The sequence below is a fragment of the Triturus cristatus genome, chromosome 7 (genome assembly GCF_964204655.1).
Source record: "Triturus cristatus chromosome 7, aTriCri1.1, whole genome shotgun sequence".
Taxonomy (NCBI): Eukaryota; Metazoa; Chordata; class Amphibia; order Caudata; family Salamandridae; genus Triturus; species Triturus cristatus.
The window spans coordinates 1562795642-1562939820 of NC_140590.1; the positions used below are offsets into that span (position 1 = coordinate 1562795642).

Below are 144179 nucleotides of genomic sequence, written 5' to 3' on the forward strand. Positions count from 1 at the left end.
AAGCTCACGTCACAGATAGATTTAGCAATCTGTTGAAAAGAGGCCAACCACGGCCCGTCGGCCGCTTCTCCTGTGGGAACTGTACATCCTGCACACTCACTTCTAATACCAAGGAGGTAGACATAGGAACGGGGATCCCTTGGCAACTGCGAGAATTCAGTAATTGCAGCACAGAGAACATCGTATACCTCTTGAACTGCCCATGCGACCTCAAATACGTTGGCATGACCACCAGGAAAATCAAAGTGCGTATCAATGAACATCGGAGCACGATTCGGTGTAAAAAGACCAACACCAAACTGACTCGTCATTTCACTGAAAAAAACCATAAAGACACAGACCTGAAATGGACCATTCTGGAAGTAATGAAAAAACGAAAGTTTGACCTTACTAAAGCCCTACATGGAAGAGAACAACGCTGGGTGTTCCGTTTACGAACCTGGGACAAAGGGCTTAACGATGAAATACCGTGGCTCCAAATGGGGCGTTGAAACCTCTAACAACCACCAGTAGATTATTTCACACTAACACATAGACGGAATGTACCTGGTATACCATCACACTACACTGTGAAACCATCAGTACATGCAGTGCCCTGTCTTAAATGACTTTACTTAAAATGGGCTGAGTCTACATGGAATTATCACACTTAGCTGGCTTTTAAACTAAGCCGAAGTCGTGAGGCTAATAGGCCACATTGCCCTCCAAAGTCATCCTCCCCCAGCTGGAACCGTCTCTCACCCAGGCTTAACGCATGAATAGAAATGATAGCGCAGACACTCAGCGCTAATACCCAACATTTGACATCCTTACCCTTATCACCCTTATTATGATCTTCGTTTGGAATACCTGTTTGCACAAGTGCATCAGAGCAAGTCCAACCGAAAACTGCCCGCTAGTCCACGCACAACATCGCCCATCTGGGCAGTTCTAGACTCTGGGTAGAATACCCCCCCTTTGTTCTGGGCAATCAGCCGCTCACCCGCTCACCCGCCAGCTGCGATCTATATGTTTTTTCCACAGGTTCTGACAAACAGGGGTTTCCCCTCCCCTCCTCCCATGGGGCCAGTAGCTTTGGTTTTTAGGGTAAGAACAGTGAGACACGTGGTCTCACCTTTGCATCCCCATCATGTACACAAATGTCATAATTTTTAAGAAAAAACATTTAAAAATGGTCGTCATGAGTGCACATGCATGGGTGGCGAAACTGGAATGCATTTTCTTTGGCCTTATGAAAAAAATATTCTAAGATGGACATTTAGGTGTATCTATGAAGGCATGCACAGACGCATGAGCCATTTTGGAAGGCTTTTTCATAAGCTAAATGAAAACCTATTCCAAGATGGTGGCCCATTTTGGTAGTCATCTTGGAATGGTTTTTCATGATGGCTTTCTTGGTTATCTCTGTTCCATACTCCTGCTTTGACGGCTTTCCTCCCTATATTTGTGTTTTTCCTCCTCAAGGAGCATTTCGGTTTCAGAGTATTCCATTATCACAGTGTTTTCATCAAATAAGTGGTATTGTTCCATTGCTGATGTTTGAACCTTGCATGGCAATGCTGGAAGGACTATTTTCCATTTCTCTCTCACCTTGGAGCCCATTCCTATTCTTTTCCGCCTGTCTCTTTACTTAAAATCCTCTCCTGCCCAGTGCCCACTTGCCACACTATACTCTGACTGAGCCCCTGTTTGGTCACGAGACACAGTGAAGCACATGAAGAGACAAACATGAAAGAGGTGTCACACAGGACAATGGAAAATGGAAATTGCACAGTTTTACAAGTAAACCTACATTTCCCAAAGTCAGTTACCAGAGAACCAGCACACACAGACACGCTTCCATGTCAGTAGTGGCAGTTAGAATATTTAGCCCTGACTCACACTGAGCTCACTTTTCTGGCAATAGCACTTGTTGTGACTCCTTGCTGTCGTTTCCTGGGCTATGAAGAGACCATACACGGGCAGGTACAATCACAACCTTCTTTATTGAAAAGAAACTTTCTACTGCCCGCGCCTCCTCGGCGCTCCGCCCTTCCGCTTCCTCTTTCCCCCAACCTCTCATGCCACCTGGTCCAAGCGACGTGCGCCGGAGCAGGCATGACAATATCACATCTCCCCCCTTATTAAATTCCAATGTTCACTCAGTTAAAGTTCCTCGATGAGTTGGGTAGGTCTCCAAATGATTCTCTATGGCCTGCGCGGAAAGGGTAGCTCTCATGACCCTCTTGAGCTGGGTAGTGTTGCTAGTCGTTCTCAGGTCTCAATTTCTTGACTCAAGTCATCTGTGTCTTGTTCTGACTGCTGCGCGGGTATAGGCTGCTGGATTGCACCTCTTGAAGTGTGACACATTTCGTGTGATTCTCTTGCTCTCAGAGGCGGCCGTGACCATAATTCCTTTCCGACTCGTCACTCGCAGGGGCTGGTCACGATATCGACTGTCTGTCTTTGTCTTCTGTTCTTGTCTGGCCAGCACCCAGTCCCCTTCTTGTTTGTCCGATGCTCTAGCGTTGCGGCGTCCATCCGCATATTCTTTCATCTTCGCCTTTTTTGCTTTATCAACTTCTGCCAACATCATGTGGTTACAAGAATGGGACCAGGAGCGCACAGCGGCATCTGTGACAGGTATTCTGGTGGCAGTGTTCTTCCCAGCATCAGAGTGGCTGGGCATTTATTAGTGGTGCTGTGCGGTGTGGTTCAATATGGTCTCAACACCTCTTTGAGCGCAAGTTGCATGTCTCGTCCAGTTCTGCTTGTTGTATGGTCTTCTTTATTGTAGCCATGAACCTCTCTACCATCCCGTTGGCATGAGGGGACATGGGATTGATCTTCCAGTGTTTGAAGTTAAGGTGTCTGGCAAATTTTGTGAAGTCGTGTCCATTGAATGGCGGGCCATTGTCCGTTTTGACTACCATGGGGATTCCCCATGCAGCAAATGCTTCATCCAGAATCGGTATGATCGATACTTGTTGCGCGATGGGGAATCTGGAATACTCATCCATGATGACAATAATGTATTTCCCGGACTTCAGTGGCCCGAAGAAGTCAATGGCCACCTATTGCCATACGCTGTCTGTGAGGTAATACATCTGGAGTGGCATTGAAGGCAGTCTTGAAGCATGGTTTCTACCATGTGATCGAGGGATGGGAACCAGACACGTTCCCATAGTGCCTTTTTTGTTGACACTACACCTTGGTGTCCCTCGTGTGCCAAGTTGACAACTCCTTAACGTAACTGTTGTGGGATGACAATTCGTCTGTCTCTTAGAAGTAGTCCATTATCACTGATTGTAAGGTCATCTTTGACGTGTCGGAAGGACACTAGTTCCTGTGTATTGACACTTTGTTAGTTGGCGTTTTCGACAGGTGTATCCATGAATTTGTATGAATGCGGTGTATGATATTTTGGAGCGTGGCATCTTTAGCTTCTGTGATTGCTTCCAACGGGACAGCTGGTGGTGTTGCCTGATCGATGACGAAGTGGAAGTATTCTTCTGCCAGCGAGTGCCTCATTCGTGTTGAGGCCTTGGGATGTCTCGATATATAGTCTGCAGGGTTTTCCGCTTTTCCTGGCTTATGGATGATCAATTAGTTGTATTCTTGGAGACGAATGCCCCAGCGCTTCTTGGTGGCATCTTCGCCAGGGGGTTCCTGAATATGGTTATCAGGGCTTGATGGTCGGTGATCAGTGTGAAGTGCTTCCCATATACAAAATGTGAAAATGCTTGCATGCCCATACAACCGCCAGGCTCTTCTTCTCCAGGTTGGAGTATGCTTTCTTGGTGTCCGTGAGACTGCGGCTGGTGTATGCTACAATGTGTCGCTGGTCCCCTTCATCTTCATACTGAGCCAGGATGGCTCTGAGTCCTTCTGGGCTTGCATCAACCATGATTTCTGTTTTCTTGTGAGGGTCAAAGTATGCCAGGTTAATGGCAGAACTTACTGCAGTCTTGATTTTGTTGAATGCTCGTTCAAAGTTGGTTGACCATCGGAATGGTTGTCCTTGTTTTGTGAGTTTCCGCAGGGTATAGCTAATGGTGACGTAGTCTTCAATATATCGGGCGCAGTAGCTGGCCATGCCCAGGAAAGATTGTATGCCACTGACATCACGGGGCGGGGGCGTGTGAGCCAGTGCCATCACTTTTACGGAGTCAGGTCGCATTCCCTCGCTGAAGAAGATGTGTCCATAGAATGTTTGCGTCGATTTGTGAAATTCACACTTGTCCCGATTGAGTGTAAGATTGGCGTTTAGAAGAGTGTGACACACTCAATCTAAAGCTTTGTCGTGTTTTTAGAGAGTGTCACCGAATAACGTGATATCATCGCTGTAGTTGAATGTATTGGGAATATGATGAATAACTCGCCTCACTGCCTCTTGGAATATTTCTGTAACAGGAAATTCCAAAATTGAGGTGTTTGTACCTGAAAAGTCCTTGGTGCGTAGAGAAAGTGGTAATGTAGCTGGATTTTTCATGAAGCTCAAGCTGGTGATATCCTTTGTTTAGATCCAATTTTGAAAAGACTTTTGCCCCATTTAGGCGAGTGATCATGTGACTGATGTGTGGTCCCGGGTGTCTTTCTCGTTCTATGGCTGTATTCAGGGCCCTCATTTCCACGCACAGGCGCACCTTGTTTTCCGCTCCCCGCTTAGGTACAACCACTACTGGGGATACCCACGGTGTAGGTCCAGTCGATCTTTCCATAATGTCAGCCCTCAGCGGGTCTTGTAGCTCCTCATCCATGGCTTGTTGGAGGTGGAAAGGTACCTTTCGGTGGTGCTGGGCTACGGGTGGTATCTGCTAATTTATGTGTAATCGGACTTTGAAGTGTGCCAGTTTGCCAAGTCCGGTGAACAGCTTCGAGAATTTGCTGACGATGTCTGGCAAGTCATCGACTTTGTATAGGATCTCCACTAGTTTTAAGCGTTCAGCCGTGGGTAGGCTAAGGAGACAGTCGGCTGCTTCAGGTCCTTCTATGACGTGAATCTATGCGTGAACTGTTCTGTCTTCGTATGTTAGAGACGTGCAAAACAGTCCCAGACACGGTAGGGGCTCTTTGGACATCCATGTAAAGAGGCGTACAGCAGCTTTTTGTAGTTTGGGTTTTGGATTCATTTACTTGTATTCTGTCGCACATATGTAGTTGACAAATTTTGCTGGGTGATTTCCCATTTGGATGTGCAGTCTTGGGTATTTCTTTAGCCGGTCGGGGTCTGCTACCAAGAATACATATTCGTCACTATCTTGAGATATGGGGGTGAGAGCTGAGGATTCCCTCGACGACGAGCGTCGGTACCAGTGTGTGTTCTGCGACCGTATACTGGATCTCGATTAGCTGGTCGACCTGTCTCGCGCCTCTCACGCACTGCTCTCACGTGATGGCGAGATCCCGGGGTGCATCTTGTTGGCGCAGATTCTATGCGGGGTGCTTGGCACACCAGTTCGAAGTGATTCTCCTTCCCGCAGCGGACATGAGACCGTGTGAGGGTAATCTTGTCTGCAGCGGTAGCAGTGTAGTTATTGTTTCTTGTTGCAGCTATTCTTGTTCCCACTGCGAGTTTGGCTTGCAGGCTTCGGGGGCTTTTTGTAATCTGACGAGCACTGCGTGTCTGTTTGAGAGTGGAGTCGGAAGGCTTGTTCGCGTTTTTCTGGTTTTCCAGCTTCCATCTTTTTCACATGGTCTTCGGCTTGATCATTTATTGGCGTCAGCTCTTCGATGTCGTCGAGTGAGTATTGTTTCTTTAGCAGGCGACGACATAGTGACTCCGACTGGCATCCCTCTATAATTTGTAGGCGAAGTGCATCTTCCGTGTTGAAGTTGTCGAAATCGCAGTAGTGAGCTAACTGTTTGAGCCGCGTGATGAAGTCACTCATTGACTCATCTTTTTCTTGTGACGCCAGATTGAAGGTGTACCGTTCGTAGACCAGATTTTGTTTGTGAAGGAATTTCCTGTTCAGTGCTTCTTTCACGTCTTGCTATGAGGTTGCAGTGACTGGCGGCAGTTCTTTAATGACTTGTCTGACATCTTTGCTTATCAGGTTGCGCAGAGCAATGAGCTGCTGTTTGGGGTCAGTGATCTGCAACCCCATCATAAAGTCTTCAAAGTCTTCTAGCCTGCTTTGCCATCTTGGACCCATGCCACTGCCAAGCGTCAGGCCAGAGGTTCTGGGGGGCGTAGGAAGGCTAGGCCTAGCATTGCTGGACCTTGCTGTGCCTTTTGCGATGAGTCCGGGGTCACTGACATGCTGCCGTGTAAATGTGGCTTATTGACTCTCTCTGGGGGTCAGCAGGTGCTCTAGGGCATGTGACCGGGGGTACATGGGGGGACTAGAGCCTTGATGGTGCTAGGATCTGTAAGTGAGCAGATTGCAACCTTTTGCATGGTTTTAAGATGGCCGCCATGGTGTTTGCAGGGTTTGTGGCTGTATGGCCTGACTCTAATATGGCCACCAAGTAGGACACATGTGCACAAGGCTGTGGGCATAGCCGGTAATGGAAACCATAGGCAGGCAGGCAGGAGCTTACCCTGGGCGCGATGAGACAGCACATGATGAGCAGCAGTGTCAGGCTTCAGGGTGAGTGCAGTCTCCTCGCGTGTGCAATTCCGCTTGCAGCCAGCATTCTATGCGCTTGGGAGCGCATTCACAGACATCAGCTAGCACTCGCTGACTCACCGCTGCAGCGTGAGTCTCCAGACCGGGATCAGCAGTTCCCTCACTTTTGTTGTGTGTTCCATTACTTGGTTCTCTTGTTCCCTCTCCTCTTGTCTTTGTTATCTTCTGTAGTGTTTTTCCTCTTCAGGTCTTGAGCTGGTTTCATGGTGTATCCGAGGGTTAGTTGCAGGCAGCGTACCATCTTCATGCACCAGGTAAGTCCCAGTCTGTGGTAGGTTTTGTGTGTCCCTTCCGTGGGTAGAACTCTCAGTAGTTTATGTTGTCTTGTGCGTAGGTGGAGACAAACCGTTGAAAAGTCTGACTCTAGACACTGTGCTTAGGAAGTCAGTCTGATCCTTTGAACTACAAGCCCGCAGCAGGGTTTCTTTCTCTTGATTTCCTCACTCCCTTTTCCCCTTTAGCCTGGGTCTTTGTTACCATCCTTGATCTAATACAAGGTGCGAGTCAACCTCTAGGGAGAGAGAGGAGAGGTACTGGCTTCAACATCATCACACTCGTTAATCTGAGTCAGTGACACCCGTTAATAGAGGAGTATATGGCTATCTTGGAAAGCTTTTCCTTAAGCTCTATGAAAATTATTCCTAGGTGGGTGTTTGTGCACGCATGTATAGCCCCAAAGTTGGAATGATTTTAAGGAAGCTTTATGAAAAAATGTATCAAGATGGCACACACAGAAAGCCGTGTTGGAATAGTTTTTCATAAAGTTTAAGAAATAGCATTCCAAGCTGGCCGCCATATGTGTACGTACATTGGTGGGCTGACTCTTCAGTGACAGATGGATGCATAGGTAGGCACTTCGGGATTGGTTTAGGGATTGAAACCTCCTTTCCCAATTTAAAACCTTGGCTGACTCAGATAAGACAGCATCAAATCCATAAACACTGCCTCCTCAGTACCCCAATTAAACTTTGATGTCAATAAATAAGTAAGAAGCAGCAGTACTGAAGAATGCTGCAGTTAATTATAGAAATTAACCATTTTATATTTCCTTCAAATGTTACCAATTTCAACACAAATATACTGAACCTAACACACAACACAACAACTAATTCAAAACAAATGAGAAGTTAGTTTATCTTTCAAAAGGTAGTTAAGACAGAGCATCTTATCGCCTTCATGAAAACCTGTTCACGGAGTCAAATTACAAGGAGGAGTATCCCAAGAACTGGAGACCATTGCGTGGACAAAGCCCACCAGAGCACCTGCCAGACAGGTCTTTAAGAAGCAGAGATCACCGGGTCTGAGCACTGTGAGTTGGGTAAGTCTGCAGCACAGAGAATCTGGTCTGTTAGCAGGTCCTTAAGGAGCAGAGACCACTCACCGGGTCTGAGAAGGTGTGAGTTGGGTAAGTCTGCAGCACAGAGAATCTGGGGGCATATCATCAAGGCGCCGCAATAAAATTATCGCCGCTTTAGCGTCCGTTTTCGGGCGAAAAGCGGCGATCATTTCATCGCATTATCAGCAAGGTCACGCTATTGCGTGAATCCTTGCCTTAGCGCCCTTTCCCTCAGCGCCCAGCTTTGCAGCTCTAATGAGATGCAAAGTGGGCATTCCGCACAAAAATAACATGAGAAATGTTGCTAACCGACATTTCTCCTATCAACAAACCTCCCGCTAACTTGCATGGCGATAAGAAAAGTAGCGCTCACTGCGCTTATCGCTACTTTTCTTCCACCTGCTTTCAATCTGACTTAGCCATTATATCCAATGGAAGGTGGATATAATGGCTAAGTCTGCCCTGCCCTATCAACAACCTATCGCCAATCGTTGTGCGATTATCGCTGGATTTCCAGCGATAATCGCACATTTGGCAGCTAACTCTGGAATTTCTTACCGCTTTAGAGATAAGCGTCGCTGATAGCGTGCTATCTCTGCGATAAAATCCAGTGATAGCCGGTGATAATTATCCTAGCGCTAAGCGCGCTTAGCGATAATTATCGCCAGTTGTTGCTGATATGCCCCCTGGTCTGTTAACAGTACTTTAGAAAGCAGAGACCACCACCAAGTGTGAGCGGTGTGAGTTGGGTAAGTCTCAAGCAAAGAGAATCTGGTCTGTTAGCAGGTTCTTAAGGAGCAGAGACCACCACCCAGTATGAGAGGAATGTATGACGTTACAACGCATACATTTACAACGCATGCCTTTAGAACGCAGTTTTTACATTGCAACATCCTTTACAACGCTTTCTTGTACATCGCATGCCATTACATCGCATTTTCAGAAACTATCTTTACAAAGCATTTCATTACATCGCATTATACCTTTACAATGCATACCATTACAATGCATACCATTACATCGCATTTAAGGTAAGTGTTGGATAGTATAGGGGTAATAATTACTATTCTAACTCCAGTGAGTGCAACAGTAGGGTAAGTGTTGGATAGTGTAGGGGTAAAAATTACTATTCTAACTCCAGTGAGTGCAACAGTAGGGTAAGTGTTGGATAGTGTAGGGGTAAAAATTAACTCCAGTGAGTGCAACAGTAGGGTAAATGTTAGATAGTGTAAGGGCACTATGCGTTGTAATGGTATGCATTGTAATGACTTGCGATGTAATGCCTGCGTTGTAGTGACATGAGTTGTAATGACATGCGTTGTAGTAACATGCGATGTAATGGCTGCGTTGTAATGACATGCAATGTAAAGGATGCTGCGATTTAATGACTGCTATGTAAAGGTTGTTTCCCGTATGAGAGGTGGGAGTTGGGTAAAACTGCAGCACAGAGCATCTGGTGTAAACATGTCTTTAAGGAGCAGACAACCTTCTGTTGCTTAAGAAAAGGATATAGTAGTGAACAACCGTAGGTCCAGGGACTTCCAGTTAAGCAGGGGCACTCGCCAGGGGTGCCCCTTGTCGCCACTTCTCTTCGCACTGGCCCTCGAACCGTTGGCAGCCTGGATTAGACAGGATAGATCAATCCGGGGACTGAGGTGGACCAATGACTGGGAGGACAAGATCTCCCTGTACGCGGACGACACCCTACTCTACGTCACCACTCCTAGGGCGTCAATGATCTGTCTATTGGACGTGCTAGCTATTTTTGGTAGATATTCGGGTTTTACAGTTAATTGGTCCAAGTCAGTACTTTATGTGCTGACGGGAGACCCGCCGGTGATACCACTGAGTTGCCCAATAAAGATTGCACCGGAAGGTTTCCGATATCTCGGGATTTATGTCACCTTGGATTCGAGACTAGGCTTTACTCATAATCTGGACCCACCCCTGCAACGGCTTAAAACAGATGTCGTGCGCTGGAGGTCCCTTCCTCTCTCCATGTTGGGAAGGGCGGTCCTCTTTAAGATGATGGCCCTCCCTCGTTTCTTGTATGCTCTCCAGAACACGATGGATCTGGTCCCACTGTCCTACTTTAAGGAAATTGAGGGTCTGCAGAGGACGCTCCTCTGGGATGGCAGGCCCCGGATCGCGTATTCAAAGCTGACCTTGAACTGGTACGATGGGGGTATCGGTCTCCCCGACCTTAAAATATACTATTGGGCATCTCAGCTTGCGGCGATTAATCACGGGATATATTGTAGCCCAGACGACCCCGGATACGCAATGGATAAGTGGTTTCTCCCAGGGGGAGACTACACCAGGGCTTTGTATGCTAGACCCGGTAGATTCCCGTTGACTGGCCCTACAGCGCATGCTGTCCAGGTATCCTTAAGGGTAAGTGGAACAGCGCAGGATTAGAATTGGACGACGAGGACTGGCAAGAGGCGGTCTCCTCCCCGAGGGTAGTAGCAACCCAGGCCAGGCTGAGACTAGTGCAGCTTAAAATATTGCATATGATATATGTAACGGGACCCGGACTGGTCCGCATGGGACAGGCAGAAAGTGGAGAGTGTAGGGGGGGTGTGGAGAGTTGGGGACCTTTATCCACATATTGTGGAACTGTCAACGGATAGAAGTGTATTGGAGAGAAATACATCGCACTATGCGGACAGTGTTAGGGGTCGAGATGCAGCCAGAGGCGCGGAGGTGCCTACTGAATGTCTGGGAGCCTACAGACCTCAACACGTACACTCAGCAGTGGGCCACGCTGGCGTACATGATCGCAAAAAGGAACATTGCACAGTTGTGGGGCGCCGTCCGGGCACCCCTTTTGGAGAGGTGGAAAGAGGATTTAGATTGGTGCATGTTTAGAAAAAAATCGGTGTTTGTTGCTAGGGGGTGCCCCGGGAAGTGGAGCAAGATATGGGGAGCCTGGAACCAGTATAGAGGGAATATATGTCCCCCACCTTGCCAGCGAACTGAGGATGAGGCTATTGAAACCCCCTAACCGCCAGGAAAAGATGCTTGTAATATATATTGAAATGGAGGAATCTAACCTGATTGAAATTGATGTCGCCTGCTATTATGTCATTGATGCATTTCAGTCGAAATGGTTCAATAAAAAGAATTATAAAAAAAAAGAAAAGGATATAGAAAGGAGTGTGACTGTCATAAACATTTGGAATCAGGGACCCCACATTCATTAGAAGCCAAACTGGTTACATCAAAATGTACCCTCACATTATTTGGATTCTCAACTCTGACCTCACCTGAGGTCTCAGAATTACGATTTCATCGAAAGACCTTTGTATCACTGATTTGTTTTCTACTGTTTAATTGCCCGTTATGAGCAACCTTTTTTGAAAGCTGACCGCGTCTTTTGCCAAGTTAGCTACAAAGCGAATTTGTTACACCATTTAAGTCTCATTATAATTTTGATAAAAACCCCGCAGTGAAACCCGATTTTTTTCTTTTAGAAATTCATTTCAAAGTTTAATTTTGGTACTTTGTGAAGCTACATTTGTTTCAGTAAAAATATGCATTTTAGTGTCTGGTAAATATTCTAGGAATGTGCTACTGAAAGAAATTCCGCTCCAGAACCTGTGGCCCACAACACACCACTGTGTGTCGTTTGAGACCAGGCCATATATCTTGAATGGGTTGGCATTGCCTCAACACCAAGGTCAGATTTATGTTTCATTCCACTAGAGAAGAAAGATTTTATTTAAATTTAAATTTGGGTTATTATAAAGTATGAATATGATATCTACTGTCAGTGGTTGAGTTATAGTCAGAGAAGATGGGATAAAACGATGCAGACATAGCTACAGGGAGCAAGCAAGGCCATGTACACACTTACAGGGATACACGAATAAAATCAGAATTGGGAAGCGAGATGGATATAGAGTGGGGGACAGAAGAAAGGCAGTTTGACCAGAAAGGGTTGGGGTAGAAAGAGGGGTCTGCTTTTCTCTGGTAGTAATATGGTGAAGAGGTGAGGTTTGTGTTCTGTTCTGGAGCATTACCTAAAGGGAAGCAGTATGAGGGGCATGGCTTCTACTTTCCAAAATGTTGGGCATGGTAGAGAAATGCTGTAACACTTTGGCTTTTACTGTGTTTTGATGCTTTGGGTTTTCTAGCTTCATAAAGGAAGATCTACGTATTGTGAAGAGGCTTCATGAGATGTAGGTTTTGTCAGCAGGGCATTTGGTTATTGTGTGAGTGAACATCCTTATTGTTCATGCAATATGACTTTACTTTGAGACTCATCAGGTGATGTAGGTTATTGTTTCTTTGGTTGGAGTAAGGTGGGCAGCACACAGTAGAATGGATTTTGGAAGAGCTAAGGAGGTATCAGGCTGACCTGTGAGCAAAGCACTGTCCCTAATTATGTGGAATTGCAGGAGGGCTTGGATGATTATACTGAAGTTGCTGGAAACAAGTTGAGTTTGAGCCATGTTGTCCTTTTCTCTTCTTCTGCATCTGGATCTTGAAGTTGAGGCTGAAACCCATAATGAGGACTATGGACTTGGTGCAGGTGGTGGTGCAGGGAAGGAAGTATTGAAGGTTCATGTCTGACGGCAAAGCCCAATTTTGAGTTGAATGGAACGGCCGTTAACAAGTATGAGCTCTGTTGGGTTTGTTTTCAGGTAAATGGAAGATATCCATATTTCCATGATGTCAAGGTATGAACTCAGGCATTTGGATTCATTAGTCAATAGCATTTTGAAGTACACTTGTGTGTCATTGGCGTAAAATTACCATTTAAATAGGGCAAACACACAGATTCAAATCCTCTCAATAATTTTCAAATATTATTTTCATTCAACACAAACTTCCTTCATAAGTTTATCTTCAAGAACAATTCATTCATATCTGAATATCATCAGTATTTTATTTCTCGAAGCCTAATGGCCTCTGGTGTTAAATGTCCCTTCATCAGGTACAGAAATTATTATAAAAACATAAACACAATCGTTCAGAACAAGTTCTCATAATATTCTATAACATATCATTCACTAACCTTATTAAAAATGGCAGACAAAATGGCCTACTTGACATTTCATAGAAAATAATCTTGTAGTTTGAGAATCAACTCATAAGGCTCTTTAAAGTCCTTGCTGTATTTCTCGTGCTCACCGTGCCATAAATGAGATTTGCGACTCTTTGATTTTACCTGTGGATCCTAACTCACTCTTTTATAGTCATGAAAGGGCCTGGGCCCATTTGTTCAGTGTGCCCCCAATGTCAATCCTTCCATGGTTCTTTTTAGCAGCATGAAAGTGTAAAGGGGAGCAACATCTCAGTAACCTAATTTGCATACAGTATAACCTAGCGTGGCTACACAATAACTAATAACCAAATGAAGGTTAGTCACATTTATTACAAATTTAAAAATAGTTGGATTTATATGAATCTCAGCATAAGAGTAAAAAAAAAAACAGAGGCAACAGAAGAAATCCAAATCTTCTGAAGAAATTCACTCAGTGCAGCAAGAAAAGAACAACAAGTTTTAGGACTAATATGCATTTAATCAAATAGCAAAAGTTAAGATCCCCTGCATCGGCACTTCGTTGGTGAAAAGCATTAAGTTCTATCTTTCCCAACTCTAACTCTAAAAGTGGCATCCCTAATTTAGCAATTGAGCAAAGGCTTCGAAAAAAAGAAAGGTGTCAGCAGTTGGAGCCTTCCCAAGAAGTCACTCCAACATCAGATGGGTCAAGTAGCATAAAGTCACAATGAGAAAGTAGCAAGCTAGCAACTCAGGTCCTTTCGGTCGGAAGGGCAAGATGGAAATGGGCATCTGTTCCTCTTTTCAAAACATGTTATATTCAAAATTGTATTCAGCAAATGTCCCGTAATGGCCTATATCGACGCAGAACATGCTTGAGGGTCAGAATTCTTGATAAGGATCTCATTTTTTATTTCTTTCCTTAAATGTGCTGTTCGGTATCAGAGCTTAGCTACATGTGTCTATTCACAAAAGGTTGATCTCTTTATATTCAGTTATAACTGTGTCTGTCCTGCGACATGATTATTTTGTCCTGTCTGGCGAAAAAGAGGTACGTATCGTCCGGGTGTGAAAAAAATCTGTTGTTTGTATGTAAATCAATCATTAATTGATTAGTCACCTATAGCACTTCTGTATCAGCAAATATCACCTGTGGTTGTCAAATCTATTTTGTGGAGGCATTGTTGAAAGTTCATTAAGTACTTGCCAGATTCCATCTGCTGTATAGACCCTCTCCATAGTCCAAAGGCATTGTCTATGCAATACTAAGATATTAACAGCTGTTCCTTCCAAAGATGATGTCTCAAAATGTATACAAATTGAGAAAGGCAGTCGCCGAAACGCGTCTTTCTGTGTTTATTTTACCCAATAAAACCGGGTGATAAGTTTCCCGCGAGTGCTGTACCTTTGTAATTTGTAGCAGCGATATATATATATACAAATGACCAACCAAGCCTTACAGTGGGTGATGCTAACATTGTAAGAACTATGCAAGACTTAGCTTTTAATACAACTATTGAAGATGCAAGTGAAGATACTTTTGCTGAGATTAATAACATAGTGACAGATAAAGCAGTGAGCACTGGCTTCAAGCCAAAATCTATATTCTACCCAGTTCTTCCACATGACAATATTGACACATTTCATGATGTTGTTACAAAATCACTGCTAGAGTGCAAACATAGACAAAACGGAGGTAAGGATAAATCCTTCAATCTTACCTTGAAACAAAAATCCATCATCACAGCCTTGGGGAATGATGACAACCTTATCATCCGTCCCGCTGATAAAGGAGGCAATGTGGTCTTACAAGACAAAGAAATGTACCTCAAAGAAGCATACAGACAATTGGGAAATGATAAATTTTACTCAAAGAGCAGTACAAGAGTATACAATGAGAGTATTACTACAACTTGGGAAAAACTGTCAACCTGGCAACAACAAGGAATAATCTCGTGGGAGGAGTATTTATTCCTTAAAAAAGATTACCCTAAACTCCCTATAATATACTTTCTCCCTAAGATCCACAAAAATCCACTTGTACCTCCCGGAAGACCTATTGTTTCATCCATAGGAAGTGTATTTGAGAACATCTCAAAATATGTTGATCATTTTTTACAGGACTATGTGTCCAAACTGCCAACACATGTAAAAGATACAAAAGATTTCTTGCGGAAAATTGACAATTTTGTATGGAAAGAAGGGCATATGTTTTTAACATTAGATGTATGCTCTTTGTATACCATTATTGAACATAATCAAGGGATTAGAGCATGTACGCACTACCTTAATGACAGAGATATCATGTATCTAGACCACACCAAGATGCTGATAGATATGATGGACATGTGTCTTCGTAATAATATATTTTTGTTTAATGGAGACCTGTATAAACAAATAACGGGGACATCAATGGGGACATGTTTCGCGCCTAGTTTCGCGAATCTGTTTTTAGGAGTGTGGGAGGAGGAAGTATGTAAAGATGTGAAATATGCTGCCTACCTTGACAAAGTTGACACATGGTTACGGTACATAGACGACCTGTTTCTCATTTGGACAGGTAGTGAACAAGAGGCCATAGAGTTTGTAAATTTGCTCAATGACAACCCTTACAATATTCTTCTTACCCATAATTTGCAAAGAGAGGAAATAGAATTCCTTGATGTCAAGATCACGGCCATTGGGAACACCTTAAAAACAAGACTGTATCGTAAAGAAACAGCAGGAAACAGTCTCCTTCATGCCCTTAGCAGCCACCCTGATACACTTAAATGGAGTATACCTTTTGGTGAACTGCTGAGGGCAAGACGCAACTGTAGTGACACAGAAGGTTATCAGGAGGAAGAAAGGATAATGCTAGGCAGATTCAGAGAACGAGGTTACCCAGATTGGGTGTTGAACAGGGCAGTATCCAAAATCAGGAACATAACAAGGGAAGAAACACTAGAAGTTAAGAGCAAAGAGAACACCAATGAGAACAAAGAGACAAGGGTGATTCTTACTTACAATAAAGAATCACATACGATTCAGAAAATCCTTAATGATAACTGGAATATTTTACAAAATGATTCCGTCATAGGCCCCACTATCAGTGCTAGACCTAAAATAACTTATCGAAAAAGCAAAAGCTTGAGGGATATCTTAGTACGTGGAGATGTCACTGTTAACAGAGACCTCAATCAACACAATTTAAGGGGGTTTTATCCCTGTGGCCACTGCAAGGCTTGTAAAAACAGCAAGATGGTTAAGGAGTTCAATATACCAGGAAATAGAGGCATGCAAACTATAACACAGTTTCTTACATGTAGCACGACATTTGTTGTGTATGTCTTAGAATGTCCGTGTGAAAAAAGATATGTAGGGAGCACCACTCACATGGCTAAAAAGAGAGTCCTTGAACACTTGAGAGCAGTGAAGAACAAAGACCCCCATTATCCTATTGCACGACATTTTGCAGAATTCCATCTATCTAACAGCAACCTACTTAGCTATTTTGTAGTAGAACAAGTCAGAGTAGGACGGAGAGGAGGAAATTGTGAATTGACTCTGAGAAAACGAGAATCAAAGTGGATTATGGACCTTGAAACAAGGTTCCCAAAAGGTCATAATCAAGATGAGGAATTGGCAACACATCTCATTGAAGACTAGTCTGTCTAACTGATGTTTTCATCCATATGTAAACATGTAATTGTATACAACCTGTATAGATTTTTTAATGGAAATATTGTATTGGTAATATTTTAATCCTTGTTTTTCTTGTTCTTTATCTTTTCAGGAGGAAAGGAAGGGGCCCTTTGTATTTCCACGAGCACTTCACGGGCTGCCTACCCTTTTCTTCGTATCCACAAGACATGAAAGCCTGAGATGAGTAGATAAGGAAACACCTTTTTCACATATATTTTCACAGCTTTTTCTTGTGTTATTTTTTAGTTCGGCTTTATAGTACGCATAATAGACGTTAGTCAAGTTGGGCATGGATGTCGCTCTGCAGCCAGAACATAATAGAGGCTATAGGCCTTTCTTTCTTGTTTACAGGTTACTGCCAATATGGTGCGAGTATTGAATTTTGTATAAGTATGCTAGTCGTGCAATCATGTATATACATGAGTTCATGGACATTAACTTGACCTTTTGTCACTATGACGAGTCCAATGCAACCTAGTCATTTCTATAAGCATTCAGAAATACCCAAATGGTAAAACTGTGCCTGTGTACATACAATGAGTCACTATGACGCGCTATTTTTGCATAGTTTTGCAAGTTGTGAATTTACTGCATATGATATTTAACAAACAGCAAAGTTAATGAGCAGCATATGTTGAGAATTATCTACATTTTGCCATTTCGTCTCATTGTTCTGACGATTGTAACATTTGCACATATAATTTGTACCTGTTTTAAGATGGCCGCCAAAGTCATTTTCAGTATGTGGTTGAAACGGTAGTCCTTTGACTATGTCTAATATGCTTACGTACTTATGGAGCATTGTGTCATGGCGACTCACTGTGTGATCAAGGGAGCTTGACTCCCGAAACGCGTAACAGTGTGAATAAACAACTCGTTACTGCCTCTGAGAGTGCGTTGCTTATTTGCGGATACGACTTGGATCTAACTTGCCGGCTGTTGCTCTACCGGCTTAACGCATCACCCAACTACGGGCGAGATTCCCAGGAGGAGCTGACTTCATTTATGTATCGAAATGGAGGGATTCTTGCCGGCCGCGATGTCCATCTGAGGAACTGATTCAACTACGAGCGGATACTCCCAGCGTCATCGGTGATCCCACCCGCGACAGCGTCCTAGAGGTAAGCCCGTCCCAGGATTACGATCGAGGGTACAGCGCGGGATACGCGCTGACCTGCCCGATTTCGTTCTCTTGGTGGGAGGAAGGCGTCTCTAGTTGGCTGTCGGGGAGGTGGTATGTGTTCAAATATACGAGGGACTGAGGTATTGACCTCACCTTGATCGCTCTGATCACTGTAGCTGACATCACGCTTACTTGTCACGAGTCCCCATTGTTCCACATACAAAGTTTCCGTTCAGAATATAATGCGGCATTGGGAACTTCGAAAGTTTGAAGGGAAGCAGGAAACGAGTGAAAACTAAGAAATAGAACCGAACGCTCACAGTGACACAATTAAGTGACATTTGTGTGTTGTCACAAGTGTGTATTTACACTAAGTTAAGTAATAAGAAAACTGATCACCTGTTCTCACAGGTTGTATTCTTACTTACAAATATGGATGAAGACTCGCAAAGACGCTTGGCAGCCCAAACACTCTTAGCACGAGCACCTGGTAAAATACAACAGGGAGCAGTGAGACCAGACACAGATAACACCCTTATGATGAAATTGAAGAAATATGAAAAGCTAAAGAAATCGGAAACATCTAAATGGTGGGAGGCAATCTCCCTTCAAGACTACATAGATAAAGGGATGGTACCACGCGGATTGAGGATTTATACCACACCATCGTACGAATCTCCTAATCCCCGTATGTTGGAGGAATGGTCTGAAAATTCAACTAAAAGCTCGAGAACTATGCTCTGCATCCTTGTTAAGTATGCTTGGGAAGATCGGGAGAGTATAATGAAGGAAATATTGGAAATTGAAGAAGATTTAAAGGCACATAGTGAACAAGCTGCAATTAAAAAATTTAAAGATGAACTGAAAACAAGACTTACTCAGCACGAAGAAGATATAAAACTGAGAAAACAGAGAAAACTCCATCGCGACTGTACAGACTACGAGACTGGTCGCATACTAACATACAGTAGAAAGTATGATCACATGTACGATATACAAACATCTAAAACGGATAAAAACAAAGTAAGCATCACAGAAATCACAGTTCCATCAACCACTATAATAAATGACACAGACACGGATTCCTCCGAGAATACAACAAGTACGACATCGGAAGTGGAGGTGATAACCCGACCGGCCACTTTTTTGGACGAATTCCGAGTGCTGAAGAAGGGGCGGCAATCGGGAAGATCAACCCCTCCACAAGCACAAACACCGAGGGGAAGAGGGAACCGTGGGAGAGGAAGAGGCAGAGGAAGAGGCAGGGGCGCAGTAAACAAAGGAGATCAAGACGGAAGCAAAGAACTAACAAGAGGAAAAAACACAGAGCCGATGGGAACCAGACAGGGAGGCTACAGAATGAAACAACAATGAATGACAACGATATGGTAAATAAAACCATTGTTAACCTCACTAATCGCCATCTATCCAATCTTGAGAAAAAAACACTGTGTCTTGGCCTTTCTTTCTGCCCGACGGAATTATTCAACTATTCTAATACCAGAATAGATATGTTCAAATGTATTAGGAAGTTGAAACTTTCGAAGTGGCACATTTTAAAGAGTGGCACGGTGGGATATAACAATGTATCGTCTGATACAAATGACCAACCAAGCCTTACAGTGGGTGATGCTAACATTGTAAGAACTATGCAAGACTTAGCTTTTAATACAACTATTGAAGATGCAAGTGAAGATACTTTTGCTGAGATTAATAACATAGTGACAGATAAAGCAGTGAGCACTGGCTTCAAGCCAAAATCTATATTCTACCCAGTTCTTCCACATGACAATATTGACACATTTCATGATGTTGTTACAAAATCACTGCTAGAGTGCAAACATAGACAAAACGGAGGTAAGGATAAATCCTTCAATCTTACCTTGAAACAAAAATCCATCATCACAGCCTTGGGGAATGATGACAACCTTATCATCCGTCCCGCTGATAAAGGAGGCAATGTGGTCTTACAAGACAAAGAAATGTACCTCAAAGAAGCATACAGACAATTGGGAAATGATAAATTTTACTCAAAGAGCAGTACAAGAGTATACAATGAGAGTATTACTACAACTTGGGAAAAACTGTCAACCTGGCAACAACAAGGAATAATCTCGTGGGAGGAGTATTTATTCCTTAAAAAAGATTACCCTAAACTCCCTATAATATACTTTCTCCCTAAGATCCACAAAAATCCACTTGTACCTCCCGGAAGACCTATTGTTTCATCCATAGGAAGTGTATTTGAGAACATCTCAAAATATGTTGGTCATTTTTTACAGGACTATGTGTCCAAACTGCCAACACATGTAAAAGATACAAAAGATTTCTTGCGGAAAATTGACAATTTTGTATGGAAAGAAGGGCATATGTTTTTAACATTAGATGTATGCTCTTTGTATACCATTATTGAACATAATCAAGGGATTAGAGCATGTACGCACTACCTTAATGACAGAGATATCATGTATCTAGACCACACCAAGATGCTGATAGATATGATGGACATGTGTCTTCGTAATAATATATTTTTGTTTAATGGAGACCTGTATAAACAAATAACGGGGACATCAATGGGGACATGTTTCGCGCCTAGTTTCGCGAATCTGTTTTTAGGAGTGTGGGAGGAGGAAGTATGTAAAGATGTGAAATATGCTGCCTACCTTGACAAAGTTGACACATGGTTACGGTACATAGACGACCTGTTTCTCATTTGGACAGGTAGTGAACAAGAGGCCATAGAGTTTGTAAATTTGCTCAATGACAACCCTTACAATATTCTTCTTACCCATAATTTGCAAAGAGAGGAAATAGAATTCCTTGATGTCAAGATCACGGCCATTGGGAACACCTTAAAAACAAGACTGTATCGTAAAGAAACAGCAGGAAACAGTCTCCTTCATGCCCTTAGCAGCCACCCTGATACACTTAAATGGAGTATACCTTTTGGTGAACTGCTGAGGGCAAGACGCAACTGTAGTGACACAGAAGGTTATCAGGAGGAAGAAAGGATAATGCTAGGCAGATTCAGAGAACGAGGTTACCCAGATTGGGTGTTGAACAGGGCAGTATCCAAAATCAGGAACATAACAAGGGAAGAAACACTAGAAGTTAAGAGCAAAGAGAACACCAATGAGAACAAAGAGACAAGGGTGATTCTTACTTACAATAAAGAATCACATACGATTCAGAAAATCCTTAATGATAACTGGAATATTTTACAAAATGATTCCGTCATAGGCCCCACTATCAGTGCTAGACCTAAAATAACTTATCGAAAAAGCAAAAGCTTGAGGGATATCTTAGTACGTGGAGATGTCACTGTTAACAGAGACCTCAATCAACACAATTTAAGGGGGTTTTATCCCTGTGGCCACTGCAAGGCTTGTAAAAACAGCAAGATGGTTAAGGAGTTCAATATACCAGGAAATAGAGGCATGCAAACTATAACACAGTTTCTTACATGTAGCACGACATTTGTTGTGTATGTCTTAGAATGTCCGTGTGAAAAAAGATATGTAGGGAGCACCACTCACATGGCTAAAAAGAGAGTCCTTGAACACTTGAGAGCAGTGAAGAACAAAGACCCCCATTATCCTATTGCACGACATTTTGCAGAATTCCATCTATCTAACAGCAACCTACTTAGCTATTTTGTAGTAGAACAAGTCAGAGTAGGACGGAGAGGAGGAAATTGTGAATTGACTCTGAGAAAACGAGAATCAAAGTGGATTATGGACCTTGAAACAAGGTTCCCAAAAGGTCATAATCAAGATGAGGAATTGGCAACACATCTCATTGAAGACTAGTCTGTCTAACTGATGTTTTCATCCATATGTAAACATGTAATTGTATACAACCTGTATAGATTTTTTAATGGAAATATTGTATTGGTAATATTTTAATCCTTGTTTTTCTTGTTCTTTATCTTTTCAGGAGGAAAGGAAGGGGCCCTTTGTATTTCCACGAGCACTTCACGGGCTGCCTACCCTTTTCTTCGTATCCACAAGACATGAAAGCCTGAGATGAGTAGATAAGGAAACACCTTTTTCACATATATTTTCACAGCTTTTTCTTGTGTTATTTTTTAGTTCGGCTTTATAGTACGCATAATAGACGTTAGTCAAGTTGGGCATGGATGTCGCTCTGCAGCCAGAACATAATAGAGGCTATAGGCCTTTCTTTCTTGTTTACAGGTTACTGCCAATATGGTGCGAGTATTGAATTTTGTATAAGTATGCTAGTCGTGCAATCATGTATATACATGAGTTCATGGACATTAACTTGACCTTTTGTCACTATGACGAGTCCAATGCAACCTAGTCATTTCTATAAGCATTCAGAAATACCCAAATGGTAAAACTGTGCCTGTGTACATACAATGAGTCACTATGACGCGCTATTTTTGCATAGTTTTGCAAGTTGTGAATTTACTGCATATGATATTTAACAAACAGCAAAGTTAATGAGCAGCATATGTTGAGAATTATCTACATTTTGCCATTTCGTCTCATTGTTCTGACGATTGTAACATTTGCACATATAATTTGTACCTGTTTTAAGATGGCCGCCAAAGTCATTTTCAGTATGTGGTTGAAACGGTAGTCCTTTGACTATGTCTAATATGCTTACGTACTTATGGAGCATTGTGTCATGGCGACTCACTGTGTGATCAAGGGAGCTTGACTCCCGAAACGCGTAACAGTGTGAATAAACAACTCGTTACTGCCTCTGAGAGTGCGTTGCTTATTTGCGGATACGACTTGGATATATATATATATATATATATATATATATATATATATATATATATATATATATATATATATATTATCTACTGGCGGTCGCCAGTAGATAGTTATAGTTAGGACCGTGTTTCCATAGGAAATCTGAAAATTCTATTTTGAATAACATTGGCGCCGGTTGACGAATCTTCGCGAAATTTTCAAAACTAATGGGGCGCTCCACTCAGCTCCTACCCTGAAAGTCTCGGGGGGATTCGTCAAGCGGGGGCCGAGAAAAAAGGGGGTCCCAAAACGCGTTTTCCCCATGCATTTTCCCATAGGACCTTTAGTTGAAGGTACAGCACGAACGGCTGAACAGAATTACTTGAAATTTGGCAGAGAGGTAGTCCTCAGGTCAGGGATGTGCCTTTTGCATATATGGAGTCAATCTGTTCAGTAGTTCCTGAGAAAATTGCATTTAAAAGCACATACATATCTATAGCCGCGCACCGTGCGTGCACGTAATTCTGATTGGTTGTTACATGTCAGTCAACGTTCGAATCGGTCGAAATCAGGAAGTGTCGGCCACCATTTTGTTTGTTTTCAGTGCGAGAGTGGAAAAGGAAGGTGGCGAACGTGAAAAGGGGGCAGGGTAGAGAGTTCCTGACCCCCTAGCCTTTGTCAGGGGGTCCCTGAAGGACCCCGAAGGCAGAAAAAAACATTTAAAATTTTTTTTGTTTTTTAATCGCGGGGGTGCGCACACCGTGAAAAGCCATAAAAAAAAAATGTAATACCTAGTTTATTGAAAAATAAATATATAAAAAAAATAATACATACATAACTTAGCATTTAAAAAAACGTACAAATTCACTGAAAAAACCATAGGTTTCACACACGTTATAGTTAGGAATTAGCAATTAAAAAACCTTGCAAATTCACCTAAAAAACCATAGGTTTCACACATGTTATAGTTAGGTGGATATTTCACTCGTAAAAAACCAATGAAATTCCACCGTTATAGTTAGTTCAGATAACTATAACTCGCGCGACGGCCACTCTATCACAAGGATGATGTCATCAGTGATGACAAGAGTGATGCCACTGACCATGTCATGAGTGATGTAATATGTGACGTCATGAGCAGAGGATTGCGGGCGCGTGAGTTATAGTTATCTGAACTAACTATAACGGTGGAATTTCATTGGTTTTTTACAAGTGAAATATCCACCTAACTATAACATGTGTGAAACCTATGTTTTTTTAAGTGAATTTGCAAGGTTTTTTAAATGCTAATTCCTAACTATAACGTGTGTGAAACCTATGGTTTTTTCAGTGAATATATATATATATATATATATATATATATATATATATATATATATATATATATATATATATATATATTACACCCTTTCAGGCTTAGAGTGAAGCATACATTATGCAAAAAAGGCAGCAAGGAACAAATCTCAGTTATATATTTTGCTGCTGAGTACCACAGTAACTTCACGGGAAACCACGGTACATCTTGATAACAAAACAGTATATGATTGGGTAATGAAAGCCCTTGAAAAATGTAAAGGTAGTCATATTGTTTAGACCACACATAGTCTGCGTTCTGTGTTTTAAATAGAAATATATTGTACTACTGTATTATAAGAGCACAGGAAGGTATGAAGGAGTTTAGGTAAGTATGTAAAGTTAAGGAAAAGTAGTTTTATTACTTAATATATTTTTTAAAACATTATGGAGTATCGCAGTAGTTACAGCAAAAAAAATCAAAAAATACACTGTTTATGTAATATACACTGTAATTCTGCGAAATATAGTGAAGTACACTATTTTTTATTTATTTTAAAAAAAAATATTGTAAGTAGTGTGGCCCTTACTAGGCAGTACTGTGATACTCAATAAACTTGTTTTTTTAAAAATTAAATATGCATAAATTTGAAAATACACTGTAGTACACTATATTTCTGAAATATAGTGTAGTACAGTATATGTGTAATTGTATCACATATTTATATATATATTTAAAATTTTAAGAACTGCAGTACTTCCTAGGTAGTACTGCGGTACCCCATTAACTTTTTATAGAAAAAATAGAAAACTATAAATATTTTCCCCACCTATTACCATTCTAATAAAGTGGCACTAGGTGGGGGGGGGAAATAAAACTTACTAATTACCTATAAGACCCTAACCCAGAGCACAGCCAAAGTGTGGTGAAAACAACATGGCTGACTTTTAATTTTCTAAAGGTAGCCATTAGGCAACAATATACTGTCTAGTCATTGGCATGTATCATGGTAAACAGCGAAATTACCGCAGTATACCGCAACTCAATATCTCACTACATTTTAGTGCCCCATAAGTTAACAACTACTGAACCAATTCACTTGAAATTATCCAAAAAGGATCATTTACACACCATAATCTATATGGCTGCCAAATTTTATAAAAATCTGATCAGCCATTTTAACTCTAGGGCCGAGTATAAACTGTATGGAAAATACATTGGTGGAAAAACGTATTTTGGGACCCCCATTTTTCTTTGCACCCCTTAACAAATGATCATGAAACTTTGCATCATCCGCCAATGTAGAAAAAGCAATAGGTCTGCATAGTTTCATGGAGATTCATCAAACTGGGCCACGTTATTACCTATCAAAAATCTGAGGCATTCCTAACTCTAGGAATACTAACTATAACTACACAGTGGCCCTTCATATTTCAATATCAGTAGAAACATTATGGCTAATAGAAGTCTAACCTCACCTGTAGATATTTTAAATTAAATCATTCATGTGCTGTAAATTGTTTTTTTAAAGAATGTTCCTATCAAAGATCACAGAATGGCAGAATGTACACCATATCTGCACTCTGTACAACCATGGAAGAATTCTGTGTACAGACAGCGGAGTTACCAGAGTGACAGTCATGGCAGGTAAGAATAAAATAGAATAAAGATGATAGTCCAGTTCAACAGAGCATATGTGTTTATAGCCTGAATACTTGGCCTTCTGTCACGGCAGAACTCAGAAACTCAAGAAGTCCAGAGTGAAATCAGAGGGGGGGGGGGGGCGTGGCAAAAAAAGACTCTTTTTTCCACAATCTGTGGCAGTGTCTGGGCTGATGATGTAGTACTTAATTGGACTGATTGCGTACTTACATATGCCGAATTTCTATATTGTATTATGGATGTGTGAGCTGGAGGCTTAGCTCCTGTTGGTCCTAAGTATGTTTTAGACAATATTCAGAGACTTTATTGCAGCATTGTTTTTTTAACACCGTGTTGCCTCAAAAGATCCTTGAGGGTGGTGCTTTTTTCCTAGTTTGACCTGGCAGCACTACCTTCTCAAGCTCTCTAGATGGGCACATATAAGCCCCACCTGCACTCAGAGAGGTGCAGTCACTAAGAAAATTAGCAGCATTTTATTCCCAATTCTTTGTTTTTTACTTGCCCCAATCCAGGATTATTTGCTCCTTTTGAGGGAGATTCCTGCTTCTATATCCTGAAAACTTAACTATTTGGGAACTCTACTTTGCATATAAATGTGCCTGCACGGGAACCACAAATTGACCCTTTTTGTATCTTGACTACTGTGCCTGCTAGAGTTTTTATTAATGACTAAGCCTCATTTGTCTCCCACTGTGGGCTGAAATGCTTCTACCTCTCTGGAATTTAGCTGCAGTCTTTGTTCCACTCTGTCTGCTGAAGTCCGTGTAAGCCAGGATATGCCAGTACAAGTGCCTACTGACATCTTAAATTCTCAGCTGCTCTTGCTGTGATGGTCAGAACATCATATCAGCACAACTATTGAGTCATCATATGAAGAAATTTAAAGCAGCTCCCTTAATGTGTGACGTGAGCAGCTTAAGGTGTTGACCATGAGACAGATTATAGGACTAATTGGGGTTGGACCTTTTTCTTTTTGACCAATAGAGGCCAGGTGGGTCCAGATTTGAAACCAGAATTATGAGGCCTGAGGCAGGCGCACGCAGTGATCTTATCATTTTGTCTTGCAGTAGTCAAAACAAACGATTTCCTACAAAAACACTATAGAGGTGATTTAAGGTTTGGCAGACCAGGAGTTCTGCAATATACTGAATGGTTCCTGCTCTACCGAATCCAGGGTCCACCTGTCCCATTAGGAGGTGGAGAACAGCAAGGTTTCAAACAGGAGTACCCTATTAGACTCAGCTGATAGGGCATCGGTTAATGAATTTTCCTTCCCAAGGCCTGTTTGACTTGGACAGGAACAGAGTAAAACCTACCTCGTGTGTAGGGAAGTAACTCTCCACATTTGAGGGGCATTTCTTTTTTGCTCTTTGGAAACAAACCTCAGCTCCAGGTAGGCGACTGATTCCTAGGTAACTTTACCTGGTGGATCTATCTCTTTCACTTTGTCGGTTTGACCCACATTTCATTTTGCGAAGTACAAGGTTATTAGGGCTCTCTACGCTGGTGTCGCTCAGGACAAAATAGCTACACCCCCTCATTGTGAGCCTGAAAATATCGACGATAAACAGATGAGGACGACTATATTTATTATTAGGAAGAATCCAACAGTGGAATAGACCACAGGAGAGATAGTATAGAAGAAACTCGTACTCTGGCAATTATATCGTCTTACTTCACCTATTATTGTTAGAGGAATAAGAAATACAGTTATAAGTCACACGCCTTGAAAACGTCCCATAGGGGATGAAACAGGTGTCAGCTGATGATCATCTACTTGGTTGGAAGCGCGTTAACACAATAATGATGACATAAATATATCACGGCAAAACCAAAGGGGATGATGGACGGAGTGTTGAACATTGCAAGCACTCACCCCCAGTCAACTGATCGGGGTTTAATCCATCATCATTCTTTAGCTCACTCCGCCACCCCAGTTCAGACATGGCCATATGCAAATCAGTCTGACCCTGTGCCTCATGGGAACAGTTCAGCCCGAACTGCCAAGCCATGTCCTCCCTGGACCGGAAACAAGCATCCTGGGACCGGTTTCTGGCTAATCAGCTGTCATCAGCCAGGCTAGCTTGAATCCAGTGGCAAAGTGATCAAGGGACCCACGTCTGGGCATACCCTGCCAACTTAGGGCGAACAAAGCAAAACCAAAGGGGATGATGGACGGAGTGTTGAACATTGCAAGCACTCACCCCCAGTCAACTGATCTGGGTTTAATCCATCATCATTCTTTTAGCTCACTCCGCCACCCCAGTTCAGACATGGCCATATGCAAATCAGTCTGACCCTGTGCCTCATGGGAACAGTCCAGCCCGAACTGCCAAGCCATGTCCTCCCTGGACCGGAAACAAGCATCCTGGGACCGGTTCCTGGCTAACCAGCCGTCATCAGCCAGGCTAGCTTGAATCCAGTGGCAAAGTGAGCAAGGGACCCACGTCTGGCCATACCCTGCCAACTTAGGGCGAACAAAGCAAAACCAAAGGGAATGATGGACGGAGTGTTGAACATTGCAAACACTCACCCCCAGTCAACTGATCTGGGTTTAATCCATCATCATTCTTTAGCTCACTCCGCCACCCCAGTTCAGACATGGCCATATGCAAATCAGTCTGACCCTGTGCCTCATGAGAACAGTCCAGCCCGAACTGCCAAGCCATGTCCTCCTTGGACCGGAAACAAGCATGCTGGGACCGGTTTCTGGCTAATCAGCCGTCATCAGCCAGGCTAGCTTGAATCCAGTGGCAAAGTGAGCAAGGGACACACGTCTGGGCATACCCTGCCAACTTAGGGCGAACAAAGCAAAACCAAAGGGTGTTGAAAACTAAAACAGCGATATGATTAAGCATTCACTAAAGACATGAATTCTCTCCAGTTAAAGCATGTTTTTCGTCTTATGTTGCCTAATGTCCGGACTCCATTTTATATTGTCATGTCTCCACGTGCTTTGCATGAGAAGAGTCCTACCTTTTCGCTAGTTGCTCTTGTAATCTGCCTAGTAACAGTCTATAAATAGCTCCTTTGTCCGTCTGGCGCATGTCCAAACTTGACCACATCTGTTATCAGTTAGTCCTTGTTTGACCATGTTTTCGCGGGCTTAGGAAATTGTTAACTCCGCCCATATGTTGATCCTGTATCGAAAATGTCCATAAATGGTAATGAATTCTGCTTTATGTTGTATCCACCCACTTATGAGCCCCTCTGTTGTGTATAAAAGGGGACCACGTACGCAAGTTCTTTGTGCTACTCTATGCAATACCGAAGAGTGTTGTGTAGGTTGTAGGACCACCCTTAAGGGTTAATAAACTCTGTCTTTGTATTTGCAGTTTCCGTGCCAACTTCCTTCTAGCTTTTGTTACAGGAGAGCGAACCCTTGTATTCTGCGGGCCTAGCTGGGGCCTGTACTCATCAATTGGCACCCGTCACGTGGGGCTCATCGGTGACTCGGATGCTCGAAGGACTGGTCGTGACGAAGGTGAGGAATTTGGCCGGGGATGTGATCACTGCCAGTGGCCTCCTTTAGTCCTGGCATCCCGAGGTTTTCTTCCTTCCCTTCCGAGCTGACCATCTGGGTGGCGCCGGTCCTCGACTGAGACCTCTTCTGTCGGTTTGCCGCGTGATAGCCGTTTGGGCGAATTTTGGAACTTGGCAGTTGGAATCTGGACGCTCTTGATTGGTAAGAACCGTTGTACGGTATTTGCTCCGAGTTTTGAAGCCTGGGTTGGCTATTTGAGTTTGATTTGTGATGACCGGTCATATTTTGTATTGATTACTGTGAGAATATATGCGTTGCAACACATATAGGCAGGTAATGTGGAGATATTTCTCCGGAGTTGTTTAAATCTGAACGGCGCAAAGTTTAAGTGCCATTTTTGATAATACTGCATATTTTGCATTATTTTTGAGCATGCCTGCTTTTAGCGCACTCCGTAAGTGGTGCTGCTGCTTTGGAAACCGGTTAAATCTTGAGGAATCCGCTCCAGCCCCCCCAGAGGGGACTCCTAATAGGGATATGTATGTGAAGCATGGTCTTTCATCTATAATGTACAGCACAGTGTGGAGGAAATACACCAAAAAGGATCCTGAGTTACGATGGCCTTTGTATGGATCGTTTGATATGCGTAAGATTGAGTATGTGGAACAGTGTATGTGTAAACGGCGTGCTCGGCAAGATATGTTTGAATGTGTACGGTTATGGGTGAAGGAAGTGCGTGAGCGAGAGAAACGTGAGAAAGCGCTGATTGATAAAGAGCAACGGAAAAATGATCATGTGAGAGCACAGGAAGCGAAGCGTCGGGAGGAAAGAGAACTGGCGGAGAGACAAGAGAAAGAGCGTAGGTTGCAAGTCTCGGGTCAATATGCTGTCCAACAGCCACTTTATCCTGTCCTTACTAATCTTGAAGATGATTTTCATTTATTAGATCGCTCTCCGCCCCCTTATGTTGGCGCGTCTGCTCCGAGGTCACAGGATTCTGGATCGGTTTCGGATAAGGTAGACACGCGGTCCATGTTATCAACCGAGCGTATGGGTGAGCTTCGGAAAATTTCTCTTCGTGCGCTTAAGGGCAAGCTATCTCTTACTGAATTATTGGACTTTTTGGAAAATTGGCGGGATAGAGAGAAGTTGTATTTTGTTGAAACTTTTTCTGATGAAGTGATTACTGCCTTTCGGAATATTCTGATGGTTTTGAGCCTGATGATGTAGTATTGGATTCTAAAGCGTTACGTAACGGTGTCTTTTCTCCCTCTAAGGTACCCGATGCGGTCCGACGGCTGTTTGCATTGCGAGACGCGGCGTTTGAACTCAAAGAGAAAGCGCGCCAAAAGACAGGGGAGAAGGAGCAATCGGAGTCGCACGCCGGCGGGAAACAATCGTCTACCTCCTATTCAGATAAGAGCGAACTAGTGCATGCTAAACCGATGCGAGAGGCGGCACCTTTGTATGTTCCTCCTAAAGGAGCAGGAACTAGTCCAGACATGTCTTCCCCCAATGCTAGGGGATATTTTGTGTATAATTGGCTTTATACTCCCCGGCATAGGACTGATGTTATGGCATTAAAGAATGCATTGCCTGACCCCCGCAAGAATCCAGCGGCCTTTTATGAAGAGGTCGAAGGGGCTTTGAATTCTTGTACTATGACTTTGGCAGATATAGATTTGTTCTTTGGGTTTATTTTACCACCGGATATGTGGCTATCTGTGCGGAAGGTGGATGATCAAGCCGCTTTTAAGGCTAAGTGGTCTGAGATTGAGGATGAGGATAGGGAGAGAAAACCCGCGCAAAAACCGCCCCAGCTTATTTTAGATCTTCCTGCTGCTATCTTGACTAAATTGAAAACGATTATCCCCCCTAAAAAGATTGACTGGAATATGTTAGCCTTGTGTAAACAGAAGGTTGATGAATCAGTTTCAGATTTCTTTACGCGCTTTGAGGAAACATTTCATGATTTCAGTGGTCAGTCGCTTACGGATGATACGGGTTGACATCTTTTTGTTGATAAACATGTGGCGAATTTATTACCAGGAATAGCAGCTCGATTAAAAGCGAGTGAAAGTTCTTGGTCCACCTCGTCTCCGGCATCCCTCCTGACTATGGCTCAGTATTATGAGCGTCAGGAGCAAGAAGCGAAGGGGAATGAGGAGAAGAAATCGAAAGATTTGAAAACTAAGGTGATGTTAGCACAAGTGTATGGTCCGCCTCGTTGGGGTGTCGAAAGAGGTAGAGGAGGATTTTATGGTCCCCCTTCGGGTCGGTCAGATGTTAATAGAAATCAATGTGCGTATTGTAAACAGTTGGGTCATTGGGCCAGGGATTGTCCGGTATTATATGCACCTCGTCAGGGACGTGGTCAGGGACCGCCGAGAGGTAGAGGGGGCTTTTCGAATCTCAGAGGGAATTCCAATCATCGTGCTCGCTTTGAGCCTAACGTGCAACAACGAGATAGACCTAATGTGTTTGATCGGCAGCATCAGTATCAAATGTCTGGGAATGACCGTTCCGGGTACCATGATTCGCAGCATGCGTAGGATTGCGTTGGATGGGGGTTGGAATCAGTTGAAGTGCCAGTTGATCAGAGGGGTCCTTATGTTTCTGCAAATGTTCTGGGTTCTACTGATCGGTTCCTAGTTGATACAGGAGCTACTCGCAGTGCGCTGTCTAAACAATTGGTTCCGAGGGCTCCCCCATCTGGCTTAATGGTTACATCGGTAGGGTTTGATGGTACACTCTCTCGAAGCCCTCTATCCCGACCCCTTGCATTTCGTGTTGCACAACTTTCTGCACCTTGTCCGTTTTTGCTTGCCCCGAACACGCCTGACAACATTATGGGTCTTGATATGCTTAAGCACTTTAGAGCTACGATCCGCTGCTCCCCTACTGGAGTTCGTGTGATATTAAATGATAATCACCCTATGGCAGAACGGATGTGTGTGGTTGCAGAGGATACTGTATTAGCTTCTCTCCCTCGTACTTTGTGGGCCACTTCGGATACTGATGTGGGACAGATGGTGATTCCGCCTGTCCACATTAGTGTCCAGGAGGGTGCGGTGTTACCGCGCCTCCCTCAGTATCGTATTTCCCAGGAGGGGGAGGAGGCACTCATACAGATTGTGCAGGATTTGATTAAGGTGGGAGTAGTGGAGGAAGTTCCCTACAACATCTGCAACAGTCCTATTTTACCCATTTTGAAGAAAGATACCGATACTAGGGTTTATCGTTTTATCATTGACTTAAGGGAGGTGAATAAGATAGTGATACCTCAGTATCCAGTGGTTTCTGATATTACGACATTACTCACTCTGGTCCCGCCAACGGCGACCACATTTTCGGTTATCGATTTGAAAAATGCTTTCTTTTCGATTCCTATTCATCCTGATAGCCGGTACCTCTTCGGCTTTACTTTAAAAATTAAGTCTTATAGATTTTGTAGAGTCCCTCAGGGTTATACAGAGAGTCCTAGTATTTACAGTCAAGCATTGAAAAGACAATTGGATTCCTTTGTTCTGCCTGATGGTGTCGCCCTTATACAATATGTCGACGACATCTTGTTGGCGGCTGACACTCCTGAGCTGTGTGAGAAATGCACGTTATCCTTGCTTTCCTTTTTGGCATCTCACAATCACAAAGTGTCGAGGAAGAAATTGCAATTCTGTAGACCAAAGGTGACTTATTTGGGTCACCTTTTGTCTAAGGAGGGGCGTGCACTCACACCAGATCGTATTCAAGCAATTTTGGACACGCCAGTACCTTCCACACAGAAGGATGTGCGTGCATTTTTGGGTCTTGCCTCTTTCTGTAGGCAATGGATATTGGGGTTCTCACACATAGTTAAGCCATTGTTAGCACTTTTGACAAAAGATACCCCAATTCCTCTTCCCTGGTCGAATGAGTGTGAACTTGCCTTTCAGCAATTGCGACAAGCCCTTTGCTCAGCACCAGTGTTAGGGACCCCTGATTATATGAAGCCTTTTACACTGTATGTGCATGAGAAAGATGGATGTGCATTATCAGTTTTAGTACAGATGCACGGCGACAAGCAGCGCCCTTGTGCATATTTTTCGGCTGTACTTGAACCTGTTGCCCGAGCATTGCCTGGTTGTTTTCGCTCGGTTGCGGCGACAGCTGTGTCAATACGCCAAAGCGAGGGAATTGTGTTATCTCATAAGTTGTTGGTATTAGTCCCCCATGCTGTTGATGCCCTGCTAAATCAGACAAAGACGCAGCATTTGACCAGTGCTCGTTTAACGGGATATGAGTTGACACTTTTGGCTCCGCATATTACGTTAAAGAGGTGTGCAACGTTAAATCCAGCCACATTGTTGCCGTTTCCGGAAACTAAGTCTGAAGCACGAAAAGCACACAACTGTATTCTTGTGACTGAGGAACAGACAAAGGGTCGTATTGATCTCCAGGATACGCCCTTTATAGATGTAGATGGAGAACTGTGGGTGGACGGATCATGCCTGAAGCTACCAGATGGTACGACTTCAGCAGCGTATGCAATTACCACATTACAAACAATAGTGGAGACAGCACGCATACCGCAGAAATCAGCTCAAGCAGCGGAACTAATAGCATTAACACGAGCATGTGAGCTCAGTACAGGATTGTGTGTGAATGTTTATACAGATAGCCGCTATGCCTTCGGAGTAGCGCACGACTTTGGCCTACTCTGGAAGGAGAGAGGGTTTCTAACGTCACATGGAGCACAGATAATGTATGGGGAGTTAGTTCACAACCTTTTGACTGCATTAACATATCCAAAGAAGATTGCAATAGTTAAATGTAGTGCCCATAAAAAGGTGGTTGATAAAGTTGGAGAAGGGAATGCTTTTGTAGACCGGGTGGCACGAGAGACTGCGATGCAGCCTGGCTCTACTGCAATGTATGTTGTGAAGTCACAGGCAGAAATATGGCACGATGCTAGGAGAGAAGTGCTGGAGATACAGAGGACCGCTTCTGATAAGGAACGGGAGCAGTGGTCCAATGATGGAGAATTAGATGACGAAGGGTGTTGGAGAAATAAGCAGATGGATAAATGGAAGTTACCCACAGCTTTTGTACAACCTATGGTTCAGATGGCACATGGACTAGCGCATGTCGGAGCTTCTGCAATTGTAAAATTACTCACACGAGTTTAGGAGCATCCGGAGATCGCTAGTATGGCAAAGAGGGTAGTGCAGACCTGCATGATTTGGCTGAGGTACAACCCAGGGAAGGGTACACGAGCTCCAGCAGGAGGATTTGCAACACCTACTGCACCCTTTGAGGTTTTGCAGATGGATTACATTCAGCTTGAGCGCTGTAACAATCTGAAGTATGTTCTAGTAGTGGTTTGTGCCTTCAGTAAATGGGTTGAGGCATACCCTACGAAAGACAATACTGCAATGACTACAGCCAAGATGCTATTGAAGGAGTTCTTCCCTCGATATGGTGTTTGTAGATTGTTGTGGAGTGATAACGGACCTCATTTTATAGCAGACGTTATCAGGTATGTCTTGAAAGGACTGGGAATTACCCAGAAATTTCATGCAGTGTTTCACCCTCAGTCTGCGGGATTGGTTGAGAAATATAACGGTACTTTGAAGCTTAAGATCGCTAAGATCCAAGCTTCGACTTCTTTGACTTGGCCAGACGCTTTACCGCTGGCATTATTGTCAATTAGATCGATACCGCATTCTCGGACCGGTCTCACGCCATATGAGATCGTGTTCGGACGGCCAATGAATATTTGGGGTCCACCGAAACCGAAGTCAGTGTATGATGTACCTTGTGTAATGATGAATGATTATCTGGCACAGTTAACGGATAATTTGGTTTCTATTCATCAACAGGTTCAAAAAGCGCTCCCTGATCAGTCCACAGGTGAAGGACATAACCTCAAGCCTGGAGACCATGTTATGGTCAAGGTGTTTGAAAGGACGAACAGTCTGGAGCCGAGATGGGTTGGTCCTGAGCAAGTCTTGCTCGCAACGAGGACAGCTGTGCGAGTCTCCAATCGGAAGAACTGGATCCACTCCTTGCACTGTCACAAAGTGCCGCCTGGATTAGTGGAGCCTGCTGTATTGACCGACCATCGAGAAATCCTGACTGCAGAGAAAGGCCGTGCTGTGGAACCGAACGACACTGAGGAGCTCTTCCCGGACCAAGCGATTCCTGGAGGAGGAAGATATCATCTCAGACCGAGGAAGTGATTTTTCCCTGTATCCAGATACGTTGTCAGAACGGCCCTTAGGTTAGTGAAACGGAGAGCCAATGAGGCAAGGGGGGGGGAGCAGCCTTGCATTAGTGTAGTGACACCCGTCTTGGCCCGCTGGTGAAGAAATCAACGGCTGCCTAAGGGGAAGAGTTCTGGCAACCTTTTAGTTTCAGGAAGATATTGACTTTTTACCATAAAATGGAGAAGAAGAAGATTTTTTGTGCGACAAGCTTTATTATCATTGTAGCTATTGTTGGTATAACCACGTGGTTTGTTGAGGATGTGACTCCTGCCCGTGAGTTGCTTGTTTTGACTACTCCAGTGCCTGAGGAGCACTACTTTTATACCCTTCCGTATCAAGAATTGAAGCATCGTCAGTCTTATTTGAATAATACTTTCATTCAGATGTTGCATCATACCCATGTTGCTACAAATGCTACGAACTGTTGGATATGTGGTATGATGCCAGCTCATCAGAAGAAAGGAGGAACGCCGTTTATACCTCTTCCTTTCTCCCATAATGGCTCTTGCTGAGCATGGTATACTTTGCTTTTTGCCACACGGAAACCTACAGTGGGACGACTACTTTTTAGACTTAATAGGGAATGTCATCAAGATAAAGAAGGCTATCCACAAGCGAATGAGACAATATGGGAGTGGGAAGAATATCGACCAGACAATGAATCAATTCCCTACATCTTCACGAACACCAGAGACATTGTTGGAAATGAAAGATTTGTAATTCAAGTGGCACAAGCTCAAGCGGACCTGTGTGTTCAGAGTGTGGGTCATATTCCTGTTGGTGTTAGTGACTGTATTATTGTTTTGAATATAGATGGATTAAATAATAGTACTTTCTTAGCTTCTCATAATACATATTTCGTATGTGGGAATAAGGGTTATTATCGCTTACCAGCCGGCTGGTCCGGAGTATGTTATGTAGCGTTTTTATTGCCCCCTGTATTCTTAGCGCCTGCATCCTATCATAAAGACTTGAAGTTATCGAACAATGTAACTGTAAATAGGTATAAACGTACTTTATCTATTAATGATGTTGACCAAACTGACACTAGCTTACAGCAGTATGTTGATTTTAACTTAGGATTGTTTTTCTTTGTTGGAGCTGCCCTAAATAGTAGGAAGGTTCGACGATTAACAAGAGTTGTAGAGGCTGTAACGAATCAAGCTGCTGCTGCTCTTGGGAATCTTACGGAAGAATTACAAATCACTAGAATTGTTGCGTTACAGAATCGTATGGTATTAGATGTTATGTTAGCTGACAGAGGTGGAGCATGTAAAATTATTGGAAGTAGTTGTTGCGTATTTATTCCTGACCACACGTCATCAGTCTATAACGCTATTAATAAATTGCATAAAATTGCAGCTGAAATCCATACAGAAAATGGCACTTGGACCTTTTCTGGATGGTTTTGGGCATTGATCACTACATGGGGATGGAAAGTTTTAACTGGTCTCTGTATTATTGTAGCAGTTCTGTTTTCCTGTTGAATCTGTGTTCAGTGTGGTCCTTTACTCTGTTCTTTATGTGTGTCATTCTGTATTCCTGATAAGAAAGCTATTGCCAATGTTACCTATCAGAAACATTTAAACAAAGAGGTGGAAGAGATGATGAAAATTGACATATATGATGATTATCCCAACAAGCCGAATGTCTTCAGTGAATGCTGAAAGGGTCGTCTGTTGAAAACTAAAACAGCGATATGATTAAGCATTCACTAAAGACATGAATTCTCTCCAGTTAAAGCATGTTTTTCGTCTTATGTTGCCTAATGTCCAGACTCCATTTTATATTGTCATGTCTCCACGTGCTTTGCACGAGAAGAGTCCTACCTTTTCGCTAGTTGCTCTTGTAATCTGCCTAGTAACAGTCTATAAATAGCTCCTTTGTCCGTCTGGCGCATGTCCAGACTTGACCACATCTGTTATCAGTTAGTCCTTGTTTGACCATGTTTTTGCGGGCTTAGGAAATTGTTAACTCCGCCCATATGTTGATCCTGTATCGAAAATGTCCATAAATGGTAATGAATTCTGCTTTATGTTGTATCCACCCACTTATGAGCCCCTCTGTTGTGTATAAAAGGGGACCACGTACGCAGGTTCTTTGTGCTACTCTATGCAATACCGAAGAGTGTTGTGTAGGTTGTAGGACCACCCTTAAGGGTTAATAAACTCTGTCTTTGTATTTGCAGTTTCCGTGCCAACTTCCTTCTAGCTTTTGTTACAGGAGAGCGAACCCTTGTATTCTGCGGGCCTAGCTGGGGCCTGTACTCATCAAGGGGATGATGGATAGAGTGTTGAACATTGCAAGCACTCACCCCCAGTCAACTGATCGGGGTTTAATCCATCATCATTCTTAAGCTCACTCCGTCCATCATCCCCTTTGGTTTTGCTTTGTTGGCCATAAGTTGGCAGGGTATGCCCAGATTTGGGTCCCTTGCTCACTTTGCCACTGGATTCAATATAGCCTGGCTGAGGAGGGTTATGAACCCGAAACGGTGCCAGGATGCTTCTTTCCGGTCCAGGGAAGACATGGCTTGGCAGTTCGGGCTGGACTGTTCCCATGAGGCACAGGGTCAGACTGATTTGCATATGGCCATGTCTGAACTGGGGTGGCGGAGTGAGCTAAAGAATGATGATGGATTAAACCCAGTTCAGTTGACTGGGGGTGAGTGCTTGCATTGTTCAACACTCCGTCCATCATCCCCTTTGGTTTTGCTTTGTTCGCCCTAAGTTGGCAGGGTATGCCCAGATTTGGGTCCCTTGCTCACTTTGCCACTGGATTCAAGATAGCCTGGCTGAGGAGGGTTATGAACCCGAAACCGGTCCCAGGATGCTTGTTTCTGGTCAAGGGAAGACATGGCTTGGCAGTTCGGGCTGGACTATTCCCATGAGGCACAGGGTCAGACTGATTTGCATATGGCCATGTCTGAACTGGGGTGGCGGAGTGAGCTAAAGAATGATGATGGAGTAAACCCAGATCAGTTGACTGGGGGTGAGGGCTTGCATTGTTCAACACTCCGTCCATCACCCCCTTTGGTTTTGCTTTGTGCGCCCTAAGTTGGCAGGATATGCCCAGACGTGGGTCCCTTGCTCACTTTGCCATTGGATTCAAGATAGCCTGGCTGAGGAGGGTTATGAACCCGAAACCGGTCCCAGGATGCTTGCTTCCGGTCCAGGGAAGACATGTCTTGGAAGTTCGGGCTGGACTGTTCCCATGAGGCACTGGGTCAGACTGATTTGCATATGGCCATGTCTGAACTGGGGTGGCGGAGTGAGCTAAAGAATGATGATGGATTAAACCCAGATCAGTTGACTGGGGGTGAGTGCTTGCATTGTTCAACACTCCGTCCATCATCCCCTTTGGTTTTGCTTTGTTCGCCCTAAGTTGGCAGGGTATGCCCAGATTTGGGTCCCTTGCTCACTTTGCCACTGGATTCAAGATAGCCTGGCTGAGGAGGGTTATGAACCCGAAACCGGTCCCAGGATGCTTGTTTCTGGTCAAGGGAAGACATGGCTTGGCAGTTCGGGCTGGACTATTCCCATGAGGCACAGGGTCAGACTGATTTGCATGTGGCCATGTCTGAACTGGGGTGGCGGAGTGAGATAAAGAATGATGATGGAGTAAACCCAGATCAGTTGACTGGGGGTGAGTGCTTGCATTGTTCAACACTCCGTCCATCACCCCCTTTGGTTTTGCTTTGTGCGCCCTAAGTTGGCAGGATATGCCCAGACGTGGGTCCCTTGCTCACTTTGCCATTGGATTCAAGATAGCCAGGCTGAGGAGGGTTATGAACCCGAAACCGGTCCCAGGATGCTTGCTTCCGGTCCAGGGAAGACATGTCTTGGAAGTTCGGGCTGGACTGTTCCCATGAGGCACTGGGTCAGACTGATTTGCATATGGCCATGTCTGAACTGGGGTGGCGGAGTGAGCTAAAGAATGATGATGGATTAAACCCAGATCAGTTGACTGGGGGTGAGTGCTTGCATTGTTCAACACTCCGTCCATCATCCCCTTTGGTTTTGCTTTGTTCGCCCTAAGTTGGCAGGATATGCCCAGACGTGGGTCCCTTGCTCACTTTGCCATTGGATTCAAGATAGCCTGGCTGAGGAGGGTTATGAACCCGAAACCGGTCCCAGGATGCTTGTTTCCGGTCCAGGGAAGACATGTCTTGGCAGTTCGGGCTGGACTGTTCCCATGAGGCACAGGGTCAGACTGATTTGCATATGGCCATGTCTGAACTGGGGTGGCGGAGTGAGCTAAAGAATGATGATGGATTAAACCCAGATCAGTTGACTGGGGGTGAGTGCTTGCATTGTGCAACACTCCGTCCATCATCCCCTTTGGTTTTGCCATAAATATATCACAACCTTGGACTTTAGGGATGACTTTTCTTGTTATTTGTCCTCAGTGTTATTTAAACAAATTGTTGGAGATCTCCAGTATATTGTTTAGGATTTAGTGGTTAGTTATTCTTTGGAGTAACACCATCATTGCCCTTACTGGTAGCAGGGTGTATACTGTGGTAGCCCCTGCCTTTGAACAAGTATTCTTTCTGTAGAATTTCCACACTGACTAGCTGAGTACTATGCACCATCTTTTGTTATTGTCGCAGCTACCTATCTGTAGTTAACATAAGTGCAAACTATGCTCACCTGCATGGTGCACATGGAGTTATCACCAAACGTGCAAGAAGTAAAATAGGAGTGATCGCCAATGCAAAACTGCTGCAAATCTGACTGTGCATGTTACTCCAAAGTGTAAATTGAGTGCACGAACACACACAATGTAATTTGCGCCAGGATTTCAGCATCTGGCATCAACAGGGGAGAGGAGTTGGCCTAACAGTTAGGGCGCTCGACCTCGGACCTGGGGAACTGGGTTCGAGTCTCGGTAATGACGCTGAACATCCTGTGATTCTGGGCAAATCACTTAATCTCCCAGTGCCTAAAAAAAAAAACGAAAGTGTGTCCTCATGTAACGTAACTGGTGCTATGTAAAGCGCTCTGATTGGATTCGGGTCAAGTTTGCGCTATATAAAACTCTGCAAAAAATACAGTGGGTTCTCACTGACCCAGTTACGCCTTGCACTCTGTCTCACCTTTTCCTGACCAGTAATGCACTCTTACCGAGCCACACCCATGTAATCCATCGAAGAAGGGGTAGGGATGAATAAAGTTCTCTGGCACAAACCCTGTCCATGTCCATTATATCCATCTAGGTGTAGGACAGCAGGAGGGAGAGTGGTGTCCACCTGCACGTCACTACAGAAGTCTCTTTCACTCATTGCGGCCAATCACTATACATCCGAGCACTAAGGAAAAACGACTGGCATACACAAGGAATGACATTTAGGTGGTTGGCTAAATGTTATGACATTTAACCAATCATATTACATCTGGAGACAGGAAGAAGGTAGACGGTCATGAGAAAATCTGCAGGTGAGATGTGTTTCCCCTGTGCATGGCATAAGTATATACATGTATGCATATACCCATGCAGGCACCCTCACACCACTCTGTAGTGCTTAAACGCTAAAGATGCGTCTAAAAAATTACTTGGAATATGTGCTTTTTTTGCAAGGGACATAACTAGTGAAAAGAAAGTGAGGGCATGCTTCATTCCACCCCCACAAACTCTTACAATGCTGAAATGAAGATGTGAGCTGCAGCGCCCAGGAATATCTTCCTCTCAAACCGCAGATGCACTTCAGCCAAGTCCATTAAACCCAGCACTCTGGATTCACATTAGCAGTCTGTGCCACACCCATCATTGTGTTCACACAGAGTGTTATTTGCTCCCATAAAGGGGCCGTGCTCATACTGGGCAGTTTGCCCATCCCTTGAACTCGGTACTTCCACCCATGACCCTGTGGTCTTAAGTGGCTTTAAGTGAGCCGGGTCTCACCGGGTCTGAGCACCGGCAGTCTTTTTTTAAGGGGGCTTCGAAACGGGTCTCGATCGGGCTCTGTTTTATGCTCTGGCACAGGCGGTCCGGTTTTTTTTCCGGACGTGACAGCAGGCACATCATGTGCGCGTGGTGAGCGTTGTAGAAGAAGGGAAATCCTTCAGAGAGTCATTTTCTCTCTGGATTTCCCTTCTCGTTTTTTGAAACTCAGGAGCACCAACATTGTCGTGGTGTCACCAGGGCTTAAAGGAGAAGTTTTTTTCAATATTATGTACAAGCCATAGTTGCTGTTTATTTATCTTATGCAACTAGCAACCATTGACAAAGCCAATAGTCCTGACTTGTAGGTATGATGTGACTTGTTGTATCATATATCTGGATGCAACGACAGAAACAGCAAAATACAAGTCGGGCGGCACACTGTGCTAAACACAGATTTTTAGCTTACAGTGTTTTTAAGCCACGCCCTTAATTACATTGGCCACGCCCCTTTGAGAGACCCCTCAGTTTTTTCATCCCACTTAAAGCCCTGCCCACAGCTCTTTACTCACACCCTGTGCTCGCACCCAGGCTCTGTGCGTCCGTACCAGGATCTCTCAATTACACCTAGCATTAGATGCTCTCCCAGAAGTCTCCGTGCTAATAGGAAGAGCAGACAAATCCCTCCCAGGGCTCCAGAGCAACACACACAGACTCTGCACTGGTTTGATTTGGAAGAATCTGTAAAAATGCAAACATGTCATCTTCAACTTTGCAGGGCACAAGAACCATTAGTTCAGAAGACTGTACCTTCCATTGATGTAACACAGGCCAAAAGAGCGTCTCAGTGGTCACTTCTATCTGACCAGGTGGTGGAGGCGGGCTTTATTTATTTATTTTTTTGTAGTTTTATATAGCGCAAACTCGACCTGAAGGTATCGGAGCACTTTATATGAGCACCATTTGATTACAGACGGACACATTCATTTTTGGGCAAAGGGAGATTGAGGGCCTCATGTATGAGGTTTGAGCGCAGGACAGCGACGCAAGGAATCTTGCTGCACTGCCCTGCGTCAAAAGAAAGGGGCTGGAATGAGCCGCATTTTTAAGATATGGTGCATTCCTGCCCTTTTCCCCTGCACTGGCGCATAATGGGCTGTCATGTGCCAATGCAGGCACCCTTGCACCATGGTGCAAGGGTGCCTGCATTGTGGGGCTCATTGATTTGGTGCAGGAAGGAACACCTTCTTGCACAAAATCAATCAGTCAATTCAAGCGATTTCCTCTGCAGCACACATAAAAAAAAGGAAAAACGAGGAGAAATTCAAACATTTCTCCTCATTGCGCCTCTATTAGATTCTGATGCATTCCCAGGCTTACAATTTCTGGGAATGCTTCAGATTCCATGGGTACTGCGTGAGAGCACCCACAGCAAAACTCATGGCACGCCCCTTTCAAGCAGTGTTCTGCATGGAAGGGGCAAATATTTACAAGGCCACGTAAAGTGGCTTTACGTGGCCTTGTTAATATGCCACAGCACATAGCACCACCGGAACGTCAAATAAGTGACGTTCCGGCAACGCAAAAGTGCTGCAAGGGCCTCATAAAGTGTTTTGCCCAGAATCACAACGGTGTTTGAACCTTTCACCAGTCTCGAAACTGGTTCCCAGGCTTCTGCCGCCCTAGCCGTTAAGCCACACCCTCTCCCCTCTTTATGATAGCCTTTGATGGAGCCCTGTCTCTTTTTAGTCAAAGGTGATCTGTCTGGCTGTAAAGTGAGAGGCCGATTTCTTCTTAAAGAGATGCTTTCAGGGCTTTCTTGAACACTGCTAATCTGAATTCTAAGGGGCCAATTTAGAGTTTGGGGGACAAGTTACTCTTCCACAATCACGACAGAGTTCCCTGTCTGTTAAACCCTCAGAACGCCCTCTCTATTTTGAGTCAGGCTGACCATCATCTTTCTGACAGTGGTGCACCCGCTGGCGCTGCACCAGGAAAGCTTGCTCCAACGGACTGAGAAAGTAGGGTCCACCAGAATAAGGGCATCAGACTGTGGGTGGCTTGATCTATTTTAAATCGGGCCATCATCCCCAGAAAAAAATTCTTGCAGTACTGGACAGAAAAATGAACCTTACACTCTTGGAGTTTTCAGGCAATAAATCCAATGGGTTTGGGGTCATTTGTTGTTTATATTTTTCTGTAAGAAACTCAAGCTTTGGGAGCTTGTTTTTGAAAAACAAAAAAATTTTGGGCTGCAGTCACTTGAAAGATGGCTGCCATGCATCACGCTTGCAGTGCCTTCAGAGCAACCACTGTGAAGGTAAAGGAGCCAATGGCCTATGCCACCCTGGCAGACATGCTGGCTTGGCACCAAATTCTTAATTGGCCTCTAGGTCTTGGACTAACAACTTTTTGTTTCTTACGGTTTTAAATTCTTAGAGGTGATCAATCTAAGGTCATAGAAAGATGTGTAGGGTGTCTTTCTTCAACTATTTGGTAACTTTCTGAACTTAAACTCTTCCTACAATGAACAATATCAGGAAATGATTTCCTTGCTAGACTGCAGTGGTGGCTCCTCCGCTAAGGTGGAGGAGCGTCACCCCACAGGAAAAATAAATTGATAATAACACAATGTAATTAGCATTTTATTTTTCCAGTACTAACCCAGTTTTGTTTTAGGGGCGGGGCGGGACGGGTCTGGGCTGTAAGCCAACAAGGGGAGGAGTGGTGGGCACTTTCTAAGTTTGCATGAGGGTTTGGCTGGATTAACAGTCATGCGTACTTAGCATGTTCTCCACCGGAATGTTTTGCAAGGATGGTTGGAGAACATGCACAGCCTTCCACTCCCTGTCTGAGCGCCGAACCATGGCGCCCAGACCAATCACGAAGCTGCTTTCATGTTGGTGACAGTAGCGTTGTGATTGGCTAGGGGAGCCTGGACGCCTGTGTGCTTCCTGCTTCCATGGGACTGTGTGTCATCGACAGAAGAACAGAAGAAGGACGGAGGCGGCGGACGGCAGGGTAGGTGCAATTTACTTTTTTTTTTAACACTGTGCCACCACTGCCCCATAGCAGCCACCACTGCTCGACTGAGAAGCAAATTGAGCTCTTTCAGAGGCCGGGGAATATGGGGCACGTGACTATAAAGTAGAGGTTAATTAGTTACATTGTATTTGTTGTCAAGTTTTTTTTACTCTGGTAGTATTGTATGTGTTGGGCTCTCTGAGAACTGAACTTTAATTGTTGGAGGCTTTTACATGCATGCTCAGATCTGATTCTATGTGATTGGTGTGCGCTTCGACCATTGATGCAGGAGCGGTACAAATGGAACGTTAGACATTTTATCTTTCCTGCTTCTAGAATTATATCATGTTTCACAGCTGCAAAACAAGACTAGACTGAATCCAGGAGGAATCATTTGCGCAAATGGTGGTTTATTCATGGGCAGCCAAGATGGAGTCCCGTAATTTCTTAGTTTCTGTCTCCAAAAAACGTCAACATGGTGCCACACACTTGGTTGTTGCTTAGTCACTTTTTAATTGTTTCATTTGGTTGGTCGCATTCTGTCGTTGTATGCTATAGGAATCCCAGTTTGCACTCTGCATTGTTTTGTGGTATCCCTTTATATCTTTCTCATCTGCCTAGTCTTCCAAAAGTGTTTATATCACCACTCTGCTTTTCTAGAGTAGATAATGTACAGAAACCCCACTTGTTGGTCATCATGCCCGATGGTTTCTTTGTTATGAGGTTGAACTCCAACAACCACATGAATGGTTCTCGTGATGTTGGCATAAAAGGTATGGAGACTAGATAAGGGTCAGCCTCTATGGTGGTAAAATCGGTGACATCTGGAAGGATTTACTGAGCAAAGTGAGGTTTGCCTTTCTTTAACATCTGTGTAGTTTTGGGTCAAGCAAAACAGATTTTGGGTGAGTGCTAGGACTAAAAATGTCCTACTAATGGAGTGAATGAGGAATCATCTTTCTATGATGGGACTTGGACTTCCAGATTTGACGTTTAGAGTTCACAGATGAAATCTAGGGTGAGTTTATGAATGGCTTTGAGGGTAGGGTTGGAGAAACTACTCATTTCTGTTTATAAATTGGAGCTTTCACCCATCCTCAGGGAAGTGATACTTCCTTGAAGCACGTTTGGGTCTCTTGACATCTCATGGTCCATGCAACAGGGCAGATGAAGGCTGAATACTTGGTACCTATAATGTCAGGACTGTTCTATGAAACTACCAGGAACGATGAATGATCACTACCTTCATCACACCACCACTCGCTCCATGTTGCTTCTGCTGCTGAGCAGAACTGCCACCTGGAGACAACTTAGTCTATCTCCTTGGAGCCAGCACTGGACCATAGCGATCGATAAACTGCTTGTCTCCCTGAAGGTGTCTTCTGAGTGACAACCATCTGGGTGCTATTACGCTCACGCTCGTTCCTTTACTGGAAGCCTGTGAACAGAGCAGATTGTGGGTGAGATGTGATCGCCGTGTCTCAGGCTGAAGAGGAGAAGTGGGGGAGTTTCAGAGAGAGTTGAAGCTCAGACATAGTTATTTTGGTGAGGCTAGTGAAGAGGACTTTATAATGGTCATATCAAGAGATCACCACTGTGAGTTGTATGACAGTGTTCTGTGTGAGGGGGAGCAGAGGGAAGACAGCACAGAGTTGGGACAGACATTTTATGTGAGGAATAAAAGTGAGGCTGTTCAGCAAGGCTAAAAGTTAGTGGAATAGAGGGGAGTGGCATAGAGTGTTATGTTATGTTAAATTATTTCTTCTATAGCGCTCGGCTACTCCAAGGAGCATCCCGGCACTTTGATGAAGAATATTGGCCGGCAAAACAAGACATAACAACTAAAAAAACAGACAGAAAAGAAGGATCAAATTTATTTAGTAAAAAAATGTATTTAGTAAAAAGCCACGTTTTAAGCTCTTTTCTAAAAGCAAGGAGACTGGGAGCCTGTCTGAGAGAAAGTGGAAGTTCATTTCACTCCTTCGGGGCTAGGTAGCGGAAAGATCGACATGAGTGGAGCAGTGTGGAGTGATGTGGAGTGTCGTGGAGTGGCATAGAGTGTCAAAGAGTGAAGTAGAGTGGAGTGTCGTGGAGTACAGTGTTGTGGTGGGAGTGTGGTCTCATCGAGTAGAGTGGTTGTGTGTAGAGTGGAGTAGAGTGGAGTGGAGTAGAGTGGATTAAAGTGGCTTGGAGTGCTAACAATTAGTTGCGTAGTGTAGAGTGCCGTGGAGTGGAGTAGATTGTGGTACAGCGGAGTGGCATAGGGTGGAGTAAAGTGGAGTTACATAGAGTGCAATAGATTGTTGTGGTGTATCACAGAGGGTCGTAGAGTGAAGTAGAGAACAGTGAAGTGTCATCATTGAGTAGAATGTCGTAGGAGTGGATTTGAGCAGAGTTGAGCAGATTGTGGAAGAGTGGAGTGGCATAGAGTGTCATAGAGTGGAGTGGCATAGAGTGGATTTGAGCATTACGGAGTGTCATGGAGAGATAAAGTGCCTTAAACGGAGAGGAGTAGAGTAAATGGGGTGTAGAGAGTAGGAGAGTGAAATAGTGTGTCGCAGAGTGGAGTGAAGTAGAGTGCAGTAGAGTGCTGTGGTGTAGAGTGCCACAGATTGGAGTATAGTAGGGTGGAATAGAGTGTCCTAGAGTAGAGTCGAGTTGAGTAGGGTTTAGTGAAGTGGCATGGAGTGGTAGAGGGGATTAGAGTGTTGTAGAGTTGAGTGGAGTAGAGTGGGTAGATTGTTATAAAGTGGAGTAGCATAGAGTGCCGTAGAGTGGAGTGGCATAGAGTGAAGTGATACACATTGCAGTGGAGTGTCATGGAGTGGGGAGGTATTGATTTGAATGGCATAGAGTTGAGTGGAGTATTTTAGAATGTTGTAGAGTTGTGTGGCATTGAGTGGAGTAGAGTGTCTTATTCTGGCATGGCAGAGTGTTGTAGAATGGAGTGGCACAGTAACATAGAGTGGTATAGAGTGGCGTGGAGCACAGTGACAGAGTGAAGTATTGGAGTAGGGTGGAATAGTGTGTTATTGAGTGGAGTGGATTAAAGTGGCCTGGAATGGCGTAGAGGGTTGCATAGAGCATCATAGAGTAGAGTAAAGTGTCGTAGAGTAGAGTGTTGTGGAGTGGAGTGACACAGAGTGGAGTTGAATGTCATAGGGTGGATGGGTGTAGAGTGGAGTAGAATGTGGTAGAATGGAATGGCATAGAGTGCAGGGCAGTAGAGGGAGTGTCGTAGAGTGAAGTCAAGTGCTGTAGAGTGGAATGGTGTAGAGTGAGTGCTGTAGAGTGGAGTGGGGTAGCGTGAATTGGAGTAAAGTGTCAGGGTGGTGTCTCGTAAAGTGGAGTGGCGTAGAATGGAGTAGAGTGGCGTGGAGTAGAGTGGCGTGGCGTAGAGTGCCATTTCCAGGGGCGGCTCCTCCATCAGGGCGGAGGAACGTCGCCCCACTGCTTTCTCACAGCGCGAGAAGCAGAAACATAAAATGGTATTTAAAATACCATTTTATGTTTCTGCTTCTCACACTGCGAGAAAGCAGAACGGCATGCCTATACAAACACTCAAACGTTGCTAAACTAAAAGCCACACATCGTTCTGCGCACAAGCAGACCATTTGTAAAGACGTGCTAGCTTCTAAATTCAATCTTAAAGTGTAGAACTGGAACTAATGTGGGGAAGCCGTGCCCCAGACAGAACTGACGCATGTTGATATGCCAATATAATTAATGCGCCTTCTGCCACAAAATTTGCGGCATTATACTGCATAATTTGCTTTTTCATACCACTTATGTTATCCAATCTGCCGCATAATTCGGAACTACCTTGCCGCATAATTCCAGTGGCTTCGATCATACAGCGAGCCTCGCACCCAGCATTCAACGCTGACACACACACAGACCTGTACCTACACCCGACCCTCTGTGCTCACATCCGGGGCTGGGAGCGAACACTGCTTTGATTCAACCATCGTGCATAGCAAATGGGAATGGATACATCGCCAGCGCGGTAGATGATGGTGAAAGCAAGATGCGTAAAAATGTCAGTCTCTGATGCAATGTGATGTTTTCTTTTGACGTGTGGGCGGAGAAAGCATCATTAGGGCCACTCCTCAGAACCCCTCCCAACACAACCCTCCGTGGACTGCCTGGTGCCGCGAGGATGAGGTGCTCCCTGGGGTGGGCTGGGACGGGCAGCAGGGGCGGGGGGCGGGGGGGCATGGGGGTTTAATGGATGCTCAGCTCCTGGAAGCTTTAATCAGCTCAACATCTGCTTCCTGCCAAGAGAGCTCTTATTGCACTAATCAGGCGCGCGCCCAATCAGCGCGAGGCAGCCTCCTCCTCCCGGGCCTTCCATTCTCAAGCGAGGCGGCTCCGCTCAGTATGGGAACGCACTGACCTATCACCGCCGGGGAAGCGGGCAGCATCCCAGACCCTTGCATCCACCGCCGCCCGTGAGAGGCAGACCGAGGCCGGGCCTGCACACTGCGAGGCAGCAGAGGGCGGCACCGCTCCGGCAGCTGTAGGAGGCACCGCCAGGGCGCAGCAGGTGGGTAGGACCGTCGGAGGGGAAGTTGTTGGGACGAATACCCCATCCTCTACACTCCTGGGTTGGGCATGGAATACGGGATGGGTGAGCGGCATCATAAGAACGAGAACATGGGAGCAGAGACGGCATTGGGGACTACATTGAAAAGGATGGAGAACATAAGGGGAAAGGTGGGAGATAGTGGGGCAGAAAAGTAATCAGAATTTAGGTAAAGAGAAAATAGTGTGGAAGCCAAAGGAGAAGAAAAAAGTATAAAGGCCGAGCACGTAAAGAAATCCAACAAAAGGAAAATGTGAGGAAACAATAAAAGAACAAAGCGAAAGAAAGCGGTAAAATATAGAATACAATAGAGAACAAACAGAACACATGTTAGGAGAATGGAAAGAGGGAGCAAATGAACCAAAACAAATATAAGAGGGGAGCATGGACAAGGAGAAGAAAAAGCAATAGTGAGAAAGATAGTGTAAACAGGCGCTGGAAAAGAAGAAGAGGAAATAACTAGAGAGGGTGTCGAGAATAGAAAGGACAGCGGTTATGAGGGCACGAAGAGCAAGAAAAGAGGAAAGAAATAAGTAGAAAGTAAATGTGACGAGAAAAGAATGACATTAAAATGCCGAGAGAAAATATAAGAAATGTGGGCGGATTGAAGAACGTTAACGAAAAGGAGGAAGAGGAAGAAAAGGCAACAGAGACAACGTGAACAAAGAAAAGGCAAAATAGAAGTGACGATTGAAGGGTTAGAAACAAAAGGGCAGAGAGAAATAAATAACAGTAAAAAAGAGAAGAGATAATCTATTGGGAAACCGGCTTCACCTTTGAACTATGCTTCGTGGATTGAAACATCCTGAGTCATGCGAAAAGAGAACGCTGCGTCCTTGCCACCCTTTACCAGGGTGACTGAAATTGAATCACTGGCATTTCCTCTGGGTACAACTTTTCCTTTTTTTAAACTTTTTTTTTACAGTTTTATAGAGCTCAAACCTGGTCTGAGGGCATTATAGCGCTGTAAATACGTTATGCATTTTCTTTAGGCACAGGGAGATTAAGTAATTTGCTCAGGATCACAAGACATCGAGCCGAGGCTGGAATTTGAGTCCGGTTTACAAATTTCAAGGTCCGCAGCTCTCGCCACAAGGCCACCCCCCCCCTGTTAAGTACAACTGCATTCTGTTGGGTTTTCAGCTCCCCCGTGCCCTTGAAGGGAATGCTCAGTACCACGTGCACAGTCCAACCCAAACTGACATGTCATTTTACCTCTTTAAGGTCCCCAAGAACCCCAACATGTAGCATTTCCGTCTTATTGTGCTTCCTGGACTGTGCAGCTTGAGCCAGAGTGATACAGCAAGTTTCGCACCCATACACATCCCAGTCAAAGCTGGGCAGATTCACTTGGGCAGTAGAAAGGGATGGAGGTAACTGATTAAGAATAGGGCTTCCGGTTTATGGTATTTATATTTTTGTCATTTCCGTCTGTATTTATCCATATTTAATTTTTTGCTAATTTTACCTGTATTTATCCATATTTATTTTACGGTTTGTGAAAAAATGAAGCTGAAATGTGTAAATTTCTGCATTTATTTAACCAGTTAATGTGCACTCGTGCCGGAATGCTTGACAGGTTTCAATTATATATACACACTCAGATGGTAAAATATGCACTTGTAAGAAAATATGTACATTTTAATATCAAGGTTGTGCAAATCTACTGCTGTTTAAGGCTCTTTACTAAAATCCCTTTTTTTTTAAAATCTCCTTGCCTGTCAATCTACACAGCTATTGGCCTGGAAGTCTTGATTGACAGCATTTAGAATCACTCAAAAACAACCCAATTTCCGTTTTTATCCACATTTAAAAATGAATACAGACAGGAAAATAAATGGTTTTCTGTCTGTATTTATCTGTCAAAATCAGTAAAAACGGAAAACAGGGAGCCTTAATTAAGAACAAGCTTTACATGGGAGGGAGGAAGTAGGGCAGTGAGAAGTGCCTGACACATTCATTCGGTAATGGCGGTCCTGGGATATAGTGTCAATTACATGGATTTGAGTTCCGGCAGCCATTTTTATGCTGGTACTGCATCACCCCCTGTGTTTGGTGCAGGGTGCCGACAATGGCTCACATGCACTGGGGCTTGTGCATATTATACATGTGTGTGCCAGCTGGGGCTGTCTCACAGAATGAGGTGGTGAAGTTTGGCCACTCTAAACCTGCCCGCATCTGTCAGCAGCCACCTCCAGTTGACCGACTTAAACAACAATGATTTATTCCTTTACCATAGGTGCGTCCAAGAGAGCGTAGCTTAGATGCATTGGACTCCAGTAAAAGAAAAGAAAGTGGACCCCACCTGCCCGGTGGTTGGGTGTAAAATATAGCCATAATTTAAAAATTTGATATAAAAAATATAGAAATGATTAGGGTTCAGTGGGCCCTGTGGTCTCTGGTGCCACTGCAGGTGCTGCAGGATTGGTAGCTAGAGACCCTGGTTGAGGTATGGATGGAAACAGGTGTCAACATCAAAGAGGGCCCAACTGAATGGGGCCAGGCATGGTCTCCAGGCTCAGAAGCCCAGTGGGAGAAACAATACTCGGGTTATCTTTATAAGGTGACAAAAGATCAACTAATACTGAAAGCACTTTACTTTATTATGCTCTGCTTGCATCTATTAGTGAGTTATATAAAGCACCGTACATCAGCCAGGCCACTTCAGAGATTGAGATATGGTGTGATAGTTTATGCATGTAATTACAACAATAATTGCCATATATATAGCATACAATACAAACTGTACTGTGTAATTCTGAACTCCATAATATTTGATTATTATTTCCCAATCAGTGGGACTCTTTCAACCTTGGAAGAAAAAAAGATTGTATTAAAATCTACAATTTTTCAATAGTGTGCCTTGGGGTGTACATACAGTTACTTGCAAGGGGCAGATAATCCACTGAGCTATTTAACACGGATTGAAACTTTATGACCCAGGAACTGAAGATACTCCTTCATTCTTTGACATATGATCACAACCATAAGATCTTAAGAACTTTGGGTAGCTAAGTTGCTGTTGGAGTTAGAAGGCCACATTTGATAAAACCTAGGCTCCCTCCACTTGCGGATGGGCCACCAGAATGTCTTAATCAATCATTGTCAAAATTAATAAATCTTCTAACAGTGTTAGCAAATGTCCATGATCCTTCTGGACGTTGTCGATCTTCATTTTCTGCTGGTTGGGCAGCCTTGGGGGGAGGGTCCGTTTGCACTATCTAGGCTCATCCTGCCAACCTTGTAACTGTCCTTCATCGGGCACCCGCCGTGCTTGGGCTGCAAGGAGCGTGCCAGTGCTGCGGTCACCCCTTTCAAACCTAATGCGGTCTCCCCCCTGAGGCCTTGCCATTTGGCATCCCAAGGCCCGAGGGTAAGGGATGACTTCCCACCTTGGTCGTTCTTGCGACCGGGTACTGTTCTTTCCAGCCTGACCGCTGTGCCTCCAGCCTGCGAGATGAGCCCTCCCAATCTTTGCTTATCTGCTGTGGGTGATTCAAAACCCTGCAGCAATTGCTGCTGGTCCTGTAGGCGTGTCTTAAATTTGCACCTACTGCATGCCCATAGGTCTGGTCAAGTTCCACCATCCTCTACCATGGCTGTATGGCACAACCACGCTTACCTTTCCCACGCTTTCCTTAACAATATGGGCGGAACAATTAATGCGTCTGAACCACGCATTCCATTTACAACACAAGTTGTTACAACAACTTGCCTTAGGAACAGTATAATTTACTATTCCAACTTTAGTCCCCGCAACATAGGGAACGTGTTGGACTTTAAAGTCCAACACCGCTTTACCTAACGTATGTTCTTGTAACGAATTGCGTTGTAAATGGAATGCGTGGTTCAGACACATTCGTTGTTCCCCCGAGTTGCAAAGGCAACGCCTTGTTCGACAGTCATGGTATTTGCTGTTTCTCCTCTGCCACTGGCTGCTCCCATTTTGGCCCTTCCCAGGCAATATTGCTGGCTTTGTTGCATAGCGGTGGAGGGTGGAGTCAAACACCCCTCGGCTAACCTCGGGCATCTGGTCACTCAGGGGCTCATTTATGAGGTTTTACTGTAGGACAGTGCCGCAGGCCTTCCTGCAGCACTGGCCTATGGTAAAAGAAAAGGGCAGGAATGCGCTGTATCTATCAGATATGGCGCATTCCTGTCCTTTTCCCCTGCGATGGCGGACAATGGGCTACCGTGCTCCAATAAAGGCACCTTTGCACCATGGTGCAAGGGTGCCTGTGTTGCAGGGATGATTTTTTCTGTGCAAGAAACAATCCTCTTTCTATGTCTGCTGCAGAATGCAGCAATCATACAAAAAGGAAAAATGAGGAGAAATAGTTTTTGGCGCTGCCTCAGATTTACGATTACTTGTAAATCTGGGGCAGTGTCAAAAAGCTATGGATGCTGCTGGGAATCCTCCCATCAACACCCATTGCACGCCCCTTTAAAGCAGAAAACTGCGCTAAAGGGAGCCATATTTACGAGGGAGCATTAAGCCAAAAAAGTGGCTTAGTGCTGCCACGTAAATACGGAGCAGGCTCCTGCGCCACGGAACGTCCCAAAAAGCGACGCACCGGCGGCACAAGGGGTCTCAGAAATAAGGCCCTCAGTGCCCAATGCATCTTACATTCAAAACTCTACAGCAGGCACTTCAACCCCCAAGGCTACTTCATGATGATCCAAAGTCGTGACCAGAGATTACACACGGATCTGAAAAATACACTTCTACTTGGCTGTCCCTTTAAAAAAAAAAAACGTTTTCTGTATTATCATGCAGGTGCTTCTTACAGTGTGATCCAAGCTTCCTAGGGTTCACTCAAAAATCATACTCAAGGGCTGGGAAGTCTCTCCTCCTAGGGGTGCACAATTATTGAATAAGGGGACATTCAGGCCTTTACTTCAGTTTTTTTGTCTATTTGTTTCTTTTGGTTTATTTACATTTGTACAATGCTGCATTATTTCATATGAACAAATATTTTTTTTAAAAACCTTCTTCACAAGATTTACACTCGTCACCCATGAACAATATACAAGCAAAAGTATTTTCAGAAAAATAAAATATTGTGAATCTTAAATCATTAGATATTTCTGAAAATCTATCTCACAACCTTTTCAGTGCACGAACAATGATATTTACATACCGACTCAAAGTGAGAAAGGACGTTTTCTATTCTGATGCTGCTAAGCATTGGGGTATTTGTAGTTTTTTTTAGGTTATTTTGTTACTAGAGCAATGCCTATAATGGCATGGACATTGTGCTCTAGATAAAGAGTTGCAAAGTGGCATGGTGGTGTACTTATTGGGAGGATGGCCCACTGAGCTGAATATTTGCAGCTGACAAATGTGGTGATCTTATTTCACTCTTGAATCCCAGGGAGGCAGACTCTACCTTTCATCCACCCGAGGTGGTAAACGGAGTGCCAGAAATAAATAATTAGAAATGGCAAAAGTGAGCAAAAAAGCACATTATATAACGAGCATTGGCAATGTCAATAGGTCTTGCCTTTGGGATCTGTTAACTTTTCCATCTGATTTGGTGATGCTGTACAGCATCCTCTATATATCGATACATTGAAAAAAAAGTCGCACAACAGCATTTTTTACAGTGGTTGGTGGAGACAACACCAGGACCGCAGGTGGGAGGAAACATGTAAGGTGCAGGTCGTGGAAGCAACACGAAGGAGGAAACAACAAAAAATGTGAGGGGGAGAAGCACATGGTAGAGAGAGAGCAACCTGGTGCTGTGGAAGAAACACACAGGCGAGACAGAGCAACGTGAGGGAAGGAAAGAAGCACATGGGCGAAGGAGACCAACATGAGCATGGGTAGGGAAGAGAAGCAGACGAGGGAGACAGCTGGAAATCACATGCACTCTTGCAGGGCGGGCTTTAGGGCGGTGCGACCGGTGCCACCGCACCGGGTGCTGACTCTTCAAGGGGGCGTCGCCCTTGGAGGTATTTTATAGCTTTAAAAGCACCTGCTGCTGCATTGCTAGCCTCCTACAATACTCATACAGCAATAAAAATGTCAAGATAACTATGGTGACTAATGTACTTCCTGGAGAGAGAAGGAGTTTTGTCTAGTGGAAGTTTTAACTCATTGTATGGTAGCACAGAGGGTTTATATGCCTGCTGCCAAGAATGTGTACCATGCAGATCAGAAAGTGCATATATTTTAAATCAGTCAGTGCTTTCCACAGAGAGATCCTTTTGTTACTTGCAGGGTAGATGGTTAAAATCCTAACATGGAACAGTGAGCTAATAACTATCAAAGAGCTGCATGCAAACTGCAAGATATAGATTAGAGCATTATGATTTTTCCTCTGTCTTTCATTATTCTAATGTTTCAAAAAGGGTTCCTTTTGGTAAGAATAAAAAATCTCTATTATTAAATGTAACCCCAAACCATGGGGATATGTTTTCAATTATGAGTCTGTGCTTCTCCAGACCAAGCACTCTTAAACTAAAATGTCTACCAGTATGGATGACATGTGACTCCTACACCGTTTAGTCTTCTGGCTTATGTAACATTTTCTATACACTGATTTACACACCTATGATTGATTTTCTCTGTGTAGTGTGTGATGTAAAGTGCTCTGACACCCTACACTGGTATAGGAGGTGCCATACAACTAATTAAATACATGTGAGAGAGAGTGATTATGGAGACTTGAGGAGGCACTGTGAAAGGGTGGTAGTGAGGGAGTCTGTGGGGGGCGCCAACAAACATTGTCGCACAGGGCGCCACCAGTGCTAAAGCCGGCCCTGCACTCTTGTGTGGTGCTTAACCAAAGTTAAAAAATATAGCTCCCTAAATATGGGCAGTGGAAGTACATAAGTAAAGAGGCTCTGCTCCGTGGGATGGATATTCACAAGATGGACAAGGCAAACCATCAAATAGGAAGCAAACAAATGAGTGCTATTATTGCCAACCAATAATAAGCAATGGGGAGGCATTAAACCGTCTGGTACGCTCAACCTAAAAACACAAGTGATCATCAGAGGCACTAGAATTATGAGACTCTGCAGTTGCAGTATTTTCTTCCTAATTGTGGATTTGATACACTTGCCACATAATCCACCAATGCATTTAATAACTTGAATATTTCAGGAAAGATGTGTCTAGCGGAAACAGTACAAAAGTAAATTAAAAATGTACCATTCATGGTGCGTTGCAGTTGCAGAAAGGTAGATAGGTTAACTGCTCACTTTCAGTTTCTGGTTGTTGTTTTCTGGTGTTAAACTGGTACGAAAAACTGCCCCACTCAGGTTTGCCCTGCTCCGGTCTGCCCCGCTCGAATCCACGCCACTCCAATTCACCCCATTCTAATCTGCCCACTCAAATCCGCCCACTTCAACCCAAAACAGTCGGCCCCACTCCAATTTTCAACACTCAAATCCAAAATAACCTGCCCCACTCCAATCCAAAGCAATCAGCCCCACTCCAATCTACCCCATTCCAGTCTGCCTGCTCTAATCCGCACCACTTTAATTCGCCCCACTCTAATCCGCCCCACTCTAATCTGCCCACTCCAATTTGCCCCACTCCAATCCAAAACAATCTGCCCCACTTATCCAAATCAATCTGCCTCACTCCTAGCTGCCCCACTCCAATCAAGTCCACCTCACCTCACCCCAGTCCACCCACTCCATCCCAATTCACCCCACTCCAATCCAATTCACCTCACTCAATCCACCCATTCAAACCCAATTTACCCCACTCCCATACACCACAATCCACCCACTCCAATCCATTCCACCTCCCCCAATCCAGTCGACCCACTCCCTCACAATCTATCACCCCACTCCAATCCAGTCCAACTCAACTCGTCCCACTCCAATCCAAAGCAAACTGCCCACTCCCATCTGCTCCACACCAATCCAAAACAATCTGCCCCACTCCAATCCAAAACAATCTGCCTTACACCAATCTGCCCAACTCAAATCCAAAATAATGTACGCACTCCAATTTACCCCACTCCAATCCAAAACAATATGCCCCACTCCAAACCCTCCAATCCAAAACAACGTGCCCAACACCATTCCAAAACAATCTGCCCCATTCCAATATGCCCCACTCCAATCTAAAACAATCCGCCCCACTCCAATCCACCTCACCCCAATTCAATCCACCTCACCACAATTCAATCCACCCCACATCAATTCAATCCACCCCACACCAATCCATTCCAATCCACCCCAATCCAGCCAAATCCAATCTACCCCACTCCAATCGGCCCAACCACACCTCTCTTCAACCCACCCCACCCCAGTTCACCCCACCCAATCCAATCCACCCCAATCCAATTCACCCCACTCAGTCCAATCCACATCACTCCACTCCAATGCACTCCACCCCACTCCAATCTAATCCACCCTATCTAGTCCACCCTAATCCACCCCACTCCAATTGATCCCATTCGAATCACCCCACTTCAATCAACCTCTACAATCCACCCCACCCCCTGCACTCCAATCCACCCCACCCTACACCAGTCCACCCCACTCTACCCCAATCCAATCCACCTCAGTTCAGTCCACCCAACTCAATCCAAAACATTCAGCCCACCACACTCCAATCCACCCCACTGTAATCCACCCCTACTCCAATCCAGCCCACTCTAATCCAATCCACCCCACTTCAATCCACCCCCTCCATTCCAGTCCAGTCCACCCCTCCAGTCAGGTTCAATCCACCCCTCCACTCCACTCTAATTCACCCCACTCAAAACCACCCTACTCTAATCCAATCCACCCCACCCAAAACCAGTCTAATCCACCCCACTCCAATCCAATCCACCCCACTCCAATCCAATCAACCCCAATCCGATCTATCTCACCCCATTTCAATCCACACCACTCCAATACAATCCACCCTCTCCAATCGACCACACTCCACTCAATCCAACCCACTCTACCTCAATCCAATTCACCCCAATCTACTACAATCCAATCCATTCCACTACCTCAATTCATTCCAACCCACTCCACCCTATTCCACCCTACTCCACTCTACAACACTGCACTCTACATCACTCTCTGCCACTGAACCACTGAACTCTACTACTTAACTCTATAACTTTCTACTGCTCCTACTCCACTCTACGGCACTCTACTCCAACAAATCTAGTTTACAACACTTTACTCCACCCACTCCACTCTAGGACACTCCACGCCACCTACCTTTAGCCATGCTGAACAGCAACCACACTGGTGTACCACATGGCAAAAACAATAACTCTTGCACAGGATATACCTATTGGCATTGCTAATGTTTGTTAATAATGGTGCAGAAAATCCCTTCCTCTGCCCCCTTCACCTGGCATGGGCTGGGTGTAATTTTTATTCCAGGCACATTGTTATTGTCAGAGCTACTTTGGGTTCCAAATCTGGGACTGGACACGTTCACTCAAAACACCACATGGCGCAAAAAACAGATTTATTAGCATCAAATGCAATTTACTTATATCCTTTGTGTATTAATTTTTTTAATTTAACACGCTTTCAAAGTAGTAGTGTCTCTCCACCACACTGGTGGATGAACCAAAGGTGGAATCTGTTTGTACCAGTACTTTACGCCCCAATAAATGGTGTGCTTGTTGGTGACTTTAAAGTGCTTCACGTTGTCTAATGGGTATTCTTCTGCCCACAACAACAACAACAAGCACTGGCAAAGCCTAAATGTGTTAGTTTAGCGGAGCAATGCGTTCATCCTTCGTACAATAGAGAGAGACACACAAGAGGAAGTCAGCAGGAGTGGACAGAGATGGCTATGGATGAAAAATAGTCAATTGGTGCAAGCACTCAAATGAAGGCAGTAGAATGCAACCTAACAATCAACAGAATTAGGTGAGAGATTAGCACCCTGCTGGGCTTAGCAAAGACCTGAATGACAAAGTCTCAAGTCAATGGCTGAAGGTGCAACGGTGAAATGACAGGACCAAAGAAACATCTTTGTATATTGTTAGCAATAGGTCTGTTTGATAGCTGCAGAGTCAAAACCTGGACTAAATAGATCTATTCCTTGCTTTCCCTTGTATGGTTGGTGAGTACCATGATTCTAGTGGACAAAACACATTGACAAAGGTACATCTTAGCTCCTCTGATGATCTGTAATCAATGCCAAGAGACAAATGTCAGAATATAACTCTTTGATACAGCGAGTTTGAAGACAACATGTATCAGAATGCACTGGAAGGATCAACAGAAAGATTATAAATCATTGACATGGGTTGACAGTACAGATGAAAAACAACCTGCATGAGTAATAGAGACAGGGAGAATAGGGTTGCATGGGGAGAGTGATGTTGTGATATCAAAATCAAGCATCCTTGGTATTTGGCAACCCTGGTACATAAGATTTCTATGAAAAATTTTAGGTTCTCTACTTTAGTTTGTGAGCACTTAGGTGGCCCAAAGCATGATGTCAATTTAGCATTAAAAAGGCCTGTGGGTGCAGTGCAACACTGCGCAGCAACATATGAGCGCCCACACAACCCTTAGTAAATCTAGGCCATGGGCTCAATTCACAACGAAAGTCTTAAATCTGCACCACAGATCTACAGCCTCACATTCGAATTTGCAACAATGCGGAGGCAGTCCCACGTACATCGATGTATGTGTTGGAATAGCCTTTGTGCAATTACACATTTTTTTTGTCCTTTGGGAAGATAAGTTTTCCCTTGAAGAAATCGTTTTGCCTACAACCACTGCTTAATTTATGCAGGTGTTTTCCGGTGCTCAGCACTTATTTCTAAACACCAGCACGTATTTACAGGATTACACCACATGGTACTGGCATTTTGCAGCAGTGGCAGGGCTGTTGGTGGTGCCAGCTGCAATGGACAGCTATGAGGGTGCCTTGGGAGATGGCACTTGATTTTTTAGAAATTAAGCACTGAATATACCCCACTGATTTAGGGGGTGTTCATGCACAATAATACTCCATTGTGGAGTAATAGTGATTAAAAAATGTAAATAGTTTTCAAGCATAAGGTCATCGTTTCTGAATACCTTGCATTCGTGAATTTAGTTATTTGGGCGTGTAAGTCAGACATCCACGTATAACTGGCTCAGTGAATTGAGCCCTTTGTACCAATCGGACTACTTAGTTTATTACTAGCCACTCACACATTGTGATGTTGCAAGACACAGAATAACCCCCTGATGCCTGGCATTGGGCAGCCGATTTTGTATGTTGCGGACTTCTCTTCACCACCCACTTCTGGCAGGCTATCTAGTATATGCTACATTGATGAGCATTATACTGTCTAATGAGCTAGGGATGGCAGGGGCATCAGCAAGCACTTAAATATGCCGCCCAAGAGTAATCAAGCTATTTATGAATAATTAAACATTTGATAATTTAACATGATCTCTCCTTGCTTCAGTGTCCACTCCCCCGGTCCCAGGCCCAGACTGTCTGCCGCCAGTAGTTGGCTGCCTGTTTGTGGTCACAGAGAAAGTGGAGAGTTGCTAGGCTCATTAGGTTTAATGGAGAACCAGTGCTTAATTTGAGCCGGTGGTTTTCGGTGCTTCGCACCGGCATTTAATTGTCAGCACCAGAGCTTGACAGTCTGTCACATGGTGGCACTGTCTAGCTAATTTAGAGATTACCACAACAACCGTTAATAATGAATTCAATATACGTTAAAAATGACTATTACATGCCGCCCAAGCCATTCTTTTCAGCTTTGGGGGGCTTAAATAGTCCGAACTGTCACACTTGTGAGAGTGTGATGGTCAGTAGTTGTGTTGTTACTATCATTGGCAACATATTAGGGGCAATGTGCAGAGCAAGCTGCAGTGGCTTCCTGATGAGAGCCCTGGCACTTATTTTTTTTACAAATTAAGCACTGTGAAGAACCCTGGGTTGGGATGGGTGACGAGTGATTGGATTAGGTCAGTAGAGGTGTTGGGGCACGTCATGGATGTCTGATCAGCACCGACAATGATCATTTTGAATAATGGCCGGTTTAGGTCTCAGGTTCAACATCATGAACTTTTGCAGTGTAACAGATTCTTGAGTCGGAAAAAAGCGTAAAATAAAATTCCAGGGGCGGCTAAAGGACAGGCTGGGTGTCTCAGTGAACCTGGACACCTGTCTTGCCAGACTGACTGAGGTAAGTTAAACAAGGCGTATCGTGTCTTACAATGCATAAACTATACAGCACAGAATTCGCACCCAAGGTATAAAAACAGTGATGTTTGCAAATTAATGGAAAAACGGAAACTGAGAAACCACATTGGAAGAAACCAAATCACGGAAAATCAATTTTAAGGAAAGGCAATTTTAAGGAAATACAAATAAATAAAAAATGAAAAGAATCATTTTAAAGAAAATATACATTTAAGGAAAATCACACACTTGGGTGATGGTTAGGGGTAGAGTGAGGGGTTTTTGGGTTCAGGGATAGCTGATGTTTAAGGACGATGAACAGTTTTTAGGGTTCAGGTATGGGAGGAGTTTAGCGGTGATGCAGATTTTTTAGGGATCAGGCATGGTTGGAGTTTGGGTTGGTGAGGGTTTTTAGGGTTCACGAATGAGTGAAGTTTAGGGGTGGTGAGGGCTTTTTAGGGATCAGGAATGTGTGGCGTGTAGGAGTGTTTTTCGTTTTTTAGGTTACACGGATGGATTGAGTTTGGGGCTGGTGAGAATTTTTACGCTACAGTGATGGGCAGAGTTTTGGGTGTGGTGAATTTTTTTCTGTGTTCGGAAATGGGTGGAGTTTAGGGTGGTGTGGGATTTTAAGGGTTCAGGGATAGGTGGAGTTCATATGTAGAATTGTTTTTTAGTGTACAGGGATGGGGAGTTAAAGGGTGGTGAGAAGTTTTAGGTGTTATGAATGGGTGGTGTTCAGAATGTTGAGGGTTTTTTCTGGTTTTTTAGGGTTCAGGGAAGAGTGGAATTTAGGGATGGTAGGGGATTTTAAGGGATTAGTGATGACTGGGGTTTAGGCGTAGAAAGGAGTTTTTAGGGTTCAGGAATGGGTGGACTTTAGGGATAGTGAGGGGTTTTAGGTTAAGAGATGGGTTGAGTTTAGGAGTAAAATGGGCTTTAAGGGTTCATGGATTGGTGGAGTTTAGGGGTCAGGGATGGTTGTAGTTTAGAGTTAGAAAAAGCTTTTAGGGTTCGGAGATTTGTGGAGTTTAGGGGTCAGGGATGAGTGTAGGTGTGTGGGGAGGAATGTTTAGGGGGCTGAGCTGTATGGTGATTAAGGGTGTTGAGGGTTCAGAGAATTAAAAGCATGTAAAGTAGTTATGTGACAAAGTCAACAATATAAATAAATAAAAATATCCCCAGACATAAAGGATTTGTAGGAAAGTGGGTTTCTGTTGCAGTAACCCCCCCACACTTTTTGCCAGACTACTGATGCACTTTTCCTTGGTGTGCCCTGGGTCCCTGCCAATCAGGTTCCCAGGGCCTGTGTTCTTCCCCCAAAAACTAACCCAATTGGCATCTCTGGCCACAGGTCAGCCCCTGGTAAGTGGTACCACAGGTACCCAGGGCACTGTGACCAGGGAAGACCTCTAAGGGCTGCAGCACTTATTGTGCCACCCTTAGAGGCCCTGTACCCTGACACTCACACACTGCCTTGGCTGGCTGCGTGTCTTGGTGCAAAACAAAGTGAAGAGTCGATATGGCCCACATCCCTGTGTGCCATGCCCACAAAACACTGCCCTGGCATACATCAGTCACCCCTCTAGCTGGGTGCCCTATGCCAGTGGTGAGGGTACAGATGCATGAGCCCTGTACCCCTACAGTACCCAGGTCCATTCCTGGGCACTGTATGTGCAGTGCTGCCATTAAGAGTATATGGTGCTGCGAGTTGTCATTACAAACTCCACAGCACCATAATGGCTCTACTGAAGACTGTGAAGTTTGGTATCAAACTTCTCAGCACATTAAACCCACACTGATGCCAGTGTGGGATTTAATGTAAAATGCACGACAGAGGGAATCTTAGCGATGCCCCCTGAAACTCGACCAACTCCTAGTGACCTGACTGAGTGGCTGCCTAGGCTGCCACCACCAGACATGTTTCTGGACCTCTGGATGGAGAGCTTGCTGCTCTTGGGGGCCGGAAACAATGCACATCCTGGGACGAGGTGCCAAGCCCCCTCTCCCAGGATGGACAGGGTTCACGAAGGGGAAGCTTCAAAGGCATGCCGCCTTTGTGAGTCTCTCCAGACCAATTGCTGCTTTCAGCAACTGGCCCCTACTGGTTCTACCCCCACTTTGGGCGGGAGAACCGGCGGGAAAAACAAGTGAGGAAGAGAGGTGTGCCCACCTCTGCCAACTTCACCCCTAAAGTGGGGGAGGCGAGGTGAAGCACAACCTCGAGTCCCAGCCATCTTGAGGATGGGGGACCCAGCCAACCAGGGACAGGCTCCTGCCCCCCTCCCACTGGAGGGTGGCAGAATAGGGGGTGTACCCACCCCAGGGAAGGGACCCATTGGTCCCTGCCCTTTACCTACCAGTAACGCCCCTAAATTTAGTATTTAGGGGCACCCTGAACCTTCCTTCCTCAGATCCAGCAACCACAAGAAAAGAAGAAGGACGAGAAGCCGTGCAGAGCTAACAAGAGGACGACGCCCACTGACTTGGCCCCAGCCCTACAGGCCTGTCTCCCGTCAAAAATGCTCCTGTGAAACCCCGGCGTGTCCAGCAGCCATCAACCTCAAAAACCCCAGAGGACCTGCCTGCATTCACTTTCCAAGCTGTTTCTCCCGTGAACACCGGAGGTGTTTAAACTGCAGCTTCTGGTGCAAACCAGAAACCGCGAATCCAGCACACTCTGCACCCGCCGAGCCCGGCCCGTGTTTGAGTGAACAAACACCACGAGGAGGTCCCCCCGGCGATCCAGACCCGAGATCCAGCGACCCCTGACCGGCCTCAAGCCTCCAGACGACGCCTGTAGCCTCAATCCAGAGGACTCCCCCTACCACGACCAGAGCGGGTAAGAAAATCCGACGTCCATAGGCACCCCTGCACCCGATGCCCCACGGCCTTGTGTGCCCAACCCAGTGGTGCCTAACCATTCCTCTACATCCCAACTTGCCCCTCGAAGTGGTGGTCACTCCTGAAAGATCCTTGTCCTTGACCCTGCAGTGTTTCTTTGTCCTGGAAAATCTTCATTGGAATCAACAGGACACCCAACCTCAAAACAGCACCCTGCACCCGGCTGCCCCAGCGCCGCTGAGGGTGGCCCTTTGGTGCTAACTTGGTCCCCAACTTGCCCTGAGCTTAACCCTAGGAGCTTTGCTCCCACAACCCTGTGGTTTGCTTGCCAGCCGCCACCAACGGGAGTCACCTTATCCCCCGTATGATAACATTGGGCCTCAACACTCTGCACCCGGCCGCCCGAGTGTCGCTGAGGGTGCAAAAACAGTGCATCACTGACCCTGGGAGACCCCTGAGTGTAACCCCAGAACCCTAACTCAAAAGACCGATTACTTACCTCGAGACTGATAACTCTGCACCCGGCCGCCCGAGTGTCGCTGAGGGTGCAAAAACAGTGCATCACTGACCCTGGGAGACCCCTGAGTGTAACCCCAGAACCCTAACTCAAAAGACCGATTACGTACCTCGAGACTGATAACTCATTTTTCCTCATAGGATAACATTGACACTTTTTCTCCCAAAAAGTTTCTAAGTGTCGACTTTTGAAAACTAAGAATATGCCTTAAAAATCAGCCGAATAACCAAAATGCATTTTCTCAACTGTTTTCAGTAAATGTCCCAGTGCTGAATCTATGATCCAGCACTGAGTAAGAAAAAGTATCGATAACATAACTTACCTGCTAAGTGAATTTCCTCCCATAGGAAACATTTGTGATTCTATGTGAAAAAGGTTTTAAATGCAATAATATTCTTTAAAAATCGTACCTTTAACCAAAACGCATTTACTCACCTGTTTTCAGGAAATGTCCCAGGGCTGAATCTAGGATCCAGTCCTGTGTTAGCAAAAGTAATCTGAAAAGTAATTAACTGCATTTTACTTAAAAAGCCCATTCAATTGAATATACAATACCTGCAATGTGTTGCAAACTGCTTTCTTAAAACTGTAACCAAAACCAGTACAAGTTACACTGCTATTTTGAACTGTGTTCATACAAGTAATTTACTACTGAAAAGTATTTTTATGCTTACCTGCACCAGGCTTGCTTGGTTCTAGAAATCAAACAACAGTATATTTTTGTATACAAAACAATTGGCCTAGAGTTCAGTTCTTGAGTGTGTGAATTAATTTGCTGCCTGAGTGTGTACATCAAATGCTCTACACTGTCCTTAGATACTGCATTACTGCTCGACCAAGCTACCACTTTAGAGTAAGGTTCTATCTAACTTTAACCTCTGCCAAACCTCTGGAAACCCTTGGACTCTATACACACTGTACCTTACTTTGGTGCAGTATATATAGAGCCAGTTTTTTACAGGATTGAAATAATTACCTTCGACAAAAATGTTTCTGAAAGAAAGACCAGCAACCATTTAATATATTGCCAATATATCGGTATGCAGAAGCCAATTTTGAGAAAAGAGACATTCTATAAATTGGTTTCTATGAAATGGTAAATGCTATTAATCCTGAAAATGTCCAGCAAGAGTGTAGATGAAATGGTTTCGCAGTAATGGTATTCCAACAAATCATTTTCAATTAAATCACATGCAACCAAAAAGCACAGTATTCTTTCTATGGTTGTGTCACAAGTCAGATGTCTGCGTTTTTATTGACCAATGGAGCTACAGGAAGTTCTCTCAGAGGTGAACAGGAAATCACACTCCCAATTGGCCAGGATACATGGGAAGTATTTGATAGGTCCCAGGACTCTCTCCCCTTGTAGTCAGGGAAAAAAACTAAGAATGGGGCACTCTCCATGGGAGAGTGAGGGGTCTTAGAGCAAATCAGGAGAGTTACATTCATTGTGTAAAATCAAAAGGCTGAGGCTTCAAAAGACAAGCTGAAGATCTTGCCAACAAACTACAAGCTTGGGGTTACCAAGAAAACAGAAAATACAAATAACAACAAAAGGTGCAAGAAATCTCAATAGTGATGCACTTCTGGAAACCATGGTCAAAGAAATTACTGTGATTTGCGTCACAACATACAACTACACATCCGAACAAGTAAAAAGGATTATCCAGAAGAATCAACACCTCCTGAACACAGGATCCTTTACTTTCGAGCAGCCCATGCTCTCATATAAGTGAGGGAGGAGCTTAAAAGACGCCCTGGTCCATACAAGAGAAAGACAACAGGAAATGCAGCCCAGACAGACATCCTTCGTATGGGGCCTCCCGAAGGTAGTAGGACACTACCTATGTGGTCACTGTAGTGTGTGTGATATGACCAAACAAATGAAATGTGTAGACTTATGTCTGGAGTACCACTGGACATTGAGTAAACATGAATTGCAATTCTGCATTTGTAATTTATATGATCATGTGCCCTTGCGAATTAAGGTACCTTGGGATAATGTGTTGAAAGGTTAAGATCCGAATAGGAGAACATAGGAGTGACCTTAGATGTAAAAGGTTTATGACAAAAACAGCCAACCATTACATCATGAATGACCATACACTAGCTGACCTGAACTGGGATGTGCTTGAACAATTGGACAACAGTGTAAACAATCTGAGAGAGTTCTTTTTGAGAGGGAGCAGCAATGGATTTACCGCCTCCACACTCATATCCAGGGTAGGAATGATCACATCCCCTGGGCTGCTGTAAGGAGATGAGGAAACATCTGGACACCGGAGATCATAGATGGATTCTCTGTTATTAGCATATTATAGGAGAATTTAGCTCTGGCAGAATCTAAAAGCAAAATAACCCGCTTCCATGCAGGACCATTTGGGTGTATATAGAATAATCTAGCACATATAGCATAATTTGCAACTGAGATACATTCAGCCATGATACATGTAGAGGATACTGGGTAATCTAGCCCATAAAGCACACCTTTTACCCAAGAAACATGCACTGATCAACCATGTTGAGTAAAAGACAATAAATTACGGAATTCACAATATGTAAGACGTTAGACAATCTTTAGAAATATATACCTCCACTAAAATATGAATCCAACTTTAGTGTAGTACTTGGTTTTCAAACAAAGAATGAGTAACCATGGATCAAGTAAGAGATCCGTAAACAAGTAGGGAACGAGAACAGAGTAATCCCCCATACGCAACGATGAGGATGGGAAATGCACTCCCTTGGGTCTAAGTAGTGTGTCTACACCATTGCGTGTATCGCGTGACAGTGTCCATGTGACGCTGATCAAGTGATTCAGGATACAATGGAAGAGGGGAAACATAAACACGCTTAATGGTTACAAACAATTACGATACAGGTAACAAGGTAACGAAGTAAGTTCAGGGGCAAGGAAAATATTTGATTGTGGTTCTTGCCCTGCAGTACAGACGTGCTCATTATGTCTATCCTTATGTTTCTTCCCATTTCCCCTAGTGTTTGACTACAAGGCCGAGCCCCCCTATTGCCCTTGTAGTGCCCGCCATTGGAAACAAAATACGCATGTGTGCGAGGCCTTACTGTGTGATACTTTTTTCATGTAACTGAACACACATTTCCCTTTCGGATGTGGAGTGGGCTAAGATTTGCTCTCTGCTGCAAACAGTGTCTAGTAAAGCTTGCTTCCGCCTGATACACTCGCACTTATGTGACCCCATGAAACTGCACAGGTATGATCTGGGTCGGTCTCCGTCCTGCCCCCGTTGTAAGTTTGGAGTGGCGGGCTTTATGCACTTGGCGTGTTGGGTCCTTCTGTTCGGCAATAGTGGACAGATTGCACAGAACTACAGCTTTGCGGTGTGAGCTGATGACGCAACATAGTTTGTTGGGTAATATTGCCAGACCTAAGAAACGTATGATGTCTTACCACTTTCTACAGTTGGCTTTGGTACTGGACTGGTGGCAGGTTGTCATTATCTGGATGGGAGTGTGGGTGCCTAGTGAGGTTCGGTGGGTCCAGAATTAATATATGACGTTACAATGCAAACAATTACAACGCATGCTTTTACAACGTGGTTTTTACATCGCAACTACCATTACATCGCATGATTTTACAACATATGCCAATACAACGCATTTTTAAAAACCACCATTACAATGCATTCCATTACAACGCATGCCATTACAACGCATACCATTACAACGCATAATACTTTTAGTGCAACAGTACAGTAAGTGTTGGATAGTGTAGGGGAAACATTACTATTCCCACTCCAGTGAGTGCAACAGTAGGGCAAGTGTTGGATAGTGTAGGGGTAAAAATTACTATTCCCACTCCAGTGAGTGCAACAGTAGGAAAAGTGTTGGATAGTGTTGGGGTAAAAATTACTATTCCCACTCCAGTGAGTGCAACAGTAGGGAAAGTGTTGGATAGTGTAGGGGTAAAAATTACTATTCCCATCTACCCCAAAACCCATACCCACCCTAAAACTAAAAAATCTCTATTACTTACCTTATAATGCGTTGTAATGGCATGCATTGCAATGGTATGCATTGTATTGGCATGCGTTGCAGTGACATGCTTTGTAATGGCATGCGTTGTAATGGCATGCGATGTGAAGGCAGTTGCGTTGTAACAGCTGCGTTGAAAAAGCAGTGCGATGTAATGACTGCGTTGTAATGGATGTTTCCCGTACAGAATGTCTCAAAGTGGCCTCTGGCTGAAGAGGTGCATCTCAGATGGGTGAGAACTGGTGACAAATTGCAAGCAGACCTGGAGGCTTGGGAGGCACAGCTTGAACGCTTCATAGGAGGTACGGGGAGTGAGTCAGATGCAGGTGGTTCTTAGAGTGTGAGTGAGGCGTCTATGCCGGATGGGGGAGTGGGGTATAGGTTGTATGGAGTGTGCTCACTGTCTTGGAGGACTATGTTTAACACTGATTATGGCACCACCATGATGTGCTTCATTGTATGAGTCATAGCTAATATTATGTTGTATACCTGTTATGGACCATGTACACAGTTGTATGTTCTGTGTTGGGAGAAAACGATAAATAAAGGTTTAAAAAACAAACACATGAAATCGGCAACTTGCATGACAAATATCGTATAATGTTACAGGAATGGAGAACTGACTCGGATGAGTAATGTTTTTCTTAGTGCATAGGTGTGACTTTTTTTTCCATGAAAAGTATTTATTTGGCTTGCGGTGCTCACTTATTACACCACAGTGTATATGGAATGTAGTTACCATGGTGGACCTGCTAATAATAGTACACTTCTTTCATCCACATGAACCAATTAAATATACTGGGGAAGTACCTCAGGGAGTAAGGAACTAATTTAATAACTGGGAAAGTACCTCAGGAAGTTTGGGAAAGATAAGTGAGGCATGCAGTTAGGAATCTGTGATTGTGAATGGCGTTGCACGGATTTGGGTACACAAACCTGACCAAACAAGAATAATAATATGCAAAATAGGGTTGCAAGGGATCTTCTTGCATCTTGGCCCTGAAGAAGGCCAACCGACCAGTTATTGCTGTTTTCTAAGGCTGAAACATGTAGACCTGAGATGTTGGAGTACATAATGAACTCCAAAAACATCACCTCTGTGTTTTTAATCTTGCCAGGTGTCCAATTATTTGTCTATTACTAAACTTGAATTTTTCAGTTTGGTTATTCCAAGGCAATTTTAGATATAAGATCCCCCCCATCCTAAAACATACCTTTAAGTTCTCCCTTGACTCTTTTCAAGGTCGAGCCGACCCAGATACCCAAGTGTATCTGGGTGAGTACTCAGTGATGAAGCATGCCACTAAAAGAGCCAACAGATGCATGAATAAATGTACATTTTCTACACACATGTCCAGATGTTTGTCATTTGTGAGAAAATTAGGTGCTAATTTGTGACTGTCAATTTAGGCCCAGAGTCACTGCTGGTTTGATAGCTGAAGGGCTTCAATTCTGATTATGAGCGAATTAGCTGTATTGTAAAGCTTGAGGATAGTTGCTGGAGTGTGCACACTGAGAGGATGTGGGTTACGTGCCTCATCATAGGCTATATGCGGGCAGGCGTCAGGAGGGGTAGGTGTTGAGAGCCAGCACACCAACGAAAATTCCCTTTAAGGTGTGGCTTACCCTGTGCACTAGTCCAAGGAGCATTTCTCCTCATTTTTCTAGGTTTCCTACGAGCGGTTCAACTATTTAGTTGCGGCCTTGCTGTAGTGTTTCACAGTCTTGGCCTGCCCTCAGGTCACTAGGGTTTTTACCCCTTCACTCACTTGCACAATCACACCACGGCTTGTATTGGTCCTGATGAAGCGACATGGATCCTTGTGACCAAGGAGCCGCAAAACATTTCGACCCTTTAAGTTACTTGGGCACATTACGCCCATTGGAGTAACGCACGACCTTCGGGTTTTTTATTCTGACATGGATACCTTCCCAATAAATGCACCGATTCCAGGTATCCCTTAGCCAATTTTAACTTCTTACACACACTTTGACCTTTCACAAAGGACTTCCCCCAACCCCACACACCTGCACTCATCTGACGGCTGTTCCAAAAATATCTCCGCCAAAGTGACCCTTCGGGGGACCCGTCGGGCATTGCAACGCTGGCCCGACGAGGAGCAAACGCCTGATGATGAAGCATGACATCCTTCGGGATGTGTGAGGGCAACAAGAGACAAGACATGTGCATGCCTCTGACCAGTGGGTTCTAAACCTAGGATTTCCTTTTTTCTCCTTCTTTTCCGTTTTTGTTTTTCTTCTTCTTTTTCCTATGGTGGGTGGGTGACCCTTGGCACCCCTTCCTACTGAACAGTGACCCCCCATTTTGGTTTGATATATGGAAGAGTAGTCTTTACATGCTGGAAAAGGATAGCTAAACATAGACACTGAATGGCACAACCATGAAAAGCGGGAAAGATGTTTAAAGCCACTCAATACAGGGTGCTAGAACAAAACAGAACACTTTTGGGATGCAACTAGAGCATAAGTGAAAGGTGCACATGTGCTCCTTGACACAGTGCCTTTGGCTTTGACTCCTTTCCGAATGTGATCAGTAGGTGGACCCTTTTTCACATTCTGGGGTGGATTATTTAACTCCTTTCAGGAGCAATTTGCTTCTATTTTCACAAATGCGAGATCCTCACAACTAACAATCACCACATATTTCCACAAAAAAAGGAAGCTTTGAAAATTTTAAATGCTGGTGGGTAGAAGTTATGTCACACAGTTTCCTCTTCCCATAGTCCACCTGGAAGAACAAGAACACAAAACTAACCAACCATTTAAATCCATCTCAAAATACTTGATGGTAGAATATATACCTGCTGCCTGCTTTTCCCGGGGCCAGACGGCAATGCCAGATATGCATATGCTGTTCTCACACACCTACCAGGCGTGGTTGTTCATTTACAACACATGCCATCATTGTTGAGACAGCCATTAAACTGGATTTTCTGAGGAACTCATTTTCTCCATTGCATCTGTAATACATTTTTCATGAGACGCTGAACGTAGAACTTCAAAGGAGGATAATAGGATTCCGCTGAAGCCTTAAGGGGTGAGAAAAAATAGGAGAAACATAGCTCGTGTACCCAGGAATCCTGCCAAGGTTCTGGGATTATCGATGTTGCTTTGATAGCAGCCCTGAAAAGGCACTGCTGAGCCTTTCAATATTAAGGCTATTAAAGATACCCACAGTGCTACAACAGAGAGTGAAAAGAGGGAATACTTGGAAGGGGCCTACCTACCGTATACCTGCACAGTTTAGTTTAATTCCTGCTCCCCACTTAACCAGACCTCACAAAAATTGTTTCCGCCTAAAGACAGAAGCATGATGGAAATATTTTTTTTGCCCGTTGAAGAGGGCCCATCTAACAACATTTTTTAGTGTAACCTCTTGCAGGGGTCTTTTAGCCTATTGTCATCCAGATCAATTTAAACTTGCGCAAAGATCCTTAACCCTAACTGGCATTACCAACTTAGGCCCTTGTTTATGAAGGGCTTGCTCCGCCGTTGCATCACTTTTTTGTGGTACTGCCGCAGCGTAATCAATGCACCTCACTGCCCCCTATTTACATCTATTATAATAAAGAAAGAAAGGGACCTGGGTGTCAATCGATATAAAAAACAGTGGTCCTAGACAAACCTTAACTATACTCAATTTCTATTTATGTAAACAATTCATAGACGCTGGAGGCACATTCATAAAGACAAAGAAATCATCAGATCATAAATCGGAGGCCACTGAAGATTAGTTAAATTGCAAATATCAATTTATTTGCGCTGAGTATTCATTCAAAAGATGAACCATATATGTAAAGGCATAATATGCAGCATATGATATTGACACGATTATTGTCAAAGGGAGAAAGAAAAAGTGGGAAAGTAAGTGCTCATGTGGAGAATAGAAAATGAAGATGAAAATCATCAAAAAGGTATAAAGTAACAATTCAAATATGTTATGGCAAAAGCGGATCCGGAAAAAATGCTTGACAGAACCGGTATCCCTACAGTATCGGACCTACCCCTACACACAATTTCAATTTCTGTTAACTTTTCAAAGATTCTTGTCACAGTGTAACTTCATCTGTGGTTGGGGTATGAGGGGAATAAATGTTGGGTGTAGGCCCACTCAGGAGATGTCGACGTTTCGACCCTACCGCAAAAGGGTAAGTGGATTCCTGTGCTGCGGGTCTTCCTCAGGACAAGGAAGGGGGAACCTGAAAATAACCTTAAAGTTCAAAAGAGGGGCCAGGTAGAGCTACAGTGTCAAGGTACATGACCCCCAAAAAAGGTGGGCTGAATTAATGTGCCAATATGTGTGCCTGTGGTACACATGTTACATTGAAGTTAATTGCTCAACGGGACGAAGGTCGCGGAGAAAAACCAAGAGAGTACTTTATGGTTGTGTCATTCAAATCCTGTTGATTGGGGATAATTCCTACGGTGCTAAGAAGTATAAAAAGTACGAGACATTAGGACAAACTAGAGTGTATTCAGATAAACATAATAAAAACACTGTGCACAGGCACCATATCTAGACTCACCCGCTGAGTAGGAGCGGCGAGGGTGGGGCCATTGTCATCCAGGGCCGGGAGGACTATAAGACAGAGATACTCTCACAACTTGGGGTGGAAGGCAACTACTGTAAGTTGAGAATGCACCCTACTAAAGATATAGCAGCTACAATCAGACAGGTCACTGAGAGTGGATTGAACGACGGTTTCCTCTCTAAACATGAGTATGCATACCTTAATAATGACCAACCAAGGATGCCTACCATATACACGCTTCCCAAAGTGCATAAACGACTCCATAACCCACCGGGGAGACCCATCATTTCAGGGTGTGGGTCAGTCCTGGTGGTCCTTTGCAAGTATATTGATGTCTTCTTAAAACCCATCTCAGAAATACGACAGCATACCCAAGGGATACTATACAGGCAATTCAGCTAGTGGATGAGCGTCCCTTCGATCTCAGAGAAAACATCTTGGTCACGATGGACATAACGTCATTATATACAAGCATCCCGCAACTAGCAGCACTAGACACAATTAGAATGGCACTTGATAAACGACCCAGACTATGATTTCATAATCCACCTTCTAGAGATCACCATGGCCAAAAACGTCTTCTATTTTGAAGGCGATCACTATATACAAACAAAAGGTGTGGCTATGGGGGCGAGCTTCGCCCCGGATCTAGCCATCAATTTTATGGACACCTATGAGCACACACATATCTTCAGTGAGACTAACCCCTACAGAGAATGCATCTCTTTATGGCGTCGATATATCGATGATGTTTTATTGATATGTAAAGGGAATGAACAACAGCTCTCGAATTTTCACGCTTGGCTCAACGCTCAGTCACAGGACATTCAGTTCTCTCTTGATTTTAGCAATATACTGATTAACTTTCTGGATATCTCAATCAAAGAAGAGGATGGCAAATTACACAGCACACTCTACAGAAGACCCAGTGAGAAAAATACACTGCTGCGCTACTCTAGCCTCCATCTGCGTAACCTTAGGGATAACCTTTTGGTCAGTTCCTGAGGTTACGTAGGAATTGTAGTCACAAACAGGATTTCTTTGAGGAGTCTGCCGACCTCGTAGAACGCCTCAGTGATAGGTGGGTACCCCAGATGTCTCCTCAAAAAAGCACGCAAGTGGGCTTGGTTCTGCCATCGAGAGTTCCTTTTAGAACCTAAATCCCAAAACCGACCTGACCATGAAAGACTCATATGCGCCACCACTTTTTGCACCAGGAGCAATGAGGTTAAAAAGGCTGTGAACCAGCATTGGCATCTGGTGGCAGATGAAATTGGCATTGTAGAACCACCTATGCATGCCTTCAAAAAAGGAAGAAATGGCAGGGACTATGTGTTCAAATCATTATTAAAAACCAAAGGAAATGATGGACGGAGTGTTGAACATTGCAAGCACTCACCCCCAGTCAACTGATCTGGGTTTAATCCATCACCGTTCTTTAGCCCACTCTGCCACCCCAGTTCAGACATGGCCATATGCAAATCAGTCTGACCCTGTGCCTCATGGGAACAGTCCAGCCCGAACTGCCAAGACATGTCTTCCCTGGACCGGAAACAAGCTTTCTAGGACCGGTTTCTGGCATTTCATCCGTCTTCAGCCAGGCTTGCTTGAATCCAGTGGCAAAGTGAGCAAGGGACTCACGTCTGAGCATACCCTGCCAACTTATGGCGAACAAAGCAAAAACCAAAGGAAATGATGGACGGAGTGTTGAACATTGCAAGCACTCATCCCCAGCCAACTGATCTGGGTTTAATCCATCACCGTTCTTTAGCCCACTCTGCCACCCCAGTTCAGACATGGCCATATGCAAATCAGTCTGACCCTGTGCCTCATGGGAACAGTCCAGCCCGAACTGCCAAGCCATGTCTTCCCTGGACCGGAAACAAGCTTCCTGGGACCGGTTTCTGGCATTTCAGCCGTCTTCAGCCAGGCTTGCTTGAATCCAGTTGCAAAGTGAGCAAGGGACTCACGTCAAATCATTATTACAAATGAAACCTAGAGAAAGCCAAACGACTCTCTGGAATATCCCATTAGTCCTGGGACACAATGAATGCGGGGTATGTAAGGCATGCCCCCTTACAAAAGAACTGAAGCAATGCACATATAACAACTATGTACATACCTTGAGACAACACACTAACTGCAACTCGGCTGGTGTAATCTACGCTATAGTTTGCCTGCGTGATTTTTTATACACTGGGCATACTGTGCAAAAAATCAAGTCTCGTATCCTGCAGCACTGTAGCGGGATACGCTGCAATGTCCAGGGCGCACCCCTTGTCGAACACTTCAACACCTTCAGACACTCGGCTGAGAGTCTGAGGTGGTGGGTTGTGGAAAAAGTTTGTACCAACCCACGGGGTGGCAATTTCGCGTACATTTTGAACACCCATGAATGTAAATGGATACATATTTTTGACACTGTACATAAGGGCCTCAACAAGTATGAGGAGATTACCAGACAAATATCTACTCTTCATAATGGTTAGAGACATTCACTTATATATATTCCTGTACATCACGGTCGCCTGAATTATTGAATGTAATCATTATGATGTTGTTATGATGTAATATGATGTATGTTTTGCACAACCATGCGTTTGTTTTAATATTTCACCTGTATTATATGTATCACTTAATGTCTGTGCAGCACTTGGCTTAATGTTATGCCTCCTTGAACATTATGCCCCTTAGCGAGCGCAACCTTTATCATGCTCCTTAGCGATGCAACACAGGATTATTTCAGCCTTTTCCAGTCTTTTTTCCTACACCGGGCGATCAGCACCCCAACACAGTCTGTCTTCATGTTAACCGAACGGAACGGAACAGCTGTAGAACAGCTCGCTCCGGTGATAACGTGCACGCTGGCTTTTTAAGCCGGGGTCTGATACACGCCATTCTTGCAGTTTTAAGAGACGCCGACGGACGCGGCACGTCTCCACTAAGGACAGGATCCAGTACTCCAGGGTAAATGGATACGCTGGCCAGTTTTGTAACAGAATAGAAATCCGTTCTACTTTTATTTATTACTAAATCCTGCCATCTTTACAGAATTGAATTTTCAAACTGCGCAAATCGACTAGAAGGTCTCTCGCCGCTCCTACTCAGCGGTTGAGTCTAGATATGGTGCCGGTGCACGGTGTTTTTATTATGTTTATCTGAATACACTCTAGTTTGTCCTAATGTCCCGTACTTTTGATACTTCTTAGCACCGTGGGAATTATCCCCAACCCTGATGAATCAACAGGATTTGAATGACACAACCATGAAGTAGTCTCTTGGTTTTTCACCGCGACCTTCGTCCCGGTGAGCTATTAACTTTAATGTAACATGTGTTCCACAGGCACATATATTGGCACATTAATTCAGCCCACCTTTTTGGGGGGTCATGTACCTTGACACTGTAGCTCTACCTGGCCACTCTTTTGAATTTTACGGTTATTTTCAGGTTCCCCCTTCCCTGTCCTGAGGAAGACCCGCAGCAGAGGAGTCCACTTAACCTTTTACGTTAGGGTCGAAACGTCGACATCCCCTGAGTGGGCCTACACCCGACATATATTCCACTCATAACCCAACCACAGATGAAGTTACACTGTGACAAGAATCTTTGCAAAGTTAACGGAAATTGAAATTGTGTGTAGGGGTAGGCCCGATACTGTAGGGATAACGGTTCTGTCAGGCATTTTTTCCGGATCCCCTTTTGCCATACCATATTTGAATTGTTACCTTACGCCTTTTTGATGATTTTCATCTTCGTTTTCTATTCTTCACATGAACAGTTACTTTCACACTTTTTCTTTCTCCCTTTGACAATAACCGTGTCAATATCATATGCTGCATAATATGCCTTTACATATATGGTTCATCTTTTGAATGAATACTCAGCGCAAATAAATTGATGTTTGCAATTTAACTAATCTTCAGTGGCCTCCGATTTATAATCTGATGATTTCTTTGTCTTTATGAATGTGCCTCCAGTGTCTATGAATCGTTTACATAAATCCCTATTTACATCTAGGCAAATGTGTAACTTTGTAAAGACCTGAGCTACATTATACCTGCGTCAGGTATAATGTATGCAGGGTGGGCGTTCCCCATAAAAAAGCCTCGCAGAAGTGGCGCAGTAAAATTTATGAGATTTCGCTGTGCCACTTCTGCGTCTTTCCACAGGGGACTCGCCCATGGATTATGACACATTGCTGGAGTTGCGTCAGTTTTCCGACACACTCCACAATGCGTCACTTTTACACCAACAGATAAGTCAGAATTCCTGACGTATCTGTAAATCCTTGCGCCATGGACGCGCCGTATTATAATTACGGCGCATCCATGGTGTCGTAAGGATGGCGCTATGAAATGTGATGCATCACTGTTTTTGCCCAGCGATGCGTCACTTTTCATAAATGAGGCTCTGAATCTTTCTTAACCTGAAAATGGAGGGAATATAATTTGTTGAAACTCCAGGGTCTGTCTTGACGGATATCACACTCCGTAAGAAAAAACTAAACCTCTTTAGTCTGCTAAGCTTTAAAAATCTCCTCTCAGATCCTCTGAAAAGCAAAGGCTTTTGTTATGTTTTTGACTCTATTGATTTCTATCATGAACCCACCCATACCTCTGTCACCATCATAGTAAAACTTCAGCCAATGCTATTACAAGTGTCAAAATTGACTATTGCAACTGCCTTTGGTCTTCATACTCAGTTAGTCACACATTATTTGCCTTACTGTAAAGAGTCTTGCACAGGCTCCATTACAAATTTGCAATCAGCTTCAGCAAATGACAGCCTGTGGACACCTGCAATCATCAAAAAGAGATTTACCAAACCATCTTAAAAATTGGCAGAGCAAATAGGTCTGGCATTGGCTGTCAATGTTCGGTGCTGCGAGTATTTGTGAATGTTTTTTGTAAAACCGTACAAGGGAACTACCTGTGTTTGAGTGTACATTGTGCAAGAGCACAATGCTGCCAGTCACAGAGAGATAAGCCATTGGCTGAAGTAGGCCGACTTTGCCCCTTGCTGTATGATGCGGTGGGCAGAACAAACATGTAAATGACACACTGACAGACCAATGGATCAAAACAGATGGTAGAAAGCGCATATAGTTAAGTATTTAACACACGTCATTTGTTTTTAAAATTAAAGGGCTAACACCCGAACAAACAAGCAATGACAAAGCCAATAGGTCTCGCCAATGCGAGATCTGTTGGCTTTAACAATGTTTTTAGGCATGTTGCAGAGCAGTACAAGCTATTGTGTAATAAGGCTTCAAGTCAGTAAAAAAAAGTGCTATAACGTGGCCACCATTGACTGCGCCATAGCGTTTTTTTTAACCCCATTGCACAACAGTAGCCCACTGCAAGGATCAGGCCAAGAGACATCAGGCACCTGGGACATGAGAGGGTTTGGGATGGCGCCGCTGCATTCTTGGGTCATGGAAGAGCGGATCTGAACCAGACAGACTACTTGGACGACTGTTGGGATACAAAAGGCAGACATCTGACGAACATCGCGCCACACACCAGAGATAGAGGCTCTGAACAGCATCGGCTTCTGTTGCACCTGTCAGTGTGGCAGATGCTGGACACATTAGTGATTGTGCACGGGGCAGTCACAGCCCTGCAGGTTGTTCCTCTCAGCTCCCTGTGGCCTCTGCAGCCACAGTGCGCACCTGGCCTCCTCCCACGGGGGTCTCCTCGGGGAGCCCCAGCTTTTCCGACTTCCTTTCGTCAGCTAATGAGCAGCATGTGGAACTCAGAGCGTCACGCGCCAAACAGGAGCGCGCGGAGGGAATCCTGCGCGCGGCGAGCAGACTGCTCACGGCAGGCATGCTGCCACTGGCAAAACACCGAAAATAAATAATCTAAACTCGCATCATAAACTGCAGCGTTTGTCCCGGTGGTAGTTCACAGACTCTGCCTCATCTCCACGGTGGATGAACCAAAGTAAGTTTCAGTTGCCAATGCTACAAAGTCAGGTCAGCAGCCATTTTTTGGCTCTACAGTTTCTGTGGGAGGTGTATTAAATGTTTTAAAAAGTGCACATTACACCGAAATATCTGTAGTTGATAAAAAATATAATTGCAACAGATTATGCACGGGCTTGCTGAGTGAAGCTGAGAGTCACTGAGATATGCGTGAAGTAGTGTGAGAATCTCTGAGGCGGCAAGACACTACACAGTACAAGGTCAGGTGTTGACCTACGGGATGTGTCTTGATCAGCTTCAGGAAAGACCTCCCTCAACTGGATTATTCAATGCGTGAGCACTGACACCAAGGATCACCACTCGCTGTACTGCTGGCCATTGAATGGGGACCACAAGAGCCCATTATTAATCCACAGGCATGGCTGCGTGAACCCGGGGTGGTGTATGCGTTATTACGAGGATGCTCACGGCAGAATCTACCATCAGTACAATACAGAATACTTGTCAGTCCTGGAGGGCTGGATCCATGCCCAATTTTTAGCATATCCTCATCTAGATAAATGTAGTTATCTTAAAAATCTGGCATGGATCTGGCCCTCTAGGACCTACTTTGGAGAACCCCGATCTAGAATATGAAGAGTGGAATCAATGCCACTTTAGCTAGTTTGCCTTTTAAACCCAATTATGAGGTTACACCCCTTCAGGGTTATAGGTACACAGGTCTGCAGCTATAATCAGCTGCTACCACGCTTCAGTCTACCGACAGACTGGTATGAGTGGGCAGCAGCAACCCTAGACTACTGATGGGAGCGCACTTTGGGGGTACTTTGTAAGCTGTCGAGCCCATGTTCTACAGTTAAACGTCAGAGTGGAGTACCTCCAGTGGACCCTCAAATTTATTGGGGTAGCACGAGAAACATAGGGAAAGTAAAAAAATCAAACAGGGCAGGGCCACATAGGTTTTACAAACAAAACCCCAAAAAAAGATGGCTACCTCCATTCCTCGCAGAGCACTGAGGGTTATTGGTGCTCGTTACAAGGCAACGGATGTATAATACCTAGACGTGACACCTTGACGACACCTACTAAGGGAAGAGCTTGACTTTTGGGACATCAGTTGGTGATCATTATTTTGTTGTCTTGTTCTCAAGTGCTGTTCGTCAGGTTTGTAAATTCTGTGATGTGGCCTTACACCATTTGTATCCCAGTAACATCGCTTTCCAAATGTGATAATAGCACATCACCCTAAAGGCCACATATATCAATATTAGGAATAGCGATTACCTAATTGCGATTTTCTGCGATTCACAATTAGGTAATCGCTATTGCTAATGGATGAAACTCCATGAGTTTCATTTAGTGATTCCTACGGGGTCGCAAATTGACCTAACTCATTAATATTAATGAGGTACGTCGCAATTTGCTACCCAATAGGAATCGCTAAAATCACAGGAATGGTGGCCTGCTAGGGTCAGCAGACCACCATGTCTGTGATTGCTTCTTAATAAAGCAATGTTTTGTTTTTAAATGCAGCCCGTTCATCTTAAAGGAAAACAGGGTGGGTTTAAAAGAAAAAAATTAAACGTTTTCTATTCATTTTTTTTCAGCAGGCAGTGGTCTGTGGGACCACTGCCTGCTCATAAAAAACGTTTACTGTGTTGTAATTTATTCATAAGCAATGTCATGCGCTGCTGCCAGCGCATGACAGTAATTCTATGTCAGGACAGGAGGCTCCGATTATGCTTTCTCATTTCTTTACTAGAAATGCTCAGCAGCCAATAAAAACACAGTATATGCAAAGCAAAAAACTACAATACCCATAAACACCAGGGTATGACGTGGATAACCATAGAGACCATAGTATAAAAGGTCACATAGCAAGTACAACATCCTCTTTCTTTGCTGCTCCGCAGCCAGTTAAGTGTTTCTTCTTTCATTTTCAAACGCATTATCGCTGTTGCTATTGTGCATGCCTTGATATTTTAGCGCATGGTTTCCGCTGTTTATCTGCTCTTGCAACAATGTTTCACAGGTTTACACGTTCCCATGGTTACTGTTGACTGATTTCGGTGGTTTTTTCTTTCCACTCGCCGCGCTCGTATCAACGTGCGGGGAGCGTGTGGTTCACCTTCCCGGACACGGGCGCTTTGCGCCCGCGTCTCAGTTTACTGTGGAGTGGGAGACGGGCTAGGAGGCTCGCGCTAGCGCAGCGAGTGCTCCGTATTTTGAATGCCGGGCGATCGTTACCGCGCATGCGCGGCGGCCATATTTGTTGACAAGCATCAGGTGTTTTCTCCTGTCAGAACGGTCGCTTCGCACCGAGAGCCCACAGCCTGTGTATTCGCCCCTCCTTACGCCCATTTGACATTTATATCGTTTGGGCTGCATAATTGTGCATAGGCTTTGCCTAGAGTGCTAGTTTTTTCTGTCAGCAAGCCCTCCCTCCACATTTTGAAGTTATTTTTATTGGGTGTTCAGATTTGCTAATCTACACTCTTGGCTTGCTGTGGGGTTTTTCACTCCCCCTGCATTGTGCCTTTGGCCATTATTGATTGTCGTCCTTCCTGTGGGCATTGACTCTTGTTACACTTTGTGTCAGGATGGAGGAATATTATGAGGATGACTATTATTATGAGGTGGATCCTTCTGGCTCTTTGGAGCATGATTTGGTGGAGGCGCTGGATCAAGGGGTGCAACATTCTGTGAATAAAGCGCTTGTTCACGCTATTAATCCCTTGAAGCGTCATTTATCTCTCTACTCACAGCAACAGGGTTGGTTACCGGCTGCGCGTGCATCTAAGTCCCCTGTCAACTCTCATAAGTCTGATTTTCAGAGGTTGGCTAAATCGCTGTCTTCGGACACGGCTACTACTAAGGGGTCGGCTGGGACCTCGTTTTCATCCCTCCATGAGACTGATGCTGACGATGCGCATTCCTTCTCTTCTGAATTTGAACCTCCTCCACGTAAAAAGGCTCGTAAGGAGCATTACGTGGACGCCCCTTCTCATCCTCCCATTCTAACTTTTGAACCTTCTGATATTCTGCATCCCCACTCTTCGTCTTGGTTGCCTTCTCCAGCGGTGGCAGATTATGTGCAATCTCATATTCGCCAGCCTTTTGACAAGGATGTCCGGGCCCGCCTGCGATCTGAGTGTCCACGTCCAGATTTGGCAGACCACTTGGCTGAGACCCCAGAGGGTGACCCTACCATGGCCACGTACCTTAAAAAGAACGCCAGAGACCCCAAAAAAGGTCTTGACAGGTCTTGGCGTTCCTGCCAGGATAAATTATTGGATTTATTGGGCCCGCTCACAAAAATTTTGGACTTGGGAGTTCTTGCTAAAGAGTCTTCAGCTCTTGTAAATCCGGACGAACTCATTGAATGGTCTCAGAGGGCTATTTGTCAATTGGGCAATGCCAATTGCGCGCTTTCATGTGAACGACGCCGCTCCATTCTTCTTCGCCTGGATCCCAGGCTGGCGGAGCTCTCTTCTTCAGAAGCCGGACCCTTGGCTCAGGGGCTATTATTTGGTCAGCCATTCCTGAAAGAGCTTTCCAATTTTGTGGTCACTTTCAGTGGTCTTGATAAGGCCCAAGCCTCGCTGCGGCGGGCGTTTCGGCCGGTTTTTGCAAAGGCCGGACGTCTTAGGGGACGTTCGTTCGGCCGAGGATCTCAGCAGAATTCCCAGCGAGGATTCCAGTCCCACAGTGGGGGTGATCAGGATTCCGGCTTTACCACCCGTTCCAACTTCTATCTTCCCGTAAAGGGAGGGGACAGTTCCGGAAAGGTCGCTTCGGAGGACAACAAGGGGGTCATCACGACTCCAACAATTCAGGTGAGGTTGATTCCTTTTTCCGAAGTGGTTTTGGGGGGAAGGCTCCAATTTTTTCTCCAAAATTGGCAGTTAATCTCCAACGATGCTTGGGTGCTGGACACTGTTCAGGGTTACAAGATAGAATTTTATCAGCCCACGCCTCAATCCCTCCGTCCAACCCCGTTGATCTTCTCTCTTCAGGATCGGGAGATCATTTCCTCAGAAATAGACTCCCTTCTTGCAAAAGGGGCTATTCTTCGAACTACCTGTCATCCCAGAGGGTTTGTGAGTACGGTGTTTCTGGTTCAGAAACGCGGGGGCGGATCCCGCTTGGTCCTCAATTTTAAAGAGTTCAACGGGGGAGTGGTTTACCGTCATTTCAAGATGGAAGGGATCCATCTCTTGCGAGATCTTCTCCGAGCGGGAGATTGGATGGTTCGTCTAGATCTCAAAGATGCCTATCTGTGAATTCCAATATTCGGTCCACATCGGCGGTTTCTCCAGTTCCAATGGCAAGGGGACTGGTTCGAATACCAGGTCCTCCCGTTCGGCCTCTCGTCGGCGCCCTGGTGCTTCACGAAGCTTCTGAAGCCAGTGGTGGAACACTTACACGCTCAGGGTCTCCGCATGATTATTTATTTGGACGACATTCTGATCATGGCAGATTGTCCTCACAAATTGATCTTGCATCTCGAATGGATGATCGAGCTTTTACAATCCCTGATATTTCTTGTAAATCCTCAGAAATCTGTTCTCATCCCATCTCAGGTGATGGACTTTCTAGGCTTCCAGGTCAATTCTCTGACCTGTCAGCTTCTGTTACCCAATCAGAAGATTCGCTACATCAAACGGGAGTTGGTTTCGATTATCTCCAAACGGATTGTATCATTGAGATCTATAGCTCGTGTAGTCGGTCTTTTGGCTTCTTCAATTCAGGCGATCTTTCCGGGACCTCTGCATTACAGGGCATTACAACGGTTGAAGATCCGTCATCTCCAGAACGGCCTTCGCTATTCAGATCAGATTCCTCTTTCGGAGGAGGCGAGGTGCGAGATGCAGTGGTGGCTGGACCACATGGAGGCCTGGAATGGGCGAGCCCTGTTCGGTTCTTCCCCGGAGATGGTGATTGAGTCCGATGCCAGCCTGTGGGGCTGGGGAGCCCGGTGCGGTCCAATTTCAACGGGGGGTCGTTGGTCCCCTCAGGAGTTGTCTCTCCACATCAATTGTCTGGAACTCCTGGCGGGGTCCTTTGCGATCCGTTGCTTCACGCCTCTTCGGTCCAATTGTTGCATTCTTCTCCGCATGGACAATGTGTCCGCGGTTCGTTATGTCAACAAGTTGGGCGGCACGAGATCCAAGATATTAGCAGAGATCGCCAAAGATTTTTGGCACTTTTGTCTGCGGAAGAAGATCACTGTTATTGCCGAGTATCTTCCCGGCCGCAACAATCAGATTGCGGACTGGCATTCGCGTCATCTTCGGGATTACAGCGATTGGAGGCTTCATCCTCGCATCTTCCGCTACCTTCGTCGGTTTTGGGGGCAGTGTCACATCGATCTGTTTGCCTCTCGCCTCAACACGCAGCTTCCCCGGTTCTTCAGTTGGAGACCATATCCGGAAGCCCTGGCCACGGATGCCTTTCTCCAGTCCTGGCCTCCCCTTCTGTGCTACGCCTTTCCCCCGTTCATGATGATACCGAGAGTCCTGGCTCGCACAAAGCGTTATCAGTCAGAGCTGATTCTGATTGCTCCTCTGTGGAGGGCTCAAGCTTGGTTCCCAGTTCTCCTGGAAATGTGTTGTGCTGTGCCGATCCTTCTTCCCCAGAAGTGGAATCTTTTGCTGGACCCTCTCGGCAATCCGCATCCCCTGATCCAGTCAGGCTCTCTCCGTCTTCTGGCTTGGCGACTTTCGGGGACCGTTGGTCGGTCCCAGGCCTTTCACGAGACGCTTGCAAATTTATCAGTGGATCTTGGGCACCCAACACTCACAAACGCTACTCAGGTTCTTGGAGACGATGGTGTGATTGGTGTGTTCAACGGGAAGCTGATCCCGCTACAGCGGATGTCTCTTTAATTATTAACTTTTTAGCGTCTTTTGCTTCTTCAGGTTTAGCTTATCGGACGGTTAACAATTTCCGTTCTGCCATTTCGGCAGGCCATAGTCCTCTTGATGGTAAACCCGTGGGTGAACACCCTTTGATTACTAAATTGCTCAAGGGTATACATCTTGCGACTCCCCCTTGTCCTAAGTACATGTCTTTATGGGATGTATCTATTGTCTTGAAATTTTTGGACGCCTGGCCTTCCAACTCTTTGCTTTCCCGCAAACAATTGTCAGCCAAACTGACCATGTTGTTGTGCCTAGTTTCTTGCAGACGTGTGTCTGATGTTCGTGCATTAGACTTGGCTGGTCGTAGTTTTACTCCTGAGGGTGTCACTTTTCGTCTTTCTCGATGAACCAAAACAAATACTTCATTGATTACCTATCCTTCTTTTCCTCTCCATCCCAACCTTTGTGTGGTCCAATGCGTCAAGGATTACGAGGTATGTACTGCTCCTTTACGTTCAGATATGCAGGGTCAACTATTGGTTGCTTTGCAGAAGCCCTTTCGCCCTGTTACCCCAGCTACTTTAGCTCGTTGGGTTCGCTGGCTTATGTCTGAGGCTGGCATTGATGTGTCCATTTTTGGTGCTCATTCAGCACGGGGAGCTATGGCTTCTAAAGCATTCTCGATGGGTGTTACTTTGTCTGAAATTATGAAGGCCGCAGATTGGTCTTCTGATTCCATGTTTAAATCTTTCTATTACAAACCTATTGATCATGTGGCTTCAGTAGTGGTGGATAAGCTTTGAACAAGCATAATCGGAGCCTCCTGTCCTGACATAGAATTCAAAATTTGCGAACATACGTGACAAGAATTTTCAATTCTATTAAGGACAAGGAGGCGAGGATTATCCCACCCATTGTTTTTTCAGATGTATATATTTTGGATTTATACTGATGTTTTGAATATGCATTATATTTCTGATAATTCATTGTTCTCTGATATCTCCCCCCCCTTTTGTATTTTACTATATATTGGATGTTTGTTACGGCAGTCTGTCTCTTTTCAGGTTCTGACCCGAAGTGACGAGGCTACTGCTTCATCTGGTTTTTTCTTCTGCATCCGATGTCCTTTTGTTCCCAGGGTCCTGTGGCCTTCCAGTGCTGCGTTCTTCCATATGGACTTCTGCTGTTGCTGATGGATGTTCTTCCTGAGGGTCATCGTGATTCTTGAACTGTTTCCTTTTAGTTGAACTGCTCTCCTCACCAAAGAAAGAGGATGTTGTACTTGCTATGTGACCTTTTATACTATGGTCTCTATGGTTATCCACGTCATACCCTGGTGTTTATGGGTATTGTAGTTTTTTGCTTTGCATATACTGTGTTTTTATTGGCTGCTGAGCATTTCTAGAAAAGAAACGAGAAAGCATAATCCTCGCCTCCTTGTCCTTAATAGAATTGAAAATTCTTGTCACGTATGTTCGCAAATTTTGAACTGTTCAGGGTCTCCTGCGCGAGAGCCCCCATTGTCTCCTACCCCTTCCTATTGGCTCCCCAACATTCCACACCGCCCTCTTCTCTCCTCTCCTTCCCTGCTCCCAACTGTCATAACGACTTTCAGCCTTGACTTCTAACCGCACAGTTTGTGGGGCTGTATGGAATAAACTCAGAATCTTACTCACCGCGTCTGCTTCATTTCTACAAGTGGCGACGAGCGGACTTCCCATTTACAGCCCCACTGCGGTGTGCTTCAGTTCACGAAGATACTTGTTTCAGCTGCTGCTTTTAAAGGTGAAAGATTTCTTGACTGAGGCGCATTTGAACTTGTCGGGAGATTACAACCAGCGCCTCACAGCTGTTCTACAGTTCCGAGGGTCCTGCCGTGTTGCTGTGTCCCGTGTTGCTGTACTTATGGATGGAGTTCAAGATGTCATGCGGTGAGATCAGCGCTGTTTGCATGCGCGTGAAGGCTATCATATGTGTTTTGTTCTTCGACGCCTATCATCGCGTCTTGACAGTTTCTGCTTCCGCATTCTGTTTTCCGCCTGCAAGTTTCCTGCCCTTTCGCTGACACAGTGTGCAGCTGGGATCCTGTCAGTAACACTCCCGCCTTTCTCCCACAAGGTGCGCTTCCCTCACTGTGCGTGTAACGTCATTGAAACGCACACGTACGGCACCATTTTGTTTACTTCAATTTTCACCGCTAAGCTGGAATTCCTGTTCATTGCCAGACTCAGTGATGCACACACTGTACTATTTACAAGTGCGTCTCGGAGGCACCCTTTGTACTATTTACAAGTGTGTCTCCTCACACAGTGTCACGCACACTTTCTGCACACTACCATCAAATCTTGTGTGTAATTCAGCGCCCACAGTGACACTTCAGCAAATTAATCAGTTTTTCTTCTTGTGACCAGCTCTTCATTCATTTTCTAAAATGTCATCGTTGTGCTTACTATTTATGGCGTTGTCCATTTCAGTGATGCCGACACTTACAATGCTACGGTGCGTTTCCTTTCCACAGTGACACGCACACTTTCACCAATCAAATAATTTAAACAATTGATAATTCTGAGCGATACCTGTCACTATTGCGCGTTATCACTCACGGTGACGCGCACACCTTGGTCAGCTACCACTCTTCATTGCGCATTCTGAACCTCTGGGTTTTTTTGTGTGCTAATAATGTGTGCTTTAAGGTCATTGAACCTTACACAACCTCAAGCCTTTCTTCCACTCAGAGGTGAACCATGCATGCCATGGAAAGAGTGGAAGGAATATTTCTGTAACTATATTGAAACTGTGGAAGATGAAGATTTCACTCCTGTGAAGAAAAAGAAAGTGCTATTGTAAAGTTTGGGTCCTGGAGGTTTAAAAACGGATGTATGACGTTACAACGCATACATTTACATCGCGGTACATTACATTGCGGTTTTGACAATGCAAGTCGTTACAACGACTTGCGTTGGAGGGCGCTGGACTTAGGAGTAGTATAATTTACTATTCCAACTCCAGTCTACATACAGTAGGGAAGGTGTTGGATAGTAAATTATACTATTCCTTGTCCTAGAGCGCCATCTAGCGTAAGTCGTTGTAACGACTTGCGTTTTAAAAACCGCGATGTAATGGCATCGCGATGTAATCCCCGCGTTGTAAACGATGTTTCCCTTTAAAAACGTACAATAGAATTGAGAAGAAAGTCAGGGAGGGGCATGATGTTTTTCAGCACGCTTTGGATGACTTAGATGCACATTTTTTCACCCATAGTATGTGTTGCTGTCGACCGCTATACATTTTCAAGAAGGAATCAGGGCAAAGACGAGAGCATTGATGAATACGTCTCCGCTTTAAACACTTTAGCTTTGACATGCAGATTTGGGCAATTACAAGAAGAATTCATACGTGACCAGATAATTATGCATGCCAGCAACTCCAACATCCAAGACAAACTTTGGGTAAATGGCGAGTCACCATTGAAAGAAGTGGTTGCCTTAGTCAAAAAAGCGGAACTTACAGGCAGATGTGCTAAAGCCGTTCTTGATGAGCCCACTGCGGTGAAGGCAGTCAATACATCCAATGCTAGCAAATTAAGGTCCAAAGAAAGTTCACACCAGAATCCTGGTGAATCGTACAAGAAAAGTGAACCCAACAAGAAGAAAGACAAACAAGTCAAGAAATACAATGATGACACTGAAAGAAGATGCTATCGTTGTGGGTCCTCCTCACACTTTGCAGACTTCAAAAAGTGCCCTGGCAAATTTAAAAAATGCACGTCATGTGTGTTAATAGGACACTTTGCTAAACTATGCAACAGAAAATTCTCAAGACAAAGCAAGCCTGTGAAACACATCCAAGATAGAGATGACTCCAAAATCAGAGGATTCAGACAGTTCGAAGTCTGATGAGATTAACTATGTGTTCTCCATTGAATATGACATACTTGAACTCGCTCCCACCAGAATAAAAACACCTATGTGTGAAATAAGAATGGGCGGGGTATCTATGAACATAATGGCTGACTCTGGCTCTCCGTTCACAATTGTCAACGAAAATGTATGGAAGCAGCAATTTGTGTATAAAATTGGTGCTTCACTTGAAAAATCCAACGTAATTGCTAGGAATTACACAGGAGATAATATTGAATTCTTAGGAACTCGTGAACTAGAATTCGAATTCAAAAACAGGAAGGAGTTCTGCAAACTCTTTATAGCAAAAAAAGGTCCTTCTGTCTGGGGTTGGTGCGATTAGGCTGATCTAGGTATCATTCTAAACCCCAATAGTGTTGACCCTGTTATGTCCATTGATGACACATGCAAAAGATCCCTTCATAAAGACTACCCTGAGGTATTCTCTGGTAAAGTGGGCCTTCTCAACAGTTTCCAACACAAAATTGAGCTTAAAGACTCTGCCTCCCCATACATATACAAAGTTAGACATCTACCCGTTTCAGTCAGAAGTGATGTCCAAATGGAACTTAACAGACTGGTCAACGATCGAATAATTGAAAAGGTTGAATCCGCAGAGTGGGTTTCTCCCCTTGTGGTCGTCAAACGCCCCAATGGAAAAATTAGACTCTGCATTGATCTCAGAGACCTAAATAAGAATATAATTGTTGATCAGTTTCCTTTGCCTCGCATTTGTGAAATGTTCAATGCTACAAAAGACATGCATGTATTTTCCATCATAGATTTAAAATCTGCATACCACCAGGTACCTTTACACATGGATAGCAGAAAGTACACCACATCCATTACACCGTTTGGCTGTTATCGTTTCATGAGGGTACCATTTGGACTGGACTCGGCCGCAGCGCTTTTCCAAAGAGTCATGCCATCCATCTTTGAGGGCGTTGCTGGTGTGAGGTTCTTCTAAGATGATATCTTGGTCATGGGCAGCAGCCAAATGGAACATGACACACGCCTCAAGCAGGTATTGGAAAATTTAAAAAGGCATGGTTTAACTGTCGAATTAGACAAATGCAAATTTTCTCAGAAAAAAAGTAGTTTACCTGGGTCACACGATAAGTTATGAAGGTATTAAACCCAAGCAAGGTTTAGAGGATGCCATTCTTAAAGCTCCCTTTCCTTCCAGCAAAGAGGATGTGAGAGCTTTCCTTGGACTAACAGAATACTACTCGAAGTTTATTCGTAACTTTTCAGAAAAAACGTACAATTTAAGTCAATTACTGAAAAACAAGACTAAATTTGTATGGTATCCGGAATGCCAGAACACTTTCAGTTCCATCAAAAAGGAAATCAGCGATGCAGCTTTTCTCAAAGGTTTTGACCCCAAAGCAGAAATCTTTGTCACAACTGATGCCAGCAACAAAGGACTCAGGCTGTGCTAGCTCAGAAGGATACTGACAACAAGGAATGGGTTGTGGCATTCGCGGCGAGATCACTCACCTCGGCTGAGGAGAGGTACTCGGTGATTGAACGCGAGATGCTTGCCTGTTCTTGGGCTCTTAACTATTTCAGAGCATATATTTGGGGATACAATATACGCTTGCGCACTGATCACAAACCTTTGATAAAGATCCTCTCTGCCTCCGGCCTGCATAATGCTTCCCCCAGACTCAGTAAGATGCCTGTCAAACTGCTAGACTTCAACTATACAGTCGAATACTGGCCTGGAGTTAGGAACAAGGTAGCTGATTTCTTAAGCAGGTTACCCCTACCCCACGACGAAGTCATGAATGACCAAGAAGATAATGAGAAAGTAGCTTTACTGTTTGACTCAGACCTTGACGGAATCTCGGCAGAGGAGCGTAAAAGACATATGTCAAAAGATCCCACCCTACTGACTGTGTGCAAATATATCAACAGCTCCTGGCCTGAGAAAATGCCTCTCGATGAAAATGCCATGTCTATTGGGAAATAAGGAATGAACTAAGTCTGGAAAATGGGGTTTTGTACAGAATAGGTAAAGCTATAGCCCCCATTACACTCAGAAATAGAATCCTCAGCTCATGCCATATAGGTCACCTAGGTATCTCAAAAATCAAACAAAGAGTCAGATGCAATTATTGGTGGCCCGGAATCGATAAGCAGATTGAAATCCTAATCAAAGATAATTTCTTGACAAACTATTCCTGAGTGAGGGATTACCCAAATTCTTGCTCACAGACAATGGCCCTCAATTCTCCTCTGATGCGTTTAAATCATTCCTAGAAACAAATTGTATCACCCACCTCACCACCTCACTCTACCATCCCGAAGGTAATGGTCTAGTCGTATGATTCAATCGAGTCATTAAAGGGCATATACAACTACCCCGGAATGCCAACCTCAACTGGGAAAAGGAAAAATTCAAACTCATTTGGGCATTTAGGATTTTCCCATGTGCCAGCACGAATGAGGCACCCTGTGTCCTTATGAGAAGCAGACAACCCTTTTAGCCAAGACCTAGGTTGGATGCCAGCTTCCAAACAGATTGAGTGGTCTCTTGAAACTATCAGGAACAACATAAAAAAAGCGCAAATGTGCTATAAAGATTGGTACGACTCGAGACATGGTGTCAAAGAACATTCTTTCAAGATAGGTGATCTCGTCAAAGTTCGCATTGAAAGGAAAACCAGGAAGGGAGATAGCAGATTCACCATTCCCCTACACATCAGCAAACTGTACAATAACGCTGCCAGACTCAGCGATGGAAATGTTTGGCACATGAACAGATTGGCCAAATGTCATTCCACTGGAAAAGAGCTGTACCAACATCCGTCCCATAGTGCCATCAGAGATGGGTCAAGTCTATGCCAACCCAACAGTACATGTAAAGACTTGTGGGTGGATTACGATGAACCTGTAGGGGGCCACAGTTCCATGCCCTATAACAATAGGGGGTGTTCCACCAGTGAAGTTGTACAAGATCACAGCCCTCCACCCACCTCTGACTCCACAGAGTGTCACACATCGGACCAGCTTGAGGATATCAGCTCGTGCGCCCCTGAATTTGATCGGAGGGGCGATGGTGATCCACATTCTGATTCTGATGTCGCTTCTGACAATCAGGGTCTCAGGGGTAGGTTTGGAAGGACAGACAGCAATCGCCATTCAGACACTGAGGTCGTGTCAGACCATCACGGTCTCAGAGGAAGGTTTGGCAGAACCATCAACAAACCCAAACGTTTTGATGATTTTGTTTGTGAATAATTGTTAAACATGTAAGAGAGGAAGATGTGTTGTAATTTATTCATAAGCAATGTCACGCGCTGCTGCCAGCGCGTGACAGTAACTGTTCAGGCTCTCCTGCGCGAGAGCCCCCATTGTCTCCTACCCCTTCCAATTGGCTCCCCAACATTCCACACTGCCCTCTTCTCTCCTTCCCTGCTCCCAACTGTCATAACGAGTTTCAGCCTTGACTTCTAACCGCACAGTTTGTGGGGCTGTATGGAATAAACTCAGAATCTTACTCACGGCGCCTGCTTCATTTCTACAAACTCCACCATTTACAAAGGGGAAGGGGCCCCTTGGGGACCCCTTGCCCATTTGCAAATGGGCTACCATCAAATTGAATCTGCGAATGTTTTGCTACTGGTATTTGGTCGTAAAACATTCATACATACAGCTGCGATTCGGAAGGGATGCCCCTTCCAAATACCGAATCGCAAACCCATTTTGTGGTTTGGTAACAGGTTACCGAATTACAAAATAGAGGTTGGTACATTGGAAAGGCCTTTTTGGCGTTTGCATAAGGGCCGATTCTGCGGATCGGTCTGTTTGTGAATGCAAAGTAGCTTCATACATGTTGCACCTAAGTGAGTCACATGTGATAAAATATTTAGTAATTTGATTGCACCTTATTTAATACATAGAGGTAGAGCTGCTTTACCTCTCAGACACTCTCGCAGCAATAGCGACCAAAAGGAGAACTAGATGGCATGTCAAGTGCTAGGGCATAAGTAAAAAAGCAAAGGGAAGGGACTATGACTCAAACATCTGATGCACTGATCACATTTTTGTAGATGTGCTCCATGAGTATGGCCCAGATGTGCTCTCTCTGCCTTCATGAAAAATAAAATATCTTTCCCTGCATCAGTAGGAAGTAGGTGAGACAACTTAATTTGCAAGCAAGGACACACAGGAAAGACAATTCTTGTAGAGCCAGAATTAGGAATGACACATCTTACCTGGCACCATGCACAGAGGTGAGATAGTTCTTGAAGGATCTTGGGAACTAAGAGAAAGCCAAAAGGTGATGGCTATCCCTATGCCTGGGAATGAGATAAAACAGCTCTTGCCTGGTGTTACAATGCATTCTTGTGAAGCATTAACCTTCTACGTGTTCTTTTCTTTTAGGTGGCTTCTATTTTCCCTGCTCAAGCATCAAGAAGCAAAAAGTGAAACCCCCAGACTGGAAGACTTCTCTTGCAGCAACCATGCTTTCAAGCAGTATGCGCAGGGCTTGAAGTTCAAAGTTCAGGGGTCATAGTTGTTTAACTAAGCTCTACTGCATACATCACCTCCATCTACCAATCATCGCTGGGTATTGCCAATGCTGGGGTCACGTGGCCAATCAGTGGAGGAGTCCAAGAATAGCCAGGATGTGGTGGATGAATGCATGAAGACGTATGCCACACTGAACAAGGTGACCGCCTATTACAGACAGCTCGTGCTGTGTGTCGGAGGAACTTCGGACACCGTCAGGCTCAGAGAAGACTTGGAGGACAACAGGAAACGTGTCCATGAGCTAAGCACAGGTAAGAGATCCCAAAGAGGATGGTTGCCACCTGGCCAGTTTGCTACCCGCCTGACCAATATTGTAATGTCCCTGCAGGAACAAACATTAATAAAATGACCTAAAACTGATATTTCCCTCCTAATTAGTACATACTTTAAACACTAAATGCTGGGCATCGCACCTTCTGGTGTTGAACGATCGGCTATGTGGGGGTGCAAGACCCAACATTCTGTCTTGAAGTGACCCTCATGGGACAAAGTACTTCACTAGGAAGACTATATGGGTCTCACCCTCCCCAACCCCTGCCCTAGGTCAGGTCCAGAGCTAAGCATAAGCAATGTGTGCAGCTGTCCAGGGCCCTGAGCCTAGGTTGAAAACATGAGGCCCTGCTTCTGTGTGAAATGCCACACTATCAGTCAGCCCACCTGCTCCCCCAGTGCCCTCTCCCCAATCCGAACACATCACAAATGTATTTTTCCGTGGAGGTGTCTTGACCTCCCTTGTCCAAGGGCGTGGTGGCATTCCTGGGAGTGCAGAGGTGGGGAAAGGAAAACCGTTGGTGGGGAAGAGGGCAGCAGTAAAGCCAACAATTGTGTTGGCTCACAAAGTGAGGGGAAGGGTGTCAGGAACAGGGCAGCACCTCGCTTAAAAGCCTGTCTTGAAGCCATGCCTGCCTTTTCTGTTTTGCGTTGCCAGGCAACAAAAAGGCTCCTTTGTTCTAAGGACCAGCCGGACAGTATCAGGCGAGGAGACTTGGATTGGGGGAGGAGTGAGCAGCCGAAAAAGAATGACATGAATGAATACTGAATGATGGATGAAAGAATGCACGGATGGCAGAATGGAAAGGGGAAATGGTGGCTATCAGCAGGTGGATGGGAGGATGAAAGGATGAATGAATAGATGCTTAGATGGAAGAGACAAGAGAGCTCTTCTGGGGAGGGTTGCAATTACTTGCTTGGTGCCATAAAAGATTTGCTTCAAAGTGAATTTTATTTTCTGGCTATCCCATGCCTATGTGTGAGATTCCTGTATTTGTCCTGTGTTTACTGGCAAGTCAGCATAATAGGTATGCCATTTTGAGTGCCACCCAACTGCTACTTGAATGTTACCCTAGTAATTGCAAATTGCAGCATCTTTTGTTTTAAGTGTAAGCTTCTAAGGAGAGCTTTGTAGTGCCATGTGCTGTGCTTGAGGTGTATATTGTGCTTATAGCAATAGACGAGGTGTCCAAAATAAATTGTGTAATACTGTTTTCCCTGTGCCTTCTTCAAGAGCACTGCAGAGAAAAGCACCTTTGTGACCCCTGCCAGCCAGTGCTAGCCTCCCGTTATGGCAAACTTCTTGCAGCTCTATGTAATTCCCCCCATAAACAAATTCTGCCTCCATATTTTAAGTCTTCGCTAGATGGCAGAAGCCACTCCACTTTTACACCCAAAGTTTCAGTAGTTTTGTTTGAATGCTCAAAGACAAATTATTTGGTATGTGTTAGAACTGGGGGTCTCTAGTTGACCAAATAGGGACCCTTGCTTCTAAGTCAGGGAAACGGGATTACACTACAGGATAACCCCTGCTCACCCCCTTGGTAGCTTGGCACGAGCAGAGAGGCTTATCTCAGAGGCAGTGTGTTAAGCATTTGTGAACACATACAGTAAGACAGTGAAAACACTACAGATGGACACCACACAGGTTTTATAAAAATAAGTATTCTTAATATAGACTTAACACAAGACCACAAACGACAAAAATCCACAATACTGTACTCAAAATTGACTTAAAGATGGTAGAAGTAACTTAGTTCAAGTTGACAGTAAATGCGACAAAGTTCTCACAAAAGTAACTGGATGCGTAACGCAAAATAAACAAAAGGCTCGCAGCGTAGGAGGAGCGTTGGTTCCTTGCTTCGGGGGAGATGATGCATCGCGCCTCCATGCTTGCGCAGAGTAAGGGATGCATCTTAATCCTTACCGGAGAGGAGATGATGCATAGATTCTCGTACTGCGGCCTGGTTGCGATACAGCAAGATGGCACCTCGATGCGATGCGACAATTCGGTGCGATGCTATAAGATGGCGCCCTTGATGCGACGACGTGTAGACGATGCATGCACGCCCGGCGGTGACTCTGTAACTTGGGAGCCGCGACAGGCCCTGCGACACACTTTTCCGGTGATGCGACAGCGACCTCTGTGGTGGCGTCACGCTTCTCCGGTGATGCGTCGGGTAGCAGCTTTGACAAAGTAACGCTTCTCTGGTGATGCGCCAGCGAGCTTTGTGGCGGCGACACGCTTCTCCGGCGATGCGACGGCACCAGCTGCGACTGCGACACGCTTCTTCTCGTTGAGTCACGCCTCCAGCTCCCAGCGCCACGCAGGCTTCTGCAGACAGAATTCCCAGCAAGGAAATTCAGAGGGGAGCTGGTGGTGAAGTCTTTTGTCCCTGAGACTTCAGCAGGAGGCAAGCACAAGTTCAAGCCCTTGGAGTAATATTCTGCAAGATGATGAAAGTCCTTTGAAAGTTCCTTCTCCTCTCCTTGGCACTGAAGACACCACTGTAGGTGAACCGAGCAACACAGCACACTTGGCAGGGGGGGGCAGTACAACTCCTACAGCTTCCTTTGGTTCTTCTCCTTGGCAGAGGTTTGTCGTGTTGTTCCAGAAATGATCTCAAGTTCTGGGGTCTGGGTCCCGCTTTTTATACACAGTTTCTCTTTGTTCTCTGAAGGCAGAGAGGCCTTTGCCTAGTCCAAACCAGTTCTGGTCAGTCCTGGAGCACTTTGTTGACATGACTCCTTCTTTCCTTTCACAGTGCAGGGCAGAGACATCAGACACACTACAGGAGGTGGAGCCAGCATTGTGAAGGGACGGCACAGCCCTATTCAGGTCCCAGGTGCAACTCCTCCGACCCATCTACGTGCAGATCTCTCTATTCAGCCCTGTGCTGACTCACCCTGTCTCCTGGAATCCCCCAGCCCCTGTCACTCAAACTCCAGACAAGGAATACACAACCTAGCAGAGGCAGACTTGGATGATTAGACAAGAAAATACCTACTTTCTAAAAGTGGTATTTTCAAACACAGAATGTTAAAACCAACTTCACTAAAAGATGTATTTTTCGTTCTGAGTTCAGGCATACTAAACTCGAATTTCTACCTGGTTCCCTGAGTCAGTTAGGATTATAAGATGTAATAATCAAACTGCCCATTCAGGCCTATGGGGAACAGGTAGGCTTGCAATAGTGAAAAACGAAAATGGCTGTAATTCACTATTAGGACATGCCACACACACCAGCATGTCCTACCTTATACTTACAATGCACCCTGCCCTTGGGCCTACCTTCGGGGTGTCTGATATGAAGATAAGGGAAGGTTTAGGGACTAGCAAGTGGGTGCACTTGCCAAGTCGACATGGCAGTCAGTGACTGCACACAGGCTCAGCAATGGCCGGCCTGAGACACATTTTACAAGCTACTTTTGTGGGTGGTACAACCAGTGCTGCAAGCCCACCAGCAGCATTTGATTTACAAGCCCTGGGCACACATGGTGCACTGTACTAGGGTCTCACAAGTACATCAAATCACCCATTCATGGACTCACTAATAAATACATCAATTTAACAATAGGGAGTGCATATGCACTTTAACACTGATCAGCAGTGGTAAAAAGCCCAGAGTCATAAAACAGCCAACAACAGGTCAGGAAAAAAACAGGAGGAGGCAAAAAGTTCAGGGATGACCCTGCAAAAAGGGCCAAGTCCAACAGTACGCAACCCCAGTATTGCGCTCCGTCCATATGCATCGAATAATAGATGAAAAAGCTGGAACCTCGTCAGGTATACCAGACCCGGGATGCACTACCGTAGAACAGAATTTCAAAATGCTGGAACAGTCTTAACTCACCTTTAGCCAGTGTATCCATGTTTAATCCATGTTTAATCATTTTTTCTTCCAAGTATCAAGTTCAGGTAAATAATTCAACAGAATGCCAAACCAGGCTTTCCACTCAACAGCACATGGCAGTTCACCATTCTCCATTTGTCAACGTAGCGAAAATATACTCAATGTATTTCGGGCCACTGCCCTTCGTCATGGGTAACTATGGTACAAAAAACTCAAATCAGAATAAACATTAATTTGCAATTTATTCAATTATGTTCGTTCTATTACCACATGCCAAATAATAGCCCATGGCTCTTTCCCTATTTTAAGGCCCACTTGTTGATACACTTATAATGCGTCCTTTACAGTGGGTCCTGCACAGCATTCTCCCCCCCCCCCCCATGTTCACCACCACAGCAGGAGATCTTTAGTAACATCCTCTCAACAATGCAATGCAGGAACTTATTAAAGACTACAAGAGTATATAAGACCAATTCTCTGGGGATGAGTAAGGCGTCAGCTTCCAGTTAAGAAACTGAGCTGTTCCGCAGTAGTCTTGAGGCAAAACCTAATTGCTGATATTGTTTCTCAGTCCAGATGATACAAAGGATTGAACTCCCATCTCAAAGCAGCAGCATAAATAAACAGTACTAGATTACTGGTGCAACAAACACACACATGGGTGAACACAGTCACACCAAAGCTGTCCATTGCCTTATCCTCACAACTGGCTTTACTAATGGCTCCAAAATAAGTGCATCAAAATAAGAGCGTTCACAGTGCAAGGGATTTATATGAAAACTAACTCTCACTAGCACAGACTTCCACCAGAGGAGGTCAAGTTGGTTTATAAAACCACGTGTAAGTAGTTCTATTTTTTGCATTCTGGAACTTGAGTTTTCATTTTTCCGTCATAAATGCAGCAGTAGAAGATACAAATTAAAGGAATAAATCAAATGATGTATAAGTTTGGGAACTGTAAAAACTGTCATTTTAAGAAGCCTTTTCAGTACAGGGGTGATTTTAACCCTTCTTTGATGTAGCCTCACACGCATGCATGGCGCTTGTCAACAATAAATGATTTGCTTAGTTTCTACAGAACTATACTGCCGTTTTAGTTCTGACCTATGATTTATAAAGCTTTCAAATAAAAATGAAAAGGTACATTTATATGAACTCAACTGTATTTCGGTATATCTGGTTGCATAATTTTTACCATAGTGATGCCATTCAAATAATATTCTGCAGGGCTCTGGACCTTTTATCATGCACTAAACTGGAAACAATCAGCTAACATTTAGTAAGGAAGTCCATCTTTGTGAGACCTGTGCCTAGTTTTTCCATTCAATGTGGCTAATGTAATCTACTTAATACAGCTTAGATTTATTTAATTTGGGTATTTATCTTTTAATCCGTGTTTTATCCACAGATATGGTCCCTTGGCAATACTAAAAAAGATCACAAGTCCTGTGATGTCACTTTCTGTGATTTGTATAGGAACAGCAGTCCCTCACAACATAAAATTACTTTTGAAATTAAATAGAGATACAGTGACATCTATGTTCATATATCCAGATGGATGTTATAATTTAATATAAGAAATACACAAGAACATAAAAATGGCACAAGTTACAACAAACAAAACAGGTTGCCAAACTCATGCATTTCACATATTCGCCGTAGTACAGTTAAGCAATTTAGGCCAAGGAAAATACACATTAGCACCATCGCACTTTAAAGTGAAAGAAATTAAAAATGTTGTCAGGGTGCTGGAGTTGACGACGTTTCGATCTCTTAACTAGGTAATGGGATCATTGTGAGAAGTTGGCCAGGTATATGCTGTCCACTAGTTATAGTGGGCACCTTGTACCAGTCCAAACAACCCTTATTGATGATAGGTTTAAAGACAACCTTTATTGAAAGCTATCCTAGTGGTAGCTATGGAGAGCAGCCTTCAGGCTAAGTCTTGAAGAAGTGTAAAGCAGCTTGGTTTACCAGATTATAACCTCTTGAATTACTAAATGAAAGGAGAACCACACAAGGTATATATAAAATATATGAATTTATTTCTAAACACTCACTACTAATCTCTTTATGAGATTGTAATCCAGGATACACAATAATACAGTTCTAAAACAACAGTAAATAGCACAATCTACAATAGGCCCTAGAGGCGAACCAAACACAATATTAAGAAAGTGGTATAAGAACCACGACTTGACTAGACACAGTGCCTACAGCACGTAGAATTGCTGGGACCCCAAGGAACCACCCAAGGTAGTGACACAGGAGACCCACGGGGGACGCGTGCAGTGTGAGAACACAGGCGCGAGCCCCGTACTGTTCTATGGGAAAGTCGCGGTTGGATTTTTAGAAGTTAAGGACACTTAGGAGAGGACTTTGAGCAAACCCCTTTAGACTTAGGGGGTTCAAGGGCCAGCACCCACGAGAGCACTGGAGTACTCGATTTACCTCACCCAGGGAAGTCGGGTGTAAAGGTGTCAAATGGTGTCGGGAATCGTCGTTGATTTCAATGGCGATCTGCTGCAAAGTGCTTCTGCCGGGAAGGAGAAAAGTGTCCGGTGTGATCCAAGCCTGGATCGAAGATCAGAAGAACCTGAAAGCAGAGGGGACAGAGTCTGGGTCACTTGCCAGTGACCAGGGGCATGATAGACGAATGCCCACCGATGTCGGTGATTCAGGTGCGAAGAGGTGAAGCTTGACTCTGCAGCCACAAGGACCAAGAGGCGTCGACGACAACCTGGAGCTGGATTTGAGCTGTCCCATGAAGGATGTCAAGTGCTGTGGTGTTGGTGCTTGGATTGAACACAACAAGCCTTGGCAACAGCAACCCACGCAGGAAGAGAAAAGATGTTTCGGTGCAGACCAGCAAGGTCCTGGGGACTCCCCAAGCGATGGAGAGTCACGGCACGTCTGGAGCAACCAGGTAAGCCCAATTAAAGTTAAAGTTGCCTTCACAGGGACCCACCAGTTGACGGACCAGGGATCGCGTAGGGGCCTCGAGAGAAAAAACAAAGGGCCTGCTCACGGAACACTTGTGGAGTGTAGGTGGGCAATCTTTGGTGCAAATGCTGCTCGGGGTCAGGGCTACAAGTAACCCAAAGCTCAGCTGCAGGAGTCATTGGAAAGCTGATGCTTCTGCAAAGTGACACGGTGTCCAGGGGTTCGGGTTGCATGGTCACCACGAAGGATACGGGCCTCAGACTGATCAACCTCTAAGACCACGGAAACCCACCTCCTGTGTTGCAAAATTCTTCGTAGTCCGGCGGGAGCTTCGGAGATGCAAACCGGTCAGATGCGTCTTTGGTGCCTGCCTCGCAGGGGAGTAACTCCTTTACTCCAAGGGAGATTCTTCAGTCATCTAGTTCAGTGTCCATTGTCGAAGTTCCAGGATTCAGTATCAGAGTTTCGTCCAGGTGTAATATAAAGTCCTGTAGCCAGGGGTTCCTATCTTATACCCAAGGAAGGGGTTGGACAAACTCTAGGGACCCACCTATGGGAGGGTCAGGAAAGAGGGGTGGCTACACCCATTTCCTTTGTCCAGTTTCACACCAGAGCAGGGGCTGGTAGCCCCTGCAACCGGTATGAGCTGGACTATGCACAGGGGACACCAAATGTGCCCCCAGTGCTGACTTCAAAGCACTCTTGGAGTGCACCCACCCAGCCCCAATACACTAAATCCTGTCTGGGAGGTGGTGTCACCTCCCTGTGACAGGAAACCTATTGTCCAGGTCTCCCCTGCCGGAGTTTCCTGAAGTAGCAGGAGGGCAGACTCGTGTCTGTGGCTGGCAGCATCAATTTTGTGATGCCAGGGCTCTGTTAGCTGGTACCGGGTATAACGGTGCTGTCATGTCTCTCCCTCTAGAAGGGTGGGATCATACTCCCACACCAGTTACTGGTGTGGGGGTATGATTCCAAGGTGTTTGACACCAAACACGAAATGTTTCCATGCAGCCATCCCAAAGTTAGTGTTTACCGTCTGGTTGTAATGAACTCAAGAGTATATGGTTTGGCTGCAACACAAACAACCTCGGAATAAAGGTTCCGAAGGCTGCAGAGGGGCTCTGCTCATGCATGGGCACCCTCTCACATAAAACCCAGCACCCTGCCTTCAGGATTGGTAAGGCCTGCCATAGGGGTGACTGATAGGTTTATATGTGCAGTGATATGGAGAGATATAGTGAACCTATATCTCAGTAAGGGGTGCATGCACCACCTTACCCAGGCTGCAGTAGCAGTCCTGTGGTGTCATTTTGGAAGGCTTCCCAAGGGTGGCATAATGCATGCTGCAGCCCTTGGTAGGCCTCTGGGGTACCTATGCCCTGGGTACATAGTATACCATATAATAGGGACTTATAAGGGTACCCCAGAATCCAATCTGGGGTGTACCTAATGTACTGGTAATCAATTTAGAGAGGAAGCAGTTAGGCTGGGGTCTTGGTTAGCAGGGCCCCAGCCAGACTAAAGTCCAAAAACAGTGAAACATCAGTAAAAAGCGGGGGTAGCTTTAAGAAGCAGATCCTACTCTCCTACACAACCCCCCCCCCCCCAACGTAAAGAAACTAAACTAAACTTGACCAGTTGAGTCTTCATGTTCTAAGTGGAAATATCTGGAGAGTCCATCTGCATAGGCATGCTTAATCCCAGGTCTATGTTCCACTGTATAGTCCATCCCCTGTAGGAAAACGGACCACCTCAAAAGTTTGGGGTTTTCACCCTTCATCTGTTTTAGCCATAAGAGGGGCTTATGGTCTGTCTGAACAATGAAGTGAGTGCCAAACAAGTATGGCCTCAATTTCTTCAGAGCCCAAACCACAGCAAAGGCCTGCCTCTCAATGGCTGACCAACGTTTCTCTCTGGGGGTCAGCCTTCTGCTAATAAAAGCTACTGGCTGATCCTGACCCTCATCATTCAATTGTGATAACACAGCCCCAACCCCCAACTCATATGCATCTGTCTGAACAATGAATTATTTGGAGTAGTTAGGACTTTGCAGAATGGGAGCAGTGCACATTGCCTGTTTTAGGTCATCAAATGCCTTTTAACAGCTGACTGTCCACTGAATTTTCTTAGATGTTAGGTCATTCAAGGGGGTCCCTATGGATCCATAACCTTTGACAGATCTTCTATAGTACCCAGTCAGGCCCAAGAAAGCTCTGACCTGAGTCTGGGTGGTTGGAGCAACCCAGTCCAATATGGTCTGGATTTTGCTCTGCAATGGTTGAATCTGTCCTCCACCCACAAGGTGGCCCAGGTACACAACCTGACTCTGCCCTATCTGGCACTTAGTGGCCTTGATAGTTAGGCCTGCTTTTTGCAGGGCCCTCAAAACATTCTTCAGGTGGACCAGGTGATCCTCCCAGGTAGAGCTAAAGACAGCAATATCATCTAGATATGCTGCACTATAGGCTTCCAGGTCTGTAAGGACTCTATTCACCAACATCAGGAAAGTGGCAGGTGCATTTTTCAAACCAAAGGGCATCACCACAAATTGGTAATGCCCACTAGGAGTAGAAAATGCTGTCTTTGCATCATCAGCTAGTCTGATCTGCCTGTCAAGTCAAATGTGCTCAGAAACTTGGCTAAGGCCAAAGTATCTATAAGCTCATCTGCCCATCGGATTGGATGGGCATCAGTCCTAGTGACTGCATTGAGACCCTTGTAGTCTACACAAAACCTCATCTCTTTCTTGCTTGCCATCTTTGGTGTGAGGTTTGGGCACTAAGACTACTGGACTAGCCCAAGGGCTATCTGAGGGTGACTCCCAATTCCAACATCTTCTGGACTTCAGCCCTGATACAGTCCCTGACATGATCAGGTTGCCTGTAAATCTTATTTTTAACAGGCAGACTGTCCCCAGTGTCCACTTCATGAGTGCACCAGGTAGTCTGACTTGGAGTCAGGGAGAACATATGTCTAAACTGGCTGAGAACCTTTCTGTAGTCAGTTTGTTGCTGGACAGTGAGGCTGCCTGCCAAGGCTACACCATCTACTGATCCATCATCAGGGTTCTGAGAGAGCAGCTCAGGGAGCGGATCACTCTCTTCCTCCTGTCCATCAGTTGCCATGAGCAAGCCCATGTCAGCCCTGTCGACATATGGCTTGAGCCTGTTGACATGGAGCCGCCTATGGGGGCTCCTGGGAGTTCCTAGGTCCACCAGGTATGTGACCTCTCCCTTAGAATTGTATGGGGGCCACTCCATTTGTCTTGGAGGGCTGCTGGGGCCACAGGCTCCAACACCCATAATTTCTGCCCTGGCTGGTAAACAGTCAGCGCAGCATTTTGGTCATGCCAGGCCTTTTGTAATTCCTGGTTAGCCTCAAGATTTTTAGTTGCCTTTTTCATGTACTCAGCCATCCTGGAGCGGAGACCAAGTACATAATCCACAATATCCTGTTTAGGGGGTTTGAGAGGTAACTCCCATCCCTCCTTCGCCAGACACAATAGACCCCAAACTGGATGTCCAAACAGAAGCTCAAATGGGCTTTAACCACGCCCCCTTCTGTGGAACTTACCTGTAGGCAAATAGAAGGCAGGGCAAAAGGATGTCCCATCTACGCCTACGCTTTTCTGGGAGACCTTTAATCATGCCCTTTAGGGTTTCGTTGAACCTTTCAACTAATCCATTGCATTGCGGGTGATAAGGTAATGTAATTTAACGTAAAGAGGATTTGTATAGCGCACTACCACCCTACGGGTATCTTGCCGCTAAGACAATACCTTGATATTATAGCATGAGAGATCAATAAGGGGTGGTAAATTTGTAATTTGTAATTTACTCCACACTCCTTCCACATTGCTGGACTGTAACAGGACATGAAGTTTGCACCCCTGTCTGATACTACCTCCTTAGTGAAACCCACTCTGGAAAAGATTCCAAGTAGGGCCCTTGCCACCACAGGAGCTGTAGTGGCCCTAAGGGGAATGGCTTCTGGGTACCTAGTGGCATGATCCACCATCAGCAGTATAAATCTGTGCCCAGATGCTGTCTGAGGATCCATAGGACCAACTATGTCAATCCCAACCCTCTCAAAGGGAACCCCCACCACAGGTAGTGATATCAGAGGGGCCTTTGTTGTACCACCTGCTTTACCACTGGCTTGACAGGTCACACAGGAGGGGCAGAATTCCTTGGTGTCTTCAGACATGTGGGGCCAATGAAAGTGAGGGACAATTCTGTTCCAAGTCTTCTTTTGGCCCAGCTGACCTGCTTAGGGAATATCATGGGCTAGTGTCAATAGGAAGCCCCTGAACTTCAAAGGTATAACCAACCTCATGGAGGCACCAGGCTTGGGGTCTCTACTCTCTGAGTACAGGAGTCCATCATCCCACTATAGCTTATGGGTTCCACTAGCATTCCCAGCAGCCTCATCAGCAGCTTGCTTTCTGAGGGGTTCAAGAGAAGGGCAGCTCAGCTGCTCCTGGCTCAGATCTGCCCTGGAAGGGCCCCCTGTCCCCAAGACCTCAACCTGATTAGGTTCAAGCCCATCTGGACAGAAAATGAGAGGGGCCCCTTCACCACCAAAGGAGAAGGGCACCAAATAGACCTCAGTCAAGACAGAAATCCCCTTTGGGTATCCAACAACACCCGATCACATACACTCAGTCATTAGCTCAAATCACCAGAACATAACACCACCACCATCAAAGGCCAAATGTCTATAAAAATATACACATATGTTATTCAGTATTAAAAATCATTAAAAAGTACATTAAAACACAACTAAGCAAATAATGACCACAGATGTTTTCTTAAAAAAACACACAGTTGATACAATACTGGGAGAACCTGCAAGAAAAATGGTTTCTAATCAATTCAACAGGCCAATACATCAGACCAGGTTCTTTCTTTAGACGTTTGTTTTTTGTACATTAGACTTAATTGTCATACAATAAACTTAACAATATTAACAAATGTCATCCACAGTCTACAGTAGGCCTGTTATCAAATGGCGTCGACGCGTTTCGGTGGGTATTGTCGCTTAAACACCACCTTCCTCAGGACAAAGGACAATATCTCCCAAAGTACAATACGAATCTAAACATAATCACATAAACAAAGACATAGAGAAAGAAAGAAAATCATTTTTAGAAAACACTTGACTATTGATTGGCATTTGCTAGAACAGTATTTACATCCTGGCTCATCAGATCCTGGGGTCATTCTGAGATCATCTAACAGCAAAGCCTCCATTAGGCGTTGAGTGTTTGCACTCCTCCCTGTCTTCAACTTCCTAGCTGTACACATGTTTCTCAATTCCACGAATGTGAGATGGTCATACTTGGATGACAAGGAGCCACTGGCTTCAGGTCTTGAAGACATCCTAGTGTAGTGAGGTGTTGCACCTACCTAACCTAGTGGGAGCTACCAGACTCTCTTGAGTTGGGAAAAAGGGGTGTGCTGGTCCCTTTGCTAACCCAACTCCAAGTTCAGTAGAACGTACTTTATTCTAGACTTGATTTATATGTACCTATGTACCTATAGTGGTTTTCAGTTAGTCACTCAAAGAGATTATCTGGTAAAGCAATAGCAAGCTTGAATCCAACCGCTGCACACCAATGTGAGAAGTTGGCCTGGTATATGCTGTCCACTAGTTATAGTGGGCGCCTTGTACCAGTTCAAACAACCCTTATTGGTGTTAGTTTTATAGACAACCTTTATTGAAAGCTATCCTAGCTATGGAGAGCAGCCTTCAAGCTAAGTCTTGAAGGAGTGTAAAGCAGCTTGGTTTACCAGATTATAACCTCCTGAATTACTAAATGAAAGGAGAACCACACACGGTATATATAAAATTTATGTATTTATTTCTAAACACTCACTACTAATCTCTTTATAAGATTAGAGTCCAAGATACACAATAATACAGTTCTAAAACAACAGTAAATAGCACAATATACAATGGGCCCTAGGGGCGGACCAAACCATATATTAAGAAAGTGGTATAAGAACCACGCCTTGACTAGACACAGTGCCTAGAGCATGTAGAATCGCTGGGACCCCAAGGAACCACCCAAGGTAGTGACACAGGAGACCCACGGAGGACGCGTGCAGTGTGAGAACACAGGCACGAGCCCCGTACTCTTCTATGGAAAAGTCGCGGTTGGATTTTTAGAAGTTAAGGACACTTAGGAGAGGACTTTGAGCAAACCCCTTTAGACTTAGGGGGTTCTAGGGCAAGCACCCATGGGAGCACCGGAGTACTCGAGTTACCTCACCCAAGGAAGCCGGGTGCATAGGTGTCAAATGGTGTAGGGAATCGTCCTTGATTTCAATGGTGATCTGCTGCAAAGTGCTGCTGCCGGGAAGGAGAAAAGTGTCCGGTGTGAGCCAAGCCTGGATCGAAGATCAGAAGAACCTGAAAGCAGAGGGGACAGAGTCTGGGTCACTTGCCAGTGACCAGAGGCACGATAGACGAATACCCACTGATGTCGGGTGATTCAGGTGCGAAGAGGTGAAGCTTGACTCTGCAGCCATGAGGACCAGGAGGCATCGACAATGACCAGGAGCTGGATTTGAGCTGTCCCACGAAGGATGTCGAGTGCTGCGGTGTCGGTGCTCAGATTGAACACAACAAGCCTGGCAACAGCAACCCACGCAGGAAAAGAAAAGATGCTTTGGTGCGGACCAGCAAGGTCCTGGGGACTCCCCAAGCAATGGAGAGTCAGGGCATGTCTGGGGCAACCAGGTAAGCCCAATTAAAGTTAAAGTTGCCTTCACAGGGACCCACCAGTCGATGGACCAGGGATCGTGAAGGGACCTCGAGAGAAAACACAAAGGGCTAGCTCATGGAACACCCGTGGAGTGTAGGTGGGCAATCTTCGGTGCAAATGCTGCTCGGGGTCAGGGCTACAAGTAACCCAAAGCTCAGCTCAGGAGTCATTGGAAAGCTGATGCTTCTGCAAAGTGACGCAGTGTCCAGGGGTTCGGGTTGCACGGTTACCACGAGGGAAACGGGCCTCAGACTTGCTGTGGGCACTTATCGACCTCTATGACCACGTAAACCCACCTCCTGTGTTACAAAATTCTTCAGAGTCCGGCGGGAGCTTCAGAGATGCAAACCGGTCAGATGCGTCTTTGGTGCCTGCCTCGCAGGGGAGTAACTCCTTTTCTCCAAGGGAGATTCTTCAGTCATCTAGTTCAATGTAGATCGTCGAAGTTCCAGGATTCAGTATCAGAGTTTCGTCCAGGTGTAATCTAAAATCCTGTAGCCAGGGGTTCCTATCTTACCCCCAAGGAAGGGGTTGGACAAACTCTAGGGACCCACCTATGGGAAGGTTAGGAAAGAGGGGTGGCTACACCCATTTCCGTCGTCCAGTTTCGCGCCAGAGCAGGGGCTGGTAGCCCCTACAACCGGTTTGAGCTGGACTATGCACAGGGACACCAAATGTGCCCCCAGTGATGACTTCAAAGCACTCTTGGAGTGCACCCACCCAGCCCCAATACACTAAAGCCTGTCTGGGAGGTGGTGACACCTCCCTGTGACAGGAATCCTATTGTCCAGGCCTCCCCTGCAAGAGTTTTGTCCAGCAGCAGGAGGGCAGACTCGTGTCTGTGGCTGGCAGCATCCATTTTGTGATGCCAGGGCTCTGTTAGCTAGTACCGGGTATAACGGTGCTCATGTCTCTTCCTCTAGAAGGGTGGGATCATACTCCCTCACCAGTTACTGGTGTGGGGGGGGGTATGATTCCAAGGTGTTTGACACCAAACACAACATGTTTCCGTGCAGCCATCCCAAAGTTAGCGTTTACCGTCTGGTTGTAATGAACTCAAGAGTATATGGTTTGGCTGCATCACAAACAACTCCGGAATAAAGGTTCCGAAGGGTGCAGAGGGGCTCTGCTCATGCATGGGCACCCTCTCACATAAAACCCAGCACCCTGCCTTCAGGATTGGTAAGGCCTGCCATAGGGGTGACTGATGGGTTTATATGTGCAGTGATATGGAGAGATATAGTGAAACTATATATCAGTAAGAAGTGCATGCACCACCTTACCCAGGCTGCAGTAGCAGTCCTGTGGTGTCATTTTGGAAGGGTTCCCAGGGGTGGCATAATACATGCTGCAGCCTCTGGTAGGCCTCTGGGGTACCTATGCCCTGGGTACATAGTATACCATATACTAGGGACTTATAAGGGTACCCCAGAATCCAATCTGGAGTGTACCTACAGTACTGGTAATCAATTTAGAGAGGAAGCAGCTAGGCTGGGATCCGGGTTAGCAGGGCTCCAGCCAGACTAAAGTCGAAAAACAGTGAAACATCAGCAAAAAGTGGGGGAACTATAAGAAGCAGATCCTATTCTCCTAAAATCATCATCAGGACATTACAACTGATGCCCGAGAAGAATGCCTGCAAAGATGCAGGTGCCAATAAGAAAAAGGCTACCACGTTGCGAAGGGAAATACCTTGTGGATCTGGACCAGAAATAAGGTCACGAGGCAACTAGCTCGAAATGATTACTTGTTGGGATGGCGTTGGCAGCTGGGCGTCAGGGTCGGCCCAGGAGAAGGAATTGTATGATCCAAGTGGAAGTTGGATTCGATGGCAGGATGTTCGGTGACGGGTGCAAGATTGCAAAGACCAAAGCCAAAACTACGCCATCAAGTGAGGGTAAATCTATGGACAGCATGCCATGATGAGGTGATGTGCACGGAATGTCACTTCTTGTAATGTCACATGCAAATTAGAGGAGCCTCACTTCTTCCCTTTCACCTGGGGTCCTAAAAGTCCTAGGACCGACCATGCCCAAAGTAACTAGAAAGGTTTTTCTGGCCTCACATTCGGCTCCAATATGAGCTGGGTGGCACCAAAGGATCACCGGAGAGACACCTTTGTGACACCTCCTCTTGCTGGAAGACTGTGCCCATCTGAGAGATGGTATTTACCTAGTGGGAGCCAGATTGCAGAAAGTGGGACCTCATTGAGATAGCAAAAGTGATAGCATTTTGGAGGAGCAATTCCTGTCAGGGTGAATCACAAAATTCCCTAAATTAACCTGTGCTTAACACTCTGATAGCTTGGCACAAAAGCAGTAAGGCTTAACTTAGAGGCAATGTGTAAAGTATTTAAGCAGCACACAAACAGGAACAAAGGTAAAATACAACACAAGAAAAACCCCACACAAATTTAGAAAAAGTAGAGTACATTATAATAATTATTTGACTCCAATATTACAAAAAAACAAGCAGTGGAACCGGAGTTATGATTTTTTTAGTAAAAACTAGAACCTAAAAGATCAAAGTTTCAACCGCAGACATCGACTCGCGCAAGTCCAGGTCAAAGTTGACAAATATGGCTGGATGTGATAGAGCGCGGTTTGAATGCAAAATGTGGATTGGGCCTGGTCAGCGCTTACCTTCTGACTTAGAAGAAATTTTGAAGACAAATGTTCTGGGAAAGTAAAGTTCAGCGGAGCAAGGCTGTAGGCAGTTCCAAGGAGGAGGCGTCATCATCGAGGAGCTGCTGGATGAAGTAGTGGTAAGAGTTTCTACATTCGGAGCCAGCCACTTTTTCGGAAGTTAAAAATCTACAGCGGGACGAGGCAGGAGGCTGAAGCCAACAAGAGTTCCAGGAAACCGCACAACCCTTTGCCAAAAAACTGCGGAACAGGATTTGCTGCTGCAGAGAAGAACGGAATGGGAGCTGTCACGAAGTCAGGCCGCCAGCAATGCACCTTAGGCGGACGAAAGAGCAGGTTGGTCCCAGTCTTTTCTCGCTTCTCAGAGTAGTTTTTAGCCTAAACGTTTGTAAGTCCCAAGTTTTGTATTTTGGCTTTCTGGCCACATATAGCACCACCACCAAGAGTCCAGGACTGGAATGTGGAATCTTCCTGCACATTTCAAGTAATAAATTACACGCTAAACTCTATGTTCTTAAAGTAATACACCAATAGTACCTACTAGAATATGTAAGATGTAACAGGTACCATCTCTCTGTGGGTCGGTTTCTGTATCCAGCAAACAGTTTCATACAGGATCTACGCAACATTAGTGAACATTTAGAAGGTATAACCTATACAGTCTCTTCTCCATATCTATGGTGGTTTTCTCATTCTCTTCTTTAAGAACAATACCAAAAAAGTATTTAATTTTATATGTTTTCAAACATGGAAAACCAGGTCGATGAATAAACGAATGGAATGATAAACTGATGGATGCATCATATTTCAGATCACGCAGACAACTCTTTTTATAGTCAAAATACTCCTGAGATCCATGGTAGCAAGAACTATTACTTTGAAAACACAGAAAACCTACTGAAGTGGTGTGCCTCTAGCCATGCCAGTGCGTTTTTGACTTATCCATAAGGCTTTACTACATCCACCAAGATTTCAACTTCTAAAATTGTGGATTTTCAACAGAAAGCGCTGCAGGCACGTGGGGGGTTAGGCTGGGTATAGGTGTAGGTTCAAGATGGTGGGAGTCTTTTCTGTCCCTGAGGCTCGGAAAAGGAGGCCAGCAAACTAGCCCTTGGAGTCACCCTACTTGTTCTGGGTTCAGGTGAAGAAGCAGGCCTCAAGCAGCAGGGCAGGACCCTGAGGGTTCAAGGCAGGTTTCAGGCTGCAAAGCATTCTTGAGGACAACTCAGCAGGTAACAGCAGCAGGCAGTCCTCTCAGAGTGTATCTGCAGGTCCAGAAAGTGAACTGAAGAGTGGGTCTGAAGTCCCTAGTTGTATACCTGGTGGATTCTTTGAAGTAAAAGTTTCTACAGGTTTCTTTTTGAAGTGCTTGAACTTTACTGACTCCCCGGCCCTGGCTCCAAGCTGGCTACAGGAACAATGCAGTGGTGACAAGTCCTTTGTGTGAAGGCAGAGCACAGCCTATTCAGTTGCAAGTGGGGATGTGCCCATCTCCGCCCCCATCCAGCCAGCAGATGGCCCATTCAGGCACACCTAATCCCTTTATTGTGTGACTGTCTGTGAGGAATTACAAAGTCTAACTGCCAACTACACCCCGTCATGTGACATAGGACAGGCTGTAGGCACCAAATGGCAGAGAACAGGAAAAGGCCAACTTTCTAAAAGCGCAAAAAGAACAATTCATTGATGGAATGCTGAACAATGTCAAACACTCACCCCCAGTCAAAGATCTGGTCATAAATCCATTGTTTCTATGCTCATCATGCCATTCCAGTTTGTACCCAGTGATATGCAAATCAGTCTTGACCGTATTTCCCCTGGGGAATAGTCCTGCCTAATTTAAAATTGCTGTGAGTTCACGGGGGAAATAACATGTGCATGATCCCGTGCTTGCATTTAAATAACCCCCTTGTAGGCCTGGTCCCGGGGGCATACCATAAAAATAGGAGGGGACATACGGGGCATCCCTCCTAGGACTTCTGAAAGCCCTGGGGACCACCATCTCCTCGGGCATTGCTTTTTATGTATGCAGGGGATGCCCATGTATGCGGGCTGGACCCACACATGCCCCAGGGACCACCACCTCCTGTGGGATAAACATCAATATAATGTGGGGGGCTGTGGGGCACCCCCACAGTCCCATGGGTGACAACTTCCCAGGGCAATTCATTCAAATTAGGGGGGGGCTGCACGCCTCCCCGGCACACTGGGTACCACCAACTTCCTGGGGCTAAGTACTGCGATTGAGGAGGGCTGTGAAAATGCACTCGCTTGCTGGAAGCGGACCTTTCATCTGTTTCCCTGCCTGCTGTCAAGCGAGCAGGGAAACTGACAAATTGCTTTCACACAGAGAGCTGCATGTTTAGCAGCTCTCTATGTGTGAAAGCAATGGCGGCTCCCGCAGGAGTGGAGACCTGGCAGGGACCCCGGGGGCCTTCAGTCTCTTCCTGCAGTCCCATTGCACAACGGAGTGCTCTAGGGGCACCCAGGGAACCATGGCTGTGATCCCAGGGGATGGGGTCCCTGGGCCAAAATGGGAAGGTGCTGCATGGCCCCCTCTCCCATTGGAAAACGGACAGTCCCTGGGTGATGTGGTCACCTGGTTTTGTATGAGTGAAATCTTAGCCTGACTATAACGTCCCTGTAATCTTTGTTTTTTTCAGTGAATTCCTGAGTTTTTGAAAAATTCTATTTCCTAACTATAATGTCCCTGTAACCTTTGTTTTTTTCAGTGAATATATATATCGCAGATATACACACAACTTTTCAGTAGAGCACATCTCTTCAAAATATGAATAACGATCTTTGCAGCCCAATAAAAGGCAAGTTTAAACAATTTCATTTTTCAACTTTTTTTTTAAAACAGAAGGCAAATATATCTAGTCACTAACAAGACAAAATAACTAGAAACATCCTTCACAAACATTTTTTTTAAACTAAAACAAAGGGAAACAGGGCAATGTAAGCAAACGGGCTGCAAAAGGAATGGAATGAAAAACAGTTGAAGCTTGTTTATTAGTACATTCAGTCTGAATGATGTGTTATTAAGCCATATTTATTTTCACTGCCATGGCATGCCTGCAACCATATGAAGGCACTAAAAAGATACATAACAATAAAGAGGTGACATCTGTAGTTACTGAGCATGCAGATTCTTCTAAAAAACAAACAAACAGATGTTGGCACCGTGGAACGGCTTGTGTTTGCTTCTTCTCAAGGGACACAAGAGGCACCACACATGACACACAGTACACCATCATTCACCTTCAGCCAAAACACTGTCTTCTTTGGTTTACACAAACAAGTTGTATTGTACCATATTGTATTATAGGATTTGAATAGCTCCTCATACCTGTGCTGAAATCTAGAAGTGCTGAGGGTCTTTAAGTAAAGAGGCTAAGCTGTGTGTTATACATTGTCAGTAACGTGTCCTTTTTGGTGATAGGGGTTTTACTGTGAGGCCCAACTACTTCCGCCACAAACATAGTACCACCTGGGACATGTTGGGGTGCTCCCTCCCAAGAGACCATCAAGTGAACCTGTGGGGTTCATCCAGAAGCAAGAGGCCCAGGCCCTCAGAAGGCACATCTTACCAAAGTTAAAAATCTGGCATTAGTAGGCACTTTCTCAATCGTTTTATTATCTGTAGGATTAATATGGGGGAGATTTTCTTAATTTTAACCAAGGCCAGCTATTCATTAGCACAGTCCATCCTAATCCTTCGTGCCCACCGTGAATTTTAATACAGGACTAGTCGCTAATTTATCGCTTCTCGTCAAGTCTTAATCCATACCTGTACTGAAAGTAGCATGGAGTTGGGGCTGTTCTCTCTAAACAAAGTTGTTTTTTTGTTCTTTGTGTGTCTGTCAGTTACTCTCTTTATTGTTAGATGTCCAGGGAGGTGATCGTTGACCTCGGTTGCCCTGATGAATTTGCCGCTAATATATAATTGGCAATGAAACATGTTGGCTGTCCTTAAAGTGGTCTACAACGTGCTGTGTTTTTAACATTGCGCAGACTCACAATTCGGAATAAAAGTGACAAGGTTGTGCGTGAGTCTAGCCCAATTGTATTAGAGACTTCTTTAGTCTCATTTTCTCACGGGGTCTTGATTGTTTGTCTTTCTTCTACACCTTTATCTTTACTGGACACACACATTTTCCATTCTTTTTTCATTTGAGAAAGTTATCGATGATGACAAAAACGTGGGCAAGCTGGTGAGAACATACCCGTAGCTCCTCTGGTGGTGTGCACATGAGATACTTTCTCTTTTCTCCACATATTTTTTCTTCGTAACACATATACACTTAAACAGAGGGGGTATGGTGTGTTTTGAGTGAACTGACTGACCACCTTTTCTTTCTTTTCTTGTTCCAGAAATTGTTTTAAACAAGTGGGCACGAAGGATTAGGCTGGACTGTGCTAATGAATAGCTGGCCTTGGGTAAAGATAAGAAAATCTCCCCCATATTAATCCTACAGATAATAAAACAATTGAGAAAGTGCCTACTAATGCCAAATTTTTGATGTATGAATAGATGTTGATTGGAGGGTTATCTGGCATGTTTTTTCCCTCTACTGCTCCTCATTGAAAGCACAGCTTACCAAAGACCAATCATGAGACCTACTTAAAGGCTACTTCTCAGCCACCAGGGTCATTAGAGGTTATTTAATGGTCAACACTAAGGTGGAACCTTGCCCTGAGGGGCATAAGATTTTTAGGTATTTGATGGGGTTTAGTACTCACTGGAAACACAGGGGTGTGTGGTGTTTGGTGGGCAGGATAGAGAGTGAGTGGAAGCGAGCAGGGGGAGCCCTCTGGATTTCCATGCCCTAAAAGGGGAGACGCCCTTAAACTCTCTGCTCTTCACCTGGAAATCCTTGGAGAAGGGATGAAGTCGGAAAGATGATCTGGCATGGTGGGTAGACCATACATCACAGGACGCAGTCCAGACATTTAAGCTGTACTCCTGAAAAATGGATCTGGGCCCAACTAAATGGGTCCTCATTACACTCAGATGGAACAGGGGGTGCAACGGATTTCAGCAGGAACATTAGATCTACCTCAGAAAGTGGTCTCCAAGGACCTGCAACAATAAAATTATTTGTCTTTAAACCTGTATTGTCCAATTCTTTTGCATGCACAATAACAGGGGTTCAACTAGTAGAGCCGAATGACAGTGGGTCCATGTTTGGGAAGACACATGCTTCGCTTATGCCCCCATTGGGTTACATCATCAGCAGGCATTATGTATGAACTTTGCCGGTAGCAGCCACTGTTCTCATTATTTGTTTACTGAAAATTGCAATGGGTAAGAGTATTCTTAGGTAAGTAACTTTTTTCAGTGGGTCCCGAGAAGATGAACCAAAGTTGGAGGAGAGCACGAGTATTAAATCTGACATCTCATTTATCCTGATTAAATTACTTGTACCCTCCGAATGAGCATGGCTTATACGAAATGTACCACTTGCACCTACAGAGAAGCAAATTGTTTTGTGTAACTTGTTACTCATTGATACATTGACATTGACTTGCTTCCACTTCTTTTTGTCCAAAGGCTTACAGAAAACACTCATGTCACTGCTCACTGACCAGGATGTGAGCACCGAGGAGCGGGTGCAGCTGGAGCGCATGTTTGTTCTTTTTCTCTCGACACTGGAGCAGTACCAGCAGGACCTCTGCAAAACCCAGCATCTCAACCAGCTTTTTCCCCTGCAGCTTCGAAGGCGGTGCCTCATCAACACTGGTGTGGTGGGGAAGTCTTACGAAATGGTTTGGAGGCCCCGGAGTACCAAATCTTCTAGTGGCAGAGCGAACGATATGGTGGATCCTCAGTACTCCTCAGACATTGCAATGCAGATTGAGCAGATCGAAAGGATGCTGCATGACATGCAGATGAAGGTCAGCGTGCCTGTCTGGACAGTGGAAGCCACAGAGGAAGCTTGGGCAGAGGGCAAATCCACCCATGATGTAGAGGACAGATCCACAAATGAGATCTTGGTCACAGAAGAGGTGTTCAGCAGAGGGTGCTGTGCACGTGGCCAGTCGTGGCACAGACTTCCTTGTATGATCTCTTAAAGTGTAATAGGAATGTCCTTGTAATGGCCTCACCAATGCGTGCATTATAAAGGCGGGATTTCAGAAACCAGGAAGAGCCCAACATTTTGTAGAAGACTTGCCAAACAGTAGAATGACTGAAGATGAACTGTTAGTATGAGGGAATTTAAATGGTTATGGGTTCTGGCAGTAGTTAAGGTACCGATATCCATATGGATGTAAGGGCAGGTGGTACTAAATCACCTCTACTGGTTCATCTCAACTGGGCATCTTGGAACGCAGAGGAGCAAACTTCAGCCGCCCACCCCCACTTCCATGATCCTGCCACATGTATTTGCATGATGTGGAAACACCTTATACCAAATTATGCTCTTGAGAGATTTAGAAATTAAAAATTAACTAAAAAGCTGGAATAAGTGGCAAGTCCATTTTTAACTGCAAATCCAAGGTAGCAATCTGAGGTGCATAACACAGATAATTGTAGAAGATGTCCTGTGGTGTTCAATGTGGTGGTGGTGGTGGCGAATGGGTTGTGCTTTGTAGTAAAAAAAATAATAATGCAGCAAGTCAGGATTATGGTGCATTCACTCAGAAAACGCGTAGGGGTTCGTGTACAGTGACAAAAGTCTGCAGATCATGAATTTTCCCCTATAGGATTTAGCAAGAATCAAAAAAAAAGGTCAAAGATTAAACCAAAGACAAATAAATGGTGGTAAGAGATGGGACTCCCTCTGTAAAGTGGGAGATGACTCGGGACCTAGAGGTTAGGCAGAGAATATGGAAACTAAGCTCCTGCCATTTTATTTTTTATTTGAATCTTAATAAATTAGAGGTGCCTGAACACCTCTGGCCATATGTTCTCAATTCACCACAATTATGCCCTTTGTTACATGAAGCTCACAGATCTTACGATATTTTTTTTATTTCATTTTTACGATGCCTCAGAATGTTGTGTTTTTATGAATTTAAATATACTACAAGCAAAACACTTAATGCAGCGATAGAAAGGGACATTATGGAGTTACAATGAAATCTACAAAACAAACACATGCAAAGCGACATTGGCACAAGAAAAGGAATTGTGAACACTAAGAGAAACTGAAAGGGGCACAGAGTGTAAAGTAACGTAGCTGTGTGCAGTGGTTGCTAATGATTATATATGATGTGTATGCAGGGCCACTGGAATTATGCAATTGTGTGGCTGCGGAGTTTTTTGCACAAGTATACATTTGCCACATAATTCATCATCCGCTGCATAACCTGTTCATAACTTCAGATATCACATAGGTCCTGAGGAAAGCCAGTTTACAACATAAGGAGGCCTGGCTGAAACATGTAGACCACTCACTGGATGCAGGAGTACCCTAAATACTACTCCACCTACATCCAACGCCTTGCTTTTACTACTGCCAGAGACCCAAACATTAAAGTAAATCCTTTGGATATATGGGACCACTGGACAGTTTTTAAACCTCTTCACTTCTCACGTCACCAACACTGCACACTCAGTAACATTCCTGCTCCGCTGTAAACAGGCGTAGAAGCACACCCGGGACACATTCGGTCTCACTGGGTGAGCCCCATGATGAAGCATGCCACCAACTAGGTTGGTGGGCTTTATAAAAACAAGATTTTCCTTTAAATATATATCATCAACCATACACATGTAGACTAGTTCTTCTTGATTAGACACATTACCTCAGGGGATCAGGACTAGTCCTTTAGTCCTCTCTCTCATTTTTGATATATAATAATAAATCAATTGCAAGACATAATACCCAAGGCGGGCAACCTTGATAATAGCCTAGTTGAATGTGTTTTTTTGATATAGAGTGGCCCAAAAGAGCATTAGATTTCAAAATGAATTTCATTGCTTAATATAGAAGCCGTGCAGAGTAGCCCAGGTGGCACCTTTACAGATGAAAATCAATACATTTTGGGCCTATATTATTGAATGATTTGCGTCGCGCCACGCAAGGCGACGCAGGAAGGCGCAAAACCTACAATGATATTTATCATGCAACGCAAGGACACCCTGCACGGCTTGGTAAATCTAGAGTAGTACAAGTTGCCTTACGCTGTGTACTGAGGGCATTACATGGGTAGAGTGTGGGTGTTCCCACTCATCCACCCATGTATTCTGACGAATTCTCAGATTTATCAAGAGTGGTAGACCTAGAAATGTGTCCGAATAATACGCCTTTCCCCATGAGGCGCAATGAGGAGAAATATCTTTATTTTACTCATTGTTTCCACTTCAAGTGTGATGCAGAATGCATCACACTTAGAAAGAAAGAGGAAAATGCCTTTAAGGATTGTTTTTGTGCAGGAAGGTGCTCCTTACGGCACAAACACAATCCTGCGTACAATGCAGGGTCCCTTGCACTATAGTGCAAGGGTGTCTGCGTTGCGCTAGGCAGCACATTGTGTGCCATCTTTGGCAAATGACAGGAATTTGCTATATATGAAGTACGCCGCATTCCTGCCCCTTCTCGATGATTCTTGCACGATAATTGCATACATATGCCCCTCGGAGTGGATTGCTGGAGCTCAACCAAAGAGGGATCACAGTCCGACACATTTCACCAGATGGCCACCTTAGATGACAAAAATAAGTTGTAGGACCTAGTTGCCCAGTCAAAATTTAAAACGTCTAATGGTGAGAACAGCGAGTGTCATCTAAGCACTACAGGGCAGATTAGGGAAATAAGAGCACAGTGCATGGACTACTAGCACACTGGAACATCAGACACATGCAGTTCAGGTTGAAACAAGGAACAAGCCTGTAGCTCAATGACTGAACAGATCCTGTGGACGTTGGGATGAGGTGGAGGCCGCAGGGGAGGGTTTTTGAGTCTCCACAGTAGGGTGAGCAACAAAAGGAGCCACGATGAGTAAGCTTCTGTAAGGCACCTCTCACTTTTGCCATCTCCGTATCTATCTTTACTTTTGATATCTGGTCAACCTGCCACCCAAACAGATGTTGGCCATCAAACAGCAGGTTGAGCACGTTTTCTTGGATTTCCGTCTTGGATACAGAGCTAGGCATGCTTGCGCAGAAGGATACTGCAGTTGCCCCTCCCCAGCAGCAGTGCCCGCAGCATCTAGGGTGCAACAGAGGGTGGTGTTTGACATCTGATCCATCAGAGAATATTTCATAGCCCCTTTTCCTGTGTTCCTTTCGGAGATGTTGCAGGAGCTCTTTCATCTCATCCTAGTGGGCACGGTAATATCTCAAGAGCAGCCCAAAAGAATTCGCAATACGCCAATGGTTGGCGGATTGTGCAGCTACCCTCTTACCTGCAGCATCTATCAGATTACTCTATCCCTGGGGAGGAGTATCACCAGTAGCTTGAGTTAGTGGTCTTTCATGTGGTGGTGACCACTAAAGAGTTGGGCAGAAGATGGCCACAAATATACAGGGGGATCAGCAGGAGAAGATTTGTACTTTTTGGCCACGTCTAGGTGTGATGACCTTGGTGCAGACGGGGTCGTGAAAAATGGCTGGGGTGTGAAGATGCATGCCTTTGAGCAAAGGGAGGTACTGAGCGGAGCAGTGGGTGGAGGAGAGTCTCAAAAAAAGGAAGCCCGAAGACTTAGTGTGGGGATCTAGCTCGTGGAAGGAGGCAGCCCTACTAATTAGTTAATGATAGGAAGTGGAGTCGGTAGGGGAGGGATGGGCAAGGTACAAGTTGGGATCTGTGTTCCCTGGTGGGTCAGCATCATAGGTGCACCAGAGATCAACGAGCAGAGTAATGTCGAAGGAATCCCCTCCTCCTCCCTGGAGAGACCCCAGGGGTGTGTAGGGATGAGGATCACCTGAAGATCCACTATGGCAAAGGTCTTCAAACTTTTTTGCTCTGAGCCTCCTAAAGCAAAATGTTTTGAAGCCAGCCCCCCCCCGCAAATCTTTATGGCAAAGATCAAGAAGCAGGGCTGAGCGCAGAGGCGGAGCTTTTGAGATCATACCATAGATACTTTTTTTGTAGCTCATAATCCGCAATAAATGTGAAAAATATAATGGAACAAAATCAACAAACAACAGTAATTGACACAAAAAAATAAACTGTTCGCCCTCCTGGGCCCCAATGCAACTGCGCCTACTGCAATAATGATAGCTGGGGTATTAAACTGGTATTAATTTGGTGAAACCTATGCCCAGATAGTGGTACCCAATACAAAAATAATAAAGTAAATGTATCACAAAATGTGCTGTATAACGCCACATAATTTTCAGTTTCGTGCAACATAATTTAGTCAACCCAGCCACATGATTTGGTCCTCCCCCGACACCTAATTCCAGTGATCAACAAAACACCAAAACCTGGTTTCTAAGGCACCTCTTTTTAGGTTCAATGCTTTTAAAACGTGTGCGAAGTACTGTAATATTCTAAATTCCATACACTTCTCTTTTTTCTTTTTTATGAGGTAGTCGCAAAACGTTTCCCGCCTCCTATTACAACCCAAATTTTTACAACTGACAGTCTCCTAAATGTTAAACACTAAGGTCCTTTCAACTTAACTCCGTATACATTCAGAACCAAAGTGATTTCCTGAATCAGCAGGAAAACGAGTGATAGACAAAAAATGTGAAAGACAAAATGACCCCTCACGTGCGCACCACCAACGGGGTCACTGGTTGATACTCACCAGTTGTGCCCACTTTTATCATCATCGGTGGTCATTTTGTCCGAAAGAAAAGAGGTGCCCAAGAGAAAAGAGGAGAAAAACTGTAGGTGCAGTGAAGTGAACAGGTCACATCCCACGGCTGTGATTAAAATTGACAAAAAAACTCTTATAGCGATCACTTTATTATTTACTGAGTGTATTTTATCAAATTAAAATGGACAGGTTGCTATTCATGCATACCATTTCCAACGCCAACATGTTTCTTTGCCACAGTAATTTTTGGCAAATTCTTCAGGGCCAATCACTTCGCCAAACCACCAGTATTGGACATACCGTTATGGAGGACTGTCAATTGTAAAAACAAAACACACAACATACTACGTCACTCTCCCTTCTACCAATTACAAAATGTGATCTGTTGTAAACTTATTTTTATAAGCATATTCACCCGTAAATAGCCACTGTCTCTGCGTACCAGCTTATACTGTTGAGGTTGACTCGGAAACTCCTTATATGAGTCCTCCTTGTGGATTGACCATTAGTTTGTAATGTCAATCTGAAACCATACCCAGGAGAGATTGGAACTATTTCAGCGACGTTCAACATGTATATGAAATGGAACATGGCTGTTTAAAATACTAGATGTATAAAGCACTAATCTATTCAGATTACGAATGATAGCACCCCATTGCCAGATCACTTGCTTATTCTCCTGTATGTTACTTCCCAGCGCAAACATCTTACTTAGTATATATCTCGTTCACATTCGAAATACAGCTATCCCAACAGTTCTCATCATGACTATTGCCCGTTCAAAGCACAAGCCGCTTGTACGCAGACAACCGGCCATGATTCCTCCCCCTTCCTCCTAACCACCCGGGGCCTCATGGAGCGAGTAGTCTCTTCCCATAGCTTCCCGGTGCAAACACGCCGTGTATGAATACTTCCGCATTGGGTCACGTGTGTGTGCTTCTATCACGTAACTCGACTGGGGACGCGCCATCTTCGACCAGGGAGAAAGTTTTTAGAACTTTAAAAACATCAGAAAATAATTCAAACTAACAGCGTTCATACATTATTTAACGCTGCGAGCAACGATTAACAATTAGCACGATTTTATTCTAACTTGAGGCGTTTTGTGGGATTACCTATTTTGAGGAATTCGTTTCAATAGGCATTGAGCCCTCTTCATATAGCCATCACAAGTGCCATGTTCCAAAGCTTCTTTTTTATCTATATCCAAAGACCGCAGGTCACCATCATTTCCTAAAGGTAGTGTCAGCGGAATAGTTCCAAAAGAAACACCTCCACAATCAACTACCCTCCTCGGCACAGAAGAAATTGCTTATTTTCACATTTAAAATGTATTATTTTTTAAATTTAAAAATTATATCCTTCACTATATCATCCGGGTAGTGGAGCACTCATCACGATATTTTTTATATTCGTGGATAGTTAAATACCCAGGGGGACCCCGTAATGAGGCTCATCTATGGTATACTTTGCTTACTGACACCAAAGGGCACCACATTTCCGCAGATCCCTCCACAAACAGGGGTCCCGAGTTTTCAAAGGGATAAACCTGGTCACAGTTACGATACAGTCAAGGTATTAATCACATCTTTTAATAGCATCTTATTGATAACAGTGTAGGACCATCTGAGACCTTAACCAACCTTATTCCACTCAATAAGTTCGTTTAGCCCATCTTGGTCACTTTTTTCTTGAAATATCCAGCAGGCTTCCTTTGAAGCCAGGATTCTGTCAATATTCTGTGGGCTCCCCATTACCTTCTCAAGTTCTACCCAGGTAAAATTGTGTTTCTGAATATGGCAGTGTTGCACCAGTTTCGTGGTTAATTTTCCTGTTTTTATAGTACTCAAGTGTTCCTGCATCCTGATTTTTCTAGTTGTGAGCCCTATATATTGGAGGCCACATTCACACATTAACCTATAAACCACATTTGTGGTATTACAGTTACTGAAATGAGTTAAAAACCATTCTCTCCCAGAGTTAAGGATTACACTCTAGTTTTTTTTTTGTACACACTGAGCATGCTCCATAGGGATAATGACCATGTGGAATTGTGGTTTCATTAGGCTTCTCTAAAGTTACAGTACGGGTGTGAACCAGTTTATCCTTCAAATGCTCGACCTTTTAAAAGCAAATCTTGGCGGAGGCATCATGAAGTCTTTATTAGATAGAAGTGACCAGTGTTTCCGTATGGCTTGTCTAATCCTAGTTGCTAGTGGATCAAACGTCATCACCACCGGGACACATTCATCTTTAGCTTTCTCCTTATTGTCCAGCAGCACACTGCGTGGAGTATCTAAGGCCCTCTTCTTAGCTTTTCTTATTATTCTTGGGGGATAATTTTGCTGCTTCAGCTTCTTACTGGGTTCTTCAGATTGTTCCATATATGTATTAGTAGAGGAACAGTTCCTGCAGTAATTTTCAGTTTCGTGCCAGATAATTTAGTCAACCCAGCCGCATGATTTGGTCCTCCCGACACCTAATTCCAGTGACCCTGGCTTTAGTTCATCACTCAATGCTGAACACCGTGCAACCTGTTAAGCAACAATTGTAAAAGCTGCTGAGTTATGCTTTGACATATGGAGTCAGAGTGCTTTTTACCACAGGCTTGGAACTATAAGCTCTATAAATACTCAAGTTACTATTCCCCACTGTGAAAACCAGGATTCAATTCGGTGACTCTCCGGTCAGACACAGAAATCTGCAGTGATTTCTTTAGCTTACGGAGGTTTATAATGTAAGAGTATACGTTCCAAAAATTTGTTTCATTTGCTTTGTTTTTTTCATTTAATGTGTGTGTGTTCTTTTTATATGCAATTATCTGAAGGTGAAAAATAGAAAAGTTACTCAGTATATTGTTTTTAGCCTTGAACTCCGTCACCATGCTCACTGTCTGTAACCCGGTACACTCAGGATTACAGTTGCACATATTTTATGCAGCTTAACTTCTGCATATAAAATAAGACATCCTGAGAACGCACCAGATAAACTTCGCCTCTTCCAAGCCATTTTCATTTTGAAGTCCTTCCTTGCAGACGCAGTCACGGACCCCCAGGGGGGGGGCACGCCTAACAGTTTGAAGATCTGTGCAATATGGAGAGGTGCAATGGGGAGAAGAGAGCAAAGGGCTAGTAGCCTTGTCAGCCTTCTTGCACTGCTTGGTAGAAGGATTGCAATTCCAGAGCTTCCTGAAAAGATAGCCAACGCTTAAAGGGTTGAGCACCAGACCCCAGAGGGTGGGCAAGCAGCCAGCCCATATGGGGGTGGATGACAGGGCGCTTTTGCCTGGTGTCCATCTCCTCTTGCAGTTCGTGGAGGATGAGTTCGCCAGCATCAGAGCAGAGGTCGGTCCTCAATGCAAGTACCGATTATAAGGTCAGAGGGTGTTTGACGTTGGCACCAAGGTGGGTGCAGTCTGCCTTAGTTTCTTCAGCACCAAGCCAAAGCTGGGAATTATGTCCGTGGGTGGCGCAGACCATGGCCCAAAGGCTGTGGTGGCCCAGCAGCTAGCCTCTGAGGCTCCTGAGCGGCAGGATCATCCTTATGTTGGATCTTCTAGACATGGAAGCGGTGGAGGGAGAGTCTGTGCACAGCAGCCTGCGCTGGAGGCACGGCCTCGATCTCCAGATGGAAGCCAGAGCTGTTGGCGGAGAAGGTGCCCTCATCTGCTGCTGAACGTTGTGGGCAATGTTGCGCCCCTCAAGGTCCTCAGCGGTCCAGTGTTAAGGCTTCGCTCTTACGTGACATCTCGAGACAGAGCCCGATGGTCATGAAGGGTCTTTTTGGATTGGAAGGAGTAGCCGGCCTCACAGGCAACCTTGTGCTCGGGAGAGACAGACACAAATTACAGCCCTCATGGTCAGTCAGAAGGTGCTTCACGTGGCAACGAGGACAAATGGAATGGCGCCCATTCCACACCATCGAGACATGGAGGAGACGCAGACAGGAGACGTAAGTAAGTCCTGAAAGATAGAGGCCCACATGAGCCCAAGTCAACGCGAACGTCAGCCGGCGGAGCTTAACCCGTTCCCTGACACAAGAGAGAAAATAGACAAGCATTAGCATAGCCAATAGGTCTCGCCTTTTGGACCTTATACGTTTTTAGCCATGCAACAGTTGATGTTATTGCACCAAGGATATTGTGCTGCATAACTCGGCCCAAAAGCGAGACCTATTGGCTATGCCAATGCTTGTTCTTACATTGTTCTTAAGATAACAACCAAAAGTTTATTTCATGGGGGCTTAGTTGATGCTAATTGAAATAAACAGTGCTGCACTTATTTTTGGCTCATTCTAGGTTCCCTTCAATCAGGTCACAAAATCTAGTGACACTGCTAGAGGTAAGGTAACTATTTTACCCAGTTGCGGGGGCTCTTGTGTAATTTTTATTAAATCTTTCTCACTTCACTAGTATTCCGTGTGCTATTATTTCACTGCCAAAATGGGACAACTTGAATTATTATTTGCAGAATGTGCATAAGGTGTTTTATGCAGGTGATAATATAGCTGCTAAGTGGGCTGATGTCTTATGTGAAACATTTAGCCATTCTTGGTTTTTAAGCCAAGAGCACTCTGCATAATTAAATTATTGAGTCTTTCCTACTGTGAATAAAGCAAACCAGCATGCCTCAGAATGCAACATGATTTTAGACATACCACCAGGACGGGGTGAAGGTCTGGACGTGGATCTACTTGGCAGCAATGTGTATTCTTGGCTACCTCATATGAGTAGACTAACATGTTATTGGTAACATTTTACTGCATCCAGATAATGAGGATTACATATGCACATTCTCTCTTGTGCACTCCTAGAGGACATTCTCAGGCATGAAGCATTCTTCCCTTGAATTAGCACTGGTTAGATGGTTTAAACTGAATCACATGGGTCACAAAGAAATTTAAAGGGGTGAGAGGATGGTCAGCTTTGCACCCTCAGTGATTTAATCAATCCGTTAAATCCCTAAAATATGCCTCTAGATTTAGACTTTTTATAAGTGGTTATTTATGCCTGTTATAATTCCTTGTATGTTACCATGCTTTCGTCTAATGTTTTCTATAAAAGTTGATCAAAACAAATATTACCAGGCCCACCTTCTGGGTCAAATTGCAGCGGCAAACCAATCGTATTTTGCTTTATTGCCAAGCATTTCAGACGTCTGCCCCGCTTCACTATTTGTGAGTATATGTCATGTGACAAATCAGATTCAGGAAATGCTAGCTACAAATAAGTTGTGGGTTTGTGTAACAGGAGTTAACGACAGCAGAGCAGAGCTTCTGCGGCTCATGTCTTTGCACACTGGTGATGAAGGAACCTGGGTGTATTGCCTTAAGGCTTGAAAGTTCATTTCCTATCTGTCCAATGGCTTCCTCCGTGCCATATAATTGCTGATGACATCACGTCCTATGACATCACTTTAGTGATAATGTCTTCACCAGCTAAAATCTCAGTGAGAGGCAAGATATGTTCTTGGTGTGACAAATTGAAGCACTTTATGAAAGTCTACAGATCTAAGAAATACAAGGCCTGTCCAGCAATGCAAGAACCAAGGACCGAAGCTGTGAGGGTGATGGAACCAGACCATCAGGACAACAAGCCAATGACAGGCTCCGTGCCCAGGGCCACAAACATTCAAATATGTGCAAAAGTATCTACCAGATCATCAACAGTAGCTCGATGCCTCTACATGCGCTGTGCATTCCCGTATTTATTTATTTGCTAAATAACCGAGGGGTGTTAAGGCCTACATAGCTTATTGAAGTTGGAGGCTACTAGGGAACAATAACTACCCCCTTAACAAGTCAAGACAATTAAGGTAGTATGTAACTTGTTTATACTAATGGACACATATTCAGTGTTATTTCTGATGCAGCGATTGATACTTGGCAGTGCACTTTGCTGACCTCTTGTGTGTAAGGTGCCACACACTTGAGTACAGGGCTATTGCATCTATCCTTTTAGTATATTTTACTCTCGCTAAAGTTATTGCCTTTGCTGACTGAAAATGCAAAACGTATTGCGAAAGCTTATCCTGTATGTCTCCAAAACATTGAACATTTGCTGATGCTGCGGTTTATTGGTATGGCCAGATTTGGAGGCTGAATATCCACCTCCCTAGGTAGACTGCTCAGATATAACCACCATCAGAGAAAGCGCAAGCCAATGATTGTGGACTAGAATGGATAACACGTCATTACATGTTGCACCACTGATTTCAGGTGCTATCTGGCCCAGAGTGCCGCAAACACACAGAAGACCAAGTGCCATGTGACTGAAGCTTATGGCAATCTGGAACCACAGGTCAACTAAAAAGGCTTCTCAAAGTCATCTCAATTTCACTGCCCCTGCCCTGGAGGATGGATAAAAAAAAACTCTTTCATCTGCAGTCTGGAAAAGAGATCTGATTAAGGAACTGCTTTGGCATTTTGGAATACAGCCCCATCTGAACTAATGAAAGAGAGGACAGATCCTCTAAGTATGAAGTACTTTCAGGCAGACCACTGATAGGAGTGGACTATCTCCTAGACCTTTGAAAGACCCAAGGGCTTACAGTCCGGCACTAGTTCAGGCCTGAATCACAGGCAGAGTCCTGTGCTGACATTTAGTGGGCTGCTTTCTCCAGATCACCAGTGTAGGGGTTTCATTTGCCCATGGATGGGACCCTGACAGGGGGCCAACACTCAAGCAGTACAACCCATGCATTCCAGGCAGAGACTCGAAACATATCTGGCATTCTACATGAACCTGCAAGGCTTCAGAAATGATGCACATCTGCTCATATGTTCCTGGGTTGCCTTACTGCTCACCAGTCTACTATCAAAGAGTAGGTAGAGGCCACTTCTGGATTTGCTGCCACCAAGGATCAAAGTGGTGACCATGTTCATGGTAACAGATAGAAGCCATATCAATAACTTTGCAAGACTGTGTGTAAGCCATTAGGATGTGTTTGAAAGGTATTGATGAATTATGTGCTTTTTTTGTAAAAGTGACATTTTTGTTTACCCAGCTGTTCTGGATGGTTGCACAATATGTATTGTGAGGAAATTAGGTTTATTATGGTATGATTGTGTGTCCTTAACGTGTAATAAATTTACAAACCAATCAGTCAGGTGTGTTTGCAAGCTCAACCCCTGTGGCTTTGAGCAGTCAGACTTTATCAAATGAACAACTGTAAATCATTCTGAAGTACCAAAACAGTAGAATAAGAAAAAACACAACACAAAGAAAATCCAACACCAATTTATAAAAATAAATCTTTTTATGAATTTTTAGACACCAAAATACATAACATCTACTGGAAGGTTCCAGGGATATAAATTATTTTGCAAATCACTGTTTTTCACTCAGAATGCAAACAAGCATTGACAACTACTGTGTTTTGTGGTTACTTTGAAAACTTTTGGAAAGTTGTGTTTGGTTATTTAAGCCAGCTTTAGTTGACAAACTCTAGCAGAGAGCAAGTCACAGGGGCCAGTAAGGCTTAGTAGGACAGTTACGTTACAGTCACAGCAGTCTACAGTCCAGTTCCAGGCTGTATGGGCAACTCACCATAAACATCAATTGAGTGGCCCTTATGCAAGGGATTCAGAATGCTGAAGATACCAACAGATGACGTGGATGCCAATTTGATCGATGGGGTCTTTCTGGGGCCACCACTTGGTCCACAAATACTCTGGGGCGACTTTGGCCACAGAGGTCAATGTCCCTCAAATTCCAGCCAAAAACCAGTTGCCACTGAGCTAATGGTCTGCGGTTACACTGAAACCAGAGATTCCCTTTAATTGAAGCAAGTGTTCATTGTGGGTGACCAAACTTCACTCCAACAACTCTCCCGGGTTCCAACAACAGGTTCCTGTTGTGTTCTCCCTGGGAATCATTCACACCTCTCCCCAGGAAGGCAGAAGGCTGTCTCCTGGCCAACAAATGTAACCGTCCACTGGAAAACTTGGGCAACAGAGTGGCAGCTTTCTAAACTTTCCTTTTAGTAAAAAGTTACATTTATTTCGACTTGGGCTTTAAATCAGGTTTAATGTACAGATTATTTTTATACCTTGAGGTATCAACTTTAGGAGAGCCATTCAGGAGTTAGCCCAGCTGAGATGTCAGTATGTAACTGTGTACTTGTCAATGGGGCCAGTAGCGTAGCAAGTGGGGGAATGCACAAGTTTAGGGGCGGCTGAATCCCTCTGCTCGAACGCTGGAAACGCCAGCAAACTTCCCCCCCCTCCCCGGTCTTACCGGTGGCAAAAGCAGATATCACCAAGGGTGGCAAAAGGTCTAGCAACCCCACTGAGAGGGGCTACTAGACTTTCTACAGCAAAAGCGTCAATTGGGGGATTTTGCTGTTCCAAAATATAACACATGTCCTACTTTTTAATATACAGCACCCTGACTTAGGGCTCGATAGGTCTACCTTAGGGGTAACGTATACATTAAAAAGGAAGGGTTGGGCTTTGCCATTGCTTTAAATGGCAAAGTTGAGTGCGCGGTCTAAAGCTGCTCTACCAGCATGCATTGGCAGGCTGGGAGACTTGCTTTTGCTTTGTCACACTCATGGTGACACAACAAGTGCTGCAGTCCATGTGGGACACTTTAATGTACAGGCCCTAGGTACCCTTAGTACCATATAAAAGGGCCTTATAAGGGAGTTAAAATATGCCAGTTGGATATAAGCCAATTAAAATTCACTTTTAATTGTCAGAGCACTGGCACTGAGGTCTGGTCAGCAGTCCTCTTAGGTCTCACAGAGTTGAAAAACCAGGAGCATCAGTCCAGAACTTCAGGGGTGATCATTCAAAAAGAGGCCTTTCCTTACATGTACATAGTTTAAAGAGTTTATGTCATGCTACAACAGGAACACTTGTAAATAAACTCCTAGAATAAGCCACCTTGCATGCTGAGCATGTGTTTTTCTTGTCGGGGCAGTTCATTCCACTCTTGGTCATCGATAAACATTTGGAGGCACACAGTATTTGATGAAGTGTGAAGAAACTATCAGGTACACTTGCATATCACCCAGTAAAGTGAGGTATTGACTGTACATGTAAGCACTGTACCAAAGATGATCTCCGTACCAAAGATGATGGTCACAGAAGTTGGAAGTTAAGGACCGTTTTGAATATGTTTGAATTGTTTCTACAATCCATAATAACTAATTATGTTTTTCCCACATTCCTCATCGTTTCTCTGTTGAGCAAATTATCTCATCCATTCTAACTTGCCTCTCTCCGTAGTGCTGAAAAGTGTTCTGTTTTCCTGTAGATGTTGTTGTCCTGTTCCCTTCTAGCCAAAAGTGATTGTACCTGCTGACCCATACTCTGAATTGTCTGCTACCCAGGGGTGGCTCCTCCGTAATGGCATAGGAGCGTCGTCCCACAGCCCGCGCCAGCAGATGATACATAAAATGATAACACAATGTTATCATTTTGTTTATGCTGTCTGTCTGAGCTCCGCAATAAGCATAGGGTGGGTCGGGCATGTCAGGGAGGAGGAGTAGAATGCACTTAAATGTGCGCATGTGTGTTTAGCCGGCCGTCTTAGGCCAGCCAAACACACATGCGCACTTATGTTTCTTCAATCCAGCTGGGTTACACATCCGGATTGGAGAAAATATACATGCTCCAATTCACTGTTTAATCGGCAAACGAGGCCGCTCAGACCGACCCTGACGCTGCTCTCACGCTATGAGAGCAGTGTCTAGATTGGGTGTGGAGCCTGTGCCCTGAGGGCCCATCCCCTTTTGGCCCAACGAGAGGGGCAGCAGGTATGTCTTTTATTTGTTTGTTATATTATCCTCCCAACCCCTTGCACTCCCTTCAATGCCGTCTTACCACTTTAGATAGGCGGCGGCCACCACTGCTGCGGCTATCTACCCATGCAAAGGGCTGAGAACTACTTTTATGAGTCTTCAACTCTACAGCCCGAAAGATTGAGACTGGCAAGGTGTCTGAATCTCAGATTACTAGATCAACCTACGGTCTGTCAATATTGAACAAGCTCAATCCCCATATGCTTCACCTGATGCTCCAATACAGAGGCCTGATAATACACCGAGGAAGCACCTGGAGACTTTCCCTGAGTTTTGGAGCATCAGGAGACAGTGCTGGTGAGATCAACTTCTAATTAAATTCAGATGTAGAAGGCCCAAAACTGTACAAGGTACCTTCCTCAGAGAAGAAGCAGGTAAGTGGGAAGAACACAAAAGGGCAGGGAAAACAAAGGGGCAGGGGACACAAATTAGATGAGCACATTTAGCATAGGGGAACCATAAGACCATGTTGTTGCAAGGCAACTTGTTCCTGCTATACTGCTGCTTACATTGTCTTGGATGCAGTCCTTCCATTGTTTTTATTAGTCTTTCTTCTCTGAATGAACTAGAAGACCATCTCAACCCTGGCTGTCCCCGTTTGGCCTTCTGCAGTTTCCAGGTCTTTTATATTTTCTAGTGTATCAGGTCATGACAGTAGCTCAAGAAGGTCAAGTAATGTATGAGAGGAAGGGAGGCATTTTTTGAAGCAGACCAATTATTCACTAAGATTAAATCCTTATCCAAGACCTTTGTATGGGAAGGTAAAACACCCCATAAGGCAGTTCAGGTATCATCCGTCACCTGTGCTGTCAGGTCTTTTGGCGCAGGGCTGTCTCAAGATGATATGATGCCACAGGTGGGGTGTGACTGTCACAACACCCCTCCTTATTTTGAACAACAATGTAAAGAATGGAATGCTTGAGTTAATCTAAACCACTTGCAATTGCCCATAGCCACATCTCAATCCATTGTTTTTTCCCCCACTGTCACCTCAGTTTGGACCTAGCCATATGCAAATCAGTCTTGACCCTGAACCAATAGGAACAGCTGAAGCCGAACTGCCAGGCCAGGTCTTCCCTGAACCGGAACACAAGCAACCCAAGACTAATTTCACCCTCATGAGGGCTCATCAGTCAGGCATAACTTGGTTCCAGTGGCATGATGAGCACAGGACCTATGTCTGGGCATACTCATGGCACTTAGGAAGTCAACGGCAGCAAAAACAAGGTGATGGAAGGAATGTTTAAATTAATCACGGGCATTATCAGCCTTTTCCTTGGCACACCCCATATGCAGCCGGCTAGCTACAGGAGATGGCTGAAGCAGTGCATACATAAATGAAAGCTTTTAAAGTATGCAACATGTCATATTGCATTAAACACTTGCTACTGATGTGCATGATCTGCAATGGTTGAGCTTGAATTACGGCAGGGCAAACTCAGACTTTCAACGTTTGAAGCTGAAAAACGTGGCACCATAACATTGTTTGCATAGGCAGCTCCCAAAAAGGTAAATCTGGAAGGGTACCACATCTCAATTTCCTACCAGAGACATGCCACTGAATTTTAGCCCATCTTCGCTACTGAATGAGAAGGTTTATTTGCATTAGCTCAGAGATTTGGATATGACCAAGTTAGTGGATAACAAATAGTTTCTTACCTGTCGGTGTAGTTTTGCAGCTTGAAGATCTTTCTGGATTCACTATGCTGTGCATTATTCCGCGATCTTGTGGTTGGGTCCGGATTCGTAGTCTTTTCTTTGTTGTTTTTTTTTTGTAGCCCAGGTGGGCGGCGACGACCCACCATTTGGTGCACCTCCCGTGACGTCGTCGTGCTTCCTGCGGAAGTCCCACCTTTGGGGCGCCATCTTCGGGTTCTTTTTTCCTTTCTTTTTTTAACCCTAGGCGATTGATTAATCCTTCTTGTCCATTTTTTTTTCTTCTTTGTACGTTTTCATTTCTTTTGATCTTTTCCATTTTACCCCCTCTTCCTCCAGCCTCATCTTCCTGGCGGAGGTGGGGGGGTTCGCTAGTGAATCCAGAAAGATCTTCAAGCTGCAAAACTACACCGACAGGTAAGAAACTATTCGTTTTGCAGCGTGAATCTTTCTGGATTCACTATGCTGTGCATAGACTTTGTAGCGGTTTTCCCACTATTGTGGCGGCTGGGTGGTAGATGAGCGTTGGTCGTTGAAAATGTGTTGAAGCACCTTCTGTCCAACCTGTGCTTCCTTGTTCATCTGAATGTCCACGCAGTAGTGTTTTGTGAACGTGTGCACAGATGCCCAAGTTGCCGCGAGGCATATGTCCTGGATGGGCGTGTTCGCCAGGAAGGCCACGGTGGCCCCCTTCTTCCTTGTGGAGTGAGCCTGAGGCCCCTCCGCTAGCTCTTGTCCAGCCTGTTTGTGGCAGAATTGAATAGTGAGGGCAATCCACCTAGCGATGGTGCCCTTAGTCACTGGCCTACCCATGAAGCTAGTAGCAAAGGACACAAACAGCTGCTTCGACTTGCTGAGTTCCTTGGTTCTCTCAATGTAGTGCATCACCGCTCTTCTTGCGTCGAGGGTGTGCAGGGCCTTTTCTGCGTTTGAAGTCGGGTTTTGGAAGAAACTTGGTATCTGAATACTCTGATTCATGTGGAACGCTGACACCACCTTGGGCATGAAGTGTGGGCCCGTCCTCAGGACTATTCTGTCCTTGTGAATCTGAATGTAGGGTTCCTGTAGTGTTAGTGCTTGAAGCTCGCTCACCCTGCGTAGTGAGGTTATGGCCACCAGAAAGCCCGTTTTCATAGTCAACATCTGCAGTGTGGCCTTGTGAATGGGTTCAAACGGTGCCTTCATGAGCTCCGTCAGAACCACGTTCTGATTCCATGCCGGCGGCGGCAACCTTTTCGGGGGACCATGCTTTTGGCTCCTTCCATGAATCTCTTCACCACCTGCGAGGTGAAGAAACTTCCACCCTTTTCACCTCTGGTGTAGGCCACGATCGCCGCTGGGTGTACCCTTAGGGAGCTCGAGCAGAGGTTACTCTTTAGAAGGTGTGTGAGGTACCTCAGTACTGTTGAGTCTCTTTGTCATTCTGTTTTGCAGGCCCTTTTTCCTGCACCACACAGTGAATCTCTTCCATTTTGCGCTGTAGCATTTTCGTGTAGTTGGTTTCCTTGCCTCCCGTAGCACTCGCATAGTGCTCGGAGGCAATCTTAGGTGTGCGAACTCTAGGTCTTCAGGAGCTATGCCGCCAAGTTGAGTGTCTCTGGCTGCAGGACCTCTCCGTTTTGCATTGAGAGCAGGTCCTTCCTCCCCTCGAACCTGTATGGATTGCATTGTGCCATTTCTTGAATTTGTGAGAACCATGTCTGCCTTGCCCACTGCGGAGCCACTAGGATCAGAGTCATGTTGCAGGTTCTGCACTTGTCGAGCACTCTGTGCAACAGGGGTATCGGTGGAAAGGCGTAGGCAAATGTCCTCGACCAGTTTATCCATAGGGCATTTCCCTGGGATTGCTGATCTGGTTGCCTGGACGCGAAGCTTTGGCATTTTGCCGTGTTGCAAATAGGTCTATTGTGGGAGTTCCCCATCTCCGGAAGATTTTCTCCGTTTCCTGACCATTGAGCTCCCACTCGTGCGATGCCGAGGTCTGCCTGCTTAGCCAGTCTGCCTCCACATTGTCCTTCCCCGGTAGGTGAATTGCCAGTAGATCTATCCTGAGAGGTATTGCCCATCTCCAAATCTCCTGAGCCAGAGAGGAGAGAGGGAACGACTGTGTCCCCCCTTGTTTGTTGATGTAGAACATTGCCGTGGTGTTGTCTGTTTGAACCAACACCCTCTGGTTGTACAGGTGCCTCTGGAATGCCTTCAGGGCTAGCAGGATTGTCTTCAACTCGAGGTAATTGATATGGCGAACCGCATCTGCTGGAGCCCACAGACCCCTCACTCTGAGGTTGTCCATGTGCGCTCCCCATCCCTTTTGCGATGCGTCCGTGGTAATGGTCATTGTTGGGATTGGTGGTGTCAGGCTTCTCCCTGCTGTCATGTTGTCCCTGTTCCACCAAGTTATCTCCTCCTGCACTGCGTGCGTAACAACCACTAGATCCTCCCAACTTCTGTTTGCTTGTGACCATTGCTGTTGTAGCCATTCCTGGAATGGTCTCATGTGCAGGCGTACATTCGGCACCAGCTGGATACACGACGCCATCATCCCCATCATCTTGCTCACTGCCCTCAGTCAGAGCTCGCCCCTTCTGGTAGAGCCGCGTCTCCTTCAGTAGTGCATCTGTCCTCCTGTCGCTGGGCAATACTGTACTGTTCAGGGAGTCGATTTTTGCCCCCAGGAAAATCTTCACCTGCTCCGGTTCCAGCGATGACTTCCCCCAGTGAATCGAGAACCCCAGATACGAGAGTGTCTGTTACGCGTTTTGCGTGCCTCTCGCACTTCTCGTGTGAGTTTGCCTTGACCAGCCAGTCGTCTACGTAGGGGTAGACATGGATTCCCTGCCTTCGTAGGTGGGCCGCAACCACCGACAGGCCTTTTGTAAAGACCCTTGGCGCCGATTTTAATCCGAAGGCCAGGGTTGTGAACTGGTAGTGTTCCTGGTCGATGTTGAACCTTAGAAGGCCCTGTGTCTTCTGTTCATTGGGATGTGCAGGTAGGCATCCTTGAGGTCCACGGTGACCATGAAGTCCCCGCCTCTTATTTGGGGCAGTACCTCCTGCAGCGAAGTCATTTTGAACTTCTGCGTTCTGATGAACTTGTTTAGGTAACGCAGGTCCAGGATGGGTCTGAGGTTTCCGTCTACTTTCGGGACCACGAAGTAGTTTGAGTAGACCCCTTTGTTGCGTTCTCTGAACGGCACTGCCTCTATGGCTGTTTTCTAGAAGTTTCCGTGTTTCTTCTCTGAGTAGCGCCAGTTCTTGGGGCCGATCTCTGTCTTCCCTTTGGTTTCCTGTTTGGAGGTCTTTTCTCCAAATCTACGCAGTATCCGTACTGCATGATGTTCCGTATCCACTTGTCTGTGGTTATACGCCGCCACTCCTGAAGGTAGAACCTCAGTCTTCCGCCTACTGGTGTTGTATGCTCGTAGGCTTTTGAATCTTCTCTTCCCCCTGATGTCAGTTTTTTGCGCCTCACCCTTGGGGGCATGTCGAGGGTAGGCGTCCTCTTGCGTGCTGAGTCACTTTGATGAGGGCTGGTCCCCCCCTCTCCTCCTTTGGCCACGTCTGTTCCCTCTCCCGCGAAAGGACTGGCCCCGAGGTTGGTACTGCCAGTTTTGCTTCTGTTGACCTTGTCCGTGACCTTCACCCTGCTGACCCCGCAGGAACGTCTGGTGCGACGGCCCCTGCTGGCTTCCTCCCCTACCGTAGGGTCTCCGAGGAATTGCCTCGCCTCATTCCCCTCAGCTGTAGGGCCCCCATGGACCTCACCGTTTCGTTTTCTTTTTTCAGCTGGGTGAGCTTCTCGTCTACTGTTGCTCCGAACAGTGTCTCTCCGTTGAAGGGGGTGCCAAGGATGTTGTTCTGCACCTCCGGTTTGAATCCCGAGATTCTTAGCCATGCATGCCTTCTCTCGGTGACCCCTATGGCCATGAGACTTGCTGAAGTCTCTGCCCCGTCCAACGCAGTCTTTATACAGGAGTCGGCGATGTTTTTGCCTTAGTCTATCAGGTGTGAGGCTCTCTGGCGGTATTCTTCGGGGAGGTGCTTTACAAGCTCCCCCATCTCGTCCCAGTGCTGGTACTGGTGTCTATTGAGGAGTGCATTGGAATTCGCCATGCGCCAGTGCATTGTGGCGTTCCTCTCGACCTTTCTTCCTGTGAGGTCTATCCTCCTGCTCTCCTTATCAGGTGGTGGGCCCGAAGTTGCTGGTACGTTGGCCCTTCTCCTGGCTGTGGAAGCTATGATGGAGTCGGCGGTCACGCTACCCTTGATGTAAGGGAGGGTCCAGGGAAGAGTGCTTATACTTCTTCTCTGTCCTGGGCGTGATCGACCGGCAGGTCGCTGGTACCTTGAAGGCTTCTCTCCCCTGATTCATCACACTTTGTAGCATGGGGAGGAACTGGCTCCTAGTCTGGATGGGGAGCAGGGTCTCGAGGAGAAAATCTGCTTTCGGCTTCTCCTCGTCAAGTTTGACGCCGAAGGCTGTCGCTGCGCTCCTGACCACCATATTGTAGACCCCAATGTCGTCGGGTGGCGAAGGCCTCGAAGGGTACGTGTCCATGGGCTCCTCCGGGTTTTCGGTGTCGAGATCCTGCCATTCGATGTCGTGGCTGGTAGATGGCGCCGAGTCGTAGAATGACTGTTGGTCTTCTTCCTCGGCTTCTCCGTCATAATAGGTCTCGTCTTCCTCTTCGAAATCCCTTGTTAGGCCCTCGGTGTCGAATTAGACCTCGCCGACGAAACAGTTGGAATCTTGAATTCCTTCATCTTGGCGTCAAACTCCTTCCTTTAAAGGATGTTCTCCATTTCGGCCTCGAGCCGCCTCTTTCTCCATCTCGGAGATGCTTTCGGCGTCGACCGCGGGTCTTTGACGAAACTTGCGTCGACGTAGACCGTTCTTTCAGCGTCGATCGGCCCGTTTCCTGGGTTGTCTTCGACGACCCTCGCTTTTCGGCACCAGGGAGTCGTTTTCGAAGGATCCGCTCAGCCTCTTGTCCATGGTTCCCCCTTTGGTCGTCGAAGTTTTCGGCGCCGGGGCTCCCTTCGTGGACAGACTGACTTTCTAGAGTCATCCTCGTGTTTAAGGTACTCTCCTTTTTGCCCTCGACGATTCTTACCTAGTCTTTTTTCTTGTCGGTCTCTACGACCGTGAAGTTTTCGGCTGTCTCGGCGACGTTGTCCTAGTCGTCCGTGGAGAGGCCCAGATCGTAGAGCGACGGGGCCTTACCCTGGCCATCCATGCTGGCGTTGGCTCTTCTCTGCCGATCTCTCACCCGGAGTGTCTTCGGCGCGAAGGAGTTGCAGTCCTTACTCTGGTGTTCGACCGGTAGGCAGAGGTTGCAGACCGGATGCTGGTCCTTCTGCGCAAACTTGTGGTGGCAGTTTGGGCAGAACTTGAATGGCGTCTTGTCCATTGCGCTCAGGGCCTCTGAGTGCGCATTCTCCAAGGTCGAAGAAAAGGGCGCTGAACCTCCTTTCTTCGCGCTCCTGATGAAATCTCTTCCTTTCCTGTGATATCTTCTTAGTATTTATCGACGAAACTCGCTTTTCTTTCTTCTTCCTTAGATTGTAATTCTGGAGCTTCCTGATGACGATCCAGACCCAACGGCGGAAAAAATAATCTGAAGATGGCGCCCCAAAGGTGGGACTTCCGCAGGAAGCACGACGACGTCACGGGAGGTGCACCAAATGGTGGGTCGTCGCCCCCCCACCTGGGCTACAAAAAAAAAAAAAAAAAAAAAAAAAAAAAAAAAAGAAAAGACTACGAATCCGGACCCAACCACAAGATCGCGGAATAATGCACAGCATAGTGAATCCAGAAAGATTCACGCTGCAAAACACTTACGTCGTATGCATCACAATTCTTGAGCAGGAAACGCCCCTATTTTTACCAATCAAAAACATACCCCTATACCTTTTGAGTCTCCAAGAAGTTTAAGATCCAGGGTGAGCAAATTTAAAATTCAATGGAGATTAACTATTTGGGAGGCAGAGAAAGTTTGAGAGACCTTTAGTTTGTTTTCAGGGAGAAGGTGTCCAAGGAGGGCGACGCCCTTCAAACAAGTGTGAGTTCAGATTTCAGTGTACTATTTCTGTGGGCACTAGCAGAGAAGGTCCTGATTTCAGGGGGCAACCCTTGGTCATTAAAAAGCTTGTGCAAACCCAGACTGGATTTGGGATGCGAGATGGAGCCATACTGCACCTACTTGCCAACACTGGAGAACTTCAGGCTGGTGGACTGAACGTGCAAACAGATACAGTTATTAGTGGAGGAGAACCATGGACTCTGCTGCCAGGGAGTGGGCTCCCTGGCTGCTATAGGGATAAGACAATACAGCAGGAATCGGTTGCTCCGCCCCTGAAAATGCTGGACAACAAACATTATATTAAAGCAGATGTGCCCGAGGTAAGCAACGCTGCTACAAAACCCCGCCCCCTCAAGCCGCATCACTGGCTCTTTACCTGCAGGAGCAGCCGCTGAATTTCCCAAACAGGCTCTTTATTGAAAGTTTGAGTTGGTCAAAAAAAAAAAGCCTGCAGGACTTTCCATTTCCCCTTAGTTACTACGCGCTGAGTGAGTCACCCGTTCACTACAGGGAAAATAGTCATTAGAGCGCAGAGGGAAATCAGTCCCGTTATGAAGTTGCGAAACAGGCACTCGGCAGGAAGCCAGCCGTTTTGGGCAGCGATCTTAAACGTTCAAAAGTAAGAACCACTGGAACCCGCCAAATGCGCCATATAAAACCAGTCAGCGGGAAGGTAACCTGAAAGACGGGAGCCTGGCTGCAGAACTCTGGGGGCTGGAAACAAGTGAGTTCATGGCTGCGCGAGGGGTTTATGATCCAGTGTTCAACTGACCACATAGGGCACAAAAACTGAAATTAAATGTAAACTAGCAATGGACGCGTGCCCGCAGAAGTGACACTGCCCCACGGCCCGCGAAAGTGATCGCATCGCGATCAAGCACTGTGGAGGAAAGACGCATGGCAGCTGCACGCAAGCTTTAGGCCACAGGCAGCACTTTGAAAATCCGTACACGAAACGTCTCGGCCAGACCAGCGCATGCGCTGGATCAGGCGAGACCTAAAAACTATTTTAATAAGAATAGACAGAGACCGAACCGAGCACCGCGATTGTCAAACCAGAGCACGATAACACCCAAACCAGATGGTGGAAAGAAATTGATCATTTGAGTCGATGACCATGTGCATTACCAGCAAGAGACGTCACAGTACCTCGTGCCTCGAAAGATTAGTCGAAAAAAAGAAAAAAAAACACACAACTGGGCCGAACACTAGATGGCAGGAGTATGCACAGCATGTGCATCTCCAGTCACCCATGCCTCGAACAAGTGCTTTCCTCAACAGAAAGCCTCTTCACGTCTGAGCACCTGCAGAGTAAGTTTGTATGATATCCCCAGGAATGCATCTAAAGTATGTCAGGGTGAGCTTGTGGAGGTTAATTGAAATAGCTATAGATCAAGCCATCATGCTCACCACAACCAGGCCAAATTAAAGAGTTTGCTTAAAAGCATAGACAACTCATTAAATCAGAAAAGGGTCTCTTCTAATAACCTGGAAGGTTAATCAGTCGGTTTAAAACAAAAACTACTACGCACCCTCCATGAGCACAAGCGTGTAAATCAAGTGTGCAGTTCCTGATGGGGTCTCATGACTTGTCACTAGCCAGTCCTGCCCTCACCAAACACTGCACATGATTTACACGAGGAGTTGGTTTCCCACACGAGGTGGCAGTAGTAGCATGATTCTTTCAGAACCAAAAGCTAAACTGCCCACAGATAATTTAGGTCTGTGTATTCAAGTTGGACTTAAAGGTCCTGTGGCGCAGTAGGGAAACCAATAGTGTTAAAGAAAAGTGCATTAACCACCAAACTCTAGAGGACGCATAATAAACTTGGGATCAGACCATGCCAGCCTATGGTACTAGCAATCAGTCTGAATTAGCAGCCAGCACTCATTGAATGCCTCATTGAATGGCAGAAGTTGTTTGAGGCCAAAGATACTGATTTCAATCAGAAGGTTGGTTCAGGCCGAATACGTAGGTTAGACATAAATCCGGGGCATGCAAATTTCTGCAGCAGATGGATGAGGGGAGGAGGTGGGTAGCCCGTGGCTCCAAGAGCAGCACTAGGGACTTCAAAATCTGTAGGACAATCCGTCCCAACAACTTCTTTGGAAATGGCACGGAGTTGGAGTGCATCAGGCCCACATGATTTGGCTTGGCCAGAGGGATGAGGAGGCACACAAGAAGATATCCACAGACCTGCTTGAGGGCCTTGACCATGAACAGTTCTTAGTAAATAAAGGGGTGACATTTGATTTAATCTGAAGTAAATGTGAGCAAATCTGATAAAACGCCAAAGAGCTGTGGGGTGGGGAGGAAGAAGAGCAAAAGGGGAAAAAAGAAAAAAAAAAAAGAAAAAAAAACCCACACAAAACATCACTCCCAGCATGGACATGTTTGAGTAGAGGTCATGCGGTACAGCTGTGGCCCTCCTAGAACCACTGGAAAGATGGTGCTTAAGGATTTTTTTTTTTTTATCTTAAATTTTCTAGTATGGTGGTGGGGCAGTGGCAAAATATTCATGAGGAATCTGTGGCTAGTAGTACCCAAAAAAACTTATTTCAATCTAGTCTATTGACATTTGGTTGGTGTTTCTTGATAAGGCCGTCTCGTATGAATTTTGCTTGAAGGAAATTTTAGTTAATCCACGTTAACTATTTTTTTTAGTTAACAGCGAAGGAGGCGATAAAGTTGTATTCTCTGCCTAATGGTCGATGGACACAACCGACTCCTCAATCATGACCAACAGCTTAGGATTTACGTTTAACCACTTGGGACCAAAAATGGACATCTGTGGGGCTCCGCGTACAAATGAGACGTTATTCCTATTCTAAGACATTTAGGCTTCCTAAATATGAAGTGAGCCAGCTGACCAGTCGGCTTGGGAAGCTCATGCAATCTCCAGGATCTCTGCAGGTCTCCATCAGACAAGATTACTGAGGACAGCCAAGAGGTCAAGGACAAAGGAAGGTGTCTCCATTGGTCAACAATGGAAAATCAAGAAGTGAGTGTAGAGGTTTCAGCACCAACACCATACGAAAACGAAGGTCCCCATAAGATTTTCATTTTCCATTAACATTTGTTTGTGCTCTTGTAGACCAGCACTAAATTAGATTGGGAATTACATTCAAGACAATATTAACACAAGAAATGCATGTAAATCAAATAAAAACTATTAGAATTAGATAGTTTAAAGATAACCAAGCTCCATTAAAATAACCAGTGATTGAATGCAGGGTTCTGCACCCTATGGGCATCGGCAGTCACCACAAAGGACTCGATTAGGGAGTCCTGACGGTGTGGTGTGTTGGGGGGGGGGGGGGGGGGGGGGTCGTTTTGGGCATCATACATCGACATACACAGAGGAATAGTGCCTTCAAGACGGACTGTAAAGCAGGTTAGTCTTCCTTCATTAGTGTCATGGTGCACAAGATAGGTGGGAGTGGAGGCAGAGGTGGTACAGAAGGGCAGGAGTTCGTTGATCCAAAGGGAACTAGCGCTAAATAGAAGCAAACTGTATGATACTGGCTATAGAGCTCAGTCTCCACTCTCCGATTTTAGTTGAAGCAGACAGCTGGATGAGAAAATAATCTCAAAGGTCATTATGGATAGGTGGAGGCAAGCGCATGAAATATATAAAAAAAATATATATATACACACAGACAATCAAATTACAAGACAATAGACTCGAGCAAAAAAGCAAGACATGTATGCTGGAGGGAGATGGTAGAGTGGAAAAAAAAAAAATAAGTTCAGCCCAAAAACTGTATGCAAAGTCTACGTGTGACTTTGGAAACAAGTGGGAAGGTAGAGACTAGGCTACAAAAGACACATGCTTTCTAAATTAAAGAGACATACATTGAGAAAAGTGGTTTCAAGAGGCCAACTAGCTGACTTGGACACCCAATGACTAAACCAGAAAAGGGGTCTCGCATTAGGGGCCATATTCGCTATGGTGTACACAGATGCCAGTCAAGATAAAATAAAATGCTCAACGATGGATGGGTCCGAATGAATGTGCTCCCAGTGGAATGACATGGGCTCTGTTATTAAATTGTTTAAATACCAAGCTTAGATGCTAGACCACATGCATCCAGTCCAAAGGAGGGGGAAAATAAAGTGCTGCATGCGGGAAAGTTGCACACAGAGATCCAGCTATCTGGGGAAGCATAAGAAGAAAAGAACACAAGACGAAAGAGTAGAGTGGTGCTTGCAGGAGGAATAAATACAAGGAGAGCGTCCAACCACAAATCGGGAGGGGGTGGGGAGAAGTACACAAGGGAGATGGCTGTAAAACATGTACTCTCGTGGAGTGTTTAAGAAAAAAAAAGGTGTTCCCTAAAAGCGAGTAGTGGAAGGACAGAGGCTATCCTGCAGGGGGGAGACAAAAAAAATGGCAAAGCATTGAACAAGAAGCATGCAAATGAATGATAGTCAATGAGTAGTAAGCAATGGGTGAGGGGAGCAGGACTTCAGCCCTCAATAAAAGTCACAACAAGCTGACTATAGGACTTTTGCAACCGTACATTTTGTTAAATGGTAGAATTTACCTAAAAGTACTCATTGCAGGACAAAATAAGTTTAAAAATAGGGCGAGTCTATACAATGCATGACGAAAACGTATTAACTGTGATGGCAGAGTGTCCTATTCAGCTCTATTATAACCTCAAAGTGCATTCCTGTGGAGGGCAAAAGTAGGCATGCAAACATATAGGAGGAACTCTTAAGGGGGTATGCAAGATGAAATTTGTAGCGTCAAGCCCATGGCAGAAGGGGGCTGAACAAAAACCCTATAAGTTAGTGGTTCTTAGCCTGTGGTCCAGGGATTTCTGGGGATCTGCAACACTTACTCAGGGGGTCTGTGCCTGCTTAGAAAATTATATAGCAGAATATAGTGTCTATTAAAAAAAAAAAAAAAAAAAAACTAAAAGTGAAATTTAATGGCTTTAAATGAGGAATTTTAATATTGAAGGATACAAATTCGACTGTTACCATCGATTGGTGGAAGCAGTGCAAGTGCATCAAACAATATGTATCTAGTATGGGTGATGGGAGGCTGCTGGTGAATTTAGAAATGCTCCAACCCTCCCATTAAAATAGGTTTTTATATCAGTTTATGAATAACAAAATATTTTTATTTTTTTATTAACGCTAGTCTCCCCATTTGTGTATGTAATCTGATAAGTGTCATCTGAAGTAACCGCCACAACAACACTTATTTGGGGCAAACTTAGTAGACTTCTAAATTCACTGCTCAAATTTTAACATTTAAAAAAAACTGACAGTAAGCATATCAAAAAGATAAAAGTTTTATTTATAAACATTGAAACTCACACTGCTCACATTTAAATTAAGAATATATTACAGCAGACAAAACAGAAGGACAGAGGAGAGGACAGATTCAGTGCAAGTATGACCAGCATCACTCCAGTCAGGAATCCCGGCTCTTCTGCTGCTTTGCATACTGTTCATGCAGGTGCTTCTTGTAAGCTAAATTAAAATACATAACAAAATGTCATTCATAGGGAAATGGGAAAAAAAAAAATGCATTAGTCCTGCAGGGTGGTTACTTTTGACAAGGACTAAGAAGTCACTAGGAATTACAAAGGGGCATCTCCGAGGAGCTCCTATTGGAAGATCCAATCATAGATAGGATTTTTTTTTTGTTTTAGGTATGAAGACAGGGTTAAGGTGTAGTTAAGGCATGGTCAAGAGCTCCTTTGGAAATGGTGTAAAAATAAACAATCTCTTCTCTCCCCACCCCGTTAAGCAATAATCACATTAAAACAATTGCAGAATACACTTTCAGATTCCCAGGTATTATGGTTATTGTTTGGAGGAGGAGAGAATGCAAGCGCCAATCACCATTTCAGTCGGTGCCAAATAAGGTAAGTCTTTTCTTTTTAAAATTGGTAACAGACAGAAGGCCTGCAAAACAGACAAACAAGACAGGCAGGCAGGCACACATACAGAAAAGACCTTCTAACTCCAAAATGCAGAAGACCCGCAAGACAATCTATATCCAATGAGAGCTGAACACCACTCCATACAATGAACGAAACGAATGGATAGCAACTGCAAGAGCAAATGTCCCCAACTTTAGGGTAGCCAAGCCAACCCTCTCCAAAGCATGCACCAGTGCAATAGGTGTGCCCTGAGCAGAAAAAACCTCCATGCACACTCAGTCCGATCGGAACTACAAGAACGTAGTCCCTTATTTAGACCCATTGCCCAAGAAGGAATTTAATGTGGTCTGAGAAGGGAAGCTGTGGAAGACTGACAAATTGCTGCTTCCGAGCACGATTACTCAAGCAACGTAGGCAGAAGCAGCAGGACATGACAATTGGAGATCTGATATTGCCTGAAAGGATGTAAACCAGTAATTGGCCGAGGTATTCTATGTTATCCAGAGTCTTTATCAAAGATGGTAATCCCACCAATTGGGTATCAGCATATCAACTCGCAGCATTATCTAAAGCTAGAAGGCTACTT

General features: G+C 44.9%; 2 protein-coding genes across 3 annotated transcripts in view; one reads left to right on the forward strand and one right to left on the reverse strand.

Annotated features, from left to right (window-relative positions):
• The first annotated feature begins 48401 nt into the window (after positions 1–48401).
• Positions 48402–115888, forward strand: LOC146812380 (regulator of G protein signaling 9-binding protein-like). Of its 2 annotated transcripts, XM_085614594.1 has the most exons (4): positions 48402–48630; positions 68347–68461; positions 92795–93195; positions 114983–115888. In XM_085614594.1, the coding sequence occupies exons 3-4, from the start codon at positions 92991–92993 to the stop codon at positions 115501–115503; spliced, it is 726 nt and encodes a 241-aa protein (XP_085470720.1). In that variant the 5' UTR covers positions 48402–48630; positions 68347–68461; positions 92795–92990; the 3' UTR covers positions 115504–115888. The 2 variants fall into 2 exon arrangements, with proteins under 2 accessions (XP_085470720.1, XP_085470719.1); XM_085614593.1 differs by lacking the exon at positions 68347–68461.
• A 27094-nt stretch (positions 115889–142982) lies between these two features.
• The window catches only part of UBE2C (ubiquitin conjugating enzyme E2 C), a 9292-nt gene continuing 8095 nt past the window's right edge, over positions 142983–144179 (reverse strand). The window contains exon 6 of the mRNA XM_085619387.1: positions 142983–143177. Within this exon, the coding sequence (XP_085475513.1) occupies positions 143119–143177 (59 nt within the window). The 3' untranslated portion in view covers positions 142983–143118. The remainder of the gene's footprint in view (positions 143178–144179) is intronic.

Bases quoted from the DNA above. Each gene is read 5' to 3' on its own strand.
- LOC146812380 (XM_085614594.1), top strand. From the start codon at position 92,991: ATGCTGGGGTCACGTGGCCAATCAGTGGAGGAGTCCAAGAATAGCCAG. The intron at 93,196-114,982 runs GTAAGAGATCCC...TTTTGTCCAAAG, and splicing joins TGTCCATGAGCTAAGCACAG to GCTTACAGAAAACACTCATG.